This window comes from Rhipicephalus microplus, chromosome 5 (assembly GCF_043290135.1).
Source record: "Rhipicephalus microplus isolate Deutch F79 chromosome 5, USDA_Rmic, whole genome shotgun sequence".
In the NCBI taxonomy this organism is placed as follows: domain Eukaryota; kingdom Metazoa; phylum Arthropoda; class Arachnida; order Ixodida; family Ixodidae; genus Rhipicephalus; species Rhipicephalus microplus.
Genome location: NC_134704.1, coordinates 151,165,426 through 151,309,604, shown reverse-complemented (window position 1 = coordinate 151,309,604; position 144,179 = coordinate 151,165,426). Strand labels below are relative to the sequence as shown.

At 46.9% G+C, this 144,179-nt stretch overlaps 1 protein-coding gene across 1 annotated transcript; it reads left to right on the top strand.

Moving 5' to 3' along the window:
* Window positions 1-70,117: 70,117 nt before the first annotated feature.
* LOC119174170 (uncharacterized) lies at window positions 70,118-143,557 on the top strand. Its single transcript, XM_037424989.2, has 3 exons — window positions 70,118-70,359; window positions 121,767-124,392; window positions 143,089-143,557. Exons 2-3 carry the CDS (start codon window positions 122,113-122,115, stop codon window positions 143,125-143,127), a joined length of 2,319 nt encoding a protein of 772 aa, XP_037280886.2. The 5' UTR covers window positions 70,118-70,359; window positions 121,767-122,112; the 3' UTR covers window positions 143,128-143,557.
* Window positions 143,558-144,179: the final 622 nt, after the last annotated feature.

The following is a 144,179-nucleotide window of genomic DNA, read 5'->3' as shown; positions in this document are numbered from 1 at the left end:
TCGGCATTCAGTGTGATACAGCTGGCGACATTTTCCCCCCTGCGTCTCATCATAACTAGAAATCACGCCTACGCAATTTGGCAATGAAATTGTAGAAGCTACGCGAATAAGCAAGCAAATTTATGTTCACCAATACCTCAAGGGGAAAGTTAAGCCCGATATCATTTTATTGCAGGAGACATTGTCTCGCTAAATTGGCAGGCTTTCGCTCGATCGGACTTGCCAACGGGGAGACGACTGTCCTTACTATTCTTGTTGGACGAAGCCTTACATTCACAACACGACACGGAAATTACCAATATTTACAATATATTTTTTGAATTCGTTCCGCAACGCAAGACACACGAAAGTCTTTTTTATACTAAACATATACAGCAACCCTAAAGAAATGAAGCACAGGTTTCTCACACTCTTTGAACGCGCCCTCAACATCGCTGGCCGCAATTTCATCCTAATAGCAGGGGACTTCAACACACCACACGCTGCCTTGGGATACTCTTAAGTGCCAACCACTGGCACGCGTATCCTCGCGTCTACGCGTCAAAAGCGTCAAATGCGCCTCTTGGCGTCGGCGTCGAAGGGGCATACGCGAGGAGGCACGAGAGATCAAGCCGGGCTTGATATTTTTGCCACGCCTACGCTACGTCACCACGCGTACAACGGCGCCAACCAACCAGGGGCCACGCGCCAACCAACCAGAGGCCGCGATGCCTCGGAACGTTATGCCTAATGGCCGCCGCTTCGAAGGCACAACCGAGTTCTGGATGCAAGCACGAAAACTACTCCAAACGTTCCTGATGACCGCTTCGTAATCTAGAACGACAACGACACGACGAACGACTGCGAGTGCTACCAGTGTGACGCGGTTTCGTGCCGAGTTCGAGCGATGCCGGCAAATCCAGCGAATGCCGGCCGGCTATGCTAGCACCGGTCCCGAGTGGGATCGTCGGCCGAGCGAAAGGAGCATGTCGGTGTTCTTGTGTTTTGATCCGTGACTTTCTGTGCTAAAAACTAGTGTAAACAGACTTCGGAAGTTAGAAGGTTTGAACGTGAGCCTTCGCCTACCGCGGAGGCAATTTAGAGCGGTGTCATCTGCATCCAGCGCAGGCCTCTACCATCTAGTTCGTCTGAACCAGCACATGCGAGGAACCTCGGCTGAAAAAACTCCGCGGTAGTTTCCGTCACAACATAAACACCATATACCACGCCCGAAACATCGCGTAGTTCATACGGAGGAGTTTTTATCTGCGCTGTGTTAGTTTTCAACATCGATAATCATCATCACTGAAAGCGAACCTCGCACTTGCCAACACACTTCGGTGATGTGAAAACATACGTACTTATAGAAGTGTATTCGCATATTGTACGACGCTGAAACATTCGTTGGCTTCGGTGCAAATCGTTTTCGTGTGTTGCCAAGCTAATAACAAGCGTGCGCTGGTTGGTAGCAGTGTGAGGTGACTTCGTGTCGGCTACCACAAACGCTGAAACATTCAGCTGTCAGCGGTCTCATTTCCATTCACGTACAAGACAGAAACTCGAGCGTGCGTTGCTGTGGTGATCGAAAAAGAAAGTTGCATGATTAAGTGCAGGTGTAGCCTGCTATTTCACTTCTCGCTTCTTCTGCTTCTCTGCCACGCTCAGTAGCACACACGTTGTTTGGAGGCATTCTAACACGCACACATTCTTAATTTATAGTTCTTTTTGATACTTATAGCTACAGGCATACAATGGCGCTTCTCCGTCGTTTTACAGTTTACTATAATTTAACACGCGTTTTGTTCACAGCTGGACAGATAACTGAAAACCTTGTGAGAAGCACCTGATTTGAAATCAGCTGCACGATGACACGATAGTTGGAAGAGAAGATCGCTACATGTATGCACAGAATGCATGAAGGTGCACTAGTATGGTACTGTACTGCACTTTGTATAGAAGAAATGCAAAAAGTACCTCATGTGACTTATGAGACCTTTCAGAACTGTGCATGTATTTATCTGTTCCTCCAGACTGTAATGAGCTGAAGATATTATTCGATGGTTTCGAACATTCAATATTTGTATGTGTTTCCGAGGAGTGCTTCATTTCTGTTCAGTTTTAAATATATGCATTAACTTGGATTATATATATGCATGCACTTAAGCTTATACAGTTTAGCTCTGTTGGAAAATTTGCCAAAACGTCTGTACGGTGCTCTGGTGCAATCCTATGATCGGTATCTGTCCCATCAAAAATTTTGTGCATGCTTTATTGCATTATAGGGTATTTTGACAATTGATGACATTTGAAAGCCACAGTGCTTGGCTGTAATATCAAAACCAATGTCTGTCTCATCAAGAAATGTCAGATGCATTTTGTAGATGTTAAAGGATATTTAAACTACCAGCAAAGTGCTGAAGCCTTCAACACAGCACTGATCCGCAATCGCCATCCAGCTTAGAAGTTATTTGTAGTGTTCTCTAACACGTTCAAATAAAGTTATCAAACACTGGAGTGATCTACTTGGTTTGATTCCTAATACCAGTGTGTCTGACTTTTTGGAGGCACTTGTATTATAATCATGTTCTATTTCTCTGATTTCTTACCGGGGTGGACTCAAGGGTAGTGATATTTGTTTACATTGGCACACCTATTGTTATATTACTGTTTAAATCCTTTCATTTTGTATATATGTATGCCACTTTGGCAGTAGCCTCACACTGGGCTGCCGTATTTGAAAATAAATAAATATACCATCCGAAAGTGTTCCACGCTGTGCCCTGTTCCAATCTGATGACTAATATCTGTTGCATCATGATGTGTCAGGTGGGTTTTATTGTATTGGAGAACATTTTGGCTGCTTTCCATGCAGGGTTCAGTTCCAGTATTATGACTAATATCTGTGACTTCATGAAGAGTTAGGTGTGGTTTGTCGTTTTAGAGAATACTTTAACTGCAGACAACGTCCAGAGGTCTTCTATACATGGTTCAGTTGCAGTCCTATGGCCAATATCTGTCTTATCATGAAAGTTTCAAGTACAGTTAGTTCCATTAGAGCATATTTGGACTACAAAAAATACCCTGAGGCATTCTAAGTAGTGCTTGGTTCCATTCTTATGACCAGTATCTGTTGTATCATTAAGAGCCAGATGTGGTTTCTTGCATTAGAGGATACTTCCAATACGCTTCTCATTCAAAGCCCTCTGAACAGGGCACAATTACAGCCTCATGACTTAAATCAATCACATCATGAAGAGTAGGGTGTGGGTTGTTGCATTGGAAAACATTTCGGCTGCAGACAACGTTCAAAAACCTTCTATACAGGGTTCAGTTCCAATATTATGACAAATATCGTTGACTTTATGAACAGTTGGGTACAGTTTGTCATTTTAGAGAATAATTTCACTAAAGACAACGTCCAGAAGTCTTCCATACAGGGTTCAGTTCCAATATTATGACCGATATCTGTGACTTCATGAACAGTTGGGTGTCGTTTGTCGTTTTAGAGAATACCTTGACTAAAGACAACGTCCAGAAGTCTTCCATACAGGCTTCAGTTCCAATATTATGACCGATATCTGTGAGTTCATGAACAGTTGTGTGTCATTTGTCATTTTAGAGAATACTTTGACTAAAGAAAACGTCCGGAAGTCTTGCATTAAGGTTTCAGTTATAATATTTTGACAGATATCTGCTACTTCATGGACAGTTGGGTGTCGTCTGTCGTTTTAGAGAATACTTCGACTAAAGACAACGTCCAGAAGTCATGCATTAAGGTTTCAGTTCTAATATTATGACCGATATCTGTGACTTCATGAACAGTTGGGTGTCGTCTGTCGTTTTAGAGAATACTTTGAGTAAAGACAACGTCCAGAAGTCTTGCATTAAGGTTTCAGTTTTAATATTGTTACGAGTAACTTCTTTAATGATCTATTTACAGCGCACAGAACTCGACGAGTAAGATGGCGCCAGACCAGCATCCAACGGAAAAACCCACTTCGTCCTCCTCTTTCTTGTAGCCGTGTTTAGCCGCATTTTCGTATCATAACCCCCGGCGGTAGAAGCACCGTCCCGGTGCTAAATTTACGCAGATGATGTCGAAGGGGGGTAATAGGGCTTTAGCCGAGCCACGTGAACGGTGTCGCTCGGAGCTGACGATGACTTTGTGGGATCAGTTGGAACAATCTCGTACGTGACGTCTGTCACTTTGCGAACGATACGGAATGGTCCAGTGTAGGGCGACAACAGTTTTTCCGACAGTCCCACACGCCGAGTAGGTGACCAGAGGAGCACGAGAGAACCCGGAGAAAAGTGCACGTCCCTATGGTGAGAATTGTAGAGCTGTTGTTGGCGCGCCTGTGAAGCCTGTAGACGGTTACGGGCGACTTGGCGCGCGTGGTCGGCGCGGGCAATGGCTTCACCAGCATATTCAGTGGCCGCAGGTAGTAACGTGTCTAAAGGTAGAGTTGGGTCCCGGCCATATAGTAGGTAGAAGGGCGAATATCCGGCAGTGTTGTGACGAGATGAGTTGTAGGCCAACGTCACATACGGTAAATGAATGTCCCAATCGTGGTGGTCTGGCGCAACGTATTTGGCAAGCATATCGGTTAGGGTCCTGTTAAGGCGCTCCGTGAGGCCATTTGACTGGGGATGGTACGACGTAGTAAATTTGTGCTTGGTATGACAAGACCTCAGGATTTCATGAACGACAGCTGATAAGAACGTGCGACCACGGTCGGTAAGAAGTTGACGGGGAGCACCATGCACTAATATTATGTCGTACAGCAGAAAGTCCGCAACGTCGGTAGCGCAGCTGGTCGGGAGTGCTCGTGTGATTGCGTACCGCGTAGCGTAGTCCGTGGCAACAGCAATCCATTTATTTCCGGCTGTGGAGAGTGGAAAAGGGCCCAACAGGTCGAGACCAACTCTGAAGAAAGGCTCGTTGGGAACGTCGATCGGCTGAAGGTAGCCGGCTGGGAGGGCAGACGGCGTTTTGCGACGCTGACAAGGCTCACAAGCGGCGACATAGCGTCGAACAGAGCGGGCAAGTCCAGGCCAAAAAACCCGACGTCGTACTCGATCGTACGTGCGAGAAACGCCCAAGTGGCCCGTTATGGGAGCGTCATGGAGTTGATGCAGGACAGAGGAACGCAGGTGCGCTGGGATGACAGGAAGTAAGTCTGATCCGAAGGAATCAAGGTTTCGGCGATATAGGATCCCGTCTTTCACCAAAAACATTCGTACGGAGGGGTCGCGTGGCGTTGACTCCAGTTTGTCAATGATGGCTCGTAAAGAAGCATCCCGACGTTGCTCTTCGCCAATGTTTAACAGCTGCGACACGGAAAAAACGTCCGTGATAGCGTTGGTATCGGTTGCTTCGTCAACAGGGTAGCGGGATAAACAATCCGCATCCTGATGTAATCGCCCTGTTTTGTACATTACAGAGAACGTGTACTCTTGAAGGCGTAGAGCCCAACGAGCGAGACGTCCCGTGGGGTCTTTCAGGGAGGCTAGCCAGCAGAGCGCGTGATGATCCGTGACAACACGGAATGAGCGCCCGTACAGGTATGGGCGAAACTTGGCGACTGCCCATACAAGGGCGAGGCACTCGCGCTCCGTGATGGAATAGTTGCGCTCGGCTGGAGATAGTAGTCGACTTGCGTAGGCTATAACACGGTCGTGTCCGCGTTGTTGCTGCAATAGCACAGCTCCTATGCCGTGTCCACTGGCGTCCGTGTGAACCTCGGTTGGGGCTAATGGATCAAAGTGAGCCAAGATTGGTGGCGTTGTAAGCAGTGTCGTAAGTTGCGAAAACGATGACGCTTGATCATGGCCCCAGGTAAACGACGCGTCTTTCTTCAAGAGGTCTGTGAGTGGGCGTGCAATGGTCGCAAAGTCCTTCACAAAGCGTCTGAAATACGAGCACAACCCCACAAAACTGCGGACATCCTTTGTGGTCCTCGGAACGGGAAAGTTCGTGACTGCACGAATTTTCTCTGGGTCTGGACGCACGCCTTGGGCATCGACAAGGTGACCAAGCACGGAAATTTGGCGACGAGCGAAGTGGCACTTGGAGGCGTTAAGCTGGAGTCCGGCTCGGCGAAAAACGTCCAAAATAGCTGGCAAACGATCGAGATGCGAGTCGAATGTGGGGGAAAAGACAATAACATCGTCAAGGTAACACAAGCAGGTGGACCATTTCAACCCTTGAAGCAATGAGTCCATCATTCTTTCAAATGTGGCTGGTGCATTGCAGAGTCCAAAGGGCATCACCTTAAACTGATAAAGACCATCAGGAGTGATGAATGCGGTCTTCTCGCGATCCATCTCGTCGACGGCTATCTGCCAGTACCCTGACCGAAGGTCAATAGTTGAAAAATAGGTGGCACCGTACAGGCAGTCGAGGGCGTCGTCGATGCGAGGTAAAGGGTAAACGTCTTTTTTGGTAATTTTGTTAAGGTGACGGTAATCGACACAAAAGCGCCATGTGCCATCTTTCTTTTTAACAAGGACGACTGGAGACGCCCAGGGGCTGCATGAAGGCTCGATAATGTTTTTCGCAAGCATTTTGCCAACTTCATGTTGTAATATTGCACGCTCCGACGCCGACACACGGTAGGGGCGTCGGTGAATGGGGGTTGCATGGCCAGTATTTATGCGATGGGTGACAATGGTCGTTTGGCCTAAAGAGTTGCTGGCAAAGTCGAAAATGCTACGATAGCCCTCAAGAACGTGGCAAAGCGCTGAAGCTTGCTCAGACGTGAGGTCCCATGACACCATTCGCTCAATGTCGGCACCCCAAGAACGTGATGGAGTGGAACCACTGACTGAGCTGCAGCAATCGTCAACTCTGAAGGGCTCGACATGGTCATCTTGGAGAGCAGTAATTTTGGCCAGGGAGATACCCTGTGGCAGAACTTGGGTGGTGACTGAAAAGTTGACCAGTGGAAGGAAGGTGCGGTTTCTCTTAATCGTCAGAATCATATGCGGCACAGCAACCCCATGCGTAAGCATCACTGCAGGAATCGGGGCCACCATGTAATCACCATCAGGTACTGGCGGCGTGGAGGATAAGTCGACATGTGTGACGGAGTTAGGCGGGAGACGCGTGAAATCAATGCAGCAGAGGCTGGTTTGCGGTGGGCTAGGCGGGTCGGAAAAGAGGGGTAAATCGAGATGGAGAGAGCCAGCTGAACAGTCTATGAGGGCAGAGTGCGTGGCTAGAAAATCCATACCGAGAATGAGTTCATGAGGGCAATGTTCGATAACGGCGAAAAGAACGACAGTGCTTCTCTCCCCAATAGACACTCGCGCAGAGCACATGCCAAGAATTGCGGCAGTTCCTCCATCGGCGACTCGTACCGCTCGGTTGAGGGCGGGCGTGACAACTTTTCTAAGTCGGCGGCGAAGGTTAGCACTCATAATGGACACATGCGCGCCAGTATCTATCGACGCACTGACACGAACATTGTCGACAGTAACGTCCAAAAGGTTCCGGTTCGTTGTTAACGTTAATCGAGGATTTCTTACGAAGGTCGTCAACGCAGCTCCACCTCCAGAAGCTGCACGGCCTAGTTTTCCGGTCGGAGATGCTGCGAATAGGTCGGGGAGGCAGCACGGCGTTGTGGGGGCGACCGGGACTGACGACGAGCAGGGGACGGTGACCGGTCGTCGCGAGGTCTGCTGAGAGGTGCTGTAGGAGCGGAAAATGTGGTCGGCGTTGATGAAGAAAGTGATGGGGACGATTGGCGAGCAGAAGTGGTGGGATACTGAGGTGCATAATGGGACGGTGGAGCCCAGCGGCTGCGGCAGTGACGTGCGATATGACCAACGCGTCGACAGTTGAAACATATGGGCCTATCATCAAGGGTACGCCATTGGGACGGATTGCGTTGTATGCGAGGAGCAGAAGGGGGACGAAAAGAAGGTGCAGCAGAGTATACGGCAGGTACAGGATGTAGGCCGACATTCGATAGCTCTTGACGAACGACGGCTTGTATCAAAGAAATCGTGGTCGGGGAAGGCGTAGGCGTCGGTAGTGGCGTGGCTACCGGTTGTGCTGCCTCGACCTCTCGACGAATGATGCGTGTGAGGTTGTCACATGGAGGGGCCTGGTGGAAGACGTCGTCACACGAAGAGGTGGCCGCTGTGTTCGGAAGGCGCACGATGTTTTGGGCTACACGGCGGGCTTTAGCTTGTTCGAGACGTCGGCATTCTTTAAGGATGTTGTCGATGCTCGAGATGTTGTTAAAAACCAGCAGGTTGAAAGCATCATCGGCTATGCCTTTCAAGACGTGGTTAACCTTTTCGTCTTCGGACATGGACTGGTCGGCCTTGGAACAAAGGGCCAAAACGTCAAGAATGTAGGAGACGTACGATTCGGTAAAAGACTGGGCCCGTGTGGCAAGAGTCTTCTTCGCAGCGAGCTGACGACCAGATGAATCGCCAAACAGGTCACGTATCTTTTCTTTGAAGAGATCCCAGCTTGTTATGTCGGCTTCGTGGCTTTCAAACCATGTTCGGGGAGTGCCGTCCAGGTAGAAAAGCACGTTGGCGAGCATGAGCGTGGGATCCCAGCGGTGAGTTGCACTGACGCGCTCGTACCGCTTCAGCCAAGTGTCGAGGTCGATCGTACCATCACCGGAGAAAGTGCCGGGATCCCGGAGGTGCGGGAGTGTGACGTAGGTGGTGGCTTGGACTGACGAGGGCGGCGTAGAGGAAGTACCAGCAGTCGAAGCAGTCGAAAGCTCACCGATGGTGCGACCGCTGCGCGTCTCCATCGAGGTACAGGGGTCGTCCACCTCCACCAATAATGTTACGAGTAACTTCTTTAATGATCTATTTACAGCGCACAGAACTCGACGAGTAAGATGGCGCCAGACCAGCATCCAACGGAAAAACCCACTTCGTCCTCCTCTTTCTTGTAGCCGTGTTTAGCCGCATTTTCGTATCAATATTATGGCCGATATCTGTGACTTAGAGAACAGTTGGATGTCGTGTGTCTTTTTAGAGAATACTTTGAGTAAAGACAACGTCCAGAGGTATTCCATACCGGGTGTGATGGTTAACAGGACGTTCGTCACTATGTTTGTTGATAGCGGACGAGAAAGGATTAACATGAACTTTTTATTTCATGGCATGGGTGGAACGGCTGACGACGCACGGATACGCTACCGTGTGCAGCGCCGTTGAGTCGGACGTCGCGGCCAACCCAGCAGTCAGGGTCGCAACTCCGGAGGTCCCGGATCAGGCCACGGCTCACGAGGACCACACCCGGTAGGCCTCGCCCACGAACCTGCTCCCGGCCACTGCACCCAGGCAGGAGCCGTTCAGCAGGCCGCGTCCTTGCACCTTGCACCGGCCGGCGGACTCGACCCCGAGCGAACACGCCGGAGCTCGACCTAGCCGACACGTACGGGTCCCACGTCCGGCTCAGGAACGCTCCCAGGAACTCGTCCTCTCGAGCGTCGCACCGCTTCCTCTGCCTTCGTGGCCTCTACCCTCGAGCTCTCTTTTCCGCACGTTCCTTCTTCTTGGCCAGGGCACCGCCAGGTACCCTCGGGTGCACACTGCAGCTCATGAGCTCGTGGCCCACGTCCGAGTCTTGCGCGTCACTCGGCACCGCTCGGCGATCCTAGATTCAGCCAGCAACTCCCCTGGCATCTGAATCCTCGGCCACCCTGAATCCTCGCCCGGCTCCGTGCTCCTCTGTGTGCACTCCCGCGTCTCGCCCGGCAGAACATCTCGCTCGTCCCTTGCCGAAGTGCGACGCTCTGGTGACACCGGCGCTTGATGGCATGGGTGCGGCCACGGAGCAGTCAACCCGCATCGGAGACGCGATGCTCCATGCGGGGCATGGCCAGCCCGTCCAGCGAAGAGCGTGCGCCGAGACGCGATGCTCGACGCAACCGTGACCATTAGCCAGGCCACGTTCATCGCTGTGTCGAACGGCAGACCGTGGAGACGCCTCGCTGAGATCCGCGATGCCCTCGGCAAGGAAGAGAACAGCAGGCCAGGCCGCGCCCCGAGATGCAGTACTCGTGCCGGCAACGCCGCCCAAGCTGGTGGTTGGACGGCAGCAGCGTGGACGGCCGCGTTCCCTGGCCGGAACCTGGCTCGCCTGCGTCCGACGCTTCGGCCCGCTGTCTCCCGTCTGCCGCTGCTTCGGCTCGTCCCCAGCCACAAAGCCCACTGCCACGTGATGGTCGCCCGTGGCCCAATCGTGGCACGCCACCTCTATGGGACACCACAAGTCGTCAGCTGATTCGCTGCCACTCACGCGCACATTACACGCGCCTTGCCCCGCACTTCCGTCGTTGTCGTTTTCTTCACTCATCACAATAACCCCCCGCACAAGAAAGTTGTTTCAGTCAAACAACTTTTCTCACAATACACAGTGATGAGGAAGAACAGTCCCGTGGACTCACGACTCTCGAGCAGTGGTGGCGGAGATGTCTGGACCAGCGCGGCCTCGGGCCTCGTTTCCGAGCTCTCTGGTCCCTCATTTCTTTTTCCTCCGCGCTCACCCATGCAAGCAAAGCCTCTCCACTCAGCCCCATCTCCTTCCCTAGCTCAACTAGCTTTCTCTTGTCGTCCATTCTCGTCCGCCACACACAAACAACGTGAGGCTCTCAGATGTAACGCGAGAGCTTAATCCTGGCAGGCTCGCCATTTATTGTGATGGTTAACAGGACGTTCGTCACTATGTTTGTTGATAGCGGACGAGAAAGGATTAACATGAACTTTTTATTTCATGGCATGGGTGGAACGGCTGACGACGCACGGATACGCTACCGTGTGCAGCGCCGTTGAGTCGGACGTCGCGGCCAACCCAGCAGTCAGGGTCGCAACTCCGGAGGTCCCGGATCAGGCCACGGCTCACGAGGACCACACCCGGTAGGCCTCGCCCACGAACCTGCTCCCGGCCACTGCACCCAGGCAGGAGCCGTTCAGCAGGCCGCGTCCTTGCACCTTGCACCGGCCGGCGGACTCGACCCCGAGCGAACACGCCGGAGCTCGACCTAGCCGACACGTACGGGTCCCACGTCCGGCTCAGGAACGCTCCCAGGAACTCGTCCTCTCGAGCGTCGCACCGCTTCCTCTGCCTTCGTGGCCTCTACCCTCGAGCTCTCTTTTCCGCACGTTCCTTCTTCTTGGCCAGGGCACCGCCAGGTACCCTCGGGTGCACACTGCAGCTCATGAGCTCGTGGCCCACGTCCGAGTCTTGCGCGTCGCTCGGCACCGCTCGGCGATCCTAGATTCAGCCAGCAACTCCCCTGGCATCTGAATCCTCGGCCACCCTGAATCCTCGCCCGGCTCCGTGCTCCTCTGTGTGCACTCCCGCGTCTCGCCCGGCAGAACATCTCGCTCGTCCCTTGCCGAAGTGCGACGCTCTGGTGACACCGGCGCTTGATGGCATGGGTGCGGCCACGGAGCAGTCAACCCGCATCGGAGACGCGATGCTCCATGCGGGGCATGGCCAGCCCGTCCAGCGAAGAGCGTGCGCCGAGACGCGATGCTCGACGCAACCGTGACCATTAGCCAGGCCACGTTCATCGCTGTGTCGAACGGCTGACCGTGGAGACGCCTCGCCGAGATCCGCGATGCCCTCGGCAAGGAAGAGAACAGCAGGCCAGGCCGCGCCCCGAGATGCAGTACTCGTGCCGGCAACGCCGCCCAAGCTGGTGGTTGGACGGCAGCAGCGTGGACGGCCGCGTTCCCTGGCCGGAACCTGGCTCGCCTGCGTCCGACGCTTCGGCCCGCTGTCTCCCGTCTGCCGCTGCTTCGGCTCGTCCCCAGCCACAAAGCCCACTGCCACGTGATGGTCGCCCGTGGCCCAATCGTGGCACGCCACCTCTATGGGCCACCACAAGTCATCAGCTGATTCGCTGCCACTCACGCGCACATTACACGCGCCTTGCCCCGCACTTCCGTCGTTGTCGTTTTCTTCACTCATCACACCGGGTTCAGTTCCAATATTATGACCGATATCTGTGACTTTATGAACAGTTCGGTGTCGTTTGTTGTTTTAGAGAATACTTTGACGAAAGACAACGTCCAGAAGTCTTACATGCAAGGTTCAGTTGCAATATTATCACCAATATCTGTCACATCATGAAGTTTCAGGCACAGTTAGTTGCATTAGAGCACATTTCGACTATGTAAAATACCCGATGGCATTCTACACAGTATTTGGTTCCTATGTTATGACCAATATCTGTTGTGTCAATATGAACCAGGTGTGCTTTGTTGCAGTAGAGGATATTTCGAACACACACATCAACCGAAAGCCTGCTACTCTGGCCTCAATTGTAGTCTTATGGCTGACTTAAAATCTGTCAGATCATGAAGTTTCAGGCGTGATTATAAAGTTTGAGTGCTATAAAATATGATGTGTAAATGTACTGAAGATACCAGCATATTCAAGATATTGTTAATAAATTTCGTAGTGCAGGTATAGAAACCTAGTGGTTTGTAAACCTGATCAGGAGGACAGCCGCCGCCTCATTCACCGAAGAGGGGAGGGAAAGCTCAATGTCAACTCCTTATAATAACATAATAGGGAGGGGGGCTAAGTCAGCCCCTACATGGATGGGGGGCACTGCGGCAAACGTTTTCCCTCCCCTCTCCTAAAGGAGAACTCTGCACACGCCTATGATAGACGTACAGTATGCTAGACGCGAATGTTCATTCGCGGGAGCGGCGCACGCACCGAGGTTGATTTCTGGTGCATACCACTGTAGTTACTTTGGGCACTGGAATGTCAATTACTTCTAAAGTAGTCTAAACTGTGGTGGGCGAAGCACTATCAATTTTTTAACGTGTTCTCATATCCTCTCAAACATATAAACGTACTCCAGTTAGGAACGTGCCGTTCTGTGCTGAACTTGGACAGTTCTAAGCCAAAAGGTCAAGCAACATTGTGCATCGGCCTTAGACGCGTGGGCGTCAACGCGGTTGACGCGTGCCAGTGGTTGCGCGCCCTTTTCCTCCAAAGGCACGACTAGACGCTTTTGACGTGTAGGCGCGTGCATACGCGTGCCAGTGGTTGGTACTTTATGTGTTTCCTAAAAGTAGGGCCCTCTGGTTTGACTCGCAGCAGGAGGGATTAACTCCCATCAACAACCCTAGCACACCCACACGTGTGGGCACTAACTCCAGTAAAGAACGCCTGATCTGATGTTCACGAGAAACACATCACAGCCACCTGGAAAAATACCCTAGAGGACCTGGGCAGTGACCACTATATCATCGAGGTACATGTTCAAGGTGCCCCACGTAAACCCATGGAAAAACAGCTAAAGTTGGTAGACTGGACCCAGTTCCACAAATCACGTGAGAACCTGGTGCAACCCATCAGCGACATAGAGGACTGGATACACACGCTTAAAAAGGATAATATTAATGCCACTTGAATCATATCTCCCGAGGCGCACCTCGAAGAGATTGATAGCCAACTCCTCCACATGTGGGGGGCAAACCAATCGCTCCGGTAGAGGTGGAAGACACAAAGACACAACAAAAACCTCAGGAAAAGCATAGTACTCCTCAACACAGAGATTGAGATGTATGCAACACAGCTAAGCCGGCAGCACTGGGATGAAACCTGCGATGCGATGGACAGGCAGCTAAGTCATAGTAAAACATGGCATTTTCTACGGTTCCTGCTCGATCCAGAAGACAACAAAGCCGCCCAACGACAAACCATCAACAAACTAATTCATGCTTACAAGGGCACCGACGAGGAGTTTCTTAAGGAGATAGAGCTCAAATATATCTCTCAGGCTCCTACTCAGCAGCATCCAGATTATACGGGCCAAATCAACACCACTCTAGACGAAGAATTTACCAAGGCGGATATCCGTGCCGCCCTACAAAAACTTAACACCAAATCTGCACCAGGTCCGGATAACATCACGAAAAAGATGATACGCAATTTGGACGATGAGTCGATCACGCATATCACAGACTATATTAATAACTGCTGGAACACCGGAATCTTGCCCCCGCATTGGAAAACGGCCAAGGTGATTCTGATTCCGAAACCAGGCAAACCACTGAATACTGACAATCTTAGGCCCATCTCCTTAACATCTTGCATAGGCTAACTGATGGAACACGCTTTTCTGGCTAGACTGACAAATTACCTCCAAGACAATGATTTTTTTCCACACACCTTGATTGGCTTCCGCAGGCATTTTTCAACGCAGGATGTCATGTTGCATCACATTATAAACAGTACAGGATGCTCCACTAAGGGCATACTTGGTCTAGATCTCAAGAAGGCTTTTGACTCTGTCACGCATACACCATTCAAAATCAGGTCAATACCCTAAACTTGGGGCTTCACACGTACAACTATATAAGAGCATTTCTTACGGGCAGAACAGCCACGATCACTGTGCATGGGAGCACTCAGGTCGTCCCAAATAACTATGGGAAGCGTGGGCACCCCGCAGGGTTCCATGATCTCTCCCTTGTTGCTTAACCTCGCCCTCATTGGTCTTCCTTCAAAACTTCAAACCATCCAAGGACTTTATCACACCATTTACGCCGACGACATCACCCTCTGGGTGTGCGACGGCAGTGACGGTTCCATTGAATAGAGATTACAGGAGGGGATTCACACAGTGGAACGGTATTTACAAGGAACTGTACTATCCTGCTCAGCGGAGAAATCTGAGCTACTGCTATATCGCTCTACACTTAGAGGTTGGCCACCCAAACAACATCCACAAGCGCAGGCACACGCTGATATAAAACACACTACAAGCGATGGTCATGCCACACCCACCGTGGATAAAATCTGAGTGCTAGGTATGATTGCTAGGTCTGATCATAGAAAGTAACGGTACCAAGGGAGAGACAGTTCGCAACACTGAAGCCAGAGTGTCTAACACAATGCGCCTCATCAGGCGCACTACCATTAAACACAAAGGCATGAAAGAGACTAGCATCATACGTTTGATCCAATTATTCGTTCTAATTCACATCACCTATACGGTGGCGTACCACTAATGGTTCACTGCGGAAAAGTCAAAACTCAATATTCTAATTAGGAAAATTTACAAACAAGTGCTAGGTTTGCCTCAAAACACCAGCACCTAATTCCTCCTTCAACTTGGTTTACACAATACCCTTGAGGAACTTATTGAGGCGCAACTAGTCTCTCAATTCGAGCGATTAGCCAAGACTAAGCCAGGCCGCCAGATTCTATGTAATCTCGGTATTTCTTACCACATTCAACACGAAGACAAACACGACATACCACACACTATGCATGCCAAGCTCACAGTACCACCCATACTAAGAAACATGCACCCTAAACACAAGGGCAGACGAGTCAGTCGAGCTAGAGCCATGTCAAAGATGTTTGGGCGTAACCATGAGGCAGTCTTTGTCGACGCAGCACGCTACCAGGAACATCACCGCTTCGTGGCTGCTGTCGTAGACCACACACAACAATGCGAAAGCAGCACGTAAATCATCACACGGAACGTAGGAACGGCAGAGGAAGTGGCTATCATGATGGTCATAGCCCACACTAATGCTTATGTGTAATCAGCGACTCGCAGACAGCCGTTCAAAACTACGCCAGCGGCAGAATATCCCCGAGGCATTACGGATTCTTAGTACAGGCAAAATTCACGAGGCGGACAAATACGTGCACATCTTGTGGTTCCCTGCACACACACCACTAGGTAACACGGAGGACAGTCCGAATGAAGTGGCACACAACGTGGCTCGAGGTCTTACGTTTCGAGTCACGTCAGACGAAGCGCCCACACAAACGGACCTTTCTGTGCCGGGGTGGGAATGGGACGATCGGCTCACTAAATTCAATGGCATAATTCAGCACTATTGACTGCAAAGTGGGGAGTACCCTCCACCTCACCCGAAGCTAAATTGCGCCCAGTCAGTTCAGTGGCGGCGGCAGCTACAAATACACACATACGAACCCTGTCATCATGCACCACATATATCCCAACGTCTATAGTTCTAATCTATGCCAGTACTGTACCACCAGTGCACTCTTGACCATATTTTATGGGAATGTCCAGCATTAGTCAGAAATTCTGTGGTCGCGGCCTCCAGTGAAGACCTTCGAGCGCGTTGGCGGACTGCGCTGCTCAGTTCGGGCCGGGACAAGCAACTTTGGGTGATCCAGCAGGCCAAGGAAGCTGCCGGGAGACACGGTCTCTCCGTTGGCCCCTAGGTGGGAGCACATCCAAGCAATCTGTCGGAGATTAGTAAAGCCTAGATCTCTCTCTCTCTCTCTTGTGGCTGGGATACATGGGGGACGCGAGCACGCGTCTATTTTTGCATGCCCATAACAGCGAATGCCAAAGACTTTGAGACGGGGCAGTGTGAGCAACGCAGCTCTATCTAGTCAGTGTGTGGGCCCTATACTACAGTCACGCAGTAAAACGCTAGTTCTGCGTACGATCTAAATAGTACAAGTCGATCTAAATAGTACCCTCAAAAGAAGAGACTTATAGTGGGTTCGTCATTCCTTGTTCGTCGTTCCCCGTTAAAATTCATCGTTCGTTGTTAAAATGCTGAGTTTGGCTGATCAATTAAATCCCCATATTGATGAAATCTGCCAAGCACTACAGTTTTTTAACCAAAAGCTGTCGAAATTAAAAAGTTCCTGCACTACAGTCATATGCCTGGGACACGTTAAAGGTCATGACGTCACGTAAATAAGCGATTGAAATTAGTAGAATCTTATGAAAATTATGCTTGGCAGGTTGCTGAACACTGTGGGCGGAGAGAGAGAGATAAAGATGCAAGGAAAGGCAGGGAGGTTAACCAGACGCACCTTCGGTTTGCTACCCTGCACTGGGTAAGAGATAAAGGGGAGAAAAGAGGTTGCAGAAAGATGAGAAGGTACACACAGATTATAATTATTCTTAGTCTATAAGTGACTACCCATAGTTGGTCTTGATAAGATGCGCTTCGCACCATCGTCTGCCAGCAAAGCCACTGTTCTTCGGGGTCGGCGAGAGTTGCGGGACAGCCCACCAGCATGTGTCTGATCCCAATGATGCCACCACACGCGTCACACCTGTCTTGAATTTCACTGTCAGGGAGAATTTTATGTATAAAATATCGAGTGGGGTGAGTTCTGGTTTGGAGTAAACGTAGAATCAAGACCAACTACGGGCAGTCCAGAAGGTCCACGAAGACACCACAAGGCTCGCCCTGACGGTACCGACGTGGACGCGGCCCGCCTCGGTCTGAAAAGACCAGGCTTCAAGACATAAATAAAGTTTTGTGAATGAATGAATGAATGAATGAATGAATGAATGAATGAATGGATGAAATTGACTGTAGTCATCGATTTGACTAGGACAAGGTCGTGACTATGGGGCTCTATTTAGCGGAAACAATTTATACCAGTCGACCAAAACTGTTCCCCACTTTAATGCCGGTCTGCATAGAGATTGTTATTCACTCTAAACGTAATACGATAAATGACCATCACTGCGGAAAAAATTCATCGTAGGTTTGCTAAAAAATCTGCAGTTTAACTTAAGGCGAACATAAAGTTTTGTGAAATTCACGTATCCTACTTGGTCAAGTAGGCAGGTCGCGAGAGTAGACCAGCAGACCCTTGACATAACGTATGTGTTCTTAATGCCAAGCGCTTTTTAGGCTTATTCTGTCTTGTTTGTACACGCCACTGAAATGATTTTGTCACACCAGACAGTTGTACTGACCTGAAATGTTGTTACCATTTTGCAATAAACATCCCTGTCTCTCTATCACTCATGCAAAGTCTCCACCAGTGAGTGAGTACCTGGTACTCTATATCGTTACCCTTTTTTTCTAGACACAATTTGTACTTGTAGGCAGTGTACTCTCAGCGTAGCCACGGGACGGCTTGAAGCTCTCCCATAGTAGAGTAACTAGTACCCTGAATCGTTACCCACTTTTTCTAAACACACAATTTTAAAACTGTTCGGGGCGGCTTTAAGCTCGCCCTTAGTAGAGTACCCTGTACTGTAAATCTTTACTCACTTTTCCTAACCCCATTTTCAACGACCATGCGCGGTCGGATAGCACATGGGACAGCTTTCAGCTCTACCACAGTACAGCACCAGGTACTGTAAATTATTAACCACCTCTTCTAAACACAGTTTTCAAACGACAGTTCTTCTCGGGGTTCTGTGCATGAAATCGTTCGCGGCATGATTTTTGTCAAAACAGCCTCGTGAAGCGTGAGACCCAAAGAACAGCTCTTTGCTCTTCCTTAGTAGAGCACCAAATACAAAAAAATCGTTAACAAATTTTTCTAAACACGTTTCAAGAACGTTTCCGTTTGAACAGATTACTGCTGTCCCATAATAAAATACATCGTACTCTAAACCATCATCATCATCATCATCATCATCATCATCATCTTCATCATCATCATCATCAGCCTCACTACGCTCACTGCAGGGCGAATGCCTCTCCTCTGATCCGCTATTCAATCCAGTCACGTGCTTTTTGTTGCCACGTTATACCTGCGAACTCTTAATCTAATTGGCCCACCTATCTTTCTGTCTCTCCTTCTTGGGTTTGCTTTCTCTGGGAATCCTGTCAGTTACCTTTGATGTCCAGCGGGTATCCTGCCTTCGTGCTACAGGCCCGGCTCATGTTCATTTCTTCCTCTTGATCCCAACTATGATATCGTTATTTATAAGGAAATATTGGAAGCGTCAACTAACCTTTTTATAAGCCCTTTTTATAAAACAGAATATTAATAGCTGTGTCAGCTCACCGTCTATATCACTGTTAGTTTGAAAATGTGGTTTCTGAACGACACTTGATCATGGTGGAACCTTCTTCCTTGTATTTCCCTTTCCCATCTCGTCTTTCTGGTATATATTATCTTCGTTGAATAAACCAAGTCTCTGTCTGCGCTCATTTGTCTCCTCTCTTGTGTCCCATTAGTTCGCGCTCACAATAATTCATTATGAATATTTGCCAACTAGCCCGCCTACCAACCCTTCTATGATATCCTTAGCCACGGTGGTCTGTTAGGACGACGACGACGAAGTAATTGCTTAGCAGATCGCAGTTTCAGTAGGTGCTCTCTTTTTTCACCTAATTTTAAGTGAACTTCGCGAATATCACATCCGTGTCCGTCGATGATGGACGTGGACCCCCCCCCCCGGACGTCCGCCAGTTACGGCGGCGTCGGCGGTGGCCGCATCCAGGAAGCGTACGGGACTCTACAGCGACTACAACAGCGAGGCACTCTCGTTTACTCAATGAGCAGCGAAGAGCCTTCTGACGACGACGATTTTAAGCTGGTGCTGAGCCGTAAAGCGAAGAGGCGGAACGTCAGAACATCTTCGTCATCGAGTACGTTGAACGACAGAGTGCCAAGGAGACCCCTGACAAACACTATCCTTTTTGTCCCTGAGGTACCGGACGGTAACATGAAGCGCCTCAACAGGCAATCTGTTTCGGTGATGCTGGAAGGACTCGTGCCAAACGAGATCACAGACATCAGAGTGAACACGTGTAAGAACGTATTGGCCATCGGCGTTTTGCATGCTGCGGCACCTAATGTACTGCGCAACGTCAACGAGTTGGGGGGAATGAAAGTTCACTCCTACATTCTTGTGAGCTCTAACGTCGTCACTGGAGTCATCTACGATGTGGATACTGCCATTCCCAGCTCCGACTTCGATGTTCTGGTCAAACCAGCAAATGAAGCCAGCGTCATCGCAAAAGTTGTCTGTTTGGGAAACTCACGCTGCTTGAAGATCATGTTCAAGGGCGACTCTCTTCCTTCACACGTAAAGGTGGGCCATTTTCGGCATTCAGTGCGACCTTTCATACCGAAGCCCTTACAGTGTTATAAGTGGATGAAGATGGGCCACGTGAGAAGCGTATGCGAAAATAGGACGGTGTGTCCTCGTTGCGCGAAAGCTTATTCTGCGGATGACTGCGAAGCAACTACTCTCAAATTCTCGAATTGTCATGGGTCACATGCAGCTCGTCAAAAGAATGCCCCGAAATCCTAAAAGAAATAGCGGTATTGAAACAAATAGTCAGAGACAATCCGTCGCATCGAGAGGTTGCCAGGACCGTCCGAAAGAGGCGTCATCGTCGCCGCAGTTCATCAAAGAATGCCGCAGACGCTGCACCGAAAGCACCACTCCACCACCCTTCTCTTCCACCGCCCTTGCCTCCCAGACCGAAAGCCGCCAGCGCGGTCAACAAACCAACGAGCAGCATGGTTGCAGATGAATCAGTTTGGCCTTCATTGCCGAAACCACAGCCACCTGCCAATCCCAAGCGCACATTGACAGTCACATCACTCCAGCCAGCCGCTGACAAGCTGCCTGAGGAGGACACAGAAGTCATCAGAATGTTCCGAACACTGCTGGATGCCATGCGAAAGCTGTGCAGCAGCCTGAAGTCTCCACTCGCTCAGAGTGCACTACAAGTACTGGATGCTCTAAGTCCAGTATTTGCAAGTCTCCAGTAGCAACCATGGCTCGACCAATTTTCTCCTTCCGCAACGAGGTCCGACAAGCGTCGATAATGCAGTGGAACGCAAGAGGCCTGAGATCCCGCATCTCTTCGTTCCGTCAGTATATATTCATGAGTCGTATTCCTATGATAGTTATATGTGAACAAAACGTGGAACAACCTCCTAAACTATCAGGGTATGAATCTTTCGTTTCTTCAACGTGCGAGGAACGCAGCAAGGTGGTTATTTACATTCGCACAGATTTCACATATGTGCATTATGCAGTTCAACCGCATGATGACAATCAATGTCTGCTTACGTGTTAAAAAGGAAAAATTGTCATTCACACTCATTAGTGTCTACATATCACCATCCGGACGATTTGAACAAGACCGACTACGAGACATACTGACAACAACTACGGGCCCGTGGGTTATAACTGGAGACTTCAACGCACATCACTTAATCGGGGGTAGCTCGACGATCAACGCTAAAGGAAGAAACCTCGTGTCATTCGCTTCCAAGCATGACCTATGTTTCTTAAATGATGGCAGTCCTACATACCTGCGGGGCCTTACGTACAGCAGTTGCCTCGATTTGACTCTGGTATCCAGAAACTTCCGGTCGCAAGTGCACTGGTTTTCAGACATCGAAACGCATGGGAGTGACCACATTCCAACTTATATGCGAATAAGAGGTCTTACTAACTCCTTTCCTAAGACCAAAATACGAAACATTCATTGGTCCAAATTTCAGCGACTCATGCAAAATACATGCCGTGAAGACCCTGACTAGAATTTAGAGGATGTCATCAAAGAGGCAATGAGGGAAGCTTCCTGTCTTTTCCTGTTCACCGGCAAGCGTTCAGATTTCGACGTTGAACTGGAAAAACTGTGCGCGCTTCGCCGAAGGGCGGAAAGAAGATACAGGCGGACGAAAGCAATATGCGACTTGAGGCTGGCACGACGCATACAGAAAAAAGTCCAGCGACGTTTAGACAAACTTGAACAGGAACGCTGGAAATCATTCTGCGAATCATTGGATCCCCGAAAGCCGTTGTCACGCATCTGGAGCACTATTCGTGGCTTGCGCTCGACTCCCCAACAAAGACATCCTTTCATGGCTTTAGCCCTACATTCAGGCCACACCCAACTTGAAGTGGCAAATGAGTTTTGTACGCGAATCGCTAGTGTGTCCGCCTTGTCCGCTGGCACCATTAGGAGTGTTATCCCTGAACCCCGCATCTACGAAATGGACAATCTTTTCACTATAGAAGAACTTGACGCATCTTTGGCGGCTTCCCGACGATCATCTTCACCAGGACCCGATGGCATCACCTACGCCACTCTAGCCAACCTTCAACAGGAGGCAAGGGGACAGTTGTTAAGCTTTTACAATCACTCATGGCTGGCGGGCAATGTTACCCAGGATTGGAAGATAAGTCGACTTGTGCCACTAATCAAAGCAGGAAAGTCACCATTTGATTTGACATTGTTTCGCCCTGTTGCCCTCGCAAGTTGCGAAGGAAAAGTCGTGGAAAGGATGATACTTACACGCCTAGAATGGTACCTCGAGCGCTACAACGTATATCCAAACTGCATGACGGGTTTTCGGCGAGGTAGGTAATTGATCTTTTGACAACGTGATTGATCTCACAACATTTATCCAGCAAAAGAAGAGCCTCAAGCGCATACCACTGGCACTCTTCCTCGACGTCAAAAGGGCTTAGATAACGTAACACATAAAGCCATCCTAGACTCGTTGGAATCTATTGGAATCGGTGGTCGGATATTCTAATGGATCCAGGATTATTTGACGAGAAGGCCCTTTTTTGTACAAACCTCAGATGGACCTACCACCAATTACTATACCTCCCGTGGCGTCCCTCAGGGTGCCGTATTAAGTCCCACTTTATTTAACCTCGTGATGGTAGGACTTCGTGAAATTTTGCCAAGTACCATCCTCATATTCATATATGCTGACGATATTTGTCTATAGACTTCGGCTGTAACTCGTCTACAAGTGCGTGCAAAAGTCCAGCAGGCTGCCACCTTGACATGCTCATATCTCCGCAAGCAAGGTCTTTCCGTCTCAACGGAGAAATGTGCATTGGTTGCGTTTACTCGCAGAGCCATGACACAATACCCCGTTACCATCAATGGACAAAATATTCCATACCAGAAAAACCATCGCTTTCTGGGTGTGATTATTGACAGGGACCTTTCGTGGAGTGCCCACTGCAATTACCTGAAGAGAAGGCTAACTTCCATCGTCCATATAATGCGGTTCCTCTGCGGAAAATCTTCGGGCCCACCGATAAGGTCAATGATGCAGCTATACAGGGCACTGTTTCTGGGATTTTTGCGCTACAGCTTGCCGTTACTGGCAAGTACGTGCAAGACGAACATCCGCACTCTCGAAAGTCTGCAAGGACAAGCACTACGCGTGTGCTTAGGATTGTCGCGATGCACCTCAACCTACGGGGCAATTATGATCGCAAGAGAGCATCCAATTCGAACATACATCACCACTGACAATTTGAGAGCCCACATAAGACACCTCTGCCGAGTTCCTGGTCACCATGTTGCAGTGTTGCCACTTCAAAGACCACACGCGATGTTTTCAAAGATTATTTCTGCCCATAGAGAATGCCTCCTTTTTGGCTTCACTCCACCAACAAGACCAGCGTCACCCCCGTGGTGCCTACAACAACCACAGGTGTGCCTCACTATTCCAGGAATAACGAACAAGAGCCATAATTCAACAGTGGTCCTACGACAGGTGACATTGTCGCTACTCAACGAAAAATACGGCCAGAGGACCCACATTTACGCCGATGGATCGGTCTCGGCTGACAGCTCCACAGGTGCTCTTGTCATCCCGGCGTACCAGGTCACTATAAAGCTCAAACTGTCGCATAGGACAACATCCACAGCAGCGGAGCTTGCCGCCTTACGTGCTGCTATACTTTATATCGAGGAAGCCCAACCTGAAAAATGGGCTGTGTTCTGCGACTCCAAGACATCCCTTCAGAGCTTGCAATCAGCTTTACGACAGAGGGAGCATCAACAACTAGTGAATGAAATAGGAGAAGTGATCACGAAGTTTTATGGAAAGGACATGACTTGGTGTTCCAGTGGTTACCGGGACATTGTGGTATTGTCGGTAATGACCTTACTGATAATGCTTCCCGATCCGCCCACGCGGACGCCCAGACAACCCCAATTCCGTTGTCGAGAACCGACGCTGCAAGGGGCCTTCACTCGTTCGCTAACACTATGTCGGAAACTTGGCTGAGTGACCCCAGTGTCAGGAACCGCCGCCTACACAAATTGGACCCATCGAGAAAGCTTCAAGTTCTATCGGACCTTTCCCGCCAGGATGCAACTTTACTGTGCCGCCTGTGGTTAGGAGTAGCTTTTACAAAGGCGTACTCCTTTCGCATAGGAATGTCGGATAGCTCCCAATGTGAATCGTGCGACACTGACGAGACAATAGAACATCTACTGTGTTTATGTGAACGTTTTGCGAGCGAACGCAAGTTGTTACGCGAAACGTTAGAGACGCTAGACAGTAGACCTTTTTCCGTAGAGAAGATACTTGGCTCATGGCTCTACGCGTCCCTGGCCAGCAAAGTGACACGGGCATTGCTAAGTTTTTTAAAGACTACCGGACTACGCGACCGCTTATAAGCGTGCAATGGACAAGGTCACATCTACACACACGTTGCCCTTCTTTTCTCTCTCTCTTCTCCTTTGATCCCCTCACCCCTTCCCCCAGTGCAGGGTAGCAAACCGGACGTGCGTCTGGTTGACCTCCCTGCCTTTCATTTCTTCCCTTCCTTCTCCTCCTCCTCCTTAGCCACGGTCTCTTCCCTCACCCACTCTGCTCTCTTGTGACCTATCTTAAAAATTTTATTTGTTGTTTCAAGGTCCTACTAATTGTCGAGATGGTTCACTGTTCTCCCATATAAATATATATAGTCGCGTACGAAGTACTCGATATTGTTTAACACTTTTTTCTAAACACATTTGATAATAATGCGTACATCGCTCTCGTAGTGCAAGGAAGATCGACATGTATCATCTCTATTTTATACACCATGCAACTTACAGCATAGTTAAATCACTGTGCACGGCCATTTATACTTCGCATGCGCAACAGCTGGCCCAAGCACTGCCAGGACGCGCTCACGTGCTGCGCGTTCCGGCCCGCGTAAGGAGCTGGGTAAGATGGTTTGGTCACTTCTTTTTGCACTCTCTCACCAATAATGTGATTGGGAAGGAGATTCTGCAGACGTGCGATGAACCAACGCGTTCAATCCTAGTCAGAGCACGTTAGCGCGTTCATTGCGTAAGTGGCTGTGCAAGAGGCTGTGGCCGCTCCCTCTTACACTCTCTCAGCAATCACGTGACGGCGTCGGAGAACGAGATTCTGCAGACGCACGGTGAACCAACGCGTTCAATTCTAGTCAGACTGCGTTGGAGTGCGCTAGCGCGTTCATTGCGTAAGTGGCTGTGCAAGAGGCTGTGGCCGCTCCCTCTTACACTCTCTCAGCAATCACGTGACGGCGTCGGAGAACGATATTCTGCAGACGCACGATGAACCAACGCGTTCAATCCTAGTCAGAGCGCGTTGGAATGTTCTAGCGCGTTCATTGCGTAAGTGGCTGTGCAAGAGGCTGTGGCCGCTCCCTCTTACACTTTCTCAGCAATCACGTGACGGCGTCGGAGAACGAGATTTTGCAGACGCGCGATGAACCAACGCGTTCAATCCTAGTCAGAGCGCGTTGGAATGCGCTAGCGCGTTCATTGCGTAAGTGGCTGTGTAAGAGGCTGTGGCCGCTCCCTCTTACACTCTCTCAGCAATCACGTGACGGCGTCGGAGAACGAGATTCTGCAGACGCACGATGAACCAACGCGTTCAATCCTAGTCAGAGCGCGTTAGAATGCGTTAGCGCGTTCATTGCGTAAGTAGCTGTGCAAGAGGCTCTGGCCGCTTCCTCTTACACTCTCTCAGTAATCACGTGACGGCGTCGGAGAACGAGATTCTGCAGACGCGCGATGAACCAACACGTCCACTCCTAGTCAGAGCGCGTTGAAATGCGCCAGCGCGTTCATTGCGTAAGTGGCTGTGCAAGAGGCTGTGGCTGCTCTCTCTTACACTCTCTCAGCAATCACGTGATGGCATCGGAGAACGAGATTCTGCAGACGCGCGATGAACCAACGCGTTCAATCCTAGTCAGAGCACGTTGGAATGCGCTAGCGCGTTCATTGCGTAAGTGGCTGTGCAAGAGGCTGTGGCCGCTCCCTCTTACACTCTCTCAGCAATCACGTGACGGCGTCGGAGAACGAGATTCTGCAGACGCACGATGAACCAACGCGTTCAATCCTAGTCAGAGCGCGTTGGAATGCGCTAGCGTGTCCATTGTGTAAGTGGATGTGCAAGATGCTGTGGCCGCTCCCTCCTACACTCTCTCAGCAATCACGTGACAGCGTCTGAGAACAAGATTCTGCAGACACGCGATGAACCAACGCGTTCAATCCTAGTCAGAGCGCGTTGGAATGCGCTAGCGCGTTCATTGCGTAAGTGGTTGTGCAAGAGGCTGTGGCTGCTCTCTCTTACACTCTCTCAACAATCACGTGATGGCGTCGGAGAACGAGATTCTGCAGACGCACGATGAACCAACGCGTTCAATCCTAGTCAGAGCGCGTTGGAATGCGCTAGCGCGTTCATTGCGTAAGTGGCTGTGCAAGAGGCTGTGGCCGCTCCCTCTTACACACTCTCAGCAATCACGTGACGGCGTCGGAGAACAAGATTCTGCAGACGCGCGATGAACACACGTCCTCCTACATCACGTGCTGATGACCACACGTGGCGTGCTCCAACAAGAACTTGGGGCTAGTAACCGCAACAGAAACTACAGTGAATACATGGTGCCCTCCACGTGCAAGAACGCGTTAACATCGGGCATGTAAGGTGCCCGTGAAGAACAAAACTAAGAGGCGAGCTACGCACTGTTTCGCATGCTACTCGTGGCTCCCTTTAGTGGGAGGTGGGGTAATTTTCTGAATTTATTGTATTGAGTACCTTGGCCTGTATCTCGATGCTCTGTTTTGAAATGAATTTCTAAGTCACATTTTTGCCGAAAGGGCGAAGCAATAAATGCGATGGTAAGACATTGAAACATCCCACGAAGAACAAGCAGCTGAATACCTGCAGTGCACCGCTGAGAAAGAAAGAAGGACGCTCGAAAAGAACACACCAAAAAAATTGGCAGATCCCACGTACAGTGGGAATCAATTATATGCGCAGCACGAATGAGGAATGTTGATATGTCACTTTAAAATCAGCACAACGTTAAGAGGTGGAGGTAAATGATGCCATACATGCCTTCTGTGTCATGATTATCATGTTTGGATGGGTCGTTTACCTTTGTCATCTATTCACGTCACGTGATACCAAATTTAGTATATGTGAAGCTAGCGAAACGGCCGCGAGCCGGCTATGAGCGTGGTATCTTGTTCTGTCCATACATGACATGCGTGTTAGGATTATCATGTTTGCAGCAGTCATATATTTTGTCTTCCATTGACGTCACGTAACACCAAATTTGGTATATGTGGAGCTTCGAAAACGGCCACGAGCCCTTCATGAAGGGCCCAAATATTCCAATATTGCGACGCGTGCACACGCTGGGCAACGTGACGCAACGTTTTCAAAACGCGAGCACTCTATAGTTTGACGCCAAGCGCGACCAGCGTCCGTCGGCGCGGCCCGATGGCCACCGGCACGAAATGCGACATGCTGGATTTCACGCCGATGCGTTACCCAGGCAACACTGCATCTCTCTCTTTTTGTGGCGGAGGAACGCCGGACACATTACGTTGAAATGTATTGGCGTCTTAACTGTGGAATGTAGTCATGTTCTCACATGACACGCATCTCATGATTATCATGTTTGCACCAGTTACATACCTGTGTCATCCATTGGCTTCACGTAATACCGAATTTGTCATATGTGAAGCTAGCGAAAGGGCCGCGAACGCATCATGAATGTGGCATGTAGTCATGTGGTTACATGACACGCATGTCGTGATGATCAGGTTGGGATGTGTCATTTGCCTATGTCGTCCACTCACGTCGCGTAATACCAAGTTTGGTACATGTGGGGCTAGCGAAACGGCCGCGAGCGCATCATAAGCGTAGCATGTAGTCATGTTGTTACATGACGCGCATCACATGCTTATTATGTTTGCATCAGTATCATACCTTCGTCATCCATTCTCGTCCCGTAATACCGAGTTCGGTATAACTGAAGCTAGCGAAACAGCCGCCGGGGCATCATGAGCGTGGCATGTAGTCATGTTGTTACATGACACGTAACTCATGATTATCATGTTTGCACCCGTAAAGTACCTTCGTGATCCATTCACGTACCGTAATACCGAATTTATATATGTGACGCTAGTGAAACAGCTGCGAGTGCGTCATGAGCGTGGCATGTAGTCATGTTGTTACATGACACGCATGTCATGATTTTCATGTGAGGGTCTGTCGCTTGTGTTCGCCATGCAATTGTGTCATACCATACCAGTTTTGCAACACGCCATGTCAACAAAACCACTGCAAGAGCTGCAGGACCATGGCATGTAAGTAATAACATTCATGACATATATGTCATGATTTTCATGTTGTGACTAGCCAAATATTGATACGTGTATGGAACTGTCGCCCCGACACAGCTGAATTGACGCCCAAATGAAGAAGACGACAACGTGGTTGTAGTGGGTTGGACTCTCGAGCTTCTCCCGTTGGCCTGCTTGACTGTGCGCTCTCTAAGCCGTTAGCAAGACCAGCTCTCGGTGAATAAATCTTCCCCGTAACATCTTTTGGTGGAGGTGCTGGGTCTTCACACAACCCGGCTCGGGAACTCCGCAGTGGACGCCAGCTTTGTCCAGCCGCGATGCCTGAAACTGGCACTCAGGCCTCGCCATCCGCGCCGGCTCCATCACTTGTGATTCCCCCCCATCTTCTCGACCCTGGCACGTTTTCCGGGATGGACAGCACGGACGTCGAAGAATGGCTCGCATTATTCGAGCGCGTCAGCAAGCACTACAGGTGGGACGAAACGCTTATGCTGGCAAATATTCTATTCTACCTACGGCGTACGGCACGCGCCTGGTATGAGACGCATGAAGAAGAATTAACCAGCTGGGACACATGCAAGCAAAAGCTTCGCGATTTGTTCGGTCGTTCAGTTGCTCGTCAGATGGCAGCCAGGCAGGAACTCGCGTCGCGTGTGCAATCATCGAACGTACGTCACGTACATCCAAGACGTACTGGCACTGTGCCGGAATACTGACAAAACCATGTCTGAGGCGGACAAGATCAGCAACGTGTTGAAAGGCATTGCTGATGATGCTTTCAACATACTAATGTGCAAGAACGGCACTACTGTCCACTCCATCATATCTGAATGCCGGCGATTTGAGCAAGCTAAAAGAGGGCGAATCACCCACCACATCGTGAGACTACCAAACACTGCTGCGACTTCGTCTTGCGAGGATTCTGCAGCGCCCCGTTCACTTGCGCCTCCTGCCAATATCGCAAGGATTGTTCGCCAGGAGCTGGAAGCCATGGCACCCGCTTCCTATCAGCCCCCTGCGCAAGACAACTGGGCAACAGTCTCGCTTATTCAAGCCGTCGTACGTCAGGAGTTTGCTAACCTGGGCGTCCAGGTTCCCCAGCGCACCAGACTTAAGCCGCAGCCCATGAGCACTCCTGTCCACAACGCTGACCACCACTCTGCTCCACTTGTCGCTGCGGCAGCTTCGACTCCTCGGTTTCCACCACGCTACCGAAATCCATCTGAGTGGCGCACGCACGATAATCGACCCATCTGCTTTTCTTGCTCTCGAGTTGGGCACATCTCCCGCCATTGCCGCAACAGGTGGTATTTCCGGCCAAGCTTTTGTAATGTAGATCGCCGTCAGGACCGCGGACACTATTCGCAAGCCAGTTTTCCGGATGACCATATTCTGGACCCTTCAGCTCGCCATTCATTTCCACGCTCCGAACCGTCCTACGCTGACGTCGTCGCCCAGAGAAACTGGTCTAGCCGCTCACCGTCACCTCAGGGTCGGCCGTCACGCTCCCCTCAACGCCGCCGCTCTCCGTCACCAGCTTATTCTGCCCATTCCCCGGGAAACTGACGAGTGCAGCTCCTGGAGGTGGCGCTGCGTTGACGACTCGGAACGAAAACCCTCAACCGGCTACAAATTCCAGACGCAATTTACTTCGGGTGTTCGTTGATGGCCACGTCGTTACTGCTCTAATTGACACTGGTGCCCAAGTATCTGTTATGAGTTCTACACTTCGATCTCGCCTGAAAAAGGTTCTCACACCAGCTATGTTCTCTACTGTTCGAGTTGCCAACGGAAGCCGAACATCGGTGCTTGGTATGTGCACTGCCCGCGTTACTGTTGCTGGCCACCACACTTTTGTTCTCTTCGCAGTCCTCGATGCTTGCCCACATGACGTCATCCTTGGAATTGAGTTCTTAACCGCCCACTCCGCCCTCATCGATTGTTCTACCGGTATCTTATGGCTCGAATTGCCTTTGTGCTCCGATTTCGCTCCTCCAAGTCGCACTCGGCTACGATCCATGGAGTCTCTACGGCTACCGCCCCAGGCTGCTATGTACATTCCTCTGTCGCCCTTCCCGTCCGTTCCTGATGGAGACTATCTGGTAGCTCCCCTCATTGATTTGACCCTTACGCACCACATCGCACTACCACATACTATAGTGGTTGTTGCTAACAACATGGTGCTACTTCCAGTTCTGAACTTCTCTACGTCGACCCAAGTGCTTCCCCAAGGCATCACTTTAGCCGATCCTTCCACCCTTGATGAATGTTCGATTTGTTCTTTTACACCTGACACTAAGACCATGACGAAACCTGTCATCACGTCGCAAAATAAGGCGTTCCTCGACAAAATGGTGTCCAGCGACCTCTTACCTTCCCAAGTTGTGGCGCTCCGGGGTGTTCTATTTTCTTACCTGGATATCTTTGACGTCGACGACCGTCCCCTGGGCCGCACAAGTGCCGTAACCCACCGCATCGACACCGGCGACGCCAGTCCACTCCACAAACGCCCTTATCGCGTGTCACATGCTGAGCGCCAAGTAATACAGACGGAGGTCGAGAAAATGCTGAGTAAAGACGTCATTGAGCCTTCATCGAGTCCTTGGGCCTCCCCTGTGGTCTTAGTTAAAAAGAAGGACAACACCTGGCATTTTTGCGTCGACTATCGCCACCTGAATCGGACCACCAAGAAGGACGTTTATCCTTTACCTCGAATAGATGATGCGCTCGACTGCCTCCACGGTGCCAACTATTTCTCGTCCCTTGACCTTTGATCCGGATACCGGCAAATTTTGGTCGACGACCGCGACGGCGAGATGACAGCATTCATCACACCCGACGGCCTTTACCAATTCAATGTCATGCCTTTTGGGTTGTACAATGCCCCGGCTACTTTCGAACGTATGATGGACTCTCTTCTTCGCGGTTTCAAATGGTCGACCTGCCTCTGCTATCTGGATGATGTAATAGTTTTCTCGCCCTCCTTCGAAAGCCACCTGTCTCGTCTCTCGGCAATTCTTGACGTTTTTCGTTGCGCTGGTCTCCAACTGAATTCGTCAAAATGCTCATTTGGACGTCGGCAGATTAAACTACTCGGCCACCTTGTTGACGCCACTGGTGTTCAACCCGACCCTGACAAAGTCCGTGCAGTCCGAGAATTCCCGGTTCCGCGTTCCACACAAGAAGTTCGCAGTTTTATTGGGCTCTGCTCATACTTCCGTCGCTTTGTCTTCAATTTCGCGGATATTGCTAGGCCCCTCACGGATCTCCTCAAAAAGAATGTGGCCTTTTCTTGGGGAAAGGACCAAGAACAATCCTTCGCGTCGCTAATTACCACCCTCACATCACCACCTGTGTTGGCTCATTTTGATCCAGTGGCTCGAACAGAGCTTCGCACCGATGCAAGCGGCCATGGCATTGGTGCTGTACTCGCTCAGATACAGAATGGCACCAACCGTGTGATAGCCTACGCTAGCCGCCTTTTGTCGCAAGCGGAACAAAATTATTCCATCACTGAGCGGGAATGCTTAGCCCTCGTTTGGGCTATTGCGAAATTCCGTCCGTACTTATACGGACGTCCGTTCGCAGTCATCACGGACCATCATGCGCTTTGCTGGCTGTCGACACTTAAGGACCCTACAGGAAGACTCGGCCGATGGGCACTTCGATTACAGGAGTACACGTTCTCGGTTGTTTACAAATCTGGAAAGCTGCACAGCGATGCTGGCTGCTTATCCCGGCACCCTGTTGATCCACCTAGCTCCACTGATTTGGAATCCGATGCCCGCGTTTTAGCCATCACTGACTTTCTGAACGTGGCTGACGAACAGCGCCGAGATCCATCGCTGCTCACCATCATTGACCGCCTTCAATCGCGTTATGCTGACCCTTCTCTTAGCAGATACCTGCTTCAAGATTCAAGACGTTTTGCACCACCGCAACTTACACCCCGACGGCGCGGAACTTTTACTCGTCGTACCGCATCACCTGCGAAAGGATGTTCTGCGACAATTCCACGACGCTCCAACTTCTGGACATCTAGGAGTCTCCAGAACTTACGACCGCATTCGACGACGAGTATTCTGGAAGGGTCTGTACCACTCTGTTCGCCGTTACGTCACATCTTGTGACCTCTGCCAGCGCCGAAAGAAGTCTACGACTCCCCCTGCCGGTCTACTTCAACCTATTGAAGTTCCAGCCGAGCCATTTTATCGAGTGGGTTTGGACTTGCTAGGCCCCTTTCCTACTTCTACAACTGGAAATAAATGGATTGCAGTGGCCACAGACTATGCCACTCGGTATGCAATCACTCGAGCGCTACCAACCAGCTGCGCAACCGACGTTGCCGACTTCCTGCTGTACGACATTATTCTTCAGCATGGCGCTCCGACTCACCTGCTCACCGACTGTGGTCGCTACTTTCTATCTCGTGTGGTTGATGATCTACTCCGATCTTGTGCTAACCGTCACAACTTCACCACATCTTACCACCCTCAGACTAACGGCCTTACGGAGCGACTAAACCGCACATTGACGGACATGCTTTCCATGTACGTATCTACCGACCACACTGATTGGGACATAGCTCTTCCGTTCGTAACCTTCGCCTATAACTCGTCGCGTCATGAAACAGCGGGCTACTCCCCTTTTTATCTACTCTTCGGACGTCATCCCTTACTGCCCTTCGACACACTGCTTCCATCAGACCACCCATCCTCCACCTCATACGCTCAGGATGCAATCACCCGTGCCCTCACGGCACGTGCGGTAGCGCGTGCTCGGTTATCGTCGTCGCAGACAGCACAGAAGTCTCTTTATGACCGTCGACATAGAGATGCCGTTTTTTATGCGGGTTCTCTTGTTCTCCTGTGGCTCCCATCTAGACGTGTTGGCCTCTGCGAGAAACTACTATCGCGATACGCTGGGCCCTACCGAGTCATTCGTCAGGTCACACCTGTGACCTACGAGATTGCCGCTACCACAAACTCATCAGCTGCTGCACCCAGAACGGAAGTAATCCACGTTTCTCGTCTCAAGCCCTACAACGCCGACTCGCTCATTTAACAGGCACCGAGACGGTGCCTTACGGGCCGGGGTGATGATACGTGTATGGAACTGTCGCCCCGACACAGCTGAATTGGCACCCAAATGAAGAAGACGACAACGTGGTTGTACTGGGTTGGACTCTCGAGCTTCTCCCGTTGGCCTGCTTGACTGTGCGCTCTCTAAGCCGTTAGCAAGACCAGCTCTCGGTGAATAAATCTTCCCCGTAACAATATGTTCTGTATACAGTCATGTTATACCATACTAAGTTTGGTATTGGTACCATTATCGAAACGGCCGGGATAGCTAAATGTCGTAGGCGGCTGGATAGATAGATAGATAGATAGATAGATAGATAGATAGATAGATAGATAGATAGATAGATAGATAGATAGATAGATAGATAGATAGATAGATAGATAGATAGATAGATAGATAGATAGATAGATAGATAGATAGATAGATAGATAGATAGATAGATAGATAGATAGATAGATAGATAGATAGATAGATAGATAGATAGATAGATAGATAGATAGATAGATAGATAGATAGATAGATAGATAGATAGATAGATAGATAGATAGATAGATAGATAGATAGATAGATAGATAGATAGATAGATAGATAGATAGATAGATAGATAGATAGATAGATAGATAGATAGATAGATAGATAGAAACGCTCAAAGACACCAAAGTTCGGTAAGAAATGCTTCGCATTTCAAATTCGGCAGATCCTACGTACGTGCTAATCGACGTTATGTGAAGCCTGCGGAGGGAATGGGACCATGTAGCAATTTTTCGAGCGACACGTCATGAAATTACGCTAAATTACATGCTCGCGCGCACGGGCATATGTTGAAGAGTTACAGATGCTTATATAACCAGTTGTTTGCACTTGCGCTACCCTGCCAACAGAAACATGCGTATAGCAACCCCAGTAGCTGATATGAAGGGCTGATGCTCGCGAGGATGCTGGCCCGTTACGCTGCTAAATAAATCAACTTCAGCGCATGGCAACTAACCGCAATTGACGTTAACCCGACGTGACGGCTCTATAAACGGGTATATATGTAATTTTTATAAATTTGGGTAGGCAGCACTGCAACCACTACTGACGTTTCACGAAGATTAGCGTCAATTTGAAAAGTAGTTCCGAGGCCTGGCATAGCTCTGTGGTAAAATGCTTCATTACCACGCAGAATGCTTGGGTTCTATTCCACCTTGGACCCTGACATTTTTAAATACGAAGCATTTCTTAGCGATCTTCGGCGACTTTGAGCGTATCTATCTATCTATCTATCTTTCTATCTAGCCGTCTACGACTTTCAGCTCTCCTGGTCATTTGGATAATGCTATCAATACGAAACTTGCCTTGGTATGGCGTAACATGACTGTATGACGAGGATATTTGACTTGTCACAACATGAATATACTGTCATGTACGTCATGAATGTCACGACTTACATTTCATGGTCGTGTTGCTGTTGCGGTGGTTCCGTTCACATGACATGTTGCAAAACTGGTATGGTATGACATGATTGCCTGGCGAACACAAGCGACAGACGCTAACATGAATATAACGGCATGCGTGTCATGTAGCAACATGATTACATGCCACACTCATGATGCGCTCTCGGTAATTTTGCTAGCGCCACATACACCAAATCTGGTATTACGGTACGTGAATGAATGACGAAGGTATCTATCTGACTGGTGCAAACATGATAATCATGAGATGCGTGTTATGTAACAACATGACTACATCGAACGCTCATAATGCGCTGGCTGCCGTTTCGCTAGCTTCAGATATGACAAATTTGGTATAACGTGATGTCAATAGATGACAAAGGTATGTCACTGGTGCAAACATGATAATCATAAGATGCGCGTCACGTGAGAACATAATTACATGCCACAGTCGAGGCGCCAATAAACTTCGACGTTATCCGGCGCGCGTGCGCGCCGGCATTTGGTCCGTCGCGTCACACTGGCGTTGCCACGGCAAGCGCTGGTCCTGCCATATACTCGCAGGCGTGCGCCGCGCTGCATTGCTTTGACGCATGCGCGTGTCAGCGCGTCCAGCGTCCCTCCGTCTCGAAAAGAGGCAGACGTAGTGCTGTCATGGTAACGCATCGGTCCCGAATGCAGCATGGTGCATTTCGTAACGGTTGCCGTCGGGCCGCGCTGACGGACGCGCGGCCCGACGGACGCTGGTCGCGCCGGTCGCGCCTGGCGTCAGATTATAGAGTGCTCGCGTTTTGCTACCGTAGCGCCATTGTTCCCAGCATGCGCACGCGTAGACGTTATGTTGGAGTATATTGGGCCCTTCATGATGCACTCGAGCCCATTTCGCCAGCTCCACATATACCAAACTTGGTGTTACGAGACGTCAATGGATGACGAAGGTATATGACTGGTGCAAACATGATAAGCATGGGACGCGTACTACGCTCACAGCATGCTCGCGGCCGTTTTGGTAGCTCCATATATACTAAATTTGACATGACTTGACGTGAATAAATGACGAAGGTGAACGACACGTCCAAACATGATAATCATGACACGGATGGGGTGTACCACATAATTTACCTCCACCTTTACCGTTGTGGTGATTTGAAAGTGAGATATCAACCTTCCTCATTCGTGCTTCGCATATCATCAATTGCCACTGTACGTGGGATTTGCCAATTTTTTATTCTTTGCATTCGTCGGGTGAACACTACCGATGTCGGGTATTAACGCTCGCGCGTTAAAAAATTGCCCATGTGTGTTCTCGTCGTACTTGGGTAGACATTAAGTGTCAATCGCACATACCTGCCCACCAGCGGCACAAACGTGTCCGTGGGTATGTGCCACTGTATGGCGGGAAGTGTTTGACGACGTACGCGACAATAATGGGACATTAATCATGTTCTGACTAGCCCGTCATATCTGTCAAACCATCTTCCCCTCCTATGCTAACTTTGGTTCACGCCAAGTTGAGGGGGTAACTACAAGAGCACCCAAACGTAAGCGGCAGATGGATAGATACGCTCAAAGTAGCTGAAGTTCGCTAAGAAATGCTTTGCATTTAAAAAAAACAGCATTTCTACGAATCGCAATATGATGAATGGGGCGAAGCATCTGTCAGTCTGCCCGCATTTCCATGCATCCACTCATTCTTGTTTCCGTCTATCCGCGCGTCTGTCCATCCGTGAATCTGTCCACGCGTCCGTTCATCCATGCGTACATCCGTCCGTCTATACGTCCATCCTACCATCCACGGGACCTTCCACCTAATGAACACTCCTAGTGCCACCATCTCGTATCTTTTCAGCATATATTCATAACATAGAAGTACCGCCATCCAGCGAACATTCCAAGGACTAAACGAGAGATGGCACGGCCGGACTATAGGAGCGCCACGCGCTCACTATCTTACAGCCTGCGCTTCGTGTCTCATTCCCACCTTTCACCGCTGCTTGTTCGTTGCACTATGGCACAACCCTTGTAAACCTTCTAAAACCAAGGAGGTTACCCCCAGCGAGTTTAACCTGGCAACCCTTTCTGCTCAGATAGTGCTCAAAGTGCGTTCTTCTGACACCTGTTTTTTTTTTTAGTAAGCATCAAATTCAATGCGAATTTTATTGGAGATTAGGTCACCAATACTAGTCTCTGCAGGTATACAATTTGATCAGAAACAACTATCTTTTTTATTTATGATTAACGTGCGTGAGGTTCCTCCTCCATTCAAATGAGTGCGCACGTGCCACTGCTCTAGGCCGGTCGTGAAGGTCGTTGCTACTACGACGCACTATACTACAACATACATCGCGGACACACCACCCATGGCTAAAGGAGCTTCGCCCCTAAAATAATGAATAAAATAACAAAAAACAATCAGACAAATTAGGAGCTATGAACTTTTTCCTGCACATATATGCTTTTATGCTGATTTCACATATGTAAACAGGTATATGGTAACTTGCACAGCTTTTGTTTTATGCGATGACAATATGTAGAGTTAGTTTTGGAGAAGCTTTTTATGCCACTAAATTTTTATGGTTCTTAGCTATTACACGCAGATACTGCGTTAACTTAGAATACATATAACTATGATGAAAGCGCATATAAGGTATTTTAATGGATAAAAAAATTTAGAATCATCACCCCACACTTACTGCTTACTTTAGGTTCGTAATAATTATACAAGCGATATAAAGTTTAAAAAGGAGCTAGTTCTACTCCTCACACGTCAAGCATATGTGGGCAAATTTTGATACTGATCAGTCAAATTTGATCAGTGAAAGCTCATCTATGCGGAAAAGATATGTTTTTTGGGAGAATTTCTTCCACCATGAGAGCCTGGCAAGCATAGCTATGTTGAGCACGTGGTTTTAGTGAACTCCTCATGCGAAATGCAATGGCCGGCAGATAGATGACAATTTTCTCAAGACTATAGACAATGGGCTGTCTAGTTTTCAGTAGCCACCTTGTGAACCTTGAAACTGATTTTAGTCTACTTCTAGTTGAATTAGAATATCAGTTTTTTTTTTATCGTGAAAGTAGAGAAACTAAACTTTTGAAAGCAAATAAAGTAAAAAAATCACAGTATATACATGTAGTGAATGATAATGAGTAGGGTGAAGTCTCCATCCTTCCATTCGTGTGTCCGTGCTTCTGTCCGTCCGTCTGTTCGTTCTTGCTTCCGTCCACCCATCCGTCCGTGCCTCTGTCCTTGTGTACATCCGTCCGTGCTTCCGCATGGACGGACGGAAGCAAGGACGAACTGACGGATGGATGGTAGCACGGATGAAAGCAAGAACAAGTGAACGGACAAATGTACAGACGGACGCACGCACAGATGGACAGAAGCAAGGGCGCGCGAAAGCGTGGACGGACAGACAGATAACAGGACGCATGGACGGATGAACGGAAGCATATATGGAAGCATGGACGGACAGACAGATGGACGGACAAAAACACAGTTCCCGTATGGATGGACGGAAGCACGCATGCATGGACTGACAAATGGAAACACGGACGGATGCACAAGCGGATGGACGGAAGCAAGCACGGACAGACAGATGGAAGGACAGAAGCACGAACGTACAAATGGAGGCTTCGCCCCACTCATCATGATTGACTCCATGGATAAGCTATGAAAACCACTAACGTCATCTATACTCCATTTCATAGATCATGTACAATGCTGTGGAGGGTAGCTACACTTGTTGCAATGAATGCGTTCGTACAATGATTTTTCCATCTGAGGCATGCTTTCATTTTAACTTTGGTCTTAATAATGAATAAACATGCTCTGGTACTCGGAGGTAAAGACGCCCCGTTATACGGCCATCTATAAGTTATTCTGGATCACTTAGCGTCTCTTTGTTCTCACCTCCTGGTGTTTTATTTGTCGCCTTTCGCGACGTTGTGCGAGCGCGTTTTGTCTCGCACGAGCGTATACAACAATGAAAGCCAAGCACGAGGCCCGCATAGTCACCCACCTTGCTGTCCGAACTTATTGCATAGCCTCCACAGCGTTGCACCTGATGTAAGAAACGGAGTATAGTTATAATATTGCAATGGACATATACAAACAACGCTATCTACCCAGCAAGTAATAAATTAAAGGTGGCTACATTCTACAAACGGAGGTGGCAACGACCCACGGCCTAAGGAGGTTCGCCCATAAAATATGTAATTGGAAAAAAAAAACTTCCGTTCTAGAAGTGAAGCTTCTTTGGCCGTGGGTCGTTCCTTCCTCCGCTTGTAGTATGTAGCCACCTCTAAATTATGGCTTGCTTAATATATGGCGTTGTGTGTACATGTCCTTAGGAATAATATAACAAAATGGCATTAGTCGTTTTCACAACATATACATGAAGTTGATGATGATGATTGTGGCGAAGCATCCATCCATCCGTCCATCCGACCATCCTGTGTTCAACCATCCGTGTGTCCATCCATCCATCCATGCTTCTATCGGTGAATCCGTCCATGCGTCTGTCTGTCCACGCTTGCTTTCGTCCATCCATACGTCCATCCGTTCATCAGTTCGTGCGTCCATCTGTATATCTGTCCCTCCATTCTTTCATCCGTCTATGCTTCCGTACGTCTGTGCATGCTTGTGTCTGTCCATCTCCCTGTCTGTCCGTGCTTACGTTTATGCGTCCGTGCATTCGTCTGTCCGTCCTTCCATGAGTCCGTCATGCGTCCATCCGTGTGTGCGTCCGTGCTTTTGTCCGTCCGTCCATGCGTCTGTCCATACGTCCGTCAGTCAGTCCATACGTTCGTCCGTCCGTCTGTGCGTCCATACTTCCATCCGACCATCCGACGGACGGACGGAGGCTTTACCTCATTCATAATTTTCCCTCCGTGGATATGCCGGAATTTTTTTTTCTTCTCCCATCTCCCCTTGGTGTATCTAATGATGCTGCTGATGATGATATGTGGGGTTTAACGTCCCAAAACCACCATACGATTATGAGAGACGCCATAGTGGAGGGCACCGGAAATTTTTGACCACCTGGGATTTTTAACGTGCACTCAAACCTGAGCACACGGGCCTACAACATTTCCGCCTCCATCGGAAATGCAGCCGTCGCAGCCGGGATTCGATCCCATGACCTGCGGGTCAGCAGCCGAGTACTTTAGCCACTAGACCACCGCGGCGGGACCCTTTGGTGTATCTACGACCCAGCAATGAACCACACTATCAACTTGCTGAAATGTTTTTACATAGGCTGGAGAGTTGCATTACTAAACTAAAAAGTGTGTTTCTCTGACACTTTTAAAAAGGTACGCAATAAAAGGTGTCGCCTGCATGTACATTGACTCCACTTCAGCTGGTGTGCAGTTCATTTTGGCTTGAGCCTAGAAAAATGCGCGCAGAGTTTTGAATATAGCAACCAATGTGCCCACGGTGGTCTTCTTTTGTAATTGAGTACTGACTTCCCAGTTTTGCTATGGTTTTACAAATTACTTTATCATTGGACAGTCAGAAAAGATGTCTCTAAACAAAGACGGCATCATGGGATGGCTTTAAGCTCTCTCATAGTAGAGTACCTAGTACTCTAAATTGCTACCCACTATTTTTCCTAAACACAAGATCATCACACGGGACGGCTTTATGCTCTCCCATAGTAGAGTACCTAGTACTCAAAATTGTTAACCACTTTTTCCGAATACAAATCATGATAATTGGGACGGCTCACTGCTCTTTCATTGTTAACTACAAAATACTCGAAATCGTTAAAAAAATTTTTAAACAGAAAAAATCATTCCCTTGTACTGACTTGTACAGAAGAAAGAGTGTGAGCTGCATGAGATCTTTTACGTAGTGGGACGGCTTTTTGCTCTCTCATAGTAGAGTACCGAGTACTCTAAATCGCTGAAAACTTTTTTCTAAACACAAGATTTACAGACTTTTTGTCGAAGCCTAACCTCAGCGTGAACTTAGCACTCTCCGCTAGTAGAGCACATAGTGGTCCAAGTCATCAACCATTTTTCTACACATATCCCATAGTTCAGTACGAAGTACCAGAAATCGTGAAACACTCTTTTTAAAAAAACGTGTGTGTGTACAACCATGCTCCTTGTACAGTGAAGACAGCTTATGGCTCTCTCATGGTAGAGTGCTCTAAAACTTGCATGGTTTGTTCTAAATACGGCTAATATCTTATAGTGAACCTTGTAGCACTGTATATCATTAACATTTTTAATAGACAGGCATATTTCTGCAACAAGCAAACTGCCTGTTCGTCAGTACGTCACGAGAAAAAAATTATCGTTTTCAAGAGAAAAAATCTGTAAATCAAAATTGCCTTCTGGCGCTTAGTTTCAAGCACCAGCTCAACGAAGGAAAGTGTCATGACAATTATGGTGTATTTCAATAGTGTAAGCACAACTTAGGCCAAAGAGTGCCAAACACAACAAAAATGTCAACCACAGGGCAAGACAAGCACGCTTAAACCTTATTCATAGCTGTGACTAATCACCCGCTCCAATTGTCTGGTGATTACAGTACTCGCCTGATGGCCTGAAGGTCGCATGATCAAACCCCGGCTATTGTGGCTAGAAGGAGAGGTGTCAGCATCGTCCCGGCCGCGCCTTGAAAGGAGGCGTGCTGGTATTTCATCTCGCCGCGGAGCGGCACGCAAGTCGCCACCATGATCGGTCGAGGGCGCTTGCCAGCCGCTTACGCGGCACTTTTGGTCGCTTGCTCGTGTGCTCGCAAGTCGCAACGTCGTACGCTTTTCCTATTTGGACTTGTTCGGGATCAATACGCGCCAATGTAACCATGCAACAGGGATGAGTAAACAGCAAAGACACTGCTTTGCACCTGGATGCAATGCGGGATATGCTTCGGCCCGCAAACAAGGGAAGAAAGCGTTTCTCTTCTCTGCTCCCGCCGACAATGAATAGAGCAAGGCCTCGAAGCGTACGATTCCTCGCGCTGACGAACCACTGGAAAAAAACTGCGTTGTGAGCGAAGCTCTTTTCGACGAAAGATTGATCGTCCGTAGCTACAAACATGTTATCAACGGATTATTAGCAACTTGGGAAAAAGCTGTACCTATGATGGTGGGTTCCTGAATGAATCAACTGCCGAAGGACTCCGCATCACTCTAACCACCACCCTTTCCATCCGGCACTATGTCACGAAAACATTGAATATAAATACTTGATGACGTCTCGCCTCTACCAAGACGCACTTGAAATCTTTTTGGCATTCTGAAGCAAATGTCGGGCTCGAATGATCACCCTTCGCCGACACAATTTTGATCTCTGTGACTTGCCTCAGTTTTTACACTTTGGCACAGTTACCCCCAGTGAAAACATACCTTCTGGAATTCCCGGCAGCCTTCTATGTCCGGACATCCACAATAATTGAATAAGATTGCAGAATAAGTTGGGTGAGCTACTAGATGTGGGGCGCTTCAATGAGGTACATGAAATTATTGTTGCTTGTGAAGCCCACCCTGACTACACTGATCTCACTGGACGCAAAAGTGACTCCTGGATAACTTATCACGTCATTGGCTATGTGGCCCGGAATGTGGTGAAAGAGACGAAGTGCAACAAATGTAGCAGGTTACTGCTTCACTCAGAATTCCAGCTTGCTTCCGACAGAATCATGCTTTCTGTACCCGTCCGAGTCCTTAGCAGACCTGGTGAAAGCTATGGAAGGTGAACTCACCTATTGCTTCTGTTTGAACAAGTTGAAAAATGACAACACTGCATACCTTGTCTCTTACCTGTCTGTGAAAAGATTAAATATGGTCGGCTGGGAACACCATAAACTGGAAGTGACAAATCAGATAATTACATTTTTTACACTGACCAGAATGCATTTTCTCTTGCTGGAGAAAATGCGTCCATTCAAAAAAGAGAGAGAAAATGAAGCTCTAGAAGTTAGAACGTGTGACTTACCTGTCACAGTATTAACTCAGCGAACAAGGTTTTATTTTATAATATTGTGCTTTACTCGCACTTTGTTGTTTCTTGGGATTTTACTATTGTTTTGTTCACATTGTTATAAATACCCCATTAACAACTGTGATATCAGTCTGGCTGTGATCTTATACGCAGAAATAATTTTTTATGAACTGGTTTGTAACTGTATCTATGTTTGCCAATGCAATTGCAATGTCATGTGCGTATGTATGCCCATTGTATCATCATATATTTTCTTTGGAAGTCCGCGGAGGAAAGACGACGACGAATTGTATTTCTGCCGAACTCTGCCTGTTTCGTTTGGTGTTTTTTGTGTGAATTTACAATTTATCCGAGGATAATCACTCTCCTGCGGGCAGCGATGGATCCAGACCCCACCGTACGCAATCCGGACTTGGCGTCACCTTCGTCGTCAACCTCAAGGAAGCGCAACAGCCGGGAGTACGACAGCACCAGTGACAGCACTGAACTGTACACGGCGAGTAGTGAAGACAGCGACGACGATTTCATCCCTGCAGTGAAGCGTAAAGCTAAAAGAAGAATGGTCGGCGCGTCTTCGCCAGCTAGCGTCTCTACCGTGAAGGCGTCGTGCAGTTTTGAACGCCATACCATACTTTTTGTTCCTGTCGACTCTTCGATCAAACTGAAGAACATGAACAGGCAAGTGATATCAGTGCGTCTCGAAGCTATCGTGCCTAATGAGATAAAGGATATTTGACTCAACCCACGGAAGAATATCTTGGCCATAGACGTTGAGCACCCGGCTGCGCTACATACCCTGCGAACTGTCACGGAGCTTGGAGGCATCTATCTCGGAACTTACATTCCGCAGGTTAGTGACACGACGACGGGCGTCATTTATGACGTTGATGTTTCCATACCGAACGCAGACCATCCTGTTCTGATAAAGCCAGCCACTGGGGCAACGGACATATTGCAAGTATGCCGGCTTGGCAAATCCCGTTGCATCAAGGTGACCTTCAGAGGTGATTGCATCCCATCACATGTAAAGGTTGGTCATTTTCGTCACATTGTCTGACCATACATTCCAAGACCACTACAGTGCCACAACTGTCTAAAACTGGGTCATGTTAGTGCTGCGTGCAACAACAAGCAAGCATGCCCACGTTGTGCCGGACCCCACAAGGCAGAGGCTTGCCAAGCAACTCTCCTAAAATGCAGCAACTGCAACGGGAACCATGAGACCTCGTAGAAAGACTGCCCAGTACTGAAGAAAGAGAGGAGCATTCTGAGACAAATCGTTAAAGACGGATCCTCACGAAAGGAAGCGGTAATGGTTGTTCAACGACGGCTTTCCCGTCGTCGGCGGTGCTCGAATAAAATAAAAAGCAGTCTTGTGCCAAAGGTGCCTTCACTTACGCCACCACCGCCACCACCACCGCCACCACGACCGCAGAGACCTCCCCCGCCCCCGCCACCAGGTGGGGTACGTCCAGAGGTGTCGGCACTGTGGCACAACAGAGAACATCCGGCTCTGACTGGCCCGCTTTACCACGGGTACACGTGTCTACGGAACCACAATATCGACAGTCAACAACGAATATGCCCCCAGCAGGCAGTCTTTCCGCCCAAGAGGCACAAGTTTTTTCTGTATTAAGGTCGTTCGTGAGTGTTATTCGCACTCTATTGTATAGTCTACAGATCCCTGCCGCTAAATGCGCGCTGCAAATCTTGGACACACTAGAACCAGTTCTTGCCGGACTTCAGTAACAAGATGGCGCACCATAGACTACATCAGCCTTTCCGAGAAAAAATCAAGCGTGCTTCCATAATTCAGTGGAACGCAAGAGGTCTACAGTCAAGAATGCCTGAGTTCAGACAATTCATTTTCAAAAATAAGCTTCCCATCATCATCATTTGTGAACCGCATTTTTCGAAAATACCTCGACTGTCGGGCTATGAGTCGTTCGTTTTTTCATCGTGCATTGAGCAAAGTCAAGTTGCTGTGTACATCCGTAAAGAACTCACTTACGTTCTCCAAAGGGTACAGTCTCACAATGGAAATCACTACGTGTGTCTGTATGTTAAAAAGAAGAAGTTGTCGTTTACGCTGATAGGCGCATATATAGCGCCGTCACGTCGACTAGATCAACAGATAATAAATGGTATATTTGCAACGACTCCGGTACCTTGGATATTGATGGGTGACTTCAACGCCCATCACCCATTGTGGGGAAGCATCAGGACAAGTCGAAAAGGCACGAACCTAGTTGATCTCGCATCAGAGCACGGGCTTCAGGTGCTGAACAACGGCAGCCCTACTTATCTCCGAGGAGTAGCTTACAGCAGTTGCTGGACTTGACATTAGTGTCGCATAGCATTGTCACGAAAGTCCAATGGTTCACAGATATTGAAACACATGGCAGCGACCATACCCCCACGTACGTGACAATCAGAGGTCTGGACGATTCTCCTTCCCCTGGACATTCAAGACTTATTGACTGGGAAGAGTTTCAGATATCAGTGGAGAGCAAGTGCATGCACGAAGAGCCGGAATCCATTGAAGAAGTGATTAGTTGTGCAATGGAGACTTCCACGAAGATATGTTCGAAAGAATCGAGAAGCACGGCACTCGACCAAGAGTTGGAACAACTTCGAGCGGTCCGCCGACGTGCCGAAGACGATACAGACGCACGATATCTATCTCTGACCTCAGAGAATCCAGACGCATTCTGAAAAAAATCCAGCGTCGAATGCACAAACTTCATGAACAACGGTGGAAGAACTTTTGTGACTCGCTAGACCCTCGAAAGCCCTTGTCTCCCGTATGGAGGACTTTTCGAGGTATTCACTCGTATCCGCAACAGCGTCATCCCTTCGCCGCTCTGGCGCTACATCAACGTCGCTCACAGCTTGATGTTTCTGGGGAATTTTGTGCAAAGATCACCGGCGACATCTCTATACCGATCGATCTATTGCCACAGGATGTTCCAGTCGCACGAGATCAGCAAACGGAGATTGCATTCACCATGGAAGAACTTCATGCGGCATGGAACACATGCAGACGCTCATCGTCCCCAGGTCCAAATGGAGTGACCTACGCTGCCCTACGTCACCTAGGCCCGAAGGCACAGCGCTGTCTCCTGGACATTTTCAATAAGTCTTGGCATGATGGAATGGTGCCTGATGAGTGGAAGTGTAGTTGCCTGGTGTCTTTGCTGAAGCCCGGAAAGTCTCCATTCGATTTGGCATCATACCAGCCTATAGCACTAGCAAGCTGCGTTGGCAAGGTCATGGAGAGGATGCTGCTTACACGCATGGAATGGTACTTGGAACATTATAACATCTATCTTATGCTATGGCTGGTTTTCGACAAGGTCGGTCCTCATTTGATAGCGTTATTCACTTAGTGACCTCTGTTCAGCATCAGAAAGCTCAGAAGCAGCTGTCGGTAGCTCTGTTCTTAGACGTGAAGGGTGCCTATGACAACGTGACCCACGAGGCTGTTCTCAATGCTCTTGAAGCAGCTGAACTTGGAGGTCGTGTCTTTCGATGGGTAAGAAGCCATCTCACAAAGAGATCCATGTTCGTTTTAACTGAAGATGGGTCTACGAATAAGTATTTCACAAGTCGTGGGGTGCCACAAGGCGGTGTTTTGAGTCCAAATCTTTTCAACCTAATTCTCGTGGGGCTCACCGAAATGCTGCCACAGACGGCTTATATATCTCTCTACGCTGACGATATCTGCATTTAGGCGCCCAGCGTGACACGGTCTCAAGTGCGCGCAAGAATACAGAAAGCGGCAACAATGACATCGACATACCTTCGCCAGCAAGGTTTGACTATCGCCACAGAAATGCGCAGCGGTGGCGTTCACACGCAAACCGATGTCTTTCTACTCATTGTGCATCGATGGCAGATCAATCCCATATAAGAGCACTCATATACTCTTAGGTGTCATCGTAGATCGTGACCTAACCTGGAGCCCGCATGTCACATACCTGAACAAAAAGCTCATTGGCATTGAGAATGTATTCAAGTTCGTCGCCGGAAAATCATGGGGCCCATCCGTGCACTCCATGTTGCAGCTTTACACAGCCCTCTTTCTCGGAACTCTCCTGTACAGCCTTCCTGTCCTGCCCAACACGTGCAAGACTAACATCCGTGCACTGCAAAGCGTACAAGCCCAAGCACTTCGGACATGCCTTGGTCTTCCAAGATGCTTATCGACAGTGTCAACTATTGTTATTGCACAAGAACAAGAGGTCAGAACGCATATCATTGTCGAGACGCTGAGAGCGCACATTCGGCATTTATCACGGCTACCGTCACATCATTTAGCGTGTTTGACAGCTCGGAGGCCTCATTCTTCGTACTGCGGTATCGTGACAAAACATCAGGACATACTACCGCCTGGCTCCAAACTTGCGATGCATCCAGCAACAGCGCCATGGAGTCTTCGTCAACCTGACGTGCGCTTATCAATTCCTGGAATCTTTAAGAAGGCACGCATGTCAACGCTAGCCCTGAAGCAATTAACTTTGCGTCTGTTGGACGAAAGGTACTTCGACCGCATTTATGTTTACACCGATGGCTCCACTAATTCCAACAGCTCTACAGGAGCAGTGGTTGTTCCATCTGAAAATGTGTTGCTTCAGTACAAGTTTTCTCACACCACGATGTCGACAGCAGCAGAGCTCGCAGCAGAGCTCGCAGCACTCCAAGGTGCAGTAAAGTACATTTTTCGCCAGCAACCTAACCAATGGGCCATCTTTTGCGACTCCAGGTCAGCCTTACAGTCACTACGGTTTGTTATGCAGCACGGGTTACATGAACAATCAATATATCAGATAAGGCGCGACTACCACAAAGCGCCCACGGAAGGTCATGATATTGTATTTCAGTGGTTGCTGAGTCATTGCGGAATCGTCGGCAATGACCGCGCAGAGGAAGCTGCTCGATCGGCTCATGACCAAGACCAGCACACGCCCATACCACTCTTGAGAACGGACGCTGCAAGGCTACTACAATCACTTGCTCGCCGTATATCTTTCCTACAATGGAATACGCAGGGTTTCTCCAACACGCACCTGTATTCGATCGACCCAAACTTGCAACTTCGTTTGCCATCGATGCGCTGAAACTTTACTGTGTCGCATGAGGTTGGGCGTGGCATTTACGAATTCGTACTCTTGTCTCTTTGGAATGGTGAGCACTTCGGCATGCAACATCTGTGCCTGCGAGGAAACGCTTGAGCACATTCTATGTCATTGCCCAACATACCAGACCGAACGACGTATTATTGAAGCCAAGCTCTGTAAGCTGGATTCACAGCCGCTTACAGAAGAGAAGATCCTGGGACCTTGGCCGACGGCTTCTCATACGCGCAAAGCCACGAATGCCCTCTTGTACTTTTTAAGGACCACCAGACTTCACGACCGCTTGTGAAAGAACTGTGCGAGATTGTGCTGTGTAGTCTCGAGTTGACTATTCATGCTTCTCTTTCTTACTCCTCTTCTTTTCTATCTCTTTCCGTTCTATTATTCTCCTTTTCCCCCACCCCAAGTGTAGGGTAGCCAACCGAGCCAAGCTTGGTTAACCTCCCTGCCTTTCCTCTCTATTTATCTCTCTCTCTCTCTCTCTCTACTGTTCTCTTTAGTTGCCTTATTCGCTTGCTTTAGCTGAGTTTTATATATTATGCAGGTTTCTTCATTCTAATGCATATGTTGTGTTTATTTTCATGTTGTTTTTCGCTTTCGAGAAAATAAATGTCTTGCTTGTAAAATTACACCTTGATTGTGCGAGTCATAAAAATAATGGTTGCCGATACCTTTACGTGCATTAAGACTTCACGAAGAACACTGCGGCATCAAATTTGAAAACTGCACTGACTTTGTTTTAGTGTCAAGCTTACGGCAAGTCACTTGATCCTCTATCTTCTAAGCTTCGTAGCTGATATACTACGAAGTGAATTGAAAACACTAGTTTTCTGTGCCATTACACGCTTTGCAGCACGCCGCCAGAATTGTGACAGGTAGACTTTGTTACAATCCGCAGGGTATATAGCGTGAAATATTTGCAACGAAAAACGACTGATACGTGCGAGGAGAGGCATCCCGAAAACGGCCGCAGCGCCGCTGCATCCGGATGAATTCTCGCGCGCTCTCCGGCACGCCGATTTTGACACCTCTCCTTTTAGCCACCATACCCCGGCCCCGGCAGCCACATTTTCGGCAGAGCTGACCATGCTCAAGGCTATGTTGCTTGACGGAGGGACTTGTTAAGGAACCACAGCAGGTCGAAATTTCCGTACCCCTTCATTAAGTTCTGCCGAATGATCATACTGCCACGTGCGTTTTATATGGTGGGGGCTTTGTTCGTCTTTCCTTCCTGTGGCGTCCACACTCCACTGCGCATGCACCACTCATTCCTACCTCTCCCTTCTCATATGCTCCCCTCTCTCTTCCAAGAATCCTGTATTCTTGGAGCAGCGCGCACGGTAGGTGGGGCGACGGCTCCATACACCACTGGTGGCGCCAGGTAGTTCCACGGTATGAAAGTGACGGAGCGCGCACGCCTCATTGTCTATCCTGTGCACCACTGTGATGAGCACTCGGGCCGCTGCACGAGAGTGGTGACGAGGCGATCTCGAACTTCGGGCTCACACAGCTTAAAGGAAACGTGAACGGCAGCAAGTGGACCCTGAACCCCGGGTTCCGGAAGCCCAATCAAAGCGTCAACGCGGAGCGGCAGATCTTGAAGCGGAGCGTCATCCTGAAACCGAGTCGATACATCGATAAATCCCGCTCAAGGTGATCCTCTCAAGGCTGCTTCGCATTCACACATGGTTCCCTTAGCGGTAGATGCGTAATTTTTTTCTAATTTGCTGTATTCAGTTTACACACCATTGTTTCGACTTCAGTGTTTGGGAACCTCAATGTTTGGGAAGCTTCGCTATTCTAGTAGATCATTCAAGCTTATTTCAGTAACGCTTATTCCAGAGCTGGCGTGAGTACCAGTGATAGGGCTGAAAATTGTGATGCGTATTCTATAAAACACAGTGCGTCACAACGATAATCAGTTTATTGCCGACCGAAGCTCTGTTCGCTGCTATCAGTGTAAGTACAGCATTCATTGCTCACTTGCTGTTTAACTTTGTTTCCCAGCCACAAGTTCGGTACAATAAAGAGTCACGTACAGTCAACCACAAAAGTTTTCGGACTACGCGAACGCGTGCCAAATGGACTGTCCGCGCCACCTAGCGTCACGCCCTCTGCCCTCACCCACAGTGTTATGCTGGAAACGGGTCTTCTTGTTATTCACTGTCCGATTTTCTACTGCCGCGTAACGGATTGTTAGTTCTCAGTTTCCACGCGAAGCGCTCATCTGCAATATTACCGTTACATTTCTATTTTCATAGCAGGATGACAGCTATCACGGCGCGCCTCAAACGGCGTTTCGTTAGCTGTACTCTGTTTCACCAGTGGGGTTCAGCCCTACCATAACTACGGGTAGAGTGTACTAGAAGTGTTGAGGGGCGTTACCGCGCCTTGCCGCCTGATCCGTTCCGCGTTGCCCGCAGCGGCGGCGCTGCAGTCGAATAGTACTGAAAAGCCGCGCGCCGCGTGCAGGAACTGCTAGGCGCTTCAGCTCCTCCATCGCGCTTTCTTGATGCAGATTTCTTCGTACCTGCCCATCATTCATGTCTAGCACATGATGTCATAACCCTTGATGTATAACACGCAAATCTACTGAATTTGAGCTCCATAAAAGCCCTTGTGAGAGATCGAAAATAATTCAGAAAGGGTGTGTCTTATACTGATTTCTTCTCTCTTAACTATTTCTTCGTTGGTTAGGCGTCCACAATATTCAGAATAACTGAGCTGATTTATTGGAGCTTAGCTGTGCTCAGAAAGCTGTGAGATTAAAAAACAAATACTGTGTCACATGCACGCAGAACTAGAAAGCCACTAGTAAAGAGGGGAGAGGGAGGGAATCTGAACCTCTACACCACGAAATGTTTTCGTAATTTAACTTTTCAGGGTACACAAAAATATTTACACGCATTCACAGCCACCACCACTCTCCAAAGTTAGGCGTGCTGCTGCACACCCCACCCCCTCAAAAAAACCCCCAAGCATTTCCCCGAGGGTGAACATGGTTAAGTGCGAGTACACGGGGTGATGCTATGAGGGGTATTTATTAATTCGCACTATTATATTTATTAATCACACTATGGTGCCTTTATGGTGTAATGGTTCCTGGGAATCGCAATTTGATCACACGGGGGAGTTTACGTTAACTCACTGGCGAATGCCAACGGATTTTAACTTTACTCCCCCTCATAACATCACCCCGTGCATTCGAACTTAACCATGTTGGGGACGCGCGCAGCGGCGTTAAAGATATAAGGCGCGTTACTGACACCGATATCAGCGTCGCGTCCGTGGCTTATTCGGTAGAGCGTCACGCTGCGGCCCGCCAAGTCCTCTTTCTTTTAAAGATGGAGAGAAGACTGCGGACGCCGCCGACGGCGGTGGATGGTTTGGGGTCGCTTATAAAGTGTATTCACACTTTAGAAAAAAAAAGAGAAATCCTGGGCTACCCTGCGCCAATAGTTTACAGTTGGCGAAGCTGAATATGGCGTGTCTCTACAAATGCGCACTGTAGATTCCACCTTTTCAACAGTATGAGGTCTCAAAAATAGTTCAAGTCTAACGTAGTCGGACGAGAAATGCACCGCCTATAAATAGTAGCTGTGCTAAGGGGCATTGCATATATATATATATATATATATATATATATATATATATATATATATATATATATATATATATATTAGAACTTAATATTATAACAGAAATACACTTATAATAAAAAAACATCGGCATAAATTTGCTCGTTTGCAATGGCGTTATGCCAATAAAATATTTGGCAATAAGCACAATTTAAGCTGTCGATAAAAAATGAGAACTGGTTACAATGAATTTACGCAGATTAACGCATGGGATATAATATATATATATATATATATATATATATATATATATATATATATATATATATATATATATATATATATATATATATATATATATAATGGGATCTAACAGACAGTAATGCCAAGTAATGTACAGGGGAAGTTATTAGAAGCAATGGAATGTCAATAAGAAGAAAGAAAAGTGGATGAAAAAATAACCAGCCGTGAGCAGGTTCCTGCTCACCTGTAGGGGGCGAAAAAATGAACCGCGGCGCGTTTCTGCTTCAAACACCCAGAGTGCATCTACTAACCTCTCGCCACTCGCGCTATAGCACTTTCTTGTAGAGGCGCCTTCGTCGAGGCCAAGTTTTATTTTATAATGATCAAACACTACATGTTTGCGTACCGCTACACATAAAAAAACATTTTGTTCTTCTAGCAAGTAGTTTTTCTTAAACATGTGCTGGTCCATCAATTTTTTTAATAGTTTTTGCTCCAGCTGACTCAATGTCAGTAGCAGCCTATCGACATGGCAGGTAACGGCTCACCTTTCCTTCCTCCGTGCGGCTCGCGGTACGTTCGGATGTGTCTCGGACTGTTTCGTTTCGCTGTAAATATTTCGAGCCTCTGCCAACCAGCACATTCTTTCTCATTCTGTTTGTTTGACTCGTTCAAATGCTTTCGCGAAGGGAATTTGAGTGACTTTCGGGGAACGAAGCGACCGTTGAAGCTTCCATCGGATGAACACCCGTTGCAAGCCCGGGCCGGTGAGTAGAAACCACTTCAGTTTTTTAAGGATGGTTGCTTGCGAGGCTTGTTGGTTCATTTCAACATATGTAGTTTTTTTTTGCCAATGACTGCGTAGGCGTCGCACGGTGGCAGTGCATTGAAGTATTAAATTTTAAAGTTGTTAACGTCTCAATCTGTAACCGGAAAAACGTGCGTTACATGCGGCGTGCATGGCTTCACGTGGGAACGAGTCGCTAACTCAATAGTTAATTCTGAAATCCTATCACCAGGTAACACCAACCAGGCCGTTGCAATAAAAGAAGGCAAATAAATGACTGTCGCCTCGCATGTGTCTTCTTAGCTAGCCCATATATAAGTGCAAAAAACCTACTAGTTAATAATTTACTGCAGTCGCGTTTGAGAAACATCACATAATTATGGGTCTGGTTTCGCTATAGTGTGACAAAGGAAGCGTCACATAAATGAGAAATACTTCATTTTCTGCCACAGCCTCCTGGCCCACCTGACATGGAAGCAAATGTGTACAATGGGCAAGGAACCTGCTACGTGACATGTCTTGTGAAGAAGCAGCCCTGAGTGATATACGTGTTATGAGGTACCACTACATATATGTATAAAATACTGCTGTTTACTAATTAACCGATTTTATTTGTTTACTTTGAAAAATTTCATGCATTGATATCTGGTAATGTTACTTGTTTTTCCAGACTGCCATGCAACGACAGGATGACTACCCCCGAATGTCCACTCCACAAGCACGTTGAAACAGCTAAATGTCCACTACAACAGGTCATCTCTAACCTCACACATGTAATGCTGTTTTTGTGAATGTTTTACCGCGCATATTGTGGAGAGGTGCTTTAGATTGACTACAAGCATTGCCTGCCTACCATGGCATGGAATCTACACTTCAATAATGTTGAAACTGTAACACTATTAGTTAGATTGTGTGGCGCTGCTGAGCTCAACAACACACTGTTTGATCCCAGCCACTGTAGCCATATTTCGATGGGGGTGAAACGCTAAGACGCTTGTGTACTTAAGGGTTTGTTCGATTCGCCTGCACCACATGATCCATTTTACAAAGTGCTGCACATCGCCATTCGTTTCAGTGGCGCAGCAATGGCATCTTCTAAATCTTGCCATTCATTTCAAAAAGCGCAGGAGAAGTACAGCACCAAAACAGCACCATGACTTTCCGGTACCTTCTGCTCTGACGGCGCTGGTTTGGTGCAGCCCCTCGGACAGCTAAACAAACAACATAGCATTAGACGTAGGTGCTGTACCCACCCCTATAAATGCGGCGTGTTTGGCCAAGATGTTTGCACCTCATTAAATTAAGCGAACAAAAATAAGGATTCCACCTTGTCGGCACCTTGTCATTCACTTGTGATGCCGCCCCGCACAACTCCTGCCGCACAAGTTCTGAACTTCTCGTGCACAGCTGTGAACCAGTTCGGATTGGTGCAGGTGAACTAAAGTGACCTTTAAAAGATTGAAGCTGGAAAATATGAAAGATATGTTAACATAAGGGGTCAAAGCAAATGTTTCGACAAGCAGTCTTGTCTCCTGTGAGCCTATATTGTCATTTGTTTGAACCCCTGGAAGCCAGAATCAACCTAATTTGCCCACTACTGTACGACTCACGATTACTTCATAGTTGGCATGTGAATTGTTGGAAATTATTAATTGCACTACATAATGAACATACCCACAGTGATGGGCATTAACAGACTTTCCGACAATTAGCTGTGCCTTGTGACAGTTCACCTTGAACACCCAGAACTGTTTTGTCTTAATTTACTGTGCTTAGCTCATACAAGTTTACAAAAAGATGCACCAAAGCTGATAAGACTGCACTCAATTGCTTTAGCTTTGCAAATATGTTCAATGGGCTCCTAAAATAATAAATCATAAGGGTGATGAGCAGTTGCAGCACAGCTTCCTCAAAGACGTGAATGATGACATGAGGAGCAAGATTGTTTTCATTGCGAGTGGTACTATTTTTTTTTTTTTTGGCAGAAGAACGTTCCAGATTTCTTTGTGCACATCTGCTTCTGTTTAAATTAAGTTGTCATAACTATGGTGTCTACCACTACGAAGAGAAATTCTGTGCACTACGGTCATGAAAAAAAAATCTAGGAAATCGCACAGGTAGTTGAAACATACATGATCTTCACTTATCTACAGCCACACTGCAAGATAGTATGTATTTCAAGTCCTAACCTCTAAAAGTAGCAGGGAGAAAACAACTTCATTTTCCACCACAAGTATACTGAAAAAGTAAACACAATAACAAGTGTGTATTAAATGTGACCTTTATTGATCCAGTATTCGGACAAATTCACATCATGTACCACCAATTTATTTCAGGAGTGCTTGCTTGTAAGAGAGTACTGAAGTTCTATGGATATGTCTATGCAAAAAAAAAAAGATTGTGCTCAGGGCTGAGAAGATAGTCTGATGTAAGAGTACCAACAAAGATGCACAGGTAACAAAACTGTACAATGCATACCTGAAGCTTATTTTCTTAGAATTGGGCCTCTTCGATCTGTAATCACACACCTCATGAGTGTCCCTTTAGCATACATGTTCGCTGCATACTCAGCAGACTGGTCATTACCTGCGACGAGAAATTCTAGCTGTGGTAACTTTGTAACTGAACTCTAACAATAAATGTAGCAAGCCCGAAATATTTTTAGGCCCATCCCCTAAATATATAATACCTATGATATGGGCTCACGGCTGAGTATTAAAACTAGTGCCTACGCTCTCGACACGACGTGACATTGCAGAATTGTGAAGTACTCAATGTAGCATTGCAGAGCGAGAAAGATTCAAAAATGCATGCATCCGCAATTGCTTATTTAACAAATTTAGCAAAACTAAATTGCTCTAACTGCGCGAGCTATCTATCGGCAATATACAAGTTTCCTTTCGATTCCACATCATGCATCCACTTAAAGATCATTACTACGGGGCAAGCGCCGCATCTGACGGCAGAATCGGACCCTTGTCCTGAAGCCACGCTATTAAACTCGAGCGCCGCAACGCAATGAGAGCGACGTTCATTCAGCGATTTCGATGTTCAGTTATATGCATATGATTGTTAGCTTTTAAGAGTCTTTACACATGGGTTGAAAGCTTCCGATATGTATGAGTGACTTTTTTTGTTCGGACCCGACCGTATACATTGATTGTACCGGCTTGGACACTCGCAATAAACGATGCAAACCTTATTTGATTGACGTTGTTTTTGCCAGTCGAGGCCAGGTAGGTCCCCTGGCGATAATTACTGACGCGAAACGTGATTGGGCAACGAAAAAAAAAAAACAGAGGAAGCGAGCAGCGCGAACCAGCCGCGGACCCCCCCACTTGCAGCAAAAAAAAAAAACGTGTCTGTTTATTGATGATGATAGTACTGCTAGCGCCATCTCGCTTCACGTTATTGCAGTTTAGTACGCCGTCGCTACGTATTTGCATGTTATTTTGATACAACAGCCCAAAGGTACAATTTACGTTCTCTAATCTGGTAGGAGTTCTGTGACTGTACTACGGGTGTGAGAAAGCAACACGCTTGCGCAGCGAAACGTAGTCCCTTTTATAAGTGCCCAAAATATACAGGTTTAGCTAGAATTGGCATTTTTTTAATGGGTGATACGCCACATCAGTACATGACAAGATTATTATTCTTCGCAGTTATTTCGTACGCATCTAAATATTTGTGTCGCTTAACGCCAATAACTGTGTTTACAAATAAACATGGCAGCACCAATGCCGAAGTGGTCGCCAGCTTCAATCCGAACATACTCTAAGTGCCCACTATCGTTATTAGCTAGACATGCTGCTGACTTAACAGGTTCTCTTGCATCGAGGCAGTGTTCGGACTGCGTTTCCAGACCAAGAACGCTGCATCTCCAAATATCGCACATGGAACCTCGCACATCGTTCGGTGCGTGTTGGATCCTCTTTCGGTGGAAACAAAAAATGGCCGCATATCCACGGATTGAATCATGGAGAGCGGGGCGAAGCATCCGTCCGTCCATTCGTTCTTGCTTCCTTCCGTCCATGCGTGCGTCTGTTCATGCGTCCGCACGTTCATCTGTGCGTCCGTCCCTGCTTTCGTCTATGCATCCGCTCCTGCATCATCCATCCGTGCGTCCGTCCATGCATCTGTCTGTATGTCTGTTCGTCCACCTATTCAACACTCCAGGTACCACCATCTTGCATCTTTTCATGCGACGACTTGGTGAAGACGCTTGGTTGGTCGGCAGGTGATCAGCACCATGGTCACGAGGGTCTTCAGAATAAAATGAAGCGGGCCGAGAAAAGTTTCCAAACCGGGTTTCTCGATGACGGCAGTAGCGCGAGATGTGGCCTGGTTCGCCGCAGTGGAAACAAAGGGGTCGACGGTCGGCAGTGCGCCACAAGTTGGTCCGACGTACTGGTGGTCGCCGCACAGGTTCCCGCTGCCACCACGGCAAGGTAACGGGCCGTGGCTGAGAGGGTGCTTCTTCTGGGGCAGGCGGATGACGGCGGACGGCATCGGCATAGGTCAGTGGACGTGGTTCGGGTGGTGGCGCCCGTGATGGAAAGGCTTGCCGTAGTTCCTGGTGCACGATTTCTGCAACAGAAGCAACTGGGGGATCGGTAGACAGAAGGCCGAGGGCCCGCAGCTCTTCCCGCAGGATTTGTCGAATGATTTGCCGTAAAGAGCTTTCGGAAACGGCAGAGTTTTGAGCGGCGGCACCAACAGGCGTTTGTTCGGGCAGGCGGTCAAAGTGGCAGCATCGTTGCCGGAGCACCCGCTCAATGACAGTCGCCTCTTTGATGAATTCATCCACTGTTTTTGGCGGATTTCGTACAAGGCCGGCAAAAAGCGGTTCTTTAACTCTCCGCATCAGATGACGAACTTTCCTTGCCTCGGACATGTCAGGGTCAGCGCGGCGAAATAGACGGGCCATATCCTCGGCGAACATGGCCACGCTTTCGTTCGGCTTTTGCATGCGGGCTTCAATCATCTGTTGTGCGAGATCCAGTCGGTCCGCACTCGGGAACGTCTCGAGAAGCTTTTGGCGGAAATTGTCCCAGGTTTGGAAAGTAGGCTCCCTGTTCTCGTACCATGTGCGAGCGCTATTTTCTATTGCGAAGTAGGCACGGCCAAGTTTTTCTTGCACGCTTCAGCGATTCACCACAGCGGTCCGCTCAAACTGGTCGAGCCAGTCCTCGACGTCTTCATACGGTTCTCCACGGAAGACTTCGGGAACACGAGAAGTCTCAAAAGTTACCTGGTAAGGGACAGTCGTCTGGGCCGGAGGAAGATTCGCAGACGTTGAAGGGGCCGCCATGTTGGTAACAGGAGATGCCGTCAAGAATTCTGCACTTAGGCCTGATAGGCGCCGGCTGAATCGGTGTACTGGAGTCGCAACAAGATGTTGAGGCTCCGGACTGCGTGTACGGTCCCGAAAAACGCTTTCTTGCATCAGGTCGCAGACCCCGCACCTCCACCAGTGTCGTGACGTCAAGACAGCGGTCGTGCTTGAAGACGCTGAGAAAACAGGAGCGGGTCGGTCTTTTTGTTAACCGCGCGCGAGAGAGAGTTTTCATCTTTCTCGTTGTTGCGTTCTGCATAAAAGCGTGCAGATGCGCGTATGTGCTGTCGCCTTCGTCTTTTTCGCGGGACGCACGTGACAATATATTCCTCATATAGAAGCACCGCCATCCAGCGGATATTCCAAGGACTGAATGACAGGAGGCACACGCACACTTTCTTACGGCTTACGCTTCGTGTCTACTTCCCACCTTTAACCACCTCGAGTTCATGGTTTATACTAGTTCCCTCTATTCATGGCACTGCGGCGCAACGCTCCCTAAACCTTTCTAAAACCTAGGAGGTTACGCCCAGTGAGTATAACGTAGCAACCCTTCCTTGTCAGATAGTGATCAATGTACATGCCAATGGCTGCTAAGGGAGAATGAGAGACAGGCGAGTTCGGCTTTTAATTAACGCGCACGCTGCGAATTTTTTATTGTTCAACAACGCACAAAGGAAATCCGCCACCGGTACCACCTTGGAGGTCAAAATGTAAAACTGGTTACACACTACTACTACGACTGAGGGACGAACGGGTGCCGCATAAGGAGCTTCGCCCCTAAAATTAAATAAAAGGAGTGGTGCAGCGACAGACGCGATAGAACACGCTGACGGAGAAGCAGTGATGCGAGAGCCACGAACAGCGTCGGAGAACCAGCCACTCTGGCAATGCTGCGCTTCAGCTGTAAAAAACACAGACTGAGCCGCTTCCTGGCCTAGCTCAACACACAGTACTACGCAAGATTATTTTAAGCGTCACAAGATCGCTAATACTAGGCCTGGAAAGTAGTAGTTGGAACTTGTAGTGTCATTTGTCGAGAAAACGAAAAACAATTTTTAGCTGATTTTCAGAATTTATTGCAAATTCGAGGCCACGTGCTGCGTCATAATATTTGGCACCTGCGTTCTTTGGAGCCTCGACTGCCGATCAGCAGCGTTTTAGTACCACGCTCAAAAAATGTTGTGAGGCCCTTAGGAAGATTTTTCCTCTCTGTTCCTGTCTCTCTCCCTTCCATTTCTTTTTGGCCTACACCATTGTAGAAAGTTCGGTGCAGCGGGAGGTACAACTTGCCAGCTCAGACCCAGAGGTGTAATTAGCACTAATGTGTCACACACGAGCGGCTCGAGCCAGTGGGGCTGGACTTGGGGCTCAACCAACATGCTCCTGAGTACCCCTTCTATAACCCACTCCTCAAAATAAAGGTTTGTTCTTCTTCTCTTCTTCTATTTGTGCGTTCCATTCTTCTTCTGTTATGTATATATGAAGCGCCTGCATTGCACGTCTATCGTGTCAACCTCAATGGGTGTGCTGGCTGCAATCAGCAACAAAACCCAATGCTTAAGCATTGCTGGTGCTACGAAGGCGAGACGCCAACATGGTCCTGAAGGCGCCACTGCTCCGAACTCCGTCACCAAGGTCACCAGCCGTTTGGTAGCGTGTGTTACTCAGCTCGCGCCTGCTTCTGCGCAGATCTGATAGACGAGCGCACGAGACGACGGTGAGTTACGGCAATGTTTATGTACAGCATAGAAATAGAGGCGTTACAAATTCGCCACTGGGACCGACAGCTTAGAGACTCGAAGAACTGAGATGTCTTCTCTCTGACGCATACGTCGGTTTCTCTCTAACCTATAGATCGGCTTCTCTCTGACGCATAGGTCGGCTTCTTGGCGAAGCGCCGCGTGGCTCTTCATAGGCCACAGGTGATCCTTTACGTCATCAACGTCTAATCAAGACTGCCGCCTGGTCGCGTCAGAATCCTTCAATGGGGACCCGTCAATGGTTCGCATCGTGATCCTCATATTCAGAGCCGCTGCGCTGGGTTGCACCCAAGGACGAGTGATGTTGCCACGTATTGCATAAGACTCGCCAGACTGAAAGCCACTGATTGCTTAATCGGGCCCGTGGGCTGAGGGAGCTCGCCGTGCGTTGCGACCAGCGCCGCCGCTTGATAACGTCGTTCAGTTGATGACGTCAGGTGAGCTCGCTCACTGGCCTTGACACAGATTGCCTATAGACACCCGGCAATGCAGTTTACGAGATTGATGATAGCGCCAGAACACACAGCCTAGCGAGTAGGCACAGCAAAACCGAGTCTTCCAATGCGTAGCCTAGCCAGTAGACACAGGAAAACCGGACTTGCACAGGCATATTGTTTTCTTTTTTAGTTGTGTGGAGGAGGTCACGGCTGAATACGTAAGCGCCCAGGAATTGTTCTCTGAAAACGTGCCAAAAAGGGCACCGACCCTTCAGCATCTCAATGTGTTCAGTGAGAGCTCCATTTTCTTGGTATCCCTGCCGGTCGGTACCAACAATGCTGAGGCGGCCCAAAAAGCTTCGTCGCGCCCTCTGGTCCACTGTAGGGTGCCTATTCAGAGGCAATGACGTTCAGTGTGGACTTCCAGGCGTAACACCACATTTACGGTGGTGTCAGAAGGCGCCAAAAATAGAAGTAGAAGGCGCCGACGAGTGAAGCACCACTCGCAAGTGCCCCACGAGTTTTGATAATTTTATGCGATTTTGTTGTGACTTACCTGAACTGCACTGTCACACTGTGCTCATGTACATCAGGGCTACCCGTGGATAACAAACTTTTCTCGGTGAGCAGCCTCTTCGCATCTATTCTCGGTCGACGACATGCCCGCTATGACCGCGCAAGCAACGCAGCGGCGGTGAGACGCCTACGCCAGAGACGCACCAAACGTTGACGGCGCGGTAGCACCCGATGGCGAAAACTTCGTTGGCTCTTACGAGAGCACTTGCGGCGTCTCAAGCCCGGTTGAAAGCGATGAAGACACCATTTAAAGAGACGATGCGTCCCAAGACAGACCAGAACGCAGAGCCTGATACGTCGGCCTTGGACCAGGCCGAAATGCAATGCCAGGACAGCGTTGCGGGTGATGGCATCACCCACCAAGACAACGAAGGGACAGGCGGTACATTTGGAGGCAAGGAACACGATGATGATGGAGGCTGACAGACGGTCCTTACCGTTCGTCAAAAGAAAGCTCTCGCGAAAGCTGGAAAGAAACTCACGACAGCAGAGGGAGAATATGACTTCATGAGTCCTACATCCAAGTCACGTTCACAACCTACGTCGCAAAGAAGACCACAGAAGCGGAAGCTACCACCACTCCCCAAGAAAAACTTCAAAATCATCGTAATCATCCTAAGGACTACCCATAAGAGAACTAATCGCACCACAAATTGCCGAAGCAGTTCTGAACGCGTGTCAAGGTACAATAAGCGGCAGCCAATTTTTGCTCCGGCTGAAGCCAGGATCCAACATTTTCATCATATCCACTCCCGACCAAGACGTGCCTGATATCACCAGAAAAATCACAAGCCTCACTCTCAACGGAAGATTGCACGCTGTCAATGCCTATGCAGCAGTGGTAGACGGCACACGGTAAAGGAGTAATACATGGCCTGACTCTCAACACAAGCCCAAAAACTCTCCTAGCAAATCTACGCATACGGACACAAGGAGTCGAGATCCTAAGAGCCAGAATGCTTGGAGAGACGAAGACAGCGGTGGTCACGTTTTTGGCCTCATAACACCAAGATTTGTGTACTATATGGGCGGCGAGGTCCCCTGTTTTCAATTGAAAAATACTATACAATTCTACTATGCCTGCAAGCAAATGGGCCGCAGAACAAACGTTTGCCCGACGATCACCATCGCCGTGTGTCACAACTGTGGTATGAAGGGGCCTCAACCGGACCACCCTTGCAACCCTATTTGTTCCACGCGTAGAGAGGGACACTTGATGGGGGCCAAAGAATGCAAGCAGTGCTTCAAGCAGCCAGTAAGGCAGCAGCATCCTAAGCTGCCAGACCGGACGACAAACAAAAAGGCAACTAACGGAGCCTTACCATCACCGCCAAGACCAACGTGGTATGCGTCGGAAGACACTGACGATAATGAAGAATGGCCACAGCTTGGATACCAGGTGGACACAGCCGAAAGGAAAAGGCACAAGGCACGATCACGGGAGAAAAGGAAGAAACATTATGAACTAGAAGCCCCAAAGTCGCAACCTACCTCTTGTCCTCAATCCCGATCCCCTACCCCAACCAGGACACCAGAAGTGGCCGGGAGCTCGACCCAGCAGCAGGTGAGCAGGGCGGCGGGGACGGCGCGAGGGGCGACCCCAATAACATCCAACCCTGAGTATCAGAGAGTACTTTCCGAAAACCGATATTTAAAGCAGTCGTTGGACGAACTCAAATTGGAAGTATAGCAGCTCTCAGGATGTAATTACAAAACTCCATGGGCACATTAGCCAAAACTAATCACGCAGATAAACCCTCCGCTCAGCCCGTCACGTTAGAAAGTATTGGAAAAACGATGAGCCAACTGGTGCAACAAATGCACGGTCTGCAAAACTTTCAGCAACAATTGTATTCGGAGCTTCAGAGCCACAAGCCTTATGTGCATGTGTAATTGAATAAACAGCAAAGCTCGCTTAAAATAGCTTGGAGTGATCCGGATGCTCGAATGGCAAGTAAAATTAAAAATGGGGCAGCGTCTGGCTCTACAGATATCGTGAGTATCATTAGCCATGGCCAGTAATACAACTCGCACCACTGACTCTGTTGAGATATGGCATTGGAACTGCCACTCGTTCTGTCGGCAGGACAGAATTTTTCTGGTAGGCGATTTTAACTTGCCTGGCATTGATTGGGAAAATACTATTTGCAGTACAGGATTAAGCACTCACGCGTCTTACCTTTTTGATATAATGTTAAGCCATGACATACACCAAATCGTAACACAACCAACACGTGTTTCAGGGTCAAGCAGCTCGATGCTTGATCTAGTTTTTCTGAGCCGTATAATTGAAAATGTTACCGTGAATGTTAGTAGCGGTATTTCTGACCATTTAATTGTTGAGTTTTCCTGTGTTTTTGAAAATATACGCTACCCCGGGCCTCGGCCCAAATCTGTATTTGTCAAAAATTTTTCAATGGCCCAGGATGAAAGTGTGTTAGACCATCTCGACCTTTCCCTCAGCTGGTTTTGTGGTTCCGATGCCGTCGAATTATAGGATAAATTCAAAAACATTTGCTTATATTGCCTTGAAAACTTCATTCCAAACAAAATAAGACATGTACGAAAAACAACTCCATGGATAACGCGTGAAATTTTGCATATCAAAAGGAAAATCAAAAGGCTAAGACGAGGAGCGGCTGACCGTAATACTATTAGTGCCAACCAAATTGTTCTCAACTCCGCAGTCGCAAACTCAAAGCGTCTGTACTTTGAAAATACTTTGCCAAACTATATCAGAAATGCCCCACAGAAGTTTTGGCGTTTCCTGTCCAGTGAAAAAAAAAAGCCTATAAAACAACTTAACCGCGGTGGCATGCTTCTTGTTGAACCTCTCCATATTGCTGAACATTTTAATGCTTATTTCCAAAGTGTTTTTTCTAAATCGAGTGATCCCATGCCTACAATCCATGTGCCTTCAGCTCCCGATGATGACTTTATATCTTTACCTGGTGTTGTTTCATTGCTCCTTAACCTTAAAACAAAAGCTTCCCCAGGCCCGGACAAATTGCCCAATATTTTTCTTCGTCGTTATGCCGAGATGTTGGCTCAATTTCTTGTTATAATTTTTCGCGCATCCCTTTCAACCGCAATTGTACCTCCTGACTGGAAAATAGCCCGCTTGGTACCCGCCTTCAAAAAAGGTGACCCTGCGTGCCCTTGTAATTACAGGCCGATTTCAATGACATCATCGTGTTGCAAACTTCTTGAGCATATCATAGCTAACTACATTCACAAATTTTTACATGAGTGTAATTTGCTTTCTTCTGTTCAGTATGGTTTTAGAAAAGGTTTCTCTACAGTAACGCAATTAACATCGGTTGTTCACAGTTTTGCCGCCATTCTTGACAAGTCGGGCCAAGTAGATGCTATTTTTCTAGATTTCTCCAAAGCTTTTGATGTTGTTTTCCATGTTCACCTTATCAATAAATTACAATCTACTGGTCTTCCTGCATTTATAGTTAACTGGATATCTTCGTACCTGAGTAACTGCAAGCAATTCGTTCGCATTGATAATGACTGTTCACAATCCCTCCCCGTGTCATCTGTTGTCCCGCAAGAAAGTGTCTTAGGTCCTTTGTTGTTTCTCATATATGTTAACGATATTGTGGATGTAATTACTGGCCCTGTTCAAATAAGGCTGTTTGCCGATGATTGTGTATTATTTAATGAAATAACATGCCGAGAAGACCAATCAGTATTGAATTCCAATCTTTGTAATATATATGACTGGTGTACTAAGTGGAATATGAACCTAAATGCCGACAAATCAGTTTTTATGAAAATAACCAATAAGAAAAATTCTCTATCCTTCCCTTACAACCTTTCAGGACAACCTTTGAACGAAGTTACAGAATATAAGTACCTGGGCCTTACCATAACAAACACTTTAAGTTGGAACAAGCACATTTCAGACATTTGTGCGTCATCCTTTCGTAAACTGAGCCTTTTAAGACATAAGCTCAAACATGCTCCTGCAAGTGTTAGAATGCTAGCCTATACATCTATTGTAAGATCTAAATTGGATTATGTATGTATAGTCTGGGACCCTTACACAAAAACTAACATTCATGCACTTGAGATGATTCAGCATAAAGCGGTTCAGTTCGTTTACTCTAAATACCGTTCGAGCGATTCCCCAACCCAACTCATGAGAGACCACAACATACCAACCTTAGAACTTAGACGTAAAATCCAAAGATTAAAATTTTTTTATCTTCTCAAGAATAACGAATTGTCAATGAGACCAAAACAATACATCCAACCACTCACCGCTCGCAGAACACGACACCGGCATGCCGACTCTCTAACGCCCTTCAATGCTAGAACTAACATTTTCAAATTCTCCTTTTTCCCGCGCACTGTAACCGAATGGAATCAATTACCAGCATTATTCGTAAATAGCATAGACTCAATTGAACATATTGTATCTTGACCTGTATTGTTAAAGTGTTAAATGTCTTTCTTATTCATTGTTTGAGTTATGTCCTTATTCTTCACGCTTTTCATGTTCTTGATCTTCTGTTGTCCTTATTACGAGCCTTGTAACTACGTCTCTACTGCTTGGGCCCTTCACTGGGCCTGCAGTATTATGTAAATAATAAAATAAAAATAAAAGCGAGCGGTGGCACTGCAAACATACATGGAAACTGCAAGTCGCAACCTGACATGATATGTTTTCAGGAAATGAGCAAGGGCATAATAAAATTAAGAGATTATTACACCATCCAGAATTTAAAATACTCTAGGATCGCCACATTGGTGCATCAAGGTATTGCGAGCAGTGTATATCATCAATCTGAGTGCCCAACCGAGCACCAACTGATTGATCTCCATGCCACCAAAAGGGGGGAAGCCAAAACGGTTATTCTTGGTATTTAGAACCATCCAAGAGAGCGTCACGTCAACTTTCTCGAGATGCTCAAGTGGGCTTTTGGGCACAAAGGACATAAAGACAGATTAGCCTTCGCAGGTGACTTCAATGCTCCCTTTACTTGTTGGGGATACCGGAAAAACACCAGGAAAGGCGCAGATTTATTGCAAGCAGTAGAGAGATACGAGCTGCAACTAAAGAGCATGACACAGGCGGCCACTAGACGAGGCAATAGTGTTTGCATGGACACATATCCAGATCTAACATTCAGGTACAATATTAAAAGCGAATCGTGGAAAAATCTTGATGAGAATATGGGGAGTGATCACTTCATAATCATTTTTTCTACTTCCACTCCGAAGCTATAAAGGTCGTATGAGATTGCTAAAATAACCAGTTGGGAGGCCTACAGGCAGTATCCGGTGACACAGTAGCCGCTAGAAACGCTAGACGACTGGGTGGACGATACGAGGAAGGCGTACAGGTTACATACCAAGCACATCAAAATAAATTAAAAATCTCCAGTAGTGAACCCCCACCTCATGCACTTGTGGGAAGGCCGGCGCAGCATCATCAAAAGGTGGAAAAGACAGAGATTGAATAGCAAGCGGAAAGCAAGAATCGCAGAATTATCCGTAATAGCTAATGAATATGCCCGAGAGCTTCAGACTAGTAATTGGGTCACCTTCTGTGATTCCCTGAGGGGAACGCTCTCTACAAGCAAAACGTGGGTAATATTGAAAAGTATGCTAGACCCCATGAACACGAAAACTACTACAACTAGAACATTGCGAACTTTAGCGGGACAATTCAAAGGAGATAATGACGCTTTGCTGCAAATCCTTCGAGAGAAATACATTGGCAGCGGTGGAGAAACTATACAGGATCTAGAATATAAGGGTTTAGGAAATCAGGACCTAGATTCCCCGATAAATTGAGCAATAGGTCTTCGCGGCTGCAATGTCGCGTAAAAGGCATTTGGCTCCGGGAGAGGACAGAATAAATAATGCGATGTTGAGAAATATGAGCGATAAGTAACTTAGAAAAATTACCCAATACTTTAACGAAAAACTCTGGGAAGGGGGAGAAATCCCTAGCCAATGGAAGGAGACCAGCATATTTCTTATTCCAAAACCTGGAAAGGATAAAACGCTCCACAACCTTCGGCCCTTATTGTTGACATCATGCCTAGGCAAGCTTTTTGAGACGGTTGTGCACACCAGGCTTTCTGAATATATAGAAACAGAGAATTATCTATCTCACAACATGTATGAATTCAGACAGCATTTATCTACGCAGGATATATTCCTGCGGATCAAAGATGAAGTGATTCATAATGTAACCACTGGAGGGGAGAACGTAGTGACAGCGCTGGATTTGAGGCAGGCATTCGATACAATCTCTCATAGACTTGTACAGGAGGAACTTCAATCATTTAATTGTGGTGCTCGAACATCTTGCTACATCAAATCATTTCCTTCCAACCGCATGCAGCCATTGCCATGGAGAACAAACGCTCCCAAAAATTTCCAATGTCAAATAGAGGCACACTGCAAGGCACAGTCCTTTCTCCACTCCTCTTCAATATAACGATAAATCGACTATCAAAGCAGCTGGAGCGAATTCCCGACCTTCAATTCGCACTCTACGCTGATGATATCACTCTGTGGGTCAACAAAGGCTCGGTGGGGAAGAAGGATCAAACTTTACAAGAAGCAGTCGACACCGTCCAGGCGTTTGCTGAAGATAATGGCATGACATGTGTATCAGATAAATTAGGATTTATCCGCGTTTATGGCAGAAATTATAGAAACAAATCAGCCATACAACTAAGCATAGGAAATCAAACGCGGCCGGAAAGACAAACGATGAGAATACTAGGTTTATGGCTGCAAAGCAACAAAAGAACAAGCTATAAAATCAAAATGCTGTAATTAGCCCTGAAAAACATCGCTCGAATGATTCACAGAATAACAAGGGCAAATGGCTAAACGAAGGAGAAACTCTACGCTTGGTACAAGCCTTCATCCTTAGCAGAGTCACATATGGACTACCATATCAGGAGCTCACACCAACGGAAATGAAAGAGATTGACTTGATAATACGGGGAGCATACAAAGCTGTCTTCGGTATACCGCTTAATGCACCCGATGACACAGAGGAAGCGCTTGGTGTGTGCAACACTTTCGAAGAGCTTGCGGCAGCGACACTTCTCTCGCAGAACGAACGGCTATGCCTTACAAGGGTAGGCAGAGAAACCCTCACTCTTTTAGGATACCCTGCTAGACCACAACACTGCCGGGAGAATATTACTACCATGGTTAGGGAAACACGCCAACACATAACCGTCTGCCCATTCCGCGAAACATGAGTAAGTTGTTCCATGGGGCGAGAAGACAAGCTAGAGCTCGCCAGCTTCAAAGACAGTTTGGCGAAAGCCATGAAGTAGTATACACTGATGCCGCTAAATCAAACGAGAGCTGCGTTATAGTAGCAGTTCAACCAATGCCGCATACCGCTAAAACTGTCGCAGCGCCCATTAAAACAACCTGTGCAGCGACGGCGGAGGGGACGGCGATTGCGCTAGCTATTCGAACTAAAGAGGCAGATAACGCCTCCACATTAGTTTTGTCTGTTTCCCAGGAAGCCTGCAGAATGTTTCTCCGTGGTGCACTACCGAATGTCGCCTTGAAAATACTAACTAGGTGACTGGTTGATACACGACCATGCTATAATTTGATAACCAGGCCACGAGGGTATCTCGGGTTAAGCGCTGGCGCACAGTTTCGCTTGATATTCGAGCAACCGAGTGAACAACAACAATGATCAACAGTATGAACCATGCACTGCACGTGATATCCTTGAGCATCAACGGAAGCCAAGACAGCGGTATGCCCCACCGCACAAATCACTTAAAGTTGACGAAGCTCACCAGCTAAGACAAATATTTGCTTTAAATTTAGCTTTTCCCTAAAACCATTGCTCAATGAAACTTGTTACTTGACGACATTGTAACCTCGCCTACCTTAAACATTTTTTAAAAGAAATAATGACTACCTGAAAGCACGATCCGATTTATCAAACCCGATTTCTCTCGTGTGTGCTTTTTGCATCTATAAGTTTTTTTTTTGTGAAGAACTGTTTTCACCCTTTTAACTGTAACTGTTCCCAAGTGTCTCATATATTTGTTGTATAGTACTTCTATTGCTCTCATGTTATAAATATATGTTTTATATTGTCAAAAGTGTGATATACCCGACTATACCATATATTTTTTTCTGTACGTACATTGCCAGTATGTTTACGTTGTATCTTCCATTCCTGTAATAGCCCTAAACAGGGCTGACAGTATGAATGAATGAATGAATGAATGAATGAATGAATGAATGAATGAATGAATGAATGAATGAATGAATGAAACACCTATCCACATTTAGAAAGGTGGCATCACATAAACCCCAATGCAAATGTAAACCAATGTCCGTGGTGCGAGTCGCGGCCGACGTTGCAATGCGTCACATGGGACTGCCGGAACAAGCCTATGGAGGTTCAGTCGCCTCTGCTACTCACGCTACTGGGGGAGCCTTGGGAAGCCGCCCTCGCCCGGCCTGACCTAAAGACCCAAAGGGGTCTCAGGAAACTACCCTTGACATTCACCCCTCCCTTTTTTCCTTTTTTTCATAAATAAAAATGTTGTATAATAATCATCATCATCGTCATCATCATCGAGACTTCTTCTAGTCCCTAGGTGTTTGCGTTTGGTTGCTTTCGTTTCCTTGTTTTTCATTTGAGGCGCACCAACGCTTGACACACCTTTCCTTGCTATGCTCGTACGGGTACTTACAACGACGAAGCGCGACTCACGGAGTTCTGCATGTTGAAATACGTAATAGCAAAAGTACTGAAGTTCTCTTCGCAATGGAGCTTCAGTGTTATTTTGGTGCAAATCTGGGACCAACTTTCAATGAAATATAACAACTTTAGGCTTCACTTAGCTTGAGTTCCTGCTGCGTTTCAAACAAGCTCAGCGGCAGCCCTCAACTGAAGATAGGCACAACAGACCAAGAACTTAATGCTCGGATTACCGTGGAGATGAGGACATTAGAAGCTAGCATGTTCATGTCAGCATCGATTGCAGAACGTAATCTGAAGAAAAGAACATCGATTGCAACTGTCCCGACGCAACTTTGGCAGCCAACCTCGACGCGACAGTTTTCGGCTATCCCCGCCACCTGCTCACGCCAAAATGTGGGTTGCGTAACGTCGACAGCTTTCCCGAAAGACTTGTCTGGTCAAACGCGCAGGCCTCTGCTGCTCACGGTTGTAGGCCGAAGCGCGTGTATAAACAATATAAACGATCTAGGATATGGCGGGAAAAACAATGCCCGGGAAGTTACGAAAGAGTAATTGAAAGGGCGGAGAGCAAAGGTTGGCCGACTCCCCTGCCAGATTACCACCCCGTCGGCCATCCTTCCCGTCAACGGCAGGTTTTGCAGCTCGTCGGGTAGTACGTTTCTCTTTTTTTTGTTTTTGTTTTTTAACTCTCCTCTGGAACGCGGCTCGAGCGTTCCGAAAGTCGTTCCCGCCGTTTCAACCGAGAGAGAAAGAGAGATGTGGGAGAGAAGGTGTACACCTGTCCACGTATGGGGAACAAGCTGAGCGGGTTCTGTGCTGAGCCCACTTTCTCCCCGACGACGTAAGAGCCGTTTTGGTCGTTCTCCTCTCGGCACCACCGTTATCTCGGCCAGCTGGCCAACCGGCCACAACCCTCCTCTCGACAATCTCTCCCTCTTACCTGACGCAGTGTGTCCCTCGCGGAGAGAGTGGCGAAAGGCTCGGCGCTGCGTACGCTACGCAGTGGGCTTCGCGAAGCGGTGAGCCGCGCGACAGGACGGCTACGCTTGCGAAGAAGCGTCACGGTTTGCCGAGCATACGCGAAGGAGGACCCGACCGGTGTTGTGCGCGTGTGTGTCGTCTACGAGTGACTGGCGTCGTCTCCTGGATTTGTTTTGCCGTTTCATCTTTGTGAACGTCGACGCCGTCGAAAGTGAGTGGTAAGTATCACCTGCATCGAAAGTATTCGTCTTATAGAGCATTCCTAGTCTAAAGTGACAGCATCGAGTACATCGATGTGTGTTGTCGATGTGATTGAAAAGTTTCGGAAGAAAATAACTGATTCTAATGGGGATCTTTATATCCTATTTATGAAGAAAATGAGCTGTACAGCTGCGAAACACTTACAGCCATCTATAACATATTGGAAAGTTTTAGAATTGCGTACGCTAAGGTATGCGTTTGCCGCAACTGCGCAATGGTCATACGCTATCCCTTTGCGGGCTCCCGTTAAGTGAACAACACTAACGCTACGCCCGCAAGCTTTGCGTATGACTTTTCGAAAACTCTGCATTGAGCATGTCGGTCATTCGACTATTATGCCAAGAACGCCTATAGTACTTCAAAAGTAAAGTTTGCGCATATGACCATTATCTTCGAAACCATGTTGAAGAACTAACTTTACTAAGGTACAACGAGACTTTGATTAAGATGAATTCTGTGACGTCTTTTGTAGGACGTTACAGTGATGGCCTAACGTAAACAAAAGCACAACTTGCAAATGGTTCTGACATATAGCTTGGTTACTAATATGCGCCATATTTGCTAACCTTACGGTTGCTTGTGATACACCTCTATTGGGACATATAAACATGGAAGAAATATTTCCCCCAGGCATACGAAGTATCGCGTGTCGATGATGGCATGTTCCCGTGTTTCAACAGACTTTCTCGCGAATGAACAGCCGTTGGCGGTAATCACCTTGCGTTACGCTTACGCCCCGCTGGTCGTTTAACGCTTCGTTAGCGTCACGCTATCGCATAAAGTTGCCCTGCGTGCGCAGTGTACGGCAGTGTACCTAGTTGGCTTCAGTAAAATGCCCGTGTTATAGGCATGGTGGAACAAGTTACCGTGGCGAACCAGTTACTGATTAGATGAGTGTCTTAATAAATGTTATGAGACAAGAAATAGGCGAGACATAGGAAAGTTTAATACTTTAGCAGATGGTATTAGTGAGGATGCAGGTATTAGTGAGGACGTGTTTTCGTTCTACGTAAATTATCTTGGTCAACGGTACAACAAGCGTACGCTAGCCTGCTTCTTTATCACAACCGATTATGTTGACAGTAGAACTTTTTTTTAGAGTGCGCTCTGCTGAGAATGTATACAAATGAAGAAAGCAATCTGTTTATATATATTATTATTAATTGTTATCTGCAACGCCTATATTTCACACACCGACTATCTTTGTAAGAAAATTATGCCATATTTAATGCCGTGATTAAACGTGTATCCCGTAAAGCCGTATCACTTGCCAATGACTGACACAGTTTGACATCACACAGTGCTATGTAGATATAGTTTTTATCCCTGAAGACCGTTTCTGTGCTGTTACAGAATAGCCTTGTTCGTTATACTAGGAAACGTGTTTTGAGGGGGGCTTCGATCATTATCATATATAAATACGTGATTTATATGTTTTGTTTTCCCAGACGAAGGCCGGTTCCACGGCCGAAACGATAAACTAAACGGTGCTGAAACGTTCGTTGTGTGAATTACGCCTCTTTCTATATATATATATATATATATATATATATATATATATATATATATATATATATATATATATATATATATATATATATATATATATATATATATATATATATATATATATATATATATATATATATATATATATATATACAGCACATTTGGTGTATACGCACTTCGAAACGGGCCGATCGAGACCAATCTCAAAGTATTCAACCCATGGCCGGGATATGTGTCTTTCAGTATCGCGGCGACGGTAAAACAAAACCTTCGCGATTTGATTACGCGCGTGACGGCACGGGAAACGCGGGCTTAAATAGCACGTTCGTCGGGCTGCAGCAAACAGAGGCGTGTCTCTTCATTAATCACCTCTCCGGGCATTTATGGGCCACCGATCGAAATTCTCCCGGTCCACTTTCGCTGTCCCGTTTCGCTTCGGCTAGCTCGCTCGTGCCTGCCAGGGGGGGATAAAGGCCCGGCGCGGGAGCTTATCGGCGGATTATGCCTCGCGCCACGTAACGACTCTTTACAGTCTCCGTAGCGGCGTATTCGACTCGGCAAAAGTTACGCGAGGGGCCCGTAAAGATCCCCGCAGTGTTGCCGGCCTCGTCGGCTTGGCGCGACTGCGTGCCAACCGGAATATCCGAGCGGCCTCTGTCGTACCGGGGTCGCAGGTGCAACACCGCATCGCCTATCGGCGGGATTCCAAACAGCCTCGTGCTTGCTCGTCCATCCGGTGCCGCTCCACGGGAAGCGCTGTCGCTAAGACGGATTTTAAAGAAAGACGACGCCGTGATCGAGGAAAACCATCTGCACAAACCGGGGAGGATTGCGCCAGGGTGGGCGATACATTATTCGTGACGCGCGAAAAGGCGGCATTCGAGAATGAGAGAAAGAAATGAACGACGCGCGTATTGAGGGCGCCTCAATTTTATTTCATTGTCATAGGCGTCTGTGCATACATCAACTCGGAAGCATTGAGAGTCACGCGATGAAAAGAACTGTTGAAAAAGCGTGTACAGGTTGGCCGTGATAAACGCACATGACAGGAAAGGCCATACACGCATCGCCTGAGCGCAATGACAACGACGACAGCGAAGAAATAAAAAAAAACAGATCTGACCATAATTTAATGCTTTAGACTTAATATTCCATTTTTTAATTTATTTCACTACTCTCTGACGGGACGCCATAGCTTGGATGCAGCAGTCAGTATTCCACACTTCCTGTGGCAAGAGATAAAACCGTTATGCTTGATTTCTAAAGGGGAATAAATTGTGTAGCCGAAGAGTGGTCTCACGAGCGCACATCATCAGCAAAAAAAGGTAGCTTGAGACGAACGACTCGTATGAACGGAGCGTTTCTCGAATGCGTATAGCAGCACAGGCCTACGTCAATTTTCTATGTCGTTTTATTTTTATTATTCTTTATGATTATACAAGAACCTGGAAGCACAACTTTACTTCGCAGAAATATTAATTTGCCTGAGCTGTTCGCCACAGTGTGGGTATGTCTTTCATAGCGTGCTCGGTATGGCGATCGGTGGCCAAGTGGTTTCGAGCCCCGCCTAAAAGTGCCGAAAGGCATGCACTCCTGGGCACGTAACCTAGACGTTCGTGACAGTGGCATTGTCAGCCCTATGAACATTGGCTCATTGACTTGTACTGTGTAAAAAAAAAAGAGAAAAATGTAAATGTGAACGTAGTGATATTAAAAAGTTGGCAACCATGCGCTGAAGAAAGTACACTGAGCTGATAGAAGAATTTGGGCTTCGTATTGACACATGCACCGAAAGAAGCATTGAGTATTCAGTGCGTCAAACGCTTTCGCATGCTTCCGTGCTTTTCAAAAAGCCTCACAACGTTTCTTAGCCTTGTGCGCCACAGAAGACCCTTTTCTCAATTTTTTTTTCTTCTGTTCACCGGTCAAATTGTTTAAGGTTGTCTGAAACCAAAGCCTTCCATTAGGTTATGCAGGACAACAACAAAAGTGTCATATAACATCCGAAACACCGAGTAACATTATCATTGTGGAATGTCGGCTAGTTCCTGCGTACGAAGACGAACACGAACTTTATTACGAAGATAGTTTGATTGGAGAGAGTCCTTCAGCCTAACACGTCGCTGACCACTACTGCCCACCTGAACCTTCTTGACAAAGACATTTCACCCTGACGAACTGTGTTACGGTTTGTCAGGACCGGGCGCTTTTTTCAGGAGCCGACAGATGTTCTTTTCACTGGTCCTATGTGTGCATATTGCTTGTGGACGTTCAACATATTCGTGTTGTGAAAACATGAAAAATTAGCGAGAACAATATAATGAAGTTTGTGCATAGCATAGATATCTACTTCTATAAACGCAAGACTCTTAATATACACAGCATTAAGCAAAATTGTGCCAAGCACAATAAAAATGAGAAGCAAAAAACAAATTGTGAAAGCGCAAAGCAGTGCATGAGGTTGCAAGCGGCGCACCACTATGCCACGAAAAGGAAATAGGCCTTCACATTCACCAACCTCCCTCCCTACGTGGGCGGCCCCAATCACCACTCGTTTGGGGCCATTATTCAGAAGGCACTCATCGCGATATCGTGATATTGATCAATTGTGATATCGATCATTGTAACAGCATAAATGACAAGCTATTACTAAAGGACTCTTACCTAAGAATGGTCACGGCAAGGTTTCATGGAACAACATTCGCTTGCATCTATAGCTGTCTTCTTTAGAAACTTGCAGTCTACACCTGTTGTGGGCCAAAAACACCTCACCTACGTCTACTAGCCAAATTTAATAACTATTGCCTCAAGCATTTTCAGCAAAAGGCGAGCATCATATCAAAACAATTTTGAGATCACACTAGTATAGATAAGCGCTTTGCGTAGCTATATGTGTACCTGTGTTAAAGCTGATGTGTTAGTACGTAAACTGTGAGTATAACTACTACATAAAAGAGTGTGTGTGCGAACATTCTATTGCAAAGTGAACTTCCGCAATGGAACTGTGATCTTTTTTATTGGTTTCAGTTTGCTTTAAGTTTTTCTTTGTTAATTTCTTGGTACTGGGTAACCTCTTATTCTTTTTTTTTATTTTTTACGCAGCTTAACACACACAAATGCAGTAGCCAAGTTATTATGATTTTAACCTAATTTTTTCCACAGAAAGCCAGTTTGAGCAAAAGAGACCGAATCTCGTACAGCTCAAACCTTTTGGTGTTGAGAACTTTGTATAGCTGTGCCTCTTTTTGGCCGGAGCTGTGGTCTTTCTTCGCGCTTGCACTCTTTACCGACAAATAATCTGGCTCTCAGTCGCAGATAGTTCGATCCATTGCCTCCACATTCACTCCTTCTGTGGCTTTACTTGATGTCAAGTGCGGGCACTTTAAGGAGCCGGGCTGTGGTATCCTGTGGTGTGCTGTCGTCGTCGCTCGGTGTAGAGCAACCCCCGTTCAGCGTAGTCGTGTGTAGCATATTGAGCGTGCGCTCGCGCCTAAGGTAACTATTCATCTGATTCTTTGATCGAATTCATGATGATATTAAACGAGGAGTATTTAGGCGCCCGTCGTCGTTTGAGCACAATGCATGCGAAACCAGGTATAAAAGCTAAAAGAAAGATGAAGCAAGAGGGGACTCGAAAGAGAAAGATAAGAAGAAATCGGAAGAATAAGCATAAACAAGATAGGACAGAAAAAAGCGAAAGAAGAAATAGAGACGAGGAAAAAAAGAGAAAACCGAAAAAAAAAACAAAGATGGCTCCGCACTCGTTTCAGGTTTGCACCACTGGCGTGAAGCTGCCTCTATCTTTTTCTCTTTTTTTCTTGTCCTTTGACGTTTCCCCTCGTTGCTGCGATTGTGACGCCACTCGATGAGCGTTCTGCGAACGCTCCTCATCGCTCCCACATTAGACCTGCCAGGCGGGCGGTGGCTTCGTAAGAAGCACGTTTTGGTCGCCTCGCCCGAGGTCGGGTGTGCTCGCGGTTTCATGGGAGGCCTGGGCGCGCAGGGTCGACCTCGAGGAGCGGCTAAATGAAAATTCCGAAGCGACGACTACATCCCCTCCCAAGTGCAAACGCGTGCTACACGAGCCTCGCCCCACTGGCAGCAAGTGCCGTAAGTAAACACTGCTTAAGCCGAAACGCGCGGTTTCTTTGTAGCTGCATATCGACACTTCGTTACGAGAATGATTTGCTCTGTTTTGCTTGTGAATTTAACAGTATAATATCAATTTCTTTCTGTGAGCGTCGTGTCTGTCGTCTTTTCTCCCCCCATTCCTAGTTTGCGTCGCGTTCTTGCCCTCAAGCAATGAAAACAAAAAAAGTATTCAGAAAATGTATTCAGATCCTGTTGAATGCGGACAAGTGGATTAGTCATTCTAGGTGCACACATATATTTAGAACAAATGGAAGTGCGTATACATCTTTATCTATGGTCATAAGAATACTGGATGTCAATGATACTTGCAGAACTTTCAGTGCTTGCTGTTGAGAACTCGTCATTTAACTCTACTGACGCGTGTCTTCTTTCTTGCCCAAATGCCGTCCGGTCCAGACAGGCGAGGTTGTGGAGATGTATGTCGGCACTGGCACTCACCTGTTTCCCTTATACGTGTAGTAATCCATCGTTCTGTAGAATTAACAACAAAAAAGATTTATGCAAGAAAGATGAAAAATCGACGAAGGAATGTCGTTAAAAAAAGAAAAAAAAAGCGTTTCGACTGGGTGATTTGTCGGGGCAAGAACTGTCACTCTTTTCTGACCGACAAAAGTGTTTAAACAAAAGTGTCGGCTACCGCGACTATACCTGCTCAATAATTTATCATCACCGATATCACATCGACCACTCCTTGCTTCTTTTTCTCAACTTTTAATTTTTCTTTCTTTGGAGTTTTTTTTTTCTTTGGACTTTTGTAAGATGCGTCGACTGCATTTTCGCCGGAGGCGAAAATGCAGTCGACGCATCTTACAAAAGAGGCACTCTTGTGTCGTAGTTGCTTCTCTGGTACTTCTTCTCTATGCCAAAAATTGCATGCCGATGACCTCACGTTCGTGTGTACCTTCCTGGCAACTTGCCCCAAGACGTACAACGCTTATGCCGTTAGTGCTAAGTGTACAACTATTCATAAAGTGCGCGTCGTTGGAATGTTTACGCAGCCTCATGCACAGTCTATAAATAATAGCTTGTGTAACTTCTTCCTTATTGGTTTATTGCCACGTATAAGAATCTAAGTGACGTATCCTGCTTGTCAATCTCGTCTGTGGTGAAATACGTAAACTTGCGTTGCCATGCTGACGCTTCTGATCCATGGACTGCGAAAACTCTGTGTTAAATAGAACACATTCGGATGATGTGCCCCTGCAAATTTTAGCCATGCAAACAATCTCAGTCGCATAGATTGTACGGATTTTAGACGTATGGTTTTTGACAGTGTGCCCATCTTCACCTGCAGTACATTGTTACTGCATCAGGGGCTTGGATAGTTAAAAAAGGATAAGACAAATATAACGCAGCAACATACTCAGATCATTAGCCGGATGAACTGGTACCCAGAAGAAAATCATAATCGTGTAGCTCATGATAACGCGGGTACATCGGTAGTGAAATCTGAAGGACTGGTGAAATCCACTTATTTGCAGTCTATTCATCTATCGTGGTACCTCAAAATCGGTAGCGTTCACTTACATTGAATAAAGCATGTGCACTTTTGATGGGCCTAACATCCTTAGCTATAAAATTTGATGTAATTTTCAACAAACATTTCACTGTGTCGAGGTGGTAACCTCAGAACAATAATAATGGCGAAGAGGTATGCTACCAGAATGCCTACTTGTGATCATGAATTCACGACTTCTAAAGGTGGGCAGGGGTGAACTTCGTTCATGGTTCCCATATGAGCCGGGAACCATGTAAGGGTATGGTTGGTGACTTCTCGTTAAGTATGTTTTTGGCCTCTTTGCACACAACTCCAACACTGAAAGCATGAATGTCAGCTCTAGAATCGCTAAATATAGTTTCATGGCGGTGATCTAAAAGAAGCCAAGGCATTGGCAACCTGATCGACGGCATTGGCAGTTTTGGCGCATACCGACACCGCATTATTGGTATAAGCATTTTTTATTCTTTATACAAGCGACGTAATTTAGCTGCCTTTTGTATAACGTCTACAGCAAGGTGCCGAAATAACGTCACTGCCATGCACCAGTGTCACTATTCGATACGATATGCTGCGAATGAGCTTAGCAAACAAACGCCTCCAGTTACGATCGGTTCCAAGGCGATCTAATGCGCAATTTGAACCTCTGCGGCCACAATTCCTGCTTAGTAGACGATGCAAGTGACTGCACACTGTAGTGACTTTATTAGAAGAGAGGGTTGCCCGAAGAAATTTCTTGGCTCGAGAACTTACACGCAAACGCACTTCAATTCCGTGTCACGAAGACAGCGCCCTTAATTTTCAATGCGAAGTATTTCTTAGCGAACTTCGGTCACCTTTAGAGTATCTATCTATCTATCTATCTATCTATCTATCTATCTATCTATCTATCTATCTATCTATCTATCTATCTATCTATCTATCTATCTATCTATCATCTATCTATCTATCTATCTATCTATCTATCTATCTATCTATCTATCTATCTGTCTGTCTGTCTGTCTGTCTGTCTGTCTGTCTGTCTGTCTGTCTGTCTGTCTGTCTGTCTGTCTGTCTGTCTATCTGTCTGTCTGTCTGTCTGTCTAGCCACCTACGGCTTTTAGCTCTCCTAGCCGTTTCTATGATGGCATCTATACCAAAATTTGTATGGGACAACATGACTGTATTACGAGCATTAGTGACTAGTCATAACAAGTAAATCATGTCATGTATGTCATCAATGTCATGATTTACATGTTGTAGTCTTGCTGCTCTTGTGGGGGCTTCGGTAACATGATATATTGCAAAACGTAAATGGTGTGACATGACTGGTTGGCGAACATAATTGAAGGGCCCTAACGTGGAAATCATGACATACACATGTCATGTAAATCATGACTACACGCCATATGCTCATGGTGCACTCGTGGTAGTTTAGCTAGCTTCACTTATACGAAATTTGGTACTACGTGACGTGAATTGATGACGAAGGAATATGGCTGGCGAAAACACAATAAGCATGACATGCCTGTCATGTAAAAAGATGACTATCTGCCACGCTCGTGATGCGCTCATGACCGATCGCTAGCTTCACATATACCAAGTTTGGTATTACGTGGCGTGAATGAAGGACGACGGTAAAAGACACGTCCAAACATAATAATCATGACATGCTTGTAAGACATGACTACACCCTACGCTCATAGTGTGCTCTCGGCCGTGTCGCTAGCTTAATATATACCAAATTGATTACGGGACGTAAATAGACGCCAAATGTAAATGACACGTCCAAACATGCTAATCATGGCATGCTTGTTATGTAAACCATGACTACATGCAACGCTCATAGCGCGCTCACGGCCGTTTCGCTAGCTTCACATGTACCAAATTTGGTATTACGTGTCGTCAATGAACTACGAAGGTAAGTGACACGTGCAAACATGATAAGCATAATTTGCGTTTCATATAAAACATAACCACATCTACGCTTCATAGCGCACTCACGGCGTTTTCGCCAGCTTCACATATACCAAATTTAGTATTACGTGATGTGAATGGCCGATCAACACAAATGCCAGGCGCAACCATAATAATCATGACATGGAAGTCATACACGGCCTAATTTACATGCCTGCCACTGCTGGGGCTGCTACTGCAAACGTTATAATGAGGCCATTGTTACGTGGCTATAAACAACATACTTGCGTCTTATCTAGATACCTGAGGTACTAACTACTTTCATGTGCCTCGTAGCCTTGTGGTAATTATTTTAAAGTGGCATATAAAACTTTCTCATTCCTGCTTCACATATCATGAATTCCCACTGTACGTGGAATCTGCCTTTTCTTTTTTGTCTAAAATTCTGTAATAGGCATTGCCACACTCTACGATGCCATGATAAACTGCGTGAGAGTTCCACGCTTATGCCTACGGGGTGCCCCTGCAAATTTTAGCCATGCAAACATTCTCAGTCGCATACATTGTACGGATTTTAGACGTATGGTTTTTGACAGTGTTCCCATCTTCACCTGCAGTACATTGTTACTGCATCAGCGGCTTGGATAGTTAGAAAAGGATAAGACAAATATACCGCAGCAACATACTCAGATCATTAGCCGAAGCGAGCAATAAGATAGTCTTTTTATATCATCTCCTCTAACTCTTTTATTACCTCCTCTGGTTAACTCATCGCCATCGAGCTCCTCTCTGCGGTTCATGCTTGTGACAGGGTGAGAAGCAGCGCAAACTTCTGACACGACGCACGACGAAGACGCGCTGTTGTCGTGCCGTTTTCGCCTTGTGTCCACAAAGATTTGACGCTGTTTTTTTGTTTGTTGTTGTTGTTATAACCTTTCCTTCTTTTTGTTCAGAGATTCTTGCAAAGATGCAGTTGAAGAGATACAATTGAGAGAAGGCTGCTCCGTTCCTTCTTAGTATTCCGCAATGCACCGAAGTACTTTCTTTTCTTTTTTTCATGTTTCGCAGAGTAGAACAGAAAGGCGGAGATATGCGAAACCAGGCCAGTTTCCCTGCGTCACTTCTTCGCCCCGACGAGAAGCTTGTAGTTTCGCCTTGTCCTCTCCATTCATGGCAGCCTATTCAGTGTAGCTTCGCATTTGATCGTCCGAACACCCGACTGGCAATAACCGCTGCAACTCTACATCGTGAGACGCCTTGCGCCACCACGTAAACGTGCGAAGGAACGGGAAGCACAAGCTTTTTTTCTCTCCTGCTTCGAGGGAGCACCGACCGCTTTCACGCGCACTGGTGCAGGAAGGACTTTCGTTACATTTTCTGTTCTCTTACAGCGTCTTTTTTTCTGTGGCGCGAAACTTCTCGGAGGTCTTTCCTCACGGCAGCTTTCGTGATCTACCGGACCCAGCTGATCCTGTACCTACCCAGTTGTAAATCTCTGAAAGCGCTTGTTGATGGTGGCGCTGTCGTCACTGTGGCAATTGTTTGTCTGGTCGCCGTCCCTGCGTTGTTGTTGATGTTTAGGTGTTTTCATAGCTTTCGGTGCAGCAAGCGCGGCCGGCTCATGGCTACAACTTGTGCTATCGCAAACCTAACAGCTATAGTACTTCATTTCCCGCTATTTCGCTGTTAGACTGTATTGTTCCATCTTGTTTTCCTTCTACTGCACTTAAATCTCGTGTTCAAATCCTAGTTGCAATAGACTGGTAGCAATAGACTAGCGAACTTTAGATAGCAGGTTTATGTGTGCCTAATGCGGCCTGGTCGCATTAGGAAGAGGAAATAAAGAAATAAAAAAAAGGAAATGGACATGGGCCGGGCATGTAGCGCGTAGACACGATAACCGCTGGTCGTTAAGGGTAACTAACTGGATTCCAAGAGAAGGCAAGCGGGTTAGGGGGAGACAGAAGGTTAGGTGGGCAGATGAGATTAAGAAGTTTACGGGTATAAATTGGCAGCAGCAAGCACAGGACCGGGTTAACTGGCGGAACATGGGAGAGGCCTTTGTACTGCAGTGGACGTAATCAGGCTGATGATGATGATGATGATGATGATGATGATGATGATGATGATGATGATGATGATGATGAATGCGGCCTGGTCATCGATGGCCTCACTGGGCAGATGAGCTGGTTGGGCTGTGTATCATACGACAGATGCTTACTTTCGATTATTTCGCGTCAAACTAACAGTAATTTCATGTTCGCCATGAAAATACCCCGTCTGACAATCATAGCTTGCTTCCTTTATTGAAATATCGGCCAGCAAGTATGTGGAATCTTACAGCCGTTTCTACAGCTTTTTCTTCTAAGTACTACTAAAAGCATCGTGGTTACAGGGTTACAACTTGAAGTATACTTGAGTTTCGATATGAGTAATATCTGTAACTATGTGTACCTCTGGGGAAGCAAAAAACTAAAAAAGTTGCCAGCGAAGATTCATAGGTAAACCTAGATATAGTAAACGTTCCCGCAAACTTATGTTCTTTTTCTTGTTTCATCGTTGTTTGAGAAAAAACTAAATAGTACCGGTGGTATGATCAATCATCTGGCATATTTTTTATCCTATTGTTGGGCACTTCTTCAAACTAGACCTCGTAATTATGATCATAACGAAGTTTTTCATTGTAGGTTCCCAATCGTCTCGCCTGCTTTAAGAAGGTATTTCTTACGTAGCACCACACACAAAAAAAAGTCAACAAAGCGATGTGAAACGCATCGTTTATTGAGGTAGATTCGCTTTCAATGTGTATAAACTGAAGTTTCCAGCGTTGCTTTAATATTTTACTTTAAAAAAATACGTCACAACTTCTCGACCACCCGCTATCACGGCGCAACATCACTGCCTTTCACAAACGCCGAAAACTTGTCGTTCAAGACAAGACTGAGAGGCCCCCTTCATCGGCCTTCGCGCACTCGTGAAGGCCACTGGCCTCGCGTGACGCCGCGAATCCAAAGCGCGCGCGATGACTCCGCGTATACGATAGGCTGCGTGGAGCGGCGAAAGCCGAGCTATCAGCCGCATACGCGACCACTCGCGCGATTCGATTTCGATTTGCGCCGTCACGCGAAACGATTTGGCGGCGTTAACGTGCGCTGACCACCGCGACGACCTCACACGCGTACACACTTCCGCACGAGGTCACCAGGTCGCTCAGCCAATGGGCTTCCGTCGTTGGCATGTCAAAGCGCCGAGGCTGCGCAGCACGTAACGCAATCTTCGGTTTCTAGCGCAACGGCTGTCACTGCGCACAGCGGGTATTAGGTGGAAGCCACCAATGTCGGTGTTCATTAGTTCACGTCGGTCTTTCTCACCCGTGAAACATCGTTTGAAATGCGGAAAAATTGCTACAGCATGCGAATTCAACACACTATTAGAATACGGGAGGTATTCTAGAGAGCCTCCTCACTTGGCACTCCACCTTTACTCAAAAATGTCGATGGAAGGTCCAACGTTCTGCAGGAATGTTTCATGCGTACGAGTGACAATCGGCGTTATTTTTTTTTTTTGAGAACCACTCAGCTGTTTTCAGTCGGGCGGCGTCATGGGGCTCTGCTTGCTCAAGAGAAGGCAAATTCAAGTTGAGGCTTGTTTCAGGTTACGGGGGGTTAAAGACCCCCCGCCAGCTTAGATATGCCGTTTTCTATCATCACATAAATTCATATCGTTATGGGCTTCGAACTCCTCGTCATATAGATTCCACATATTAGCGTAATTATAGAGCAGAGCGCGGAACAGGATGAAGTGCGAGGAAACGTTGTGGAGCTTGCTTGGATGTGAAAACAGCGCAAATATACAGACAAAGACTGAACAAGAGACGATAAGCAAGGTACTCCCTGTAATCGCAACTACAATATAGACAACTAATGCATATTTACATAATTACGCTACCGCCAAGACTTTTGTAGCTTTCTTGGTCAAGTGAACTAATCGTAAGAACTATCACTTTCCAGATGTCAAGGTTTCCAGATGTCACTCGTTCAAAAAAGGCAGAAGTCAAGGGGAAGATGGAAGTTTTAGCAGATGAAAAAAAAATCGTAAACAGGCGGTGCGTGTACTGGAGCCGATGGTTCGGCAAGCGGACGGACTTGTCTTGTTCAAGGCTGCAGTGGCAAGTTTAAAAAGACGAGATCGATTTGTCTTCTCCGATTAGAGCAAAATGTGTTAAATACCTTGCCTATCTTTAACACGAGAAGGCGAGCCTATTTAAGCACTAATTGCTGTTCTTCTGGAACTACATAAGTTGCAAACGCAAGGAGTGTCTCTCGTCTTTTTGTCCCTTTCCACTGCTTTGTCCTGTTGCTGCAGTTTTTCAGGCACGCGATAGGATCATCATTCAACTCGCCCAGTTGCCGACCTGGCTACTTAGTCTGTTGTCAAGCCCGGCCAGTCCCTACGACTGACGGCGCTATACGTAAATATCATGAACGAAGTCGACCAGCCATACTTTGAGTACACCGATGTTGGGCGGGGATACCGAGTCAAGAACAGGCTGCGAGTTCGCAGAAAACATGCGCTTGATAGAGAGAGAGGGGGGTGAATAAACGGAGGTGCTATTGTAATGACTTTGTATTGTAAATAATTATGGACTGTTCTCTCCTCTTTCATTATTTTCCACCACACTTGCCCTTCTCAAATACAGGATAGACTTTCTGGCGTCCTATATTTTCGTTACAGCGCACTTCAGATATTGACGTAGTGCTCGAGGACCACCATGTCAGCTGTAATGCTTCAAGTCCTCATCCTGTTCACCCTCATAGCACGTTTCGTTTCACTTATTCTACCTGTTCCAGAGTGCACAAGCAGTCAACACCTCCATCTCTTGCTTCATCTCACTTCCTTCCTACGGTCTTGAAGTGTTCGCATCATAATACAATTTGAAATTGAAAACAGTGTCGTGCGTGCCAACATCTCCACTGAACGTCTTCAACAATGTACCGGACACGTCAGGGAGCACGCGGGCAAGGAACACGACTTGGATGTCGTCGTCACATTTCGACATCTTTGCAAATGCCGAGACATTCGTTTCTCATCAAGTGTTCTCCTTGGGCATTCGCTTGGTGCACTTTTGTTTTTGTTTTTTAATTCGGCTTGTGTGTTCCTTCATGCTGTCCTTAGGGGGCCTCGCCTTTGGTTTTTCAAGTTTGGCAAGAGTTCAGTGCCATTTCATCCACCAAGTTGCCAAAGCCGCGCTTCAAACCGAAAGACGTATCAAGGCCAGCTGTGAGCGGGGTTTCTGTGGCTCGCTTCCTGCCCGGAGGCCGCCTGAGATCTCAATCTCCTTCCGCCGCATATGAAAACGTGCAACGTACGCCGGCTGCCCCAAGGCGGGATGCTTACGCACGACACGACGCGGCGGATTCGTGCTGCGCACGGCTACGCTTTCCCGCTTGCACTTCATGTCGTGAACTGAACGCAGATCGAGCGTGAGACTCATAGATGATATACGTGTGCTCTTTGCTTACGAAGTTGAATAATTTATAAAGTAATTGCGTACGCGGGCTACGGTGAAGGGCCCTGTGGTTTGATTTTGACTTCCCAGAGTTACTTAGCGCACACTTGTGCCTAAGCCCACGGGCGATTTGTTTATTTTTATGTATTGTTTTCAATTTTTTATCTTTGAAATATTTTATTTTATTTAACACAACATTTCTCTTCTTCTTTTCTCATTTCGACGCTATCAAAATGCGACAGCCGTAGCCTAGAATCAACCTCGTGATATTACCAGTAGCCGCTAGGTCACCATGGCTGTTGAGGAGGAGAAAGAAATAAGGGGGGAAAAGGAGGCGGAAGGAGGGGGGACAACATCGTGCTTTGTGGGGCTCATCGGTACAGTCGTTGTCAAAAGTGCGGGAGACCACTATAGGTCTGAGAAAAGCTCGAATTTCCGACCGATTTGTGACTGCATTCGGTATAGAACTGCACAGTGCATGGTGCTGTATGTGGTGCACGTTGGCGTGAAGCTTCGCCACACTGTGCACTGAAAAGACTAAGATTGGGCGCGTTGGTACGGCGTGATTGTGAGTGCGAACCAGCGCAACCGGCAGCAGGGGACAGAAGAGACTTTGTGTGCCCTCTCTCCTGTCCCCTCCTGTCAGTTGCACTGATTCACGCTCACAATCATATGTGTACCGGCTGGCCACGCTCAACTTTGGAAATTGAAATAAAAAGTAATCAATGGGCAAAGGGGCTATCTATCTATCTACGCTATCTCCCACTAAAGCGAACAATGAGTAGCATCCGAAGCAGCGTATGGGTCGACTGAGGCATCCATTCATCACGGGCGCCTTGTCCCATGATAACGCGTCCTTGCAAATGGAGCACACCATGAACTCGTACCGAACTGCTGCTGAAGCATGCCACGGGCGTTCATCACCACGCCACGCGGGAGCACGTCGGTTCATTGCGCGTCTGCAGAATCTCGTTCCCCAACGCCATCACGTGATTGCTGAGAGATTGTAAAGGGGAGAGGCCACAGCCTTTTACCCCCGTATCCACAAACGCTCCTCGACTCGACTTCCACCCTTAACATGACAGAGTTGAGCACTGCGCCACCACTCGGCTTAAAATGACGCTGCACTACTCAAGAATCGCAGCAGACTATCGCTGATATGCAGTGACTTGCCGTAGCTTGATATGGAGCTCCCATCGGCTTTCTCAAGTGAAGGCGAAGCGTTGAGTGAAGGGAGGTTCTAGAATACGGGGGTTAGACAGCCACTTACGTAGACCCGAACGCGATAGTTGTGGCAGTGCTTGGGCCAGCTGTTGCACATGCGCAGTTAGGGTGGCCGCGCACATCGGATTCAGCTCGACCATTGCCACATCTAAGAACAAGAAGAAATACATGTGAGCAAGCCATTCAGTCTATAATAATCCAATCATCCCAGTTTCACTCATTTGAAACTATCATAAGCGATGGCGGCATTGAAGCCGCTTGAAAGGCGATGTCTGAAGGTACGCAAAGAGCAGGAATAATTTATTTTGGCGCGAACACCAGCGCATGCTGGCAGGAGCTCGTCACACTACGCATAAAGGGCTCGCGTAAGCTGGCAGTGCTTTTCATTGGCTAGGCGCCTCTGCTGCCTTGTCATTTTTTTATGCGTTGTCCATCCTAGGTCTCAGCCCTGCGCTTGTAGTGGATCGCCGCCTTCAACTGCCGGATGAACAGCGTACTGCCATCCACGTCTCTTTCTTGCCGGAAAACGTCCACCCTCAGTACAACGTAAGCAGGCGCCGGGCTATAGGGCCATCACGCTTCTGAAGAGCACCAGTAACGATCCTCATTCAGTGTGTTTTGTCGATGCAGCTCAGTACTGTCACTCAGCTAGGTTTTCTGTTATTTCCGTCAATCACATGGGTTCTATAACCAATGCTGCGTCAATTAGGGACTCTACTCTCTCAAGAGCCGACCAGTTGGCTGTAAACCTTGCCCTTTTGGATGACAGTAGGTCACAGATCTTCACCGACTCAATGTCAATGGTCAAGGCTTTCGCCTCTGGTTCCGTGTGTGCTGAAGTATTTAAACTACTTGAAAATAGGGCACTTTCTCCTCATACCACTACCTGTTTTCCTGCACATCTTGAACCCCTACTGGACTCTCTAGTAAACCTGAATTACACTGCTCACTTCCAGGCGCACCCACTAACCCTCCGCACTGGAAAGGACGTAGGTCCGCAGGTTTGCAGTGAGATGTTCAGGGACGCTTTCAGTGAAGTGGCTAAACAATACCAGTTGAGTAGGTGGTCATTTTCTCCTCTGCACAGCAAGTTGTCTTGAACTCAGGCCATCATGTTTAGAATGCCCCAGACCAGCTCCTATCCAAGCTTATCTTTCCTCAGCATGGTCTCATCAGAGACTTTTGACTCTACTTGTCCTGATTGTGGTGAGGTTAGTGACTTAGCACATATGCTCTTGCAGTACCCCTCGTTACGGGGCTCAAGTCGGCTCACAGAAGAGGATTGGGACTCTGCCTTACGAAGGTCAGAGTTGCTACCACAACTACGGGCTGTCCCGAGAGCCCACGATGTGGCGGTGAGGCTAGGCCTCCCCGTTCCTACGTGGGAGTGGCCCGCGACGTTATTCTAAAAGACTAGCGTTTCTCAGGACCCAATAAGTTCTTTGTCTGTCTGTCAGAATCCTCTGTCCTGGTTCTTTTTATCATGTTAGTTCCGTTGCCCCTCCGTCTCCATCGATCTATCATTACGTATAATTAAAGTCCGTGGCTATGCCTATTTCCCATACACACAAAAAGTGACATCGTGATCAAGTGTTCAAAAGCCGATTTTCTTCAGGTTGCGTGCATTTCATCGTTTATCAATCACAAATTTAAGGTTTCAAGCTCTCCCGTCTCAATGGACTGATCTGCATAAACCACTGCTTCATTCCAAAGATCACCACCGACGGAAACCACCTCCCATCCTCCATCGCTGCCATTATTCACGTGACCTTCGAAAGCGTTATTCAAGATACCACCTGTTTGCGGAACTCGCTCTGGTTGAGTGAGTTATCTTTAAGGGCAAAGCTCCTTAGAGCATTACCTCATCGGTCGTCGATCGGCGTCACTCCCTCCAGCGTACCACTACAGTAGCGTCTCCCTTATCATTCAATAGATGGCGCTGTCCCATAAAGATGCATACAAACTGCATTTGGGTGACGATATACTAGATGGCGCTGTACGCATTCTATGTCGTCGTCGCCATTTATCGTCCAGTTTCCTAGATGGCACTGTCCTGTAGAGATACATGCAGTATGTCGGTTGGGTGAATGTACACTCGATGGCGTTAGAGGTGCAGCTGTTCTCTGATTGGCTGCTGCGTGGGCTGCGCGGGGTGCGAGCGCCATAAAAGGGCACTTGCTCACGTTATCTCTCATTCTCTTGGATCGTCGACCCCGTACGTGGAATCGTGCGCTTGTCGGATCGTGCTTGGAGAACGCATGGACGGACGCACGGATAGACAGAAGCACGGACGGACGAACGCTTCGCCACACTCATCATCATTCACTCCGTGGAAATGCAGTGCTTTTTTTCGGGGGGGGGGGGGGGGGGAGTATGCTTTTCTTTTACAACAATATCTGGGGTTATGAAAAATATCAAATAAATAAATAAATAAAATGCCCTTTTCATGGCACTTGCTTTAATCAGAAACTCGCTTTCCTTCGGTACATTTCTTCCTCCACTTGCTACATGTCTAATACTTTTTTTTTCGCCGTTCTCCGACGGCCAATAACCTCGAGGCGTCATGCAGTAACAGGTGCCCGTGGTGTGGCCAGAACTGACTCCCTCGGTGGCTAAAAATTCCACCCCTTCGTACGGGCGAAGGTACGCCGGTTGTTCCCCGTTATATTCTCTATTAAGCGCGCGCACTATAGGACACCGGAAGGGACGTCCGCGAAGGAAAGATAAAATACAATAACGACAAGACAAGCTTTAATGTTTACTTTTCTGCTTTTCATTCTGCGCACAACTCAGAGCTGCTACACGTTTTTCCGCGTGTTGCGCGGACGCTATTTGGGGGTGCGCGTTGTTGTGTCTCCTTGTATGCCTCCCCCTCTCCTTCGCATTGAGTCCTGGAAAGAAGAAAACAAAATCAAATTACAAGAATGCGCGTCCCTGCCGAAGCCGAGCGGATACGAACACCCGCTGTGTCCCAAACAGCGGTGGCGGAAAGAGGCTCCTATAACGTACGCGTGCGCACGCGTACAGACTTCAGCCACTGCCTGGCGAACGGAGCGCGGCCCAGAAAAAGCGAACCAGGAAGCGGCGGACACTACGCTGGAGAACGCAACACGGGAGGGTAAGAGAACAGGGGGGGGCGGGGGGGTAACTCGTGTTAGCCGTCGCCAAGGCCTACTCAAGGCTGCGCGAGCACCCGGCGGCGATGACGTCGGCGCGGAGAGGCTTTGGAGCAAGTGAAGCTCAAGGAAGAGGAGGAGGATGTTAGTGTTAAGCACTAAGTTCTAGGGGCTTTATCAAGCACCGTACACGAATGAGCCGTGAGCGAAGCGCGCGGCGTAGGTCACGACGCGAGCAGCCCCAGAAGTAAGTGTGCGCCGAAAAGTGACGGCTGGCGTTTCTCTCCCAACCTACTAGTGCTCATCCCGAGAAGAGTACAGAAGCAGACTGGCGATGCCTGAGACGCCTCACCAAGCGCGAAAATTCACCATCGATGTCGTCGGTGTCCAGCGTCGGCGGCGTCAACAAGAGTGATGCAATAAATCGTGATGACGGGATCACGAGAACACAGATTGTCGTGAGATCACTATGACGTCGTCGTGGCGTCATCATAATGTTGTCCTCACGTGACGTCGTCAGTTTGCACTTCCTCCACAATTGATGGGCTGATCATGGAGGCATTGTAAAACAATGATAGGTGCATTAAGCTTGCAGCGCCTCCGATCCTGGAGGCTGTGCTAAACCTTGTGTGGCGCCGAAAGCTTTTTGAGGTGTTTACTTGAGTAGGATCGGTACACCGCCTGAAGAACCAGACAGCTTTCGCCCTGCGGTCGTGTTATGCAAATACATATAGTCAAGCCTGCGACGATTTGGTTTTCACGATGTAGTTGACAGGATTGAGAGATCTCCGCAATGGCACCCCCTTGCAGAACCTTACTGTTATAATAAGGAAGATGAAGAAAAGGGGGGAAACAACTGGGTCAGCAGCCCGAGCACAGTAACCAATGATTCACCGCGGTGGACTTAGCATTTCCGATGGAGGAGGAAATGTTGTAGGCCCGTGTGCTCAGATTTGGGTGCGCGTTAAAGAACCCCAGGTGGTCGAAATTTCCGGAGCCCTCCACTACGGCGTCTGTCATAATGATATGGTGGTTTAGAGACGTTAAACCCCACATATCATCATCATCACCGCGGTGGACTTTACTTGCTAACAGTATGCCAGCAAGGGACAGATTCAGCTAAGGAAAAAATCTTCATACAAGAAACAGAAAACGAAACTGCTAGGGCACTGGACTTACAACTGACTTTACTTCTCTAAAAGCAGTCTCTGCACAGACCAAAAGAGATTGATTGATTGATTGATTGATTGATTGATTGATTGATTGATTGATTGATTGATTGATTGATTGATTGATTGATTGATTGATTGATTGATATGTGGAGTTTAACGTCCCAAAACCACGATATAATTATTGGATACACCGCAGTGGAGGGCTCCGGAAATTTTGACAACCTGGGTTTGTTTAACGTGCACCCAAATTTGAGCACACAAGCCTACAGAATTTTCGCCTCCATCAAAAATGCAGCCGCCATAGCCGGGATTCGATTCCACAACCTGTGGGTCTGCAGCCGAGTACCTGAGCCACTAGAACACCGCGGCGTGGCCTTGCTTGACACTTATTGAGACCTTCATGCGATTTACGTGACCTTATACACTCACGTACAGTCCTGGTCAAAAGATCGCAGGTCATGCGTCCATAGAAATGCATGCGATAGAGGCCTGCGAACTTTTGACACCCCTCTGGCGCATGCCCCGCTGTCTTCTGTTGCTCAGTTTCCGTACAATTCTGTAATCGCGACGAGGAGATTAATTTCCGATTGACACGAAAGCCATCTCATGAAGGAGCAACGCGCTTAATTATAGACGCCATAGTACTAGTCTTGCCTCTATATTGAAACTATAGCCATTTAAAATATCAAGCTATACGTCGATCTGTACAGGCAACTGCTTTTTATCTTTCTATCGATAATTTCATGTTTCCGAATGCGGCGCAATATTCGGAGAAGCAATTATAGGTGCCGGCGGCCGTGGTCGGTACACACGGCGGCCGTGTTTTCTAGAGCGGAGGTAAAAAGAGAGCGAGGGAGTTGTGCGCCTCGACGTTCGATTTCCTCTTTTCTATGCCAGGGTCTCCTTCGTTCGAGGCCGCTTCTCGGTGCATGACCACGATGCGCTGTCCCGATAAAAGCGCGGCTACCGAAGCCGTGTTTACCTTCGACGGAAAAGAAACATTAGCAGCACCGCACCGGTCCATTACCCATTCGGCAATGCCGTCGACGATTAGGGAGAGAGAGAGAACGAATGATTCCGTGTATTAGAATAACTGTAACGAAGCGCATATGTGTACATATGAGGAAAAAATCCTCAGCCTGTAGGAGCTTGTTGTTTGCGCATCGCCATTATCGTCCTCATCATCATGTCGAGCCTATCCGCAGCAGGAAGAAGGAGTCTCCAGAGGATCTCCAATTTATTCCATCTCTGAGGTGTTTGCTGTGAACTTTCCAATTTCGATGATGTAACCCACTGCCGTGCTCAGTTATGTCTACCGCCCCTTCGTAACCATTCTGTCGCTTTATAACTATAGCCATCGGTTACATGTCATATTTGCTGATGGTAACAGAATTCATGACAAGACCTGACGAGGACGGACAGTGATCATCAGTGACATGTTTCTTTTTCTGTTTTTCTGTCTTCTTAAGCGCTTTTGCGGCGACATTAGAAGTTTGTAGAATGATTTGTTCGGGCTGCAGTGTTTCCAGGCACTAATAATGCTTCATCGCAGTCTGAATCAGCGCTTTAGACAAGCATTATTGACTAAACAAAGTAACCACTCAACATTCATATAATATGTTTCTTGCGGGGCCTGACTACATTTTCTATTACCACGTGACGCTTTCTCACGCCGTTAAATGTTGTGAATTATCGTAATCTTTATTTACTACTACCCTCAATTAGATGTGCTCAAAACTGTCAAGCGCTGTTGTGGATTCATTCACGTGGCGCGCATGCAGTGAATGTCGTCTATTCTCGAATGTAACAAAGTATGGGGGATTATTCCGAGTCGTACCGTAACTTGTATGTGTGCAATCAGTGGACGAACAAGTTCTCATTTCGAGAATTAACAACCGGAAACTTCCCGCAGTCTTTGTGCTTTGATTGCTGTTTTCTTTATGAGCCAAAGTGTTCCAAATTAGTAAGCAAGGAGACTGGATCATGGCACTGGGTGAAACATTGCATTATTCTCTTGAAACATTGCGTCATTCCATGAGCTCCACCCTGCTATATAAAAAAGCGAAGAAAAATATGCCTTTAAGGTAACTTTAAAAAAGAACGATTCGTACAGATAATCGACGTGGCGTGTCTGCATGCCATCATAACAGATTTGAGCTGCAACATATGATGTAATACAAACCATGTGCTGTCGGTAGCAATATATAATATATGTTAGCACTGAATGGCGGATCGTGAAATCCCGGGCAAGCGCCGCCCTTCAGTTTTCAGGAGAATAGTAATATACTCCAATTAGCGTGCGAGCACCCATCCTTCCTTCCCTCCCACCATTCTGACTGTTCCTATTCGCCATTCTACGGCGTTTATTCGTTTATTCGGGTTTAGTAAGTTCAATGAAGCATCTAGGTGGAAACACAGGCGTCTATTCTTTATTCTTAGCGGTTTTTTAGGGGTTAAGCTCCTTATGGCGTGGCTTGTGCGTCCCCCGTTGTCGTTGTGCGCACCTGCTGGTGGCACATACCTGAAAGAGCAGGTATGTGCCACAGGGAAAGGAGAGAGACGGTCGCACGACTACGATCGCGATGAAAAGATGCGAGATGGCGGTAGTTGGAGTGTTCACTAGATGGACGAACGGACGGACGCTCGGATGGACGGAAGCAAGAACAAACGGACGTTCGGAAGCGCAGACGGCCTGATGGACGATTCGCCCCACTCATCATTATTGACGGAGTGGATATGCTGAGATTTTTTTTTACCACCACCTTGAATTTCGTTCAGCGACAGATGGAGAGCACTCACTATATATATATATATATATATATATATATATATATATATATATATATATATATATATATATATATATATATATATATATATATATATATATCCCGTGTTCGGAAAACTCTTTGGCTATGTTTTTAGGGGGTAAGATTGTCTTCATGCACGTATGTGTGTACTAATTCTCATTACTGCTACAAATATAGCCCTCAAACGAATACCTTGTGTATAGTTATAGTTAGATCACGGCGTGCTGTTAATGACGTGTTCACCGGTGTAAGTACAGGCTTCCAGTGTACTGAGTAACACGATAGTTAGCGCTGCTTCCTCGTCTTTTCCGGGTGCAAAGCTATCGATACACTCTGAAGGATCGCATCGGACTCCGAGTGCGACGCCTGCGGGGCACCCGGAAAAAAAATACGAGCCCGCAAGGGCGGATGCGTCGTTTTGCTGCGCAGTGTTGCGTGTGATCTCCGCATGCGTCGGAGCAGTGCACCATGCGGCCACGAGAAAGGGGGAGAGAGGAGGGAGAACGTGTGTATATCGGTACTTCCGCGACAACGCCTGTGTCGGGCTGCGTAATCGAGACATGTCGTGCCGGGGCCGTCGCCTTGTCGTGCGCGACGCAACAACTGCGGGGCTGACTGCGGCGGAGATCGGTATTTAATTGAAGAGCACGCAGCGAACGCCTCCGATAACTGAGGTTAAGCAGTAGATACAGGACAAAGTGGAGCACTGCAATGCCTATTTAATGCAGTAAATAGGAATGCTTTGCCAGATCAGCGCTGGTGTGCTGCGGCATAAATGTAAGCGCCGGAATTAAATAAGCAACTCGAAGATGTTTGGTGTACGACTGAAGAACGGTGCCATTGCATGTTATTCGGGCTTGCCTTCACCACAAGCACAAAGCAAACTAAAAAAGGAGAAGGCTGGCGACGACAGCCACTGTTATTACAGCAATAATCAATGACGCACTCTTTGCTTTCCTCTGTTATATCACGTTGTTTCAGCCTATTCACACGTAAACGCGCACTATACCCTTTGTAAAATCGTTTAATTTGAAATGGAATGATAAGTATGTTAAAGTGATCCACTTTAGGTCACTATGGTGAGAAGTGCGGATCCAATAACCGTTCTGATGATTAGAAAGAAGAAGAAAAAGGACCCAGGTGGGCAGCTCTTGCCCCTTCGTGTAGAAAAATCCTGTTTTACAAACATGTGCATTATCTTGTCCATACGTCGTGGTAAAAATGTAAAAACACCCGCAGTCGACAAACTGTAGCGCTTTTCCTTAGAGCCGCAGCACGCGTATCACTCTGAAAATGACAACATAATATCACCCGGATACCCCCACGCGTCGAAACGTCCGCCCCACCTATTTCCTGTAAGCCATCGGTTATGCACTACTTTTGAACGTACCAAATCAGCACCTTCTTTCAGCCTCATTTCAGAAATTGCGCGTGGACTTAACGCAGCCTAAACTTTTCTATCAGTGCGTAGCCCACTCTCAATAACTTTTGACACAGAGAACTTTTCACTGTATGTCATGAACGCCTGTTATTTCTGTCCACGCCGCGAGCTCTCTTCGAAGTATAGAAGTACAAAATTGAAGTGGCGCAGTCATTGTCACACATACACACAGCTATATATATATATATATATATATATATATATATATATATATATATATATATATATATATATATATATATATATATATATATATATATATATATATAGTAAGAGATGGCGCTGACTGTCACTCCTACTTCTAAATTCACATATAAACCCAAAACTGGATAGAGGGAAGGCCGCTGTGATAGCTCAGTGGTTAGAGCATCGAACGCGTGCGTTATTCGAAGGTCATAGGTTCGTTTCCTGCTCACGGCTGGTTATTTTTTCATCCACTTTTCATTTGCATACCATTGGTTCTAATAACTTCCCCTGTACATTACTTGGCATTACTGTCTGTTAGATCTCATTAATATTGTGTTAAAACACGGAAAAACGAGCCCTTAGGTATACACTTCTTTCCCTTATATATATATATATATATATATATATATATATATATATATATATATATATATATATATTCAGTGCGAAAGTTCAGTGGGTCTGGTACGTATAAAAAAATAAAAAAATAAGCTGGTACACGTATGAAAAAGCAAGCCGTTCCTTTATCAATTTACGTTTCGGCCATGGCACGGCCTTCGTCAGACGTCAGACGTGGCATGGCGTCTGACGAAGGCCGTGCCATTAAAACGTAACGAGGGTGTCGTACTGGCAGACTTGGTGCCTTTAGGTTGTATACGGGGGACTCTTGGTCAGCTGCCCGCTCGTAATAAGTTGACGTGCTACGTGACGCCAAACAGGCTCATAAAGACTGTGTCACACTCACCGCCATGGCTACAGATGGCACTGAACGACAATCCCACGTTTCAATTCACATATATACCCAAGAAAGTGGCTGGGAGGATAGCCGCCGTGGTAGCTCAGTGGTAGAGCATCGAACGCGTTATTCGAAGGTCGCAGGTTCGGTTCCTGCCCACGGCAAGTTATCTTTTCACCCACTTTTCTTCATTACAATTTGGTCTAATAAATTCCCCTATACTTTACCTGGCATTATTGTCTGCTGGATCTCATTAATATTGTGTCAAAACATGGAAAAACGAGCCCTTATGTATACAATTCTTTCGCACATATATATATATATATATATATATATATATATATATATATATATATATATATATATATATATATATATATATATATATATATATATGTGTGTGTGTGTGTGTGTGTGTGTGTGTGTGTGTGTGTGTGTTAGGTATTCATTTGTCGCTTTCGAAATGGCCACCCGCAAACACGGAAATATTTTCACCTCCTTTATACTGCGTCAAGCAACAGGTGTTTGAAGAGCTCTCGAAACAGTTTTCACCAACTGCGCCTCGGAGTGCCCGGAAGACAAATTGGCCAGCTCAGCATCGCCGAGCGAAATATATAGAAACGGTGCGTTGGGAGAGAAGCGGCAGTGCGTGACCGAGGTGCCCTCTTGGGTAACCCCTTCACCAGCGTTCGAGTGTTTCGTTCGGGGTGGGCGCCCGTCATTAACAAGCCGAGAAGGAGTAAAAAAGAGAAAGATAAAAAAAAGGCGTCCTTTCTCGGGCTTTGTGCGCGTGTGAGAGGGCAAACACTTTTTCCGATGGTGCGTGCGCGTCTACAACGTTCACCTCTGCGTGAAAGGCCGGCGACGACGACCTACTTCGCAGGCGTGGATAGGTCCGGTTACGCGGTGGGTCTCCGAGGAATGTTGCTGGGCGACCGAAGCCGAAAAAGGAGAAGAAAAAAAGAAAGAAAACGAAGGTGGTGTTTTGTTTTCTTTTGTTTGTTTTTTCACTGTGAGAGCCAGACTTGACACTCGCACATGTAGAGATGAGACAGAGTAGGTCAGATTCTCTTTTTGTCCGGAAGTAGCTACGCGTGGTTCCTAGATGAGGAAGCGTTTTGCCGGCGTAGTCGGCGCCGGTTAAGAGATAGTTACGTGTGTAGTTAAAGAACAAAGATAGGTTAGGCTGCTCAGCCAACGACGTACCCGCCGGTTAGGTGGCGTTAGAAATGAAGATAGTGTGACGTAAATAAACCCGAACCCATTGTTGGCCCGTTGGCGTAAGATTGACACCACCGGAAACAGCTAAGCCGCGGCTAGTTTCTGTTCGTGACGGAGAATTTCGGAGTAAGAGCGAGTGCGTAGTTTCCACATCTCAACGTCTTAGAGGTTTAACATTCATTTCGCACGAGACAATAAAAGGAAGGAAATTGTCAATCGCAGTCCTTATAGGCCTATTCCGTGTTTGCAAATGGTGGTAGGCACCGTCGACATACGGAGGCGCTCGTATAGTGACGTCGCGGAGCATAGGATCCGTCCAGCCAGTAGCTCCCACCGCCCTCTATGATCACCTGACAACTGGCGCAGAAGTGCATCTGCCTCCGAGCACCTGCAGCTGCAAAGCTGCGCACGGAAGTTCGGAGTGGCTGAAGTTCAGTACTGCGTCCTGCAGGGAAAGGACAGTGCATAGGCCATGAAGCGTTTGTTGGCAGAAGAAACCAGGAATGACCAACTCCAATACAGTGTCCCACCGAGCCAGTGACGCAGAGTCACAGCGCGGGTGGACGTTTCTTTCCCTACTTCAGTTATTGGTATAGTTTAATTGGTTTACTCTCAGACGTGGTAAAACATGGCGTCCATACCATCGAGTTTCCTATATGTACACTATAGGGAACTTTGGCGCTAGTGTCCATGGGAGCTGCAACGCATGGCGCTTCAGTGAGCATGGGAATTATAAGTATGACATAAATTCGCCTAAAGTCTTCGTACTTTATGCTTATTCTGATTTCACGCGGCTTGAAGCTGTTTTGTCACGAAACAACAATCGGCAAATGTTCAGCAATTGCGCTTTATCACCTCGATCTTTTAGGCTCACCAATTAAAATTTGATCACTAAGTTTGAAAGGTTTCATTCTTTCCTTCGAAACAAAACCGAAACACAGCAATAAACGAAGCCACAAGTGTGACTCGCCGCCCGGAAGTACGAAGACTAGGCAAATCCGTGTACTACCCATATCATTCCCATAGTCACTGAAAGATCGCAGTGCCAGAGTCCCCAGCAGTTAATATCAGGAAACTCTATGGTACGTACAGCGTTCAATTCATGCTGTATGAGGAATCGGTTCCACGACAGTGCTTAGTATGGCCCACTACATTATTCCAATGTCACGTGCCACCGGGTGGACAAATAATGCATTCGCCTGGAAGTTCGGCAGCTGCGGCGTATAGTTCGCTCGCTGTTTGTGCACCGCTGCCACTGGTCGAGCTCGAGCACAAAAAATCTGTAATACCATCATAAATGAACAACTTGTTGCCCGTTTCAAGAAACGTGACACGAATTCATGTTGTCTTTCGTATTTTTAATCGGGTTGTATCTCTTTCTACCGCCATCGTGACAACACAAATGAAGAAACTGCAGAGGCGTCGGAGATCGTTAGGATATGAAGCGAATGAGTCAGCATGCCTTCTCGAGCATGAAAGAGCTTGCTTGTTTGGCATCGACGTGTTTGGCATAGGCGTGTTTTTTTTTCTTTTTTTTTGCAGCTTCAGACGAATGATGCATACTCAGGTTCTAAAATAAAACCTCAGCTGAAAGTGAGCGCATTTCCGCTAGTCCGCGTCTTGTGTAATGTTATTCGTTATCCCACTTTGATTTCTGATGTAAACTCACCTTGGTGGTCTGGTGGTTAATGTGCTCGGCTGCTGACATGTCGCGGGATTGAATCCCAGCCACGGCGGCCACGTTTTCGGTGGAGGCAAGAATTATTCAGGCCCGTGTGCACGCTGTAGGTGCACACTCCAGGGGGTCAATATTTCAGGAGCCTTTTACCTCAACGTTTCTTATAAGCATATCAGGTTTTGGGACGTTTGACCGTAACAATTATTATCATACTTCTGATGTAAGTCGTCTGTATACCATCGAGCTTTGTTTGGATAGATACAGCCGAATGAAAACAACGAACAACTAAACTAAAAAAAATCACAAGGTATAATATTTGTGGTCTTGAACCGCATTACAGTAATAATAGCATATATATTGTGGAGAATGTCAGCGGATGAAAACACGCACCTTCCGTCAGCATCCGTTTGCTTTACCGGAACAGCTTGCATTGAGTGATACGAAAGCTGGCGCTTCTTGTACGACTAGCCTAAAGTAATTGTATATACTACCTGAGAATATACAGCTACTCTGCACTAGCCCGTCCACGTCTTCATGGTATTATGCTACATCTCTAGTTCACGTACATCAGGCAAAGCTGTTACTTATGGGAATTTTCTTGGGTGGTTATTGTTGCACGTAATATTGTGCGTCTTTCTCGTCTTTCTTAAATTTACTTATTCATAACTCAAATCACTAATTGTGGAACTGCTATCTTTTATTTTGAGCTTGTTATTATGTAGTCGGTGTAAATACCTGAATTGCTGTGCAAAAAAAAAACTGATGACGTGCGTGTGCCGAAAGCTGTGCGAATGCAGGTGGACGGAAGTTTCGAAGCAAAGCTTGCACTGGCCTTAGATGACGTTAAAAACTCGCTCATGAAGCGACCCTAAAAAATCCATTAAAGAAGGAACCGTGAGAGATGACACATCAAAACAGGGAGCGCATGCTAGCCACAGCAACTGTCTGTGTACTCCTGTAAATGCTGTACGAATAAAGGATGGTGAAGTAGTTACCAAACTGTTCCGAGCTTTTTTCTTCTTTCTTTTTCATACCATGTGAGGAGGTGTTGGCGCACGAATTTTCGGCTATTCTTAGCTACGCAAGGAACTGAACATGGAACTGATGACTTTTTTCACAACAATACATGACATTTTAACAATAAACGCTCTGGCGTGCGCGTGCACACGCAGACACACATACGTGCGCACCCACACGGACACACAAAAGCAGACGTCAAAGTTATCACGGTAGCATCCGAACAAAAAATGGTGCCTTGCACGCACACCGAGTTCGTTTACCTCGAAAGCGTACACGACCGAAGAAGGCATAGCAATTATATTTTCTTTCTAACGTACAGTGTGGTGAATCCCCCTTGTGGTTATGAGCCAAGTTCTTCAAGGTGACAAAACAAAACAAAAATGCCAGGCCTGCATGGAAGACGCAGCACAGTCACAGCGAAAGCTGGAAGAACGACCTTTCAGAGCCTTTTCGAAACACTCATGGGTAACTACTGCAAGCACACTTGCTTGATACCCTCTAGAACTTTAATAATATTTTGGGGGTAGTAGGCCGGCATGCGTTATGCTATTTTTCATCATTCTTCTGAGAAGCGTGGTATCCGCTAAACAGTTACGAGGAATCTGTGCCAATTGTTGATGCACTGGCTGACGACGATGAAGAATTATGGCTGAAATAATGTAATGAAGCTTTTGTAATGGGTTGGAGCATTGTACGACCCACTTGTTACGCTATCCTCATTGCGCGATGACTGGTTGTTTTTTCGAAGTTTTAAAACACTTTATAAGTCGTAATAACGCGATTGCTTTCCCGACATCAAGCCTGCCTCAGGCAAATTTGCCAACAAGTCACGAGCGCCGGCGTAACTCAGTGGTAGAATACTAGGCCGACACCCAGCAGACCCGGGTTTAGAGCTCCACTGCGCCTTTGGTCCTAGATTTTTTTTTTCTAATTTCGCGTGATGTGGTTACGGACACCGGCGGCAGCGGCGGCGGCGGACAACTGCGCGTAACCCGAGTTGTGATCTCATAGCTGCTTTCGCTGTAAAAGGCGAACAGGGTACTCAGGATACCAGGAAGCTGTTATTTCATTAGCGCCCATTGCCACTGGTTTGTGGTTTGTGTTCCAAATGTAATGTCTAATTTAATGATGGGCGAAATGTTTTCGTGCACAAAGTTTTCATAAATACTGGACATTTGTACTTCGTTGACTTCCGCAGAGTGGCACATTTAAGTGCGTTGGCTGCTTTTTGAATGTATGCTGATATTTCAACGACACTTATCACAGACGTAGGGAAGCTGTGACTCAATGAAGTTCATGTATTTATATTTTCATACCTACGAGTATGTTTTATTTAAAATTTCAGGAGTAAAGGAGGAAAGGCTGTTTTTGTGTATGTGCGCATGCGCGCGCTGTGTGTGTGTGTGTGTGTGTGTGTGTGTGTGTGTGTGTGTGTGTGTGTGTGTGTGTGTGTGTGTGTGTGTGTGTGTGTGTGTGTGTGTGTGTGTGTGTGTGTGTGTGTGTGTGTGTGTGTGTGTGTGTGTGTGTGTGTGTGTCGTAGAAGTTTTGCTATAGAAAATTACCGAGTGAATCTCTATTGATTTGCTGAATGTACATTTTTCATACCCGTGCATTACGCCGAGAGCGTTAAGTATTAGCGGCCATGTTTCGAGTGACTCAAAACCGGCGAGAACGTTCGACGACGCTTTTTCCACCCGCTTTAATTTTTCTTCTCTGTGTATTTTTTTGTCGGGTTAACACTCCCGATGCCGTTATGACGAGCCTGGCACGTCAAGTAAACGACTCGGCGCATAACTCTGCATTGTTGGTGCTGTGATTTCGCATGGTCCCACAAAGAATCTTTGTTTGCATTGCTGTCTCACAGACGTGCTTAGCTCACTCCTCGCCCATGAGAGTGCGGCCGGTCGCGAGCGGGGGCCAAAGCCAGGACCTGTCGCACTCGGCCGCCGAAACGCCGCGTGACAGGAGCGAGGAGCCTTCAAGCTGCGCCAAAGAGCTGGCAGGAGGTCGCGGGGCCGTATTCCACACATCACGCGGCCGACTAACGAAGGCACCGACGTCACTGACGAGATCGCGAACCATACCGGTATTCGCATAAGGCCGCGTTCTGTCGGTCGCATTAGGGTCAAACGTTCCTTCGCCCGTCAGGGCAACGATTTCTTTTGCCCATTGCGTCGAACGGCAAAGAACGGCGTCCGACATGACGGTTCTTGCTCGGCTCCTGTGATCGGCTGTCCCAGTGGCCCGTTAACCTATACAGCCCGGTTGGAAACCTCGACTTCACCATCGATTCCGCAGTTAGCAATAATGCCGTTCATCTTTCACGACGCGTATCGAACGTATACTACAGCCGAGCAGGCGGCAAGATCATTCCGTTGCAACACGCTGAGTCCTCGTGACGCCGTATTTAGGCCGATTGCTTGGTTTTGGTGATCGACGACGACCCTCCGGGCCAACGAACTTTGCTCCCTAAATGTTGGCGCCCGAGGCTATGCGGAGAAGGTATTTGCACCGACGAATCAGTGGATTGGGCGCTCACCTTTTCGGTAGCATTATAACGTGAGGTGAGGCCAGTATATCGAACTCTTTTTTCTCGTGTAACAAGTTCGCGTGCCCATAGGAACGCTGCAACATGCAGTGGTGTATCGTCCACCCTTTCTGTCTCGCAAAGTACACTGGGGTCGCAGCCAGTATTCTATGGGATGAAATGGAAGGGAGTTTGTAGAATGGAGGTGTCCGCTGTCTTTTTTATGACCGGGTCTGTGTGTATGCGTGTATACACGTACATGTATAGACGTAGAAATTGAGTCAATTGTGGCTGAGGGAAACTTATGGACAGTTCAACGAGCGGACTCTTCCATTACGCACACACACGCACTTGTGTACATGTTGTGAGCTTTCTCGCGTCCCCGATTGCTACACAGACAAGCAAGAAAGGTCTCTTAATCACTCAGTTGCCACTCTCTCTAGAGAAAACAAAGTGTGTCTCATCAAGGAAACATTGCAGCCAGCATGGCTGCTGAAGACCGTGAGTTCCAGGTTTACAAAGCGCCGAATGACATAGGCATAAATAGCGTTACACTGTGAAGTGACTAACCAGACGACCCTATCCAAATGCCTATTAATAAAACAGACGGCTTTCACCTTTCTTCCGGCCCACCGCATTTCAGATTGCATGAGGCTTGCGCTAACCAGAATGCAACTGCTGTATCCTGCACGCTGTTGTATAGGGCAGCCTATCATCGCACACGCTTACACCAGTTGGTGAATCCATGCAGTTTGTGGCGCATATGCGTTTGATTTGCAGGTCACTGTTACACCCTTCTCTTTTAGGCTAAAGAAGGAAGACATGCAATGCCCGTTGACAAAATCTGCAAACTAGCTTATATTTATAAAGAAGCATTTTGTCACAATGTTGTCACTATTATTTTTGTAAAGTTTCTGCTAAATGGAGATTTGAATTGCATGAATGGGCAAAAAGAAAAATATCGCGAATTTCATCACTGTTCTCTGTGACCATGGTCACGAGAAAAACTAAAATATTTTTGCCACGACGATAAAAGTTCGTACGGAAGTACTTAGCGCACGTAACCTAACAATTGCAATTTCAATCGTGTATATTTTGCATACGGGAAATATTAGTTCAATACGGCCTTACGAGAATTTTAAACAGGAAAGTGTCTTATGCCGGGGTACACCTCGTCTACACAGACGTTTTTCAGTCATGCATATGACGTTGCGAAGTACACACTAACAGTTCGCAAAAGAGAAAAAGTACAAGAAAGGTAAGTTCTGCTATGGGGCGTCGAACCAGCAACCTCGCGCTCCTGAGCACGCGATGCTATCCACTAAACCATAGAGCGACAACCTCCGACATGTTAACAGCGAGCCATTCATACACACCATGTACCGCTGGTGGTCGTCAGAGCTCAGCAATGATACAGCGTGTTCGTCACGACTGGGTGGACAAAGAATGCGTTCGCCTGGAAGTTCGGCAGCGACGACGCTTGCTGTGGGTACACCGCTGCTGGTGTTTGAGCTTGAGCACAAGAAAATCTGGAATACCACCATAAACTGACAACTCACTGCTCTTCCTGCGGCGGCTGCATTTCCGATGGAGGCGGAAATGTTGTAGGCCCGTGTGCTCAGATTTGGGTGCACGTTAAAGAACCCCAGGTGGTCGAAATTTCCGGAGCCCTCCACTACGGCGTCTCTCATAATCATATGGTGGCTTTGGGACGTTAAACCCCACATATCAATCAACTCACTGCTCTTTTCACGAAATGTGACAGGAAGCCAGGGTGTTTTTATCTTTCTAAGCGGGCAGTACTCTTTTGTGTCGGCATCGTAACAACACAACTGGAGGAACTGCAGATGCGTTGGAGATCGTTAGGACGGGAAACAAATGTGTCAGCGTGCCTTCTGTTGTGCTATCCAGGAAAGACCTTGCATGTTTGACATAAACGACACGTGTTCATTTCTTACGTTTCTCTCTTTTTTATTTGCTTGCGGATTCAGATCAGCGCCCAACGAGCGCCCAACACATGACTAGCGTGCATTGGGCGCGCGTCAGTCGTGTGGTCGTCCTGCCGTGCCACTTCCCCGTGTCGTTATGAGGCGCGCTTCACACATGGCGTGGCTCACTCGCGCTTGCGTATCAAGGGATTTGGACGCTTTGTACCTCTTGTGCTTCCTGCGCAAGTTTGCTTTGAAGTTACAGCAGTTAAAGAGAGCACGAACGTCGACTTACTCGCTGCCGCGGCCGCGTGGACGGAAGGAGCACGCTGCTCATACAAGAAGTAAGAATTGTCATAATAGTTTGCGCTCGTCCAGGTGTATACTTGTGCATTCGTTTCAAGCTAGCGTGTTTCTTTCAGTTTGAGCAACGTGCTTCAGGTGTCGATCAGCGACAGTTGTTTGTCCACGCTCGTCCTGTGAATGATCATTTCATGCGTGCTTTCTGCTTGAGGTGCGCGCTGCAGGTTTTGAGCTGCGTGCCGTTCTTCGCGGGACATTGCAATTTGTTTCTGTAGCATTCGTTCCTTCGCGCTTGTGGCAAAACAACACAAAGTAAACGCCCAACTATCTCAGTAAGAACACGCTTCACTTTCGTGTTGTCCCGATTATTACAAGGGGGATCAACCACCTTTGTTATATATATTTTATAAACTTTGCATGCTTCCTCGCTCAGTCAACCACTATTTCGGCGTCATCTCGTGAAATTTATATTCACGTAACCACGACAATGTGGATGCGTTCGAACCTATGGAATAAAAAATTGTCTGTGTACGTCAGTTTTGCAGTTGTAAAGCTTTGATCTTTGGCTAGAAATTTTTTCACATGCACAAGAACTCCACAACAAAAATTAAGCAAAGGGACATCATTCACACAGTGATTATTGCGGTAGAATTGCATGTGCAATATTCGAATATCGTTTTCCTTATCTGATCATAGATTGCCAGAACTAACGAGGCTGACTCATGAATTGCAAGACGACATGCTAAGGTGCGGAACTGGGCAAGTTGATAGGGTTCCATCTTGTTTAATATTGATAATAATATCCGGGGTTTCACATCCCCAAACCCCGCTATGATTATGAAAGACGCCGTAGTGAACGGCTCCGGAAATTTCGACCACTTGGTGCTATTTAACGTACGCTGACATCACGCTATACGGGCCTCCGCCGAAATGTGACCGCCGCATCCAGAATCGGACCCGTGTCTTTCGGGTCAGTGAATTCATGCACCGTAAGCACCAGCCCACCATGGCGGACTCCATCTGGTTTTAAGAATTCAACTACGAAAAGGACGAGCATACAAAGAGATGACTTCCGATACACTCAGCTAGAAGCAAGTGTCTGCATGTCATGTGGTCACCTGTTTTTACTGTTCCTTTTCTCCTTGTGTTAAGCTGAAATGTAAAACTTCACATGGTATCAATGGGCGAATAGGCATTTCTCTGAGCGTCCACCAAAACACAGATTCACGAAAGTTTCACTCAGCTGGGCTGTCAACGAGCCGAAATTCGCATTGTTGGTACGACTGTGAGTTAGCTTAGAGCGAATTGGATACAGTGTCCGCTTGCCGTCCGCCACGGTGCTGTATCGTGGTTCTGGACGCTCGGCTATCAAGGTCGTCCTCAAAGGTTGCGGGTCCAATCACGATTGGGGCGGGAGGCGAAATGGCAGAGGGCCGTGTGCGATCTCCGTGCACGTTAAAGAACACTAAACGACGGTGAATATTTCCGGAGCCCTCTACTACGGCGTGGCCTATGTCGTGGTTTAGGCAAGTAGATCTGCAGATGCAATTGATTATAGAGTCGGCTTGCCGAGTCGTGCATGGGTCGGCAAGCCAGGCATGCCTCCAGTAATAAATTTTGTTTTCACTTGTCACATAACGAAAGGGAAGTGTCGGAGTAGTAGCACGTCACTGTCTGCCTGCCCGATTTAGCCTTTTTCCCTTCGGGCATATTTGCAGCATTTGCGTAAAGCGGCACCTTGAGGGTACGTCGAGGTAATTCGGGTCAAACGAGCCAAGTCACGGGCACCCAAAATGGGAGCAGAGTGGCTGATCTCTTCTGACGCCTGTTGGGCGGCGACGTCTAGACAGGCAGCGATGAAAAAGAGCGTTTAGGAAGCAAAAGCATAAAGCGCGCTGCCGTCGTGTGACACGCGTCCGACGCACCGAGAGTAGCGGAGCGAATCTGCGAGGAACACGAAAAAACCATCATCGTGATTCTACTTTTGGCGCTTCTCGAGAAGCAGAGGGAAGGCCGAATATGGAAGGCACTGCTCGCCTTTCGTTCGGTACCGTTCTTTTTGCGAATAGAGCCGGAGACTGTTTGCCCGTACCTCGTAGAAAGAAGGAAGAAAAAAAAACAGTCATTTACAAGATGTAGCCGCAGTAGCGAACGCATTAAATGTCCTCGTGTACCGCTGCGCGCACCTTGAGTAGTGAAGGTTGATGAACTTGGAGAGGCCACGAGAAAACACGGGAAATCACTGCCGTTTACGGTTTACACGGCGCTCGTTAACAGGGCGCTAACGTGACTGCTAACTTCAGACGTCTTAGTAAAGAAGAAAGTCTTAGCAACGCCGATCTCATGATAAATCATGGCATAACTGCGATTATCACTGCAACCGTCCTCTTGCTTATATCAATCACTGTATATTCATCACTTTCAATCCCAAGTTTTCTCGAATCTGAACGTTTTCCTGGAATCGCTAGGTGAAATGGCGTAACCTTGCATTACAATTTATTTCGGTATTCCTCATCCCGTTCATCAACAGATATGAGGCATCTTCTCGCGAGAATTCGCTCCGAACATAGGTGCAGTGCGCCCATTCTTTTGAATTGACGAAAGAGTGGCAATGCGGAGCATGTTAATCAAGCCACATCACGCGCGCAAGCGGAGGAGGCGTTCACCGACGCCGCTCCGAGCATTCTTCGCCCAAGAGTGTGTTGGATTTCTAGCACTAAAAATGCACGTTTCATTTTACGGCCGCGTTCGTCGTGTGACGAATAATAAGCGTCAGATAGTCGCTAAGCGAGGTCGCAGTCAATGAGCTATCTCTACTCATCGTAATACTTTGGCAAGTCCTGGTATTCACGTCGTCTCTGCTGTTTTCTTGAAAATACGATGACGCTCCAAGAGTGACCAAGATGAAATGGTCGTTACGCCACCATAGAGCTTCTTGAAAATTCCTTTGATATCGGCTTTGAAGCAAGCGCACCGTGACACAAGCATGAAAATATATGATGACCACAGATTGCCAAAATACGCGAGCGCCTCTTCAGACACGCATGTAAAAACAGTCGTTTACTTAGGAACGACTTATTGCCTTGTTCAATCGCCATTCTATCTCATTCGCTATCTGCAGCAAAGAGGCTCGTTTGTGTTGGTGCACGTATAAAACGACGAAAATATAGGATTTATATTAAGGTCCGTATTCACAAACCAACCTCGACCTCGCCTATCGTTTTCTCACGTTTCTGTGCTCTCTTCATGCGTTATAGGTGCCCAAAGTGGTAAGAGTGTAAAAGGTAACAGCAAGATTGGATCATGAATACTGGTCTACTTTGTTCATCAGGCGAAATAAAGGCGTAAAACCGATACGGAAAACTCAAGGTGAGGACTGGGTTGGTTTGTGAATACGGGCCTAAGTGTCACGTAATTTGGTAGGGTGGGTGCTCTACAAAAACCTCGTGTTGTCCAATTTTCATAAAATATTGAGGGACCCTTAAGTTCTCTTTTAAGAGTTGAACGCGATAGCGAAATCCGGCCCCTAGTGCACCCTTCAACCGCTAAGCGCATACTTGTTAATATGTGTTGTTACACACACAAACACACACACACACACACACACACACACACACACACACAGTAGATCGTACCAGCGTGCGTGTGCGAATGGTACATACAGGTTTTCGATCTAAAGCAAGAGTCGCATGGCCTTCAAGATACACGCCGCGTGCTTACTCTTTCGTAGACGTCACGACACGTTGTATTATCCGGGTACATGATCGACAGCTTGTCAGTCAGAAGCATCGACGCTAACCGCTGGCTTTGCAACTGCTGTGATTAAAGACGGCGCAGGCCAACTGTAAACGTCGTATATGAATGATGACGCAATGAAAAGCGCCACGCCATGGATCTTATCGTATGGCAATCCACCGTGATTGATAAGTGGTTAAAGAGCTCTACTGCTGACCCGAAGACCACGGTTTCGATCACGGTCGCAGTTAGGCAGATGCGAAATGGCTCGTGTGCCACGCGATGTCAGCCCACGTAAAAAATTCCAGATGGCCAAAATTTCCGGAGCCTTCTTCTACGGCGTCTCTCGCAATCATATGGCGGTTTTGGCACGTTAGACTACATTTATTATTATTATGTAACCACCCGTGCTCGTTAAAGGTACGCATTAAAGGTACGCCGCTAGCCTTTTGGGGAGATTACCAAATTAGCTTGCATAGTAGTTTAAATAATATTCCTGAGTGGTGCATGCACTGGGCGATGCCACTAAACACAAACAAAAGCGTACTAATGCGAATGAAACACAAGCAATCACCTTTGCTTCATACGTATAAATTAGGTTTTTTCCCCCTGGATGAAGTAACCCAATACAAGTATCTTGGAGTCACTTTTAACAGCGCGTTAACATGGAATGACCTCATCAGTAATACTTGCACATCAGCCTTCAGAAAATTATGCCTCCTGAGACACAAACTTTAACAAGGCACCATCCGACGTAAAACTTCTACGCTATAAAACCTCAATGAAAACTAAACTAGAATATGCGTGTGTCATTTGGGATCCTTAGAGAGAGAGAAATAATTAAAGGAAGAGACAGGGAGGTTAACCTAGACGAACTGGTTTGCTACCCTGTACGGGGGTGGGGAAAAGGGTTGGAAAGAGGATAGCTAAACTAAAACTAATATCAATAACCTCGAGAGAGGGCAGCGAAAGGCAGTTATATTTATATTTAACGAATTCTCAAGACACGATTCACACACAGAACTTATGAAAGCTAACCACATTGAACCACTCGATATGTGAAGACAGAAGCAGAGACTAGAATTTCTTAATCTGGTTCACACGAACCAGCCAGCACTATAGTCATCTTTATATATATCTCCCCTATTCACCCGAACCACTCGTCACCATAGACAAGATCTATTTAATACCCTACTTCACGAGAAAGAACACATTCAAGAATTCTTTTTTTTTCCTCGTACAATAACCGAATACAACTGTGTAATCGAATCGACATCATAATGCTGATTATTGTTAGTTTGTAGAGCGTTCCGCCAAGCATATTGACTCTACTTCTTTATTAATGCTTTTGTTTTGTTTGATCTTTTTTGTTTTCGACATGTTCACTGTTGTACCATTTCCATTTGCACTCTCTGCATGGACTACGTGTCTGCAATATTTGATAGATAGATAGATAGATAGATAGATAGATAGATAGATAGATAGATAGATAGATAGATAGATAGATAGATAGATAGATAGATAGATAGATAGATAGATAGATAGATAGATAGATAGACAGATAGATAGATAGATAGATAGATAGATAGATAGATAGATAGATAGATAGATAGATAGATAGATAGATAGATAGATAGATAGATAGATAGATAGATAGATAGATAGATAGATAGATAGATAGATAGATAGATAGATAGATAGATAGATAGATAGATAGATAGATAGATAGATAGATAGATAGATAGATAGATAGATAGATAGATAGATAGATAGATAGATAGATAGATAGATAGATGAGCGCTTCTGCATTTTGCACCTGTGGGAAGGGAGACTACTCAGGTTTCCGCAACTCGTGCTGTTGTTTCACGCCTAGAATTTCCCTACTAATATGCATTTTTGCCTGTTTATTCCTAGTATCTAAAAAGTCCCCACAGCCGGGACATTGCATGACGGGTGGCCGCGAAGAAAAAAATTACGGCTCGGCTTAGGTGATGCTATTCAAATGGCGAGAAATGCCGCCTATGAGGGTTACCTTAGAAGAACAGGTAATTTCCTCTAGAACATTGTGCGCAGAAATCAATGTCTATAGTTAGTGGTGTGGGCGTAAATTTTATACATAGCAAACTGGACAGTCTTCTATATCGGGAGTGCCCTAACGTGCCACTAAGTACAAGAGTGCACGCACGGTGCTCGAGATGGATTGCCATGGACCTTGTTGCATTTCTCGGGATAAAAGTAGACGTCGAAATAGGTGCGCTAACATTTGTTATCACTAGAAAATGACGTAATACTACTATGGCCTGTGGCTTGGTCAAGGGCCAGAGTACCTTAGCTTTAGATTAAATCGTGCCAGTGCGCCTCTGCGGCCAGTGATGACTCGTTCGTTTGACGCAGTGGTTCTCCGCCAATAAATAAACGGTTTCGCCGAGCTCCTGCAGCGTACAAAATACCGCGGCGCTCGCCTTTCAGGAGAAAAACCGGGTGCTCGCTTCGGCGGCCAAAAGGTGCGCGCCTTGAATCGAGCTGATAGGCGCCGCCAAGGCCGCCCACTCTGGCAATTGGGTTACGCCGCTGGCCCTTCGGGGAGAAAGCGCGCGACCCTGCCACCAGGGGTGAGCAGAAGAGCACAAACGGAGAGCAAAGATGGAGAAAATGTGTGCGCGCGTGTCAGCTGGAATGCGGCGGCAGCCGTTGCTAAAACTTGCTCGTCCGCCCGGCGGCTGGCGGCGTGTCTTGTACGGCCACGCGGAAGCGGCTGGCCGCTGGCCCACTTGGCGCTCAAAGAAAACAGCGAGAAAAAATAATCAAAGAAAGAGAAAGCCCGGCTGCCCAGAAAACAACCTGTTCGTCGTCTCGCGCGGTTCTTATATGCCACTCGAAAGACACGCCGTAATCGAGGATTGCTGTATTTTTTTATGGCGCTGCTGAATGGTGTTGAGTTGCATTCTACATTGAAAAGACGCACTGCCGATCGCCAGCTGGCTACATTACGTAAACAAAGTTTGTTTTCTTGAAGTATGCTTTTGGGTGTTGTATATATTCGACACATATTTCGATATTCGTAGCTCATTTGACTATGTAGTTTTTTTTCTTTCGCAACTATTTAGTACAGCTGCTTCTTTTGCATCTAAACTTTTTACCTCGTTCTCGGCTATTAAATGATAAAATTTACACGCACGCACGCACGCACGCACACACACACACACACACACACACACACACACACACACACACACACACACACTACGATCTCACCTAAAAGTAGTACGCACTACTACTATCTCACCTAGTAATAGTACGGTACTGTAATGCGTGAAGTTGTTTTTAGATAAAACAATTAGCCTTAACGGCAATGTGAATTGTTTACTATCCGCACATTTTGTGTTGAATCTTCTCAGAACCTTTTAACTGGAGGACAGATTATAAATAAGAACAGCTACATGATACAAACGATGGCGCTTCGTTTCCTTGCAATAACTGTGTACTTGTTTTTCCTGTTTTTTAAAGCCTGTATTATGCGTGGCGCTTGGCAAACCAGCGAATGGCTGTTTTTTGTTTTTGTTTTGACTCTTTTTTTTACATAGTTGACGTAAACGCTCATGGTTGCGTAGCATCTGGGAAGGTATCCACGTTAGGCTGCTATTCGACAGATACTCACAGAGATAGAGAAAATATGAAAGAAAGTTCGGAAAGTTTTGACAACCCTGAGTGACTCTTTGGGTAATAGACTGCGGATGTATTAGAGACAGAAATTATCAACTAAGTCAGGAAATAGAAGGTATACGTTGAGTAGGTTGTGATGTGAAAAATCCGCGCATCTTCACGAACTGAATCATGACAAGTGGGCGAAGCTCCGGGTAATGTAGCGGTTAGTAACCGTACGTTGCCCAAGCGTAGCCCCATGTATCATAAATTGATAAGGTTTATATAGCAATGTAAATTTATTTCGCCTTCCAGTGATCTTAGGTGATTCAAAAAGGATTTAGAAAATTGCTGAAATGGAGGATATATATATATATATATATATATATATATATATATATATATATATATATATATATATATATATATATATATATATATATATATATATATATATATATATATATATATATATATATATATATATATATATATATATATATATATATATATATATATGTCGCACTGTAATAGTCTTCACTAATTGCAGATTGTGAATGTGCGCGACTCCCGAGTCATGATATCCTATAGTAAGTCATAACAAAGCCCCGCCGCGGTGGTCTAGTGGCTAAGGTACTCGTCTGTTAACCCGCAGGTCGTGGGATCCAATCCCGGCTGCGGCAGCTGCATTTCCGATGGAGGCGCAAATGTTGTAGGCCCGTGTGTTCAGATTTGGGCGCACGTTAAAGAACCCCAAGTGGTCAAGACTTCCGGAGCCCTCCACTACGGCGTCTGTCATAATCATGGTGGTTTTGGGACGTTAAACACCACATACCAATCAATCAGTAAGTCATAACAAAACCATGGCGTCGGATGCTGGTGCTCTTCAGGCGCTGACCACCGCCGAGAAATGCATTATTTTATTTACCTGCTCAACGCTCTTTTTCGACGCAAAAGTTAGCAGTACGATGATGCACGTCTCTTATCTTCTGTCTTTTTATGTGCGTCTATCTTCTCTCTTCTCATGCCCAAATCTTCAACCATATAACGTGCGCTGCGGTGACTTTTCTGTGTCAGCGCCACATGGTGGAACAATGTTTAAAAAACATTGCTTTGTGCGTATGTGCTATGTGGGCATGGCCTCAGCTTTTTGATGACTTGATTCAGTCATGCGGCAAAAATATACACAGACATGAATGCCACTGGCGAACGATAGCAAAAGATTTGGGGGACCGTACAAGATGCGTGTTCAAACACCCCCGTGGCTAGGTGCTCAGATCGAGGACGCGGGTTTGATACCCGGTCCTCTATTCTATTCCTCTGTTCTAGCTATTCGAGGAGGGTGAAATGCAACGACATCCGTGTAGGTAGATTTTAGACGCAGTTCGTGCACCGTAGGAGGTAAGAACTATATATTGCGGATTTCCTTATACTACGATATGTCTAATTAAACAGAATGGTGTGATATTTACACGTAACAGCCCTAAATTAAATGCTTTAACGTGTGGAATTTTTCGTTGTTTGAGGTTGACACCCGTTGCCTGACCCTTCTTGCATTTTTGTCTACTTAAACTCCAGGAAACTAATGTCACTGTTAGGATTGCAACAGCATATTGCATTTTGTATTATTTAGACGAGGCTAATGCGAAAGGGAAAAGCTTTCAATTGTCAGTGAACATACTACATTTAATAAAAACCATGGATAGTGAGTGCTTTTTCGCACTCACCGGCGACCTTCGCTATAATACTGATCCCTGCGGGGAAAAAAACACACACGCTTGGACGAAGAAAAAGATGGACGGCCCTCGTGTTACTCGTGCTTTTATCGAGACGAACACGCGCCAACGAGCCAAAATGTTCACACTTCGCTTCACTAGTATGTCCAGAAAGATAATAGACCGACGAATTATATTTACACGTGATTACAGCGTATTTGTGGAATATTCATTATGTGAGAGAGTATACGCGCGTTCATTCGCTTTATGCCCGTCGATATATCGGTCGTGTATAATGATCGAGGCATAAAACAGTGCCTTATCTTTCAGAGATTCCTTTCCCGCCTGTGTCGCGTCAGGGTGGAACGGCCTTTCATTCTTTAACAAGCCACTTGTTCGGTCGCCTCTCCGTCGAATGTGGCGTAGAATGTCAATGATAATCTTCTTTCACTGACAGGCACCGCGCCATTTCGCTAACGGCACACTGGCGCACTAATAAGCCCCATTTATCCAGCAAGATTACTATTTGCGGCGTCATCAGAAAGATACTCATATACTTTGGCGTGACGCCTGCGCAGCTTCTTAAGCAGAAAATGTATAATTACGAGGCGGTTCCGTGGCACACTCATTGTCAGGAATAACCGAGGGTCGTGCTTTGTGACGAGGACAATTTACGTGATTATCAAGCATTTGCACTGAAGGGAAAGTATGTAACCTTCGCTGTAGTCACAACCACTGTATGCACGAGTTCATTTGATTTAGATTTCTTTGTGCCAGAACTATGATTTAGTTAAGCGACGCAGTGCGATGAGTAAAACATTATTTGTAATTGAAAAAAATATGTACTGAACACTCCAGAATCTGACCAGACAGCATTTTGTTACGGAAGCTATACTGGACGAGGTTGAGCAGTTTCGTGTGGCTTCTCGAGAGTCGTCCCGCGCATGCGCGAGGAGCAGTGACGTCACACGGCGCTCAGCTGGCGCTCCGGAAAGAGCCTCAAAGTTCCTGGAGTGGCCTGTCAGCGGTGCGCTGGCCCTTGACTGGCTTGACCTTAATCGCTAATCTATCTATCTATCTATCTATCTATCTATCTATCTATCTATCTATCTATATATAGATATCTATCTATCTATCTATATCTATCTATCTATCTATATATCTGTCTCTCTGTCTGTCTGTCTGTGTCTGTCTGTCTGTCTGTCTGTCTGTCTGTCTGTCTGTCTGTCTGTCTGTCTGTCTGTCTGTCTGTCTGTCTGTCTGTCTGTCTGTCTGTCTGTATCATGGCCGTTTCGTTAACGTATATCCTGGCATAGCCGAGCTAAGCCACTGCTAACTCTTTAGTCATGCCGCCACGACTGCTGACCCGAAAGATGCGGCTTCAATCTCGGCCGCTGTGGTCACATTTCAGTGTAGGCGAGCTCGTGTACTTAGATACAGGCGCACCTCGAAGAACATTGCAGGTGGTTGAAATTTCCGCGGTGTACTCCGCTGCAGTGCCCTTTGTAATCATGCCGTAATCTTAGCACGTAACACCCCAGAAATCATTCTCAATCTGATATTAGAAAAAAGAACTATGACAGCGCCACATAACTTATTTGGTTCACATGCTCACCTGCGCAGCGTGCCAGGAAGCCGTTCTTATACACCACGCTGCCCACGTTCTAGAAAAGCGGACTTCCCAGGTGTCAGGACAAGTCTTTGAAGTACAAAAAATGATGTTATTTTTCTGTTGTTCTGAGCACCATCTGGCTTTGCGCAACGGAATTCCTGACATCGTCCCACCGGGGCCTCCAATACGGATTCGCCTTTGGCTCATTTAGCTTTTCTACCTATTTTTTTCTTTTCTTCTTGGTGCAGGAAAAAGAATTGAGAATGTGCGCTGAGGTAGCCAGTACTAAACGGACGCTCAGTATGCGGGGACATATCGCGATGTTCGTGCGGACATAAATTGCGTATCTACGTGCTTGTCTGGACCACCGCGCTGGCGAGGATTGCGTCAAACTCGATCGAGGCTCCAAGCCCGGTCAGCGGAAGCGAATGAAGCAGCTTGGTCGTGCTCCGGGCAAGCACGTTCACGAGACTGACGATGGCCCATTCGGTATTTGAAGGCGTGCTACCTTGAAAAAAAGTGTAATGCAGGCGCGAAGAAATTCGGTCCCTCTCAATTATCCGTTGTCCTTCTGAACAAGCGAGCTGCGATTCAGCGGTCGGCCGCTTCCTCCACTACCTCTTGTGGACAGCTCCTTGCGATGGCCGATTCTTGTTAGGTTCCTGAGAGTGCCCAAGCAGGCCAAGGTCCGTTTTTCTAGATCCTCATTTTCACAGTGACCATCACTGCCAGATGTACTTGGCATCGCAAGAAAACAGCTATGTATGTATGTATGTATGTATGTATGTATGTATGTATGCGCGCGCACGTGTGTGTGTGTGAGTGTGTGTGTGTGCGCGTGTGTGTGTGTGTGTGTGTGTGTGTGTGTGTGTGTGTGTGTGTGTGTGTGTGTGAGTGAGTGAGTGAGTGAGTGTGTGTGTGTGTGTGTGTGTGTGTGTGTGCGTGTGTGTGTGTGTGTGTGTGTGTGTGTGTGTGTGTGTGTGTAGCTTCCATCATTTATTAGACGAAACTCTGCTTGCAATACCTTTCTGCTTCAATACTTCCTTTTCCTGAGCTATACACAAACATTTTCCCTTGATTTGTTGTGTTTACAAAGTGCGTGCTCCTCAGAAAGACTTCAAGCAGAAAGACTATGTGTCTAGATTACGGCAATTTCAATGTAAAAAGATATCAACTTCCTTGAGCTTAATTTGTGCACTTATTGGCTGTCGGTTGGGTTGGTCTTTCACTCGTCTTCCACTACCTTTTTGTAGATTTAATATGTCATTGTTGTGTTTGTTTTCGTCAATAGTGTGCCAGTGTATGTGATATGAGAGAAAGACACGGCTTAGTCTTTCAAGTGTAACTTTTATTGAAAATGTCCGATCGTCAGAGCACCGCACCTTCCCGTTGTCTCGAGTCATGCAGTAACATAAATAGCTAGGGCATTACGTGGCGTCGATACCTCAATAGGAAAGCCAGAACGTATTAAGTTTATGACGATTACAGTTCAATTACGACTTGGCGAAGCTACGACGAGCCTACAAGTTGTACCCATGTTTACAAGTTCATTGTAATCACGAAAGCCATACTGGGCAATGAAGGGGGCAGTCGGCGTGTTCATGACGAAACTTTTTTGAGCACGGCTGTACCCGAAAAACGAAATATGAGACTACGCTCTGAAAAATAAAGGGGGGAAGAGGGGAACTGAGGTCGCTCCCTTGGGGAAGTAACTAAACTGCCGCGGCCTTTCATCCTTTTTTTTTTTGGGGGGGGGGGGGGGGAGTAACTGCGAAGCATCGAGCGGTTACTCCCCGTCTCGGTTACTCTTTAATAGCTGCTCCTTCACAGTAACTCCTTCGCGGTAACTGTTGCTTCCTTGAGGAGCAACAGTTACTTTTTTCACGCAAGAAAAAAAAAACTGTTCTTGGTGGACTTAACATGCATTTCGAGGTTTGTAGAAACATGGGATGAAATGTACAATCGATAGACAGGCACCACACTCAGAAGTAAATGTAGGAAAGTATAGGGGAAACCCACCGGACTAGAATTCACAGATATAGTGAGTCCACTAGCGTGCACATTAACCACCACACTATAAGGCATATTGCGGCAGAGTCTGCAAGTGGTTATGTAGGCGCCGATGGGTCGAAAGCACATGGCGCGTGCACTTACTCCGAAAAAGGGCACTTCACTCCCGAAGGAGATGAAAGCGTCCTTATTGCCGTGGTGTTCACAAACTTTTACCCACAGTTCGTCACTTGTGGGAGCAAAGAGCCCTTTCAGGTTTACTGTGAAGTTACTCTCGAAAACGTTTTAGGGTGTACACGCCGTACTCTGATAGCAGTGAACTGAGCGGCGAGAGGATCTATTTTATTCTTGGCGTGTCTACGTTCATTGAACTTTTACGAAACTCTAGCTACGAGTGTATAGGTGTCCGTCATAAATAATAAATACAGCTTAGGAACGTAAAGTGTGCAGCCAGGATATTACACGCCGGGCATTTGCAATCGTGTTGTGGCAGCAAAGCTATTGTGTTCGTGTTCCCCTGCATGGGCTTTGCCCCGTCACACGTGAAGGCCGCAGCGGGACTTGCTCGTAATTCTCGTCACTCGCGCGTCGATTAAGTGCGCGGGGAGTGTCCCTGGGAGCAGCCGCTGAAAGGCGAGAAGAATGCCGAGGCCGTCGTTCGCAGATTGTTTTGTCAGGCATGTGCGGATACAATTTGGCTTTCTGGTTGCTCGGCCTGATCGTCGCATTCCGGGGGCAGCACCTGTGCTCCGGGTCAGCGCCACTACGAGAAAAAAATAAAAAGAAAAAATTCACTCCGATCACGGAAAAATGTTTTTTTTTTTTTCCTGCTTCGTGTTCTGGAACTCTATAAACACGATGATGTGCTCACAGAGTTGTCAGACAGCTTGTGCCTATCAGACGCAAGCCTTTAGCGCCATATGTGAATTTTGTGGGCGCTATAAAATAATTCCCCACCCTGGCTGAGCTGATTAGTTTCGAGATTATCGATATGCTTCCTTATCTAAGAAGACGAATAATTCCCACGCAGGCTTTCGCAAAGCAGACAACTCACCTCCTTTTTCAATGCATTTGGCGTTCAGAATTTGCAGCCATTCACCACCGAGCACGTGCGGCCCAACTTCTCTGGGGCAGAGAATACCACCGAACCACCGCATTTTGCCGCCACCTTCATTAGCCGGAGGGAGAAGCGATGGATGAATGGCAAGGCCTCGCACTTGGCGTGTCACATCACCTTGAACGAGCTCCCCTTTCAGTTCTCGGCTCCTTTAGAAGGACTTCAGCCACAGAACTGATGGGTTCCGTGGGTAAAACCCGCCCCCTCGAGGCGGTCTACTAGGCGTTGCAAATTTTGCCGAACAACGTGTTCGCATGACTTTGCGAGACCCGCCCTGACGCGGTGATTAGTTTAGGATGGGCCGAATCGTACCTGAGCATTTCCCTTCTTTGCGCGTGTTTCGTAGCTCAGCCAGCTCAAAACGCACATCGAGCAATCGTATAATCTCCCCTTCCTTGCGAGATAGCTGTCGTGTATGAGATGTGCCACAAACAGGGCCCTGTCTTAATGGCAGGTTGCGAGAGCACCAGTCGGCTGTTAACGCGCACAGACATCCGGGGGTCATTTGGTGGATCATTGCCGTAGGTTTTGTTGTGATTCTGATTTCGCCAATACACGTGCGCTTATAAAAAGGCAAGGATCAGGCAACGCGAAAAATTATACAAGTGTTCGCCATGAGCGAGAAGGGGAAAAAAAAGTGCCGGTGCTACGTCGGTTGCTTTAAACAACAAAGAGATTGAGTATTTGAAAGTAAATCTTGCGCAAGCAGGGTGGCAACACGTCAAGTTCCAAACATAATAAATCACCTTAGAGTGTGATCGTGCTCATGATTTGTGACATTGTATTGAAAAATCAGTTGATGCTTAGCGCCCGTCCTGCTCATAGGTTCATTCTGTGTATCCGTCTTTTTTTTTTTTACGCTACGAATATGTGGCCGAAACCAGCTAGCCCGCATCACCGCCTTGACTGCATTTTTCTTAATTCAGATCAGATCACCGCGGCCAACTGTTCTCGTACCATGAGCATTAAAACACAATAAATAGCTTCTCTAGTTCTTTAATCTTTCCAATGGCCGGAAGCAGGCGTGCTTGTGCCATTTTTGTGAAATTCTCAGAAATGTTAAGCTGAAACGTTTCTCGCTTCCTTTGTCGCGTTATGTTTCACCTCGCGCCGACCATAACATCGAAATTCACCTGCTGTTCTGCTATACCATCCTGTACTTCCGCTCCTACATGCGGAAGACTTTATCGCAATGTAATCACATCCACATCCCCACCAACGCTGATAATACAGCATAAAAACTGCCATTTTGAACGCAAGTGACCACTCTGTTCCATAACGTAGTAATTACACTTCATGTAAATATAAAAATAAAATAAATAAGCCTTTATACCTTGTTCTGTCATTTCAATATGTTGAATTCAAGATTAGCAAAGCCATAGGACGGCTTTACGATAAAGCATTGCTTTACGATAAAGCATTGCTTACGATAAAGCATTGCATAAAGCATTGCTTAAAATAGTCTGCTTTCATATATACATATGATGCACAACCGCCATAACTGGCATACAGTTTTTATGTTACAGAAGGCGATTCACTATGTCAAAAATATACACCAATCTTCAAGCACTGGAGAAGCGATCTCCAAGTGTACGAATATTTGAATTATTAGCATCTACTGATAATATATATATATATATATATATATATATATATATATATATATATATATATATATATATATATATATATATATATATATATTGTGAGGAACCGGTTTATTCGGCCAGGCTCGAGCTCAATCACGCTGGGGATGATATTCTTAGATGAAGAAGATGTACAGGTGATGATGATTACAAAGAGAATAAAGAGTCATTCGCTGGTCGCGCTCACAATATATATATATATATATATATATATATATATATATATATATGTGTGTGTGTGTGTGTGTGTGTGTGTGTGTGTGTGTGTGTGTGTGTGTGTGTGTGTGTGTGTGTGTGTGTGTGTGTGTGTGTGTGTAATCCATATTTTTTAATTTGCAAGGAACCGAGAACAACAATCACCGTATCATCGATCATCGTATCAATGCGATAACAAGAAATACTGAGTTCTAAGGTCACTTGCATACTCCATAACATTCTATCAGCTGATAATACATAACACACCATTCCCATTGAAGAAAAGCTAAAATGTCAAGCATTTGGACAGGAAAAAGAGTCGGCTCATACATCATTTATTTGGAATGTATCCGGCGAGATTTTTTACCTTGTGTATAGTTATGAATTTACACTGTTAAACCTGTTTTCTTGCAAATCTATTCATCTTTTAGGTTTCGGTCTCATGCTGCGTATACTATATCGTGTTAAACTGTTACGTACACCTAGCACTTCTAGAGTAGCGCTGAATAAAACTCATTGCGATAATATGTCTTCAGCTTTGACAACTTGCACGTGTGATACAAAAATGTGCCTATTTCGGCATATTTCTTTTCTGTATTTCTCTTTTTATGATTTCAGTAGTTTCTTTCCTGTTGGTAACTTAATTTCAGCGATGAATTATTACGTGTACAAAACGGCTTCATGTTGGTATACCTTCTCGGATATTTGAGTCCGCCCCTTTTAGCCCACTATTATTAACTAGCGTCTACACGGATAAATAAAATTCGGCTTCTTTTATTTTATAGTGCAGAAGCAATGACTCCCACAGAAGTGTGGAGGACGTTGTTGTGCCGGTAGGATAGGTTCGTTTGTGTAAGGTAAATTTCTGGGAAAGAGGCATCCTTCGAGCATCAGACTTAAAAGAAATTGGAACTGGTACAAAAAAGCAAGGATACTACAGAGGGTGACATCACAAATTCTACACTAACACTTTTGAACATATAATCTGGAAACAACATATAATCTAATGTATATCAGGGATGGTTAGTCATTACAGGGGCAACTATATGGGCTATTGTGACTGATATCAGATCAGTTAGCTTGAGTCAGATAAAATAGGTGGTTGTCGTGATTCGCGCCCTTAGCCTTGCTCTTGAAGTATGGTCGAGGTCACGGGGTGAAAACAGGACGGAAAAATTAGATTCGACGCATTGTGTGGGTTTTGTGTATGTTAGAATTCTGCTCATGACGCACGATAAGAAACAATTGAAGCAATTTACGCTGCGCACTCGGCGCACACACTCTCTCTGTCGTGTGAAGCACTGACCCTCGGCGGCGTTGTTTACCATGGGTAACTTTCTGTTTCGCGAAAGGGAGAGTCAGCGTTCCGTGAGCAAGACCGGGGCAAAGGTGGCCTTGGTGTGCGACAAGCGCCCGTTGTGTCGCCCTCTTTCCTGTCTCCTCAAACCACGTACCCGCTCGCGCACCTGCTCTGAAGGGCCAAAATAACACGTGCGCTGCAAAAGCTAGTAACCGCCATTCGACTGCGACGTCGAGAATGGGTGCGTATGCCGCACACAGCCAACAAACGCGTTCTCTAGAGACAGCAACTTCGTCGCTTCCGCCAGCGTGCGCGCGCGCGCTTTTCCACGGCTGTGGAGGGGTGTAGAGTCGCGATGGGGGGACCGAACTCATTGTTATGTAACGCGCGTTCCAGCTGGTCGCACATTTTCCCCCGGCGCGCCACTTTTGCCCCGTCTCCATTTCCTTTCTGGCTCTCACCGCAGGAGCAGCCGCATACCCGGCGGACGACGGTGGGACCGTGAGAGAAGATGGCTCGCAGCCGCCACCGCCGCCACCAGCGCCGATAAGGAATCTGGAGCACACACACGCCGCCGCTGGAGGCCCCGAGGGAACGCTGCGCCAGTGAGCGGCTGTCCACCGCCGCGGCGGAAAAGCTACGCCTTGCTTGTTGACAGTGCGGCCGCGCCAGTGACCAGTGCAACGTGCCCGGCTTGTGTTCATAAACCAGGCCCCGACTAGGTGTCTGTGTGTGTCTTCGACGATAGCGCCTGAGAAGCAGGGCGCGTTTTGTGTTTCGTGCGCGGTGTGAGTGCATTTCCAGTGTCTACGATGTCAGCAGTGCCCCAGACGCGCGACGTGGCCATGTTTGAGCTGGGTCTTAGGGACTACGGCTCCAGCTGGACGCGACTTCAGGAGGCCCTTCGAGTGCAGCAGCAGTTGTACGGACCCGCGAGGCAGGAGGAAGTGCCGCAGCCGAGTCCGCCTGCCTGCTCCGACGAGGGAAGCGTGGAGAAGACTGCTTCTAAGGGAAAGTCCAGGGCTGGACTGATCGGGCTCATAACTAGAAAGAAGGACAGCAAGAAGAAAGATAAAAGGTCGTCCAAGTCACCCGAAAGGAAGGCTAAGGAACCTTTATCGGAAGATGACGCTGTGGCAAAGCCCGAGTCTTTGACAGAAGGCTCGTCCCTGAAAAGACCCGTTCGCAAAGAAACGCCAAAGTCGTTCGTCCGGACACCGTCCACCGAGAAAGGAGTTGATGTTCCTGACGCGACAATGGGCAAGTCTCAAAGCCCAAAGTCCTTCTCTCGCATGTCTGAAACTTTTGACTCCGACGAGAAGCTGTCGATGGAGGACTTTCGTAGCAACGGTGATGCGGGCAGCCCCGCGGATGAATTTCTGGTCAACGGGAACAGGCGACAGGAGTCCCCGCCGGAAAGAGAGCCTCGGGGACACAAAAACATGCATGTTGAAGACGACCACGGTGGTCAGCGAAAAAACGCACGAGCGCCCGTCAAGACCCCCAGGGGAAACAAAGCGGCAAGCCCGCCTCGAGAACGAGATGAGGTCGTCTACAGAAGGCCTCGTCAGCGGTCTTTCCGGGAAGACTTCTTCGGCGAGAATGGGCACGACGATTTCAGCCTTCGTGAGCCTCAGCGTCGACCGAACGATCCTCAACACAGACAACGATCGTCAAGACAGCAGTACAGCTTGAGTGATCCACCTTCCAGCGTCAACAACGGTGATCCTCTGGCGGAGCAGTCATTGAGCAAGCCTATGGACGAACTTGAGCCGATTCGCCCATCAAGGGAGGTTGACCGTGTAACGTACAGACGGGAAGTGGTTGAGCAGCCCAGAGGACAGTCACATTTTAGACCAGCTGTTGACGTAGAGCCACACCGTTCTTCCAGAGACGGCGATAGAACCAGCTACCGACGCGAAGAAGGTGAGCCTCGCCGCGGGCACTCCCTGACGAGACCGAAGTCCGACATCGAACCTCGTCGTCCATCCAGAGAGGCCGAACGGGCGAAACACTCCTTTACGCGGCCCAATTCCGACATCGAGCCGCATCTTCCAACCAGAGAGGCTGAACGGTCCAGTTATCGTCACGACCAGAGAGACGTCGTGAGAGGACACTCGTTAACGCGGAACGATACCGAAGTCCAGCGGTCGTCTAGGGACGCTGAAAAAGTGGGTTACCACCGTGAGGAACACGAAGCGCACTTAGACCGCTTGGTCACCAGGCAGGCCGGTACAGGTGATGTCGAACCCCTTCGCCCGGCGAGGGAAGCCGACCGCGGTAACCACCACCGGGAACCACACGGACAAGCACCGAGAGGTCATTCGCTAACGAGGCCCACCGCTGAGACCGAGCCGCACCGCCCGCCGCGAGAGGCCGACCGCGCAGGTCCCACGCACCGTCGGGAGCTGTCCCCTTACCGGCATGAAGTGGAAGACTACAACGATCGCCGTTCGAGGCGCCATGACTACGCGGAAGCGCGCACCAGGGGAGACGAATCACACCCTCGCGGACGCGACTACAGTCCAATGGAGAGGCGTCCCAATGGCCGCCTTGAGTCTTTCAAAAACCGACCTCAGACTGATAGAGAGCCGCGCGTGTCAAACAGGGCTGACAGGCTATCGCACGTTTTCAGGGAGGACACGGCAGAGAGGAACAAGGATCACGACGAGTGGAGTGACAGGGACGGCCGCCAACAGCAGCTGCCGCCGCAGCAGCAACGCCGGGACGGCCGTGCCGACCAGGAGCCCAAAAGCCCACCTCACACCCAGCAGCAGCACCAGCCGGTGCAGGCCACCGACAGCAGCGTGCGGCCGCTGGGCTGCACTCGCTGCGGCGATCGCGTCTATCCCAAGGAGATGGTGACGCCCAAGCCGGGCGTGCTCCTGCACAGCGGCTGCTTCAAGTGCCGAGAGTGCGGAGTCAAGCTGACGCTGCAGACGTTCTTCACGAACCAGCGGGACACGCGGGACATGGACGTCTACTGCCGCACACACGTGCCCCGCCTGGGTCCTGGAACCGTGGACGGCAACGCTCTCAACATCCTGACCAGCAAGAACAGCCGAGAGATCAAGTTCAGCCGGTACCCCAAGGTGAGCGACCTGTCTTTTGCCCTGCAGACATTTGTTGCACATGATCGGTGAGTGGAGAATAATTGAGGTCAGTTGCCGCAATACCTCTGAGAACATACACGTCCCAAGGCAGCACTTCGATTTTGAATAGGCTGAACTCTGCTCGGCACACTTCGTTGACTCATCGTAACGCTTCGTGAAGAAATATATGTGAGGCTCGGGCTCCATTATTATTGCTGATGCCATAAGTCTTTCGTTGTCCTTTTCCTAATTTTGCGGGCCACGCCTGTACGTGCCAGGCTTTGCGCAGTTATTGAGGCGCAGTGATTCGAAACAAGAAACGTAAAGATGTGTTCGCTAAGGGACTTTTGTGCTGAATGACTTCCGCGCAAGCGTAGCAATTCCATCTTGGTGGAGAAGGGAATTACAGAAAACATGAAGAGCCACAACGGGATATCGCTAGCTATAGTGACAGGTCAGACCAACCTTTTGCAATGCCGCAGCTCGCAAATGAGAGTTCAATGTTGTATGTATGGTACAATGCCAAAAAAAGAAAGGACGGTTCAAAGGAATATGTATGGATTATTAGGTGGAACTTGAAGCTATTCGCTTGGTAATAGAACTTAGCTCCTATGAGCTTCCACATCAATTTAGGTCAATGAAACGTGCGCAGTGAGCAGCTGCGTGGCTCACTAGAGTCGCAGCAAACACGTCGGACGCCTTTCGGCTAATTCCTCTTGCGATTTATGCTGCATCAAAAATGACTCTGTTAGAGCCAGTATGTTTCATACTTGGCAAATTGCACAAAGCGGATAATAAAAAATAACATGTCTGGACATTTATTTATATGTTAGCTCGTGGTTCCCTTCCTCAAATTATATTGAAGTTATATTGTCGCTGACAACCACCCTGAAATGTCGCATGGGAAGTCATCAAGAATCAAGGCAGTCAAGTAATTGCTGAACGGACTTGCACGAGTGGCTGTAGACTGACAGTGATCACGTGTATATACACGACTGACGGACTGTGACGTTGCGCGCGCGCACACATACACAAACATACACCCAAAGATATATATATATATATATATATATTTATATATATATATATATATATATATATATATATATATATATATATATATATATATATATATATATATATATATATATATATATATCTTTGGGTGTGTGTGTGTGTGTGTGTGTGTGTGTGTGTGTGTGTGTGTAATACATAAACACATTTCCTGCTCTTTCGAGTCACACTCTGCAGTACTCGCACCAGCTCAGCATGGTTTTAGGCGTGGATTTCTCACAGCAAAACAATTGGTTGAAATTGTCCATGACTTCGCCCTTGTTATAAATAACCAGTCTCAGATAGATGCTGTCTTTTTAGACTTCGCCGAGGTGTTCGACAAAATCTGCAATTCCAAACTATTTATGAAACTTTGGAAAGTATTAAAAAACCCGCATATTTGCCATTGAATACAAGCATACCTGACTTCTAGAAAACAGTATGTTGTTTTAATGAACACTTTTCGGAAAAGCTGCCTGTCGATTCGGGTGTTCTCCAGGGATCAGTCTTGGGGCCGTTACTGTTTCTTCTTTTTATAAATGTCATTGTGAATTACTGTTGTGTATAAATTATACTATATTCTCACGATCGTGTTTTCTATAAAGAGATAAACGCAACTTATGATCAAAATTCATTGAATTTTGAATTAGATAAAGTGATGCGTTGGTGCAAGATACGGCAGATGGCTGTGAATTACGACAAATATGCTGTAATGACCGTGAGTAAAAAAATCCTCTCTTATATACATATACAGTAGATCACAAATCATTAAATCATGTCAATGAGTACAAAGATCTTGTTCTCGTTATAACGGATCACATTCACTGGGATAGTTCTTTCATTGCTGTTTCTAATAAGGCATTGTCTAAACTTCATTGTTTAAGGAGGTCTCTCAAGGGTGCATCTACCATTTGTGAACTCGCCACTTTTAAAACTTTAATACTGCCGATTTTAGAATATGCAAATGCTATTTGGGACCCGTTTACACAGACAAACACACTTAAGCTGGAAAGAGTTCAGAGTAAGGCTGTACGATTCATATTTATTAGTTACGGTCCCTCATCTATTCCTCAGTTACTTCACCAAGCAGACTTAAAACGTATAACAGATAGAAAGAGAATTTCTCGCCTCAAGTTCCTGTTTAAAATCGTCAGGGACAAGCTAGAAAGCCGAACATGCGACTATATTTCATTTTCCACAGGTTTCTCCACAAGGCAACGCAACCTGTACTTATTTGCCATTTGCAGAATAATATTTGCAATATTCTTTTGTCCCGGCACTGTGAGTGAGATGAATAAACTCGATAAAGACACACACACACACACACACACACACACACACACACACACACACACACACACACACACACACACACACACACACACATATATATATATATATATATATATATATATATATATATATATATATATATATATATATATATATATATATATATATATATATATATATGGCACTTGAACGGCGTCTCCTAAGCCCTACGTAATTTCTAATCGGTAAAAATGAAATACGGGATCGCGTGCCCGAAGGCATCGACGTGCCATCTAGCGAGGAGACGCATGCTGTGGTGCGCATGCACTAGTTTAATTACAATTAATTATATTGAGACCAGTTTGATGATGGCCAACCATGGTCAACCACGCTTAGTCAGATTTTTCTACGCATTCTCGGCGCTGCCTGATCAGCTTAGTTATACAATAATTAGGCTAATTATGGCACGCCAAACAGCAGTATCTTTTTGTGTGTGATCAGATATCAAACTAATTAATCAGTAACAGCTTGTGCGCGTCCTATTTAACACTATTTAGATATAAATGAGCTTAATTGTTATAGTTTCAGTAAGGGGTAATTAGTGCCTTACAGGGTTTGGCACCTCTAGGCTCATGGGGAATTCAACTTGAATTATTTGGCCGCTGTAAGGTTTGCCTTAGTTGGGCTAATATTGCTCGGCTAAAGTGAATGTTGGCATGATTAATTATGCTCAATTGGATTTGGCTGTACGTGTATATTCTGGTCGCATTGAAGCCATTCTACGCTCAACATGACAACAGCAAGCGGGACTAGACTAATTGAAGCTTAGTTACACCCGAATTTATTAGTCTAGTACCACGCTCAACCTGGCTAGTTTCGATTCGACTACACTTACATGCACTTAACTAGTCTCATTTAAGTTCAACTTGGCCTAATGCTACAAAGGCAAGCTCAGCTGAGAAAACTTAATTTTGTGTGCTTGACTTCGTCGGGTTTTTCGAGGCTGGCTACGTTTAGTTATGCTCATCAACCGGTTATAAATAACGATGCGAGTTCGCCACTGCGTAAAAAAACAAAGAAATAATGAAGCAGGCACGAATTTGCTTGAGCAAAAAAAGTGACACCCTGTGGTCTTTTTGGCTACTAGCTCGTCGGAGAGAGCGACATGACAGGCCAATTAATACGACGAGACGCGCATGCGCACCGCATCAGCCGACTGACTCCTCGCTAGATGGCTCGTCGATGCCTTCGGCCACGCGATCCCATGGTCATCACACATATGCTCACGCCTGTACATTGTCGTCTGTAGGGTTCATACAGCTGTCATGCAAAGTTTCAGAAAATTTTATCGAGCTCATGCCGAGAAAATACGAAATATACATTTCGAAATTCGCGACATCATGTACGTAGAGTTTGGCGCAAAATTTGAAAATGAAACTTTAACCTTGATTTTCTCCGTTAATAATGAACTGATAATAGTGAAACGTACGGCGTTAGAGTCCTCAGAGGTCAATCTAAACCATGTCATCGTTTCAATTTAGTGTCCCCTTGACATTTTAACGTGATAGCGGTGAAGAGCTCGTTTCGCAGATATTCCGCTGTCGGCATCAGCGTCGCTGTCAACGTTGTTGGTTGTGAGCGAAAAATCGTCTTGTCCGTCAACTAAAAAAAAATAGAGATAGGTGTAAATAAAGTAAGAAATAAAGGGCTTCGCTTCGAGTGAAACTAGAACCCAAGATGACGTTCCAACAGATAGCCTTGCTATTGCTTCAAACTCCTACGGAATGAGTGTACGACGAACGCGATCTGCACGTCCCGAAGTCTGTAAAATATGTCTGTCGCGTAAATCATGTGATCCCTTGACCCAGTCACGCGTGGCACATATCGGCATGCCACGGCCCGTGTCGTACCAGCACAGGTGAAACACAAGAACAGCGCTAATAGACACTGATAGTCTTACAAGACGATAAAAAATAATATTATTAACAATAAAAATTCACAGCATGCCCGTGAAGTGAATTATGTAGAGTGGTGCGAAGCATCGGAGGGTTTTATCGGCAAACCGTGAATCCGTCCGTCTATCCGTCACTCACACTAGCGCCACCTGCTGAGTCATCCATAAACTAGGCGGTCACGAACCGGTCGCAGTAGAAGGGCAAACTCGCGGCTTTAGGAACTTCGCCCCTAATAATAACCACGGTTTCACGAAAATATGATCTTGAAGTACGCGTAGTGGGGTACTGCGGATCGATTTCGGCCACCTTGGATTCACATCAGCCACATTTAGGCACAGCAGTGTCTCTTTCATTTTTCCCCCGTCAAATTGCACCCGCCATGGCCAGCATTTGAACCTGTGGCCCCAACTTTACCAGTGCGACGCCTCACGTTCTAAGGTATCACGGTGGGCAATTCCGTAGCGTAGTTTGGGTAGGTTCACATCTTTTGTTGTAAGTGTCAATTTAGGTGTAGCAAAAAAAAAAAGTTGACACACGTTCTGAGCGGACCCTCAGCCAGTAAAGATGTGGTACAGGCAGTACACAAATCTAGCAAAAGAAGCTACTTACTGACTGCTTCGCATCAAATCGATTGCCACTCTACGTGGTATCTACCGGAATTTCTCACGCCCTCTGAACACCCTTTGCAAAACTACTTGGTTAAACGGCGAAAGATAAGTTTCTTTAATTTTCAGATAACTTGACAACGAATTCGGAAAGGAGTTATCAAATGTTTTTTTTTCTTTGAAGATATGCGCCTTTATAGTGTCAAAACTCAAAATCAGACTACACTCACTCGTCGCTCACTTTTGAAGCTATAGCAGACTTCTGTGAGCAACGCTTCCACCACACAGGCTCGGCCATTTTTTCTGACTTTTTTATGTTTCTCTCACAGCAACGTCGAAGTCCGCTGCAGCAGTAGCTGGTTCAAGGACCCTCGAACAACATTTCCCTCATGTTTCGCACGCTTACACGGATGGCGTCTCGGCCGAGAAAGTAGTGGGGCGCTGTTTAGCATCGACGCTGCTTATAGGCTTCGAGGAAGCCCACTCGTTCATGGCGTAATCGTTTCCGGGCTATCTTATTTCGATCCCTGCGTCGCCGCACTGGTCCGTCGTGGTCCGCAAAAGCGTGTGCCTCCGCACTTTCACTGTTTACGGTTATCCTCTCCTGTTCAGGCCTGGATGATTTTATCTCTTCCCAGGTAACTTCAAGCCCGCGGGCTGGTCCCACGTTGGTGCGTAGTTTGTTTTGGTTGTTGTTTGATGGCGCCTTATAAATGCGTTGCATTCGAGCCTACAGGGTATGGGAAGGTGTTACGCCCCATGTCCCCCCTATTCACGCTGCCGCTGAAAGGGGTCGCACGCGACCCGTTTTCCGAGTGCGTCTATTTACTGATCCACGCTTTAGAGTTCCTCAATCAAATGGAAATATTTTATTCGGGGGCTTTACCACGCTTCGCACGCAAAAGACACACAGTGGTCAGTTTGTGAGCCATGGCCCGTGACTTCTTGAGCGGTGTCCAGGACAGCGTAACCTCAAGTGGCTCTTGTTTTCCGGTCGTGTAGTGTTCGTATTGTTGCGGTGATAAAAGGAGAACAAGTAGCAGCACTGCAAACAGGGGGACGATGAATATTTTTATTTATTTATTTATTTATTTATTTATTTATTTATTTATTTATTTATTTAGTTTATTGTCCCTTTTATCCCCGTACAAACCACCGTAGGGTACCGGCCACAAAACGAGCGGTGCCTTGCTATATAAAAGAATGTGTTAATAGTTTCAAAGCGTTAAGCATTATGTAGTTTTCAAACAGCTCGTCAGATTATTTTACACGCAAACAAGAAACAAAACAGCTCCGATCCACCAGCGAGTCTTCGTCTTTCTCAACCATCAGCAATTCTTCCACCACACACAAATAATGGCGAAAGAATGGAGGACGCTCTAGCTTCGCCTTCAAGGTTAGGTTGCGATAGCACTAATGCCTAGTTCACACTGAAACATCCGCTTTCTACAGCGACCGAAATTCTTCTGCCGCCGAAACGCAGCGTCGTTCGCACTGGACGCGCCCCGCGCCGCCGAATATGCCATCTACTACGGGGCGAACGCGGGATGGATGCGCTGTCACCCGGTGGTTGTTGTGGTTCGCAAACGCCACTACGCTATCCGGTGGTGTATACTTCGATGATTCTCGTACGCAGGAAGCAAGAAAAGACAGTACTGCTTACTATGCTGGTAAGTGACTGTCTTGTAATGCACGAAGAGCAGAAAAAACCACTGACGCCAGTGGCGTTGGTGGGTTCGGTTTGCTCTGCAAGACCGCAACAAGCTCGGTCACGCCAACAGCACGCTCGGTCACCTCTCCCACGAAATACGGAGGCGAAGTAGGCACAGAGTAGGTTAAACTGCCGTTGGTTACAACATTCAGTTACATGCACTGCGACACAAAAAGTGAGTAGGGCTTGGCCGTCATTTTTCGAAATTCCTTGACTAGCGCTCCTCTTGGTCCGCGGTGACCGATTCGGCGGCAGACGCCGCAAAAATCGGTCCGAGAGCGATCGGCGCAGTGAGGGCACTTTCGGCGGATCTCACCGCCGCCGAACCGGATTCGGAGCACTTTCGGCGGCCGGAATGCTCAGTGCGAACGCGGCCTAATCGCGTTTCGAGCGCATCGCCTTCTGAACTGCTAACCTGCTTGCGTTCTCGGTGCGTGCTTCAACCGTGCCGTAAGAAAACGAACTGTGCGCGTACCATTAATTGTTTTAAAGTGTCATTGCCTATCGAAAGCCTGCGCCATAACTATTCCTTTTGCCAATCAGCGAAGGGCACACTACGCGTCCGTATAGGACGACACGTGAATCTATATACCCAGCTGTTCACTTTGCTGATGGTTCTGTTGATGATGATTAAACATGTCTCGGCGCTTTGTAATGAGTGGGCCTTTGAAGCACTCACTTGTTGCTAAATTCAAACTTTTGAAGCCTGGCGCGATTCTACGCTTCTTCCACACATTACATGATTTGGTTAAGGAGACTTTTTCCCCTACAAGACATTCATATAATTTTTTTTTCAGCAGTTTCAACTCATTTCGTAGCTCTGTGGTAAAAAAAGAAAAACCTGCTTATTGCTTCACAGACGGTCTGGGTTTGATTCTCACTCGTACCCGCAATAATTTATGATTTATTTTAAGTGCATCTTTGTCGTTTCCGGGGTCACAGACGAGATGATGATTTTTCGCTCACAGCCAACGACGCCGCTACCAACGCTGACACCGTCGCCCGATTTTCTGCGAAACGAGCTCTTTAACCCTATAGCATTAAAATTAAGCCCCCGTGTAACTGACTGAATGCCCGTTTCAATATCATGTGCCTGCGTTCCTCAGCTTCCGCAATGCGAGAATATTGATTTGGCCTGCAGCGATTCCTTATAAAATGAGCTGTAATTTAATTATTAAATGCGGTGCGTTTCTTTGCGTACTGGTCACATCGAGCGTTTTCTATCTATCTATCTATCAGTCTATCTATCTATCTATCTATCTATCTATCTATCTATCTATCTATCTATCTATCTATCTATCTATCTATCTATCTATCTAGCCGCCTACGACTTTTAGCTCTCCTGGCTGTTTCGATAATGGTATCAATACCAAACTTGATATGGCATTACATCACTGTATGGAGAACATATTTGACTAGTCATAACATGAAAATCATGACATGCATGTCATCAATGCCATGATATACATGCCATAGTTCTACAGCTCTTGTGGTGGCTTCGTTCGCATGGCATGTTGCAAAACTTGGTATGGTATTACATGATTGCATGGTGAACACAAGCGACAGACCCTAACATAAAAATCATGACATGCGTGTCATGTAACAACAAGACTACATGCCACGCTCATGACGCGCTCGCAGCCGTTTCGCTAGCGTCACATATACCAAATTTGGTATTACGGTACGTCAATCTACGACGAAGGTGTAATCGCGAGATACATGTCATGAAACAACATGACTACATGCCACGCTCATGATGCGCTGGCGGCCATTTCGCTAGCTTCACTTATGTCAAGTTTGGTATTACGGGACGGAAATGGATGACAAAGGTATGGTACTGGTGTAAACATGATAAACATGAGATGCGTGTCATGTATAACATCATGACTATATTCTACGCTCGTGATGCGCTCGCAGCCATTTTGCTAGCTTCACATGTACCAAACTCGGTATTATATACGTGACGCGAACGGACGACATAGGTAAATGACACACATCCAAACATGATAATCACGACATGCGTCTCATGTAACAACATGACTACCTGCCACACTGATGATGCGCTTGGGCCGTTTCACTAGCTTCGCATATGCCAAATTTGGTATTACGTGACCCTAATGGATGACGAAGGCACGTGGCTGGTGCAAAAATGACAATCATAGGAGGCGTGTCCTGTGTGAACATGACTACATGCCACAGTCAAGGTGCCAATACATTTCGACGTGACGTGGTGCGCGTGCTCGCCGGCGTCAATTTCGTCGTGTTACGCAGGCGTTGCCACACCCGGCGCCGGTCCTGACATTACTCGCAGGCGCGCGGCGCGCTGCGTTGCTTTGACGCATGCGCGTTTCAGCGCGCCCGGCGTCCCTCCATCATGAAAAGAGGGAGACGCAATGTTAACTGGGTAACGCATCAGCACGAAATGTTGCATGTCGCATTTCGCGCCGGTTGCCTTCGGGCTGCGCCGACGGGCGCAGGTCGCGCCTGGCGTCCGACAATAGAGTGCCAGCGTTTTGCTAACGTAGCGTCGTTGTAACCAGCGTGCGCGTGCGTCAACGCTACATTAGAGTATATTGGGTCCTTCATGATGAGCTCGCGGTCATTTTGCTAGCTCCACATATACCCAATTTGGTGTTGCGTGACGTAAATGAATGACGAAATATATGACGGGTGCAAACATGATAATCCTGACACGTGCGTTATGTAAGAACATGACAACATACCACGCTCATAGCGTGCTCGCGGCCGTTTCGCTTGCTCCACATATACTAAATTTAGTACCACGTGACACAAATAGATGACGAAGGTGAACGACACAAACATGATAATCATGACACAAAAGACATGTACGGCATCATTTACCTCCACCTCGTAACGTTGTGCTGATTTTAAAGTGACATGTCAACATTTGTTATTCGTGCTTTGCATATCATCGATTCCCATTGTACGGGGGATCTGCCATTTTTTTTAATTGAAGATCTTGTTGTTATTGCTGTTGTTTAGTTTTTACTGGTGAACGTTGAAGCCCTGGTTTATTCGTTACTTGCCTGTGACACTTTTAGCAGCAGTCAAGTGTGCCGCGTATTATTAATATTCAATTTGAAGATGCAAACACATGAAGACACAGAGGAAAAAGGCAGGGGCAGGCAAACATCTGCCACCAAATGGGCGCAACGCCTGCCGGCTCCTTCAGGAAAGGAAACATAGAGGGAAAATACGACAGGAAGGAAAATCAAAGAATAAAAAAAACAGTACAGACTTTTTTATTTGTATTTCTCATTAGATTGCCTTTTCCATTAGGCCATCACGCGACGCCAGCACGTGATGATGATTTTGACATAGTTATTCCAAACAGTTCGTAAACGGAACGCAGAATTGCAATCACACAACACAGGTGCTGACTATGAACAGGGATTTATTACGTCAACGCCCAATATATAGGCAGAAACAGACAAAAGGACACGTGATAAACATGATAGAAAGGATAACTGTCTATGCGCTGCATCGAATAACTATGTGTGCGCACCAACAAGCGCGGCTAGCCAACCTTTTGATAATTATTTGCTTGACTCGTCCCTCGATGGTCAAATTTGCATCACTCACCTAAACCGATGGTCAAATTTCGCGTATGATGAGGCATGTAAGGCTTGCGCCTTAGAATAGACTCACGTGTCGTCATACTACACTTAGTATATGCCGAACAATGTCACTCGTTACAAGTCAAGTGCATATATTAAAAGGCCAGTCAACAGGCTCTGACTTAATTTTTTACACCCCTAAAGAAGCTCGGCAATTCGTAGAGTTGACCGCGGCCATCATGTTTTCCGAATATTATAGCGTTGTGCGCAGCGAACAGACTCCATTTCGAAAAACAGTTCTAAGCCCCGCCGCGGTGGTCTAGGGTTATGGCAGTCCACGGCTAATACAAAGGTCGTGGGATTGAATCCCTGCTACGGCGGCGGCATTTTCGATGAACGCGATGTTTGAGGCCCGTGTATTGTGCGATGACAGTGCACGCTGAAGAACCCCAGGTGGTCAAAATTTCCGGAGTCCTTCACTGCGGCATCGCTCATAATAATATGATGGTGTTGGGACGTTTGACCCCAGCAATTATTATCGCTGCTTAACTCTAAGCGTGGTACGTGGAAAATCACTCACGTGCTATAACATGTTTACCCAGATAATTTTCTTCCCTGTTCTTGTAACGTTCGTTACTTTAGTTTTGCTTGTTTTGTTTCCTTTCAGTTATTGCGTGTACATTTTTATGATTTTGTCCTGAAGCTTACAAGAGCAACCGCTTCAAAAAAAAAATCAGCCAATTGAGAGTCATTACCACGTTGGTCGTTCCTGTTAGAAAAGGCAGCAACTTCACTGACGTCTCCTGCGTCGATATTACCGTAGAATTATCAGGAGGGGGGCAAGATAGACCAGTAGTCGGCAACACACATGGCAATTTCATACGGTCTCCATCACACTATGAGAGCTCCCCTCCGCTTTCTTTAAGACGTCCTCTCTCAAAGGCGACGAGGCAGTTTCGGCCTAAAATGGTGTTTTCACTTGATTTCTATGCTTGTTCATTGGAGCCATGTGATAGCCGTGCAGGAAATGAACACGTGTTTATTTCACTTTTGTACAATATTGCTTTTCTCCTTGACTACGAACCTCCCCCCCCCCCCCCCACACACACACACACACCTCATTTCGACGATTCGACGTCGGACCCCGGTGGTGTCGACGCCACGCAAACGTGGTCCTCCGCCTCAAAAGGTTTCGGACCTCTGGGATTGGGCGTCACTCGCAGCCTTGTTTCGTCTACTTGGCTGCGTCCTTTACGTTTCTTCAGCGTGAACCAAACAGCCTAACACGTTATAGAGTAATCGTCATTTTCAAAGGGGAAGATGATGAATAGTGTAACGCTAATAACTCCTCACGGCCTTTTAGCGACTGCGTGTGAGCAGTAACACGAGACCATCATCATCATTGTCGTCGCACTCATCATCGTCAACCACAGCAGTAATAACAAGAGCAATAATTGAACATAGTGAAAAATGGTGGGTTAGCAATAACTTTTCGGGTAATCAAGAGCTGCTGTTCATTTGTTTGTTTATTTGAATTGTTCTTCGTATTTCGCAAGATTACCATGTTCTATTTAAAGAAAAAAGTCACTTTTTCATTGCCCTGTCTATATCACAGACATTTTATTTTTTTCAGTGTGGACCAAATGAAGTTGTTTCACTCATTCACCTTTGTTAACCGCCGGCTTCTTGGCCAATCACCCGTCGTGGGTGAAAGCCAGATCAGAGGAACAACCAAACAAGCCAATAAGCGACGGAGGCATTATTCTGAAAGTTTTTGTTGGTTTGTTTCACATGTGGCAGACGTTTCTTAACTCCTCTGATTCTTCACCATTTGCCCTAGCTGGGTAAAAGCCATTATGGTGGAATAGCATTTCCAACAGGAACAGCAGCGGTAACATCAACGAAAACATTGCCAATTCTTCTTATAATTGCCAGCCAACTCTCCACTGCTTTATCGGAGTTGGCATATGCAATAATTCTGCGCTGGGAGAACTCCTCGGTTCGATATATTTGTTGCGGTGTGCGTGAAACTATCCACACTTTTTCGATTACTCAGATTTACAGCCAGATTTAAAGTCAGATTTATAGCACATGTATTTTTATTTATTCACTTCGAAATACTTCACACTTTCCCACGTGTCATTGAGTTAAATTATCTTGTCTTATCAGTTAGAAATCAAATGATGTCGATATGAAAGACTACTGACAAAACAGTGGCCAGCAAAAAAAAAACAAGTCCTTAGATTTCCACTTCATTCCTTTAATAACAAACAAACTCACGTCGTGAAATAGTAATTGCGACATCAGAAAAGTGATTCAATATAAAAAATGGCGTTGACAATCGAGTTAAACCTCTTTGATTTCTCCTTCGTCTTTTGCGAAGGAGAAAAAGGGGGCTCACGTCTCATGTGGGGCCTGGCAACGTGGTACAACGCGGAGCGTTTATTTTGCCTACGGTATTATATATCCGTGCAAGACCATTTCATATTTCATGCCTTCCTGCATCTGACAAGTGACGCTACCATGATGACGCTTTTTATTTTGAGGTTTTTTGTGTAAAAACCACAACATCATATGCGTGCGCACGGGGGTCAGAGAGAGCGGGGTGCAAAGTCAACCCTATACATTCACATAATAGGGAGAGGGGGGGGGCACATTGGCATACTTCTCACCCTCCCACCCTGAAAAAGATTTTTAAACGCACTCCTCAGTTTAGCTAAACGAACGCTCTGCGTGTAGGCCCCCATTCAAATACAGCCGCCTACGACAGGAAATTATACCGTCGGCCTTATCAGTTAGACAGAGTGTACTAGAAATTCTGAGGAACACTCTAATAGGCTCTAAGCTACCCCAGCGAGCACTGCGAGACAATGGGTGGGTACACTGGTCATGGCTCACAAATTACCCGTTACCCCCAGTGAGGTGGTGCTACCTTTAACCTTCTGTGGTCGGCTTGACAGGTGCAATTGGGCAACGCTTATACGAATACAGGCGTCGGTGTATACTCGCATTGCAGGTCCGAGGAAAATAAATGATTCAGGAAGTCGCTTTTTTCCTTAATAGTGCCGGGGGGAAACCTCAATCGTTTGGCGGCGGACATTATTTCGTAACGTTCCTGTGAGCCCAAATGTGGAGTTGGAGCAGATAAAGGAAGAAAAATGTGTCTTATATCATGAAAGAATGCGAGGTGATATATCCCACAAGTAAATGGAACCGGTTTCGTGGTGCTGTTGCGCTCAGCCGAGCAGCCAAAGTAATAGTGAAAAGCGTTACAGCCCGGTCGCCTTCCAGAGTGTCGGGCTTTCGAAGACATTCTTCTTCCTCTTCAAAATTATTGAGCACCACAAGATCGCACAGCTTAAGTTGTGAATGCGAGTTCCGACAGCGTCATGTTGTTCTTCCTTCAACTTACTGTCATTCTTTTTGCGATAGGAATTGTATGGACACTCTCGGCGAAATTTTTTCATGCTGTCACCGCCTTGTCCCGTATACGATTACGTGCTCATATTTAAATAAAAGGCACAAATAAAAATAAATCAGGCGCAAAATTTTGGAAGTGCGCCACCAGCAATCGAACCTCTGAACCCTCACTGTGCCACGTACCCCTCCTTGTTAAGCACACTGATAGTGAGCACATGTATGCACCATTTACCGCTAGCAGTAATCGGACGCGCTTCAACGTGTCCAGTGCCACCCGCGAGATGATCGAAAAAAGCACTTTGAAGCAGAATTTCTTATTTTTGTTTCAACTATTGAAACGCACACTAAAAGGTGCATTTCAAAAGTAGTGCAGTGGATTCTATATATGCCCTGCGTATCGTGATGTGAAACTATGGGCGAGAAATGCTTCGAATGCCACCGTGAATGTCGCAGAATGCGTAGAAAGGTCACGCCACGCAGCCCACGCTCTCTGTAACTTCACTAACAAAATTCTATTCTTTCTGTCTCTAATTTTAGCGTTTGTACAGCTGCTGCAGGAGAAAACGCGAGCGGTTCAGATTCGCTGGTAAAAAGTTTGAGTGCTGCGAAAAATACGCACCCATTGACCGAGGACCGCCACAGTTTCGCATAATGTTGCTGTAATAAATAATAAGCTATCATTGACACTTCCAGTTATATTTGCAGTTCTGAGCTTACAGTCAATTCTTAGTGTTCTTTCTGATCAAAGAGCACATCGCTTACTGTTCAGCTATTTGAATGACTCAAACAATGGCGTTAACTTGCGCTTCTTTGAGGAGTTGTTCTGGCAGATAAACAGCCAGACAGCCCGACAAAGAACTTTAGTAAAGGAATGGAAAAATCCGCAGAGGAAAACGCTAATTTTCAATATCTTTTTTGCAGACTAGTTGGTTCATACTTGAAAAATTGAAATGCTGCACAAACTTGAAGAAAAAAACAAGAGAGATAGGAAAGAGTGCAGTACTCTTTCCTGTCTCTCTTGTTTTTTTCTTCAAGTTTGTGCAGCATTTCAATTTTTCAAGCTAATTTTCAAACTTTAGCTTTGTATATACCCACTTCACCGGGAACGGCTTTCTGCTCACCCATCGTAGAGTACCAAGTAATCTCAGTCGTTTAACACTTTTTCCAAACACAATTTTGTTTTGGTCTCTTTACTATTTTTCGATTTTGTATCGATACAGCGTAATGCTCTACCATAGTAGAGTACTGCGTGCTCTAATTTGTTGAACATGTGCTCTGAACACATCAAGTGTGAGGCCCACAGGACGGCATTCAGCTCTCCTATAGTAGAGTACCACGTACTCTAAATTGTTAACAACTTTTTCTACCCCCCCCCCCTCCACACCTGCCCGAAACAGACGGGTATTCCTAACACGTACCATGGGCATATTTAGAGCACAGCGTATTCTGACTCATTGCCCCGCCGTGGTAGTCTAGTGGCTAAGGTACTCGGCTGGTGACCCGCAGGCCGCGGGATCGAATCTCGGCTGCGCCGGCTGCATTTCCGATGGAGGCGAAAATACTGTAGGCTTGTGTGCTTAGATTTGGGTGCACGTTGAGGAACCCCATGTGGTCGAAACTTCCGTAGCCCTGCACTACGGCGTCTTTCACAATCATATGGTAGTTTTGGGACGTTAAACCCCACATATATCATTCTGAATCGTCGACCACTATTTCTCAGCACGGTGGCCATGTTTCCAAAGCATGTTGCCAAAGCATTGCCAAAGCAATGAAATGTGAATGAATGAATAAATTTGTTGGAAATAAATTATTCTGGCTAAGGAGGAGGCCTCAGTCAAGTTCGCTGGGGCCTTTGCGAGCTGTTTCGATCAGCTTGAGTTGTTCTTCAGGCTTCGAGCATGCACAGTGCAGCCTCCAACTGCTCCTGTGTTGCTGTGTTCATTCTTGTCATTACCTTTGAGTGTGGGCAGGCGCATGTTACGTGACGATGTGTTGGGTGTCCTGCACAAGTCAGGCATTTGTTGTCATAAATTGCCGGATAGATTTTGCTAAGACGACTAAGATTTGGGTACTTATTTGTCTGCAGCTGTATCCAGGCAAACAGTTTCTCCTTGCTGATGCCTTTGTTGGGAGAGGGTAAATCATCCTCAGGGCGCCTTGATGTTCTAAAATCGCATAGCATTTAGTACCTGTCGCGCTGGTTCCTCGTCGCTGTGCCCCCCTCCGCCCCCTTGTTGCTGTATGATTGGGCATTGGCTTCGGCACGCTGGTTCCCCGTCACGATTTCGTGGCCCGTTGTCCACATAACGGAGCATCTCGAAAAGACGATTTTTCTCGTCTTGAGTATGCTGATGGCAGCAGTGGATATGCGTCCGCTGCTGCACGCTTCTTTCAAGTCGGTAACCATTTAAGCAGTGGACTCTTCGCTTTGGTGCGTGATGGCAATCTACTTCCTGAGCCACGAGGACGTTGTTGCTTTTGATCGAGCCACTGTTGACTTCCTTAAGCTGGTGATCAACAAAGCTTACTACCGCCCTCTGTATGTGGTCGCGTCAACGTACGATACGAAATTTCGGTCGTGTGCTTATGATTTCTTGCGTTTATTTGGGCCTCATGTACTTTCGAATGTGTGTTTCTAGGTAATGAGCTGATGTCAATCACGTGGCGAATGTATACCTCGGTATGCTCTCTTAAGTGTTCTTTTCTCCACAAGATTCCTCCTGCCCAATATTTGCAGCGTGTATATACCGGTTGGAACCAATATTTTCTGCGAAAGAATGTGCCTCGGTGTGTTTTGCACTTTGTCTTTATGGCCAGATTCCTAAATTTCTACGTCGCGGTGTTGACTGGCAGACTGAGGGAGCATTTGTAAGCTTTCCTAAGGATCACCTTTACTTCTTTTTCTTGAGTGAGTGCTCTTTGGTAAAGTACACTGTATATGATCCACTGATCCACTGACTACGAGAGCCTCTACTAGCCTGCTAGTGTCCCCGAGTGAGGTATGAGGGAGAACCTCATACCTCATCTTTTGTTAGAGATTCTGGTGATCATCCTCGTCATCTACTTTTTGGTGTTTGAGAGCTGTCTGATGGTGTGATCTACACGACAGTTGCTTTGTATCCAAAAGTGTCGATTCTTTTGTCAGCAGTATGCAAAAAAAAATGCTTCGCATTTAAAAGTGGAATGGTATTGTCAATTGTTGTCAGTATTCTACTTTAAAGATTTTCGGACCACTCAGGTAGACCGTTATTTCGCACTTAAAGTCCGGCTGCAAAAACTTCAAAACTACACACTTCAACCTGGCTTTCTAAAATCACTGCATCTTGGCTCTGCTACTGAGTCGATTGAACGGAGCATGGTGTCCATTAGTTGGAGCTTTGCAGCTCTTGCGGCCAGATGGTTAGCGTTATGGTACGTAATGCGCACCACCTGTGGTTTGTTAATAGAGAAACCGAGTTGGTGTAAAGTGAGCTCCCGTTCCTTAGCGATAACATCGCTCTGACAGTCCTTCGTCCTACTCAAGAAAATCAGCAGAGTTGCAGCAAGATTCATTTTCTGTTTCTCATAGTTTGAACTTATATGTAGTAAGGGGCCTGTATTCATGCCCTCCTCTTTATTTACGTGTTAGTAAGGTTGATCGCCTTTTGGCAACATAGTTGTCGTCTAGGGGCGTAGTCGTAAATGTTTTCGAGGCAGGGGGTTAAATTACATTTGTGAGGGTGCTGACACCCCCTGTGAAGTTGTTTGCGCCGCGTGGCGCGCATATCTTGCGCAGAAGCCGTATTTTGGGGTCGCAACTGTTGAGCGGCTGGTGGCGTTGCGTTCGCGAAAGTTGATCACCACCACCATCATCATCATGTTTAGATCGGTAGCGCCGGCGGTGACCGCTGGCGGCCAGCCTTGGTGGGGGAACGAGGGAGAGTCTCTTTGGCTGGTGGCGTTTGGCATGAACGGTTGTCTCTCGCAGTGGAACTCCGGAGCACGGCACCGCGGGTGGTCTGCCGGGGGCCCTTGTGGTGAATTGATCGCTAGCGACACCGCCTTGTTTGTCATGTTGTTTACTATTGTGTAATTTTGTGTAAGGTTGTTTAGCGTGTGGATCACAATTGATTTTATATTATTTCAGCTGACGATACCGTCGTTCTGAAAGTAGTTAAATAAATGTGTGTTGGTTTGGTTCGTTCCGACCGTGCCTACTATGACCATTCACTCCAAGAGCGTGGCGATCTCCGTTTCGAGACACCACACCATTTATGTAGTCGTGCGTGCGTTTGCACGTGTGCGTGTATATACACGCAAGCAAAACTGAAAATGTTTGGGGGTTCTAACCCCCATCCTATTTTGTTGCGCCACTGGTGGCCATAGGCATGCGCAAGGTGCCCCTTCAGGGGTGCGAAGGTTTTTCGCAGCGTGCTCCCTTTGCTATAATAATAATAATAATAATAATAATAATAATAATAATAATAATAATAATAATAATAATAATAATAATAATAATAATAATAATATAATAATAATAATAATAATAATAATAATAATAATAATAATAATAATAATAATAATAATAATAATATGTGATTCATTTAAGACACAGAGTTAGTCTTGGATTGCAAGGCAAATTGCAGAACATTGTCTGCATGACTAAAGCCTTGCCACCCATACTATGTCAAAGTATGTGGCAAAATTTGCGACTTCCCCCCACCCCATATGAGGTTACTATGGGAGCAGGGGGGCTGCACCCCCTCCCCCTTCTTTGTACGCCCGCCTATGGTCGTGGCGATCTGCTCAGATAAAAGCCGGTGTCACGTAAAGCGCATTTCTGGCAATACAGTTAGTTGCGTGTGATTTGTCAAGTAAAAATGTACAGCTTTAATTATTACCATTAAGCGGCAAATTTTATGCTGAAATGCTGACCTCAACAGCACCCTCGTATGCCAGCAGGGTCAAATTACCCACAGAGCTCGTCGGTATCTGCGGCGCTGTACGAAGCTGCTGTGCATTCTGAAATGTGTTTTGACTTGGCTGATTAAGCCCTTTGCAGGCCCTGCTATGGCATCCAGCGGCATGACGTGTTTTTTTTTTTTTTTTGCTTGTATCCGCAGGCCAGTGACACGGAGCTATCTTCGCAGGACGACGGCTGACATAGCAAGTGGCTGCTCTCCTGGGGGGTGGTCGGCAACCTCGCAGAGGTTCCCCCGACGAAGGCTTCCAGTATGTCGCCCTATCCGGAAGAAGAAAAGAAAATACGGGAAAACTTGCTCACTTCTCAGTTCATACGACACGTTGAATAACGCTATGCCGCGTGTGTCACCTGCGCTGAATTTTGTGTACATAATCGCGAGTACCGTGCGTCCGTCGTGCAGGCGCACGACACCGGGAATAAGTGCCGTGCGTAAGAACGTTAGTCAGGTGACGCAACCGTCTTTACGTTCGCAGGCTACGAACTGTTGAAGGCAGATACCGGTGACGAAGAGCTGCATACATGTATATGCCGCTTTGGGTCACGACTCGTCCTTATCCTCGTGTTGCGCACGATGACTCTGATACTTGGCAATATATCTCTTGCCTGTATATGCTGGCCGTAGGATATTGTTGCCGGTATGTGTGTATCTCTGCTTGACATACTGCAGTGCAGATGACGCGACGTGCCCTTTCACCGAGTGGATTTTCTTCAGCGGAGCACTCGGTGGCTTCCAGCGAACAAAGTGAAGCGAGTTTACCGATCTGCGGGAGTGTCCTAGAGGTATTCAAGTTCCACCGTGTTGACATCTTGGGCCGATGGAGCACGACCTCGGTCCCCTGATAAAACCTGACGAGATGGCGAGTTGGACGACGTTAAAGAGCGCGCACAGTGTCCAAAATAGCGCTTAAGTTCGGGACGTGCGCTCGACATAGGTCAAACTTTCACGCCACCGTCGTGGTGACGATGTCGATGCGGCTGTTTCACTTGTTCAAAGACCAGCGTTTCCGCGAGTTTCACCCTGGCATTCATCCTCTCCTCATGTATTAAGCTCTTTTTTTTTACGGGGAGAGAAGGCGATATTGCGGGGATGTGTAACGTCGGTATGCGTGAAACTCTCACGTAACAACTCACTCGCGTATTCGGTGAGTTCGTTACTCATAGTTGCCCGTCAACCTATAACGAGCTGTCTGGAAGTTCACGAAGTTGCCTTAACTCTATTTACCAAACTAA

Excerpts from the sequence above, each read along its gene's own strand:
- LOC119174170 (XM_037424989.2), top strand. The coding sequence starts at position 122,113 with ATGTCAGCAGTGCCCCAGACGCGCGACGTGGCCATGTTTGAGCTGGGT. Across the intron at positions 124,393-143,088 it reads AGTTCAGCCGGTACCCCAAG|GCCAGTGACACGGAGCTATC; the intron begins GTGAGCGACCTG and ends TTGTATCCGCAG.